We start from the raw sequence: 144,179 nt of genomic DNA, 5'->3' as shown, positions 1-144,179 counted from the left end.
GGTCTCAGAGTGAAATCAGAAACACTAAGACTGAAGAAAATAAGTTCCCCAGAAACACCAGAAAGGAGGCAGTTGCTAATGAGACAGCAGTCATAGTAGAAAGCTATGGTCACAAGATTTGGAATCTGCCAAAAGGTTGTGCAAATTAAAACAGTGCCAAGAGTGAAAATCTGAAGAACAGAAAGGAGGTTTTAGACATCATCTACATGCAATTGAGGAGTCTTGAAGTTTTTTTTCAAAGACCAGGCAAAGCACAAAATTTTAGCAGTCTACTTAATGACGAGCAGAGGAGAATAAAAGATCGCTGCATTTCAATCAATAGAAATTATGGGGCACTCCCAAGTTGAACCCACCAAATAGAGTGGAAGCTGCTTTTATCCCTTCTTTCTAACCAGATTTTTGTGCCCAGTGCCAAGTTTCATAAATCGTTTGGAACTGAAGAAACTAAGTGGAACCACAGCGGTTAATAGCAATTTTTTTTTAAATTTTGTATATCTACTGTATGTCTGGATCAGATGAAGAGAACAATGACCCTGCAATTCAGAGTTCCCATACTAGCACCAGTCTTAAAATCCTCAGCTTTGATGGGCCTGATTTGTAGGCAAACAATGCCAATGTACCATTTCCTAAGGGATATGAGAGACGAGGAACACCCATCAGTGGATAGGATTTGGCCACCATATTAATATATTTGCAAAAAAGGTTATTTCACAACCTTAGTGTTAGGTTTCCCAAGAAAAGGCCATATAATTACCAAATGAGCACTATAGTCTCGCCTTCTAATCAAAGTCGATAACTACAAAGATACCAGAGAAATTAATTTGTGATTAGAAAAGCAAACTAAGAAATAATGAAAAATGAAGAGAGAAAAAAACCCTCAAGACAAACTACTGGTAGGTTTTTATAGGGTTATGACTTGTTGCAATACAAGGCTTCTTAGTTTTCCATAACAGCAATCCTCAAAGTTTGGGCTGATGAAGATGACTGTCCCAAAATCACCTAGTAAGCTTTCATGGCTAATGATGGCATAGAACCGGATCTTCCCCTCATATTCCTATCCCTGAAACACCTATAGTGTACCTGAGTTGATAAGAGAAAAGGCTTCTGGCACAGATTCTGTAGTGGAAAAGAGACTGAAGTGATAACTGAACCCACACCTAGGAATTTGGGCCCTAGGATATGCTTCCCACTAAAGATTTTCCTTGAACAGTTTGGTTCAAGTGCTGCATATTTGCTGTGTAGGCACCACAAAGAAAACATCTACAAAACAAGAAGCTCTTAAGAGTCCAAAGCCACTAAGAAAGAAATTTTCTGATTAATGTGATCTTGATTATTTCTGCACCTTTCAAACTAGACTCCAGATAATGTGAAAAGTTTTTATTATTAATCAAAGATTAACAGCAACAGGCACATTAACATGAGGATGGCAAAGCCTTTAAGAAATGGCTTTACACTGAAGCTCTCTCCCAAAAATGGCTGTTGCAAATTGTAAACAGAACAAAACAGTCTTTACAGTAAAAACAAGGAAAATACAAATGAACAAAATTAAAGCACCAGTTTCTCAAAATAGATTACAGTTGTGCTTACAGTACTTGAAACTTAAAACTTACAAAAAAAGGAATGCTTGAAGATTAAAAATTAGTCCTTAAAATTTGTCCTTAAAAACATTTCTTCTTTTCACATCAAAAAAACCCAGGATGGGTAACATTTCAGTAGAGGGAGGGAATAAGTAAACAATGCACTTTTTCAATCAACAAAATTTGGTCACTTAGCTTTGTGCATAGTTTAAGGCAGCTGTAACAACCTATCAGTTCCCCTCCCCCCATGGCTGCTCATGAAAATATCACATTCTAAAAAGAATAAATTAAAAAATGCCTTTTGACTCCTTTCCATTTTCCCTTTTTCCCAATCCCAAGCACTCATATTCTCTCTGTCTCTCTCACTCACTCATTCAGTCTCACATTCACACACACACACACACTCACTCTGCAGCGTAAGGGGCATTTTGTACCCTTGTTATGAAGGACATGCTTTCCATCCCACTTTATTTCAGACTGGCAATACCCTGAGCTGTTTCTGGTAGTCATTCCACCTTTTTTGTTGCATGTGCAGTTCAAGTGTACAATAGCAAAAACAACATGCAAATGTTTTCACCATAGAATCTTAACATAATTTGAAGATCATCCTCTCCTCCATCCCACCTCCCTTCCCCAAATTCAGAAGTATTTCTGCTTGCTATATTGCATTCCAATACTCTGGAATAAAACATGGCTGTGCTTTATGTTAAATGTTCCATTCCTAATGCACAGCCAAATTTGTAACCCACGGCGGACTTCTCTTACTAAGAGAAACATGAGCTGCAGTTTCAGATTTGATAATTTAAAAAAAAAACAGTGGTTCTTTCACAGCCATGCAGAAAGGTTATTTTTGAATCTACAGTTTCAAAGTCTGTGTGTAAACATCAGTTCTTGCCCAAGGCAGCCAAGTATGGGCACTTCACATTTCCACATTTTGGACAAGGATAGAATGGAGTCCTGCTAAATTCCAGGAAGAGAGAATCATCCATGTCATGTAGCAGTTTTGAAGGCCTTATGTCAAATCTCCTTTTTAAAAAACCAAATAATGTGGCACATAACAAATCTTGAACTTTCCCTGTCAAGACTTGTATTCTTTCCCAGGGTTGCATATTCAAGGTTCCATGCAGAAGCCAACCGAGGCATATGCATATTGCTCTGTATTCAGGTCTTGTAACTGAAAACCAGTTTCAAATGATTTCTCAAAGGAAACAATTGGAAATAAATAATGCTGGCATTGTTTACACTGAAACCTTGGCAGTCAAGACAGAATTTATCCTCCAACACTGGTCTGTAGGTACCAAGGAAGAGCAGTTTGTTAAGCAGATCCTGAGGTCAGGATAATTGATGTTCCTGAGGTACTACATCAGAGTCTGTTTCCTCACATGCAGCATCAGTATCATCACCGCTGCTAGATTGTTCTCTCTGAATACCTTTCCAACTAGCTTTATTCAGTCCCATGTGGCCAAGCATAGTTTGAGACAACTTGGTGTTTGAAAAACGAGCCCATTCTGCAAATAATGGTTCCACCAAATAGGTCATGAAACCTAGAAAGAAAAAAGAAGTTATCACTTGAATATCAAAAAACCCTACTCCACAACACTGTACATTTTAAGAATTGTTCAGTATTTCATGGTTTTTATTGTACTGCACAGCATCTGCATATTACTGAGCAAATGAAATGTATATGGTGAATAAAATAAATTTGTAAATATAATGACATAGTTCTTGAGAAACAGTTTTATCATTCTTTCTATGGAATTAGTTTTACTTTACAACATGCCATACTGTACAAACTGGCCACAGATTACATGCATTCAGATCAATAGGTGCACCCAATATTTAGACTAAAGCAGAGCCTTGAGCAGAGCAGAAGGCTCTTCCCAAAGATCTAGCACAAGATCAAAGTCATCATGATTGAGATAGACAAATATTAATTGCAAATAACAGTCATTCTTGAACTATGTAACTAGAAAAGAGTTTCCAATTTATGGCTGAAATCTAAATATAACTGTAGTATGTATCATAGTATATTGAAGTTGGCCACCAAACACATATTATGATTAATTTAAACCATGAAGATCAGAATGGAGCATGCAAACCTATCGAAACATTTCTTTTCCCTTTCCCACCCTTTTATCCAATGTCTTTATTTCTATTTGTATTTTGTATTAGGGGAAAAATTAATAAAAATATTTCATTTCTAAAACAAATGTAAAGTATTAATAAAGAAATTGGTTTAAATTTGGCTGAGCTGTTATTGTAAAGTCTTATTTTCTCAGTTATAAATTTAAAACTACTATAAATATGTATCAAATCAAAATTAGACTGAAATTTTAAGCTCAAAAAGCAATTTAACAGTATTTCAGGCAAATTATAAGGGATAGATAAAAGAAATCCTGTTTCATGACCACAGAAACTTTAAAGTCAATGAGCATAATTCAAGGAACATTAAATACACTACAATAAAAGAAAAAAAAACTTGTTTTTAAATTATTCAGACAATTCATTTCTAGATCCGTATTATATATTAATAAAAATTATGACTATTTTCCACATAAATCAGTAATTACCAATCTGGATGTTGGCAACTGTTTCTGTCTGTCGATCACATAGTGGACTCACACCTAAGCAGTATTTTTTCTCAATGTCTCCTATAACAGAATATTGTTTTAATCATCTATTATCCACAATATGTCACAAAATATTTTTCCCACACCTCCAAAATCTACAGCAGACACTTGGGGACTTACAGCGCAGAATGAGCAACTGAAAGCAATGAATGAAGTGAAGAAAACAAAGTTCTACTGTGAAAGTGAAACCAGCTGTTCAGTGCTCAATGTTTCATTATGCTGCAACAGCTGGAGCTTTGAGGACCAGTCATAAGTACCCTCACTGAGTGCCACTGTAACTTTGAACAGTCACTGGACAAGTAGTTGTAACCCAAAGACTACCTGTATACTACACCTAATACAACTGTTATTATAAATTTAGCCCTATCAGCTAGATAAAGTCCATGGAACCCCAGACCCATACTTACCAAAAAATTAGCTGAAAGATTTTGGAGCGTTTAGGAGGATACACAGATACTGCTGTGTGTACTCTTAAAATAAACTTACAATTTATTACAAAAATATTTTTCCATGAAAACAGAAAGCAACACTCTCCAGTCATATGCATGAACATCTCGTGCTATCTAATATAATGGGGGAGGGGGGGAGATACATGACCTATTTGTACATGTTATTTTGATAGCCAAACTGGATAAAGAAAAATCACTATTTTCCAAGGAAAGTACCACATAAAATTTGAGGTAATAATGAGTTCCTATGCATGATTTGGATTTCAAAGAATTTGGCCACTAAGTTTTCTAAAGTAGAGATACTACTAAAAATCCTTTGACTCATAATCCTGTGAGGTTGGTTTATAAAACAAAATCTAGTTCTTTTAGATGGAGACTACAGATAACCAACTTACAACCAAAATTTCTATCTTTTCAGAGGCTATCGTTAATTCAAATTGTCATTAAGTAAATAGTCCTAAATTGAGGACTACCTATAAGTGAAATGTACCACAGAAAGAAACAATGGTGGACAGTTGTAAATAATTTCAATAAAGGTACTAATTTAAGAATGGTTTATGACCCAAATAAATATTTTATTAGAGGTTATTTTAGAGAACATAATAATGAATTCAAAAGGAGTCAAAACAGAAGCAATTTTGGATGAGATAAACAGAAGAAATGAAGAAATTTCCAGAAAAGGTAAGTATTTTGCAACAAATTAAGCTTTTACAATGACAATTATCTATATTAACATAAGAAAAATTGAAATAAAATGAATTAAGTAAAGGAAAAACATGAGTTTGCAAACGAACCAGGGAAACCAGACATATAAATTATGAAAAAAGAGAGAAGAAAATGATTTTGAAACTACAAGAGGAAGATACTGAATTAGTGGATATCACTAATACAAAAAAGCCTAACAAAAAGCATTTCATCAATTCTATTCCAACTTTGTATAAAAGGAATGACTTCTATCTGAAGAAAATAAAGGAAATTCTAAAGAAAGGAAATTTTTCCAAGAGATTAATATAATATTGAGTCCAAGCCTTTCTGTTGGGGGTGATGGATAAACAATTGCAAAAGAATCATCAGATTCTATTTGTGTATATGATAACTGCAGTGAGATTATTTTATGTGCAATTTTGCATTGTCCACAACTCAGAATAATTGATGAACATGAAACTTGCCAAGATAGCTAAAGTGACTTCTTTCTTCAGAGAGAAAACATAATGTTTATTGTTGAGTGAAAAACCCTTAGAGACTTTTTGCATAAAATAGAAAAACTAAACTAATGATTAATGGTTTTCATGATTATGCAGGACAGATCATATAGAAGCGTCATGATGTAACATACATTATACTGATGGCATTAACCTAATACCCCAAAATGCAAGGGATTTGCAAGCCTCAATATTAAAGGTAAAAGAAGACAGTGAAAAAAATGGTCTGAAATTAAATATAAAGAATACCAAACTAATGGTAACAGCTAGCTCAGCTTTGGAACAGAGAATAAAGATATTGAAATAGGGATAGCACCAGCCTTGGAAAAGAAATTCAAATGCCACGAAATCTCTATATCTCTAATGATCAGAATCACGCAACTCATGATATTCCCTATGACACGCTATGGAAGCAAAAGTTGGCATTTTAAAAATAACGGGATAGAAAGAACATTGACATCTTTGAACTTAGGTGTTGAAGAAAACTCCTGAGAATATCATAGAAAACAAATCAATAGATCATCAAACAAATCAACCCACAATTCTGACTTGAAGAACAAATAACTGAAATTACCCTCCTCTAGACACAATATGGAAGATCCAGCTATCTGGAAAACACTCTAATGCTAGGAAAGACAGAAGGAAAGAGAAGAATAGGATGACTAGCAGCAAGGTGGATGTTGTCAGTTACAATGATAATGAATGCATCATTGGGAGACTTGAAAGAATGATTGGAAAATCTATACGTATGGTCACTAGGATTGAAAAAGACCTGATGGGAGATAACCAAACAATAAATAAAAAAAGATCTAGAAAAATAGTGATTTATTATCCCAGCAACAGTAATTTAATGAAACCATTCCAACTTTATAGAAACTCTTGCAAATAGCTTAGGTTGATTTGCAATCACCACAGCCATCAGTGTTTCACAATCTATGGTAATAATTCTTCACTTCTCATTACTTGCCTTGATTGAAAAATTCTTCAGTTACTTTTTCACTCCACTGTTTGCTTAGCTCCCAGGTCCGACAGGGATTACAAATATCAGCACATTTCAATGCCATCTAGCAAACAAATAAACACATTATTTAGTTCTAGTTTGTCTTAAATTACAGTTAAATTACAGTTACCATGTAATATCCTAAAATCAAGATAACAGTAAAAGATAAAGTAAATGATAATGAATAATTAGATCAATAAGGTACATAGAGTTAAATGAAGTGTACATATTGAACAGCACTACTTGGTCTGTTGTGTGGATGCTTGGGTGGTTTAGGGGCAGGGAATTTTTTTTTGGTGGGTGGGGGTGTGTTTGGGATTGTTATGTGTGTTGGGCCTGGTCTCTGGGTGTTATATGAATTTCGTTGTATGTGTAAATTGTGTATACACGTACAATGACAATAAAGTTTGAATTTAACTACATTTGAGTATGGCAAATATATACATGAGAAGGAAATCCATCCAAGATGAAAGGCAGAAATTAGTGCAACATCAAGGTAACAATGAAATATTATTGAAATATTCATACTTCTTAAAATTATATAACTTAAGTCATCTTACAGCAAGTTTTAAATAACTATCATTTTAATTATTATTAATTAAGCATCAGGGAGACTTTATATATTATCCTTTGCAGAGAATTGATATAATGCTATCCTTCCATAGAATTCTATGAAATTCTATTTGCAATAAAAATGGACATAGGAAACATTGAAATAGAACTTCCTGTAATTAAAACGGAACACAGTGTTCCATTATTTCAATGGCACATAATTTCTGGGAGAGGATGGGATAAAATGAACCAAAGATTGTAAATTAAGAAACTAAAGGAAATAAAAGAAATGTGAAAACAGGGGGGGGGATGATAGTATAAATGAGAGTGATTATCATTCATTAGTACAGTTCAATCGACCTTCATTACTTCTGATAATAAATTAGTTTATTATTTTGATAAAACATAGCAATCCCTAAAATATTTTAAATATTGTACCCTTTTAAGGCTTCATTTTTGAGACCAATCATATCACCTGATTGAATTGTCTTACCTGAAATGTCAGATGTTGCCATCATGTAATAATTATATTATTTGAAAGAAAAAAGAGGCAGCCATCTTGCCTGTTAACTTATAATTAAATTATTTTGCCTTTACAAGTTCAAAAAATGTACAAGTCCAAACCAATTTCTGTAGCAAAAAGCATTAAATTCAGAACAGGAACTGTGCAAGATCTCTGATTCTATGTAGCTGCTTCCCAGCTGAACCTAAGCTAAATCATTAAAACTGAAAAGGCTTTGGTTTGTTCCTACAATATTTTACTTTAAAAAGGTTAAAGCTTTTTTAAAAAATTCTTATCGCAACATTTTTTATTTTGAAAAATATAGATTCCTTCTGATATCTGCCTAATAATTTCAGAACATTCAAGAAATTGAGGTGATATCACTTTCTATCAAATGGTTCTGCCAGAAAAGGAAAACATATACTGTTGTATTCAGTGACATGCGGTGAGCTTCATGGCCGGTGAGGCAAGCTTGAAAGCCCCGCCGAAGCCCCGGCGCCGCGTCCACCATAGAGCGGGACCCTCACCGGCCATGAAGCTCACCGCACATCACTCGGCAGTTCAAATTCTGCTCTGCAGCCCAAACTTTCTCCTCCCAGCAACTTGGCCTGTTGGACACAGTGGTGGCGGGGAGAGGAATGGGCTGGCTGGGCTGGCTGGCTGGGGAGAGGGGAGCCCTTTAAAGCCCTGCTGCCGTGTCTTCCCAGCAAGACTTCCTTTCGGCTCGTGGTTTCCCTTGCCTGCCTTAACTAAAGCTTGGCGCCCTGCCTCTGCTTTCGCTCTCCCTCCCTCAGCTGTGCAGCAGCGTCGGCGGCAGCTCTCGGCCTACGGCGGCAGCGTCATGCAGGCTGTGGAAGGAGAAGGAGGGAACCAAAGAGAGCCTCAAGCTGCATTTCTTCCTGCAAAGCCCTTCGGGCGTCAGGCGGAGCTCTCGTGTTGCCCAATCCTGTTCCTCCCCGGTTCAAAACTACGGAGGGAGGAACTGGATTGGGCAACCTGCGATCACATACACACATACACAGAGAGAGAGAGATTCGGCTCCGTCTGGCGCTCATTTGCAAAAAGCCCAGAAAAGGAAGTCGGTCGGGGGCGGAGGAGGGGGGGAGACCCATTGGAGGAACCTCCTGACCTGATGCTCCCAGGGCCAGAGGAGGGTGGTTCTTCCCCGGCCAGGGCTCCCCAGGAGAGGGTGAGGCGCCCCTACCCCATCTCCCTACCGCTCAGGAGGGCTGTTTCTATCTCAGTGCTTTCATGGAGAGTCAGCGAGAGATCCAAGCCATCCAGCGAAGGCTCTTTGAAGGCGTTCATCGCGGGTGGAGCTGTCCCCAGCACCCCTCGCCCCCTGGCTGAAGGAGCCCAACATTATGGGGCAGAAGATGGGGGGGACTTGGAGGAGAGGGAGAGGGGAGGAGGCGGGTGGAGGAGCCCCCTTCGGGGTGATTCCCGTCCTCTGTCTCAAGAAAAAAGCCAGCCAGGCAAATCCATCCAACCAAAGAGAGGCTTTTACTGGGCCTGCGCCCCACAACCAGGACCGTCCTTGCGCCTCAAGCCGCGTTTCTTCCTGCAAAGCCCTTCGGGCGTCAGGCAGAACTCTCGGGTTGCCCGAAGGGCTTTGCAGGAAGAAACGTGGCTTGAGGTGCAAGGACAGTCCTGGCTGTGGGGCGCAGGCCCAGTAAAAGCCTCTCTTTGGTTCCCTCCTCCTCCTCCTCCTTCCACAGCCTGTGCGACGCTGCTGCCGTAAGCTGAGAGCTGCCGCCGACACTGCTGCACAGCTGAGGGAGGGAGAGCGAAAGCAGAGGCAGGGCGCCAAGCTTTGGTTAAGGCAGGCAAGGGAAACCGCGAACCGAAAGGAAGTCTTGCTGGGAAGACGCGGCAGCAGGGCTTTAAAGGGCTCCCCCCTCCCCAGCCAGCCAGCCCACCCAGCCCATTCCTCCTCCCGCCACCACTGTGTCCAACAGGCCAGGTGTCTCGCGTTTATGGCGGACATAAACACGAGATGCCTGGCCTGTTGTGACACAGCGGCGAGAACGTCCCTGCCGCCTCCGCGCTCCGCTACCTTGACCCCCGCCTCCACCGACTCCACCGCTGTGAAGAAACACACACACACACACTCCTCACAATAAAAAAATTACAAATTAAATTACAATAAATTTGAATTTCCCCCCCCTCCCTCCATCCGATCCACATACCTTTTCCAGCTGTGGAAACTCTCTCAACTCTCCTCTTGTCCGCCCAACATAAGCATGCTCAATGTAAGCCTGCTCATAAGGCATGATTCGCTGCTCCCCAATCAGGAGGCAGGAGAATCAGTGCCTCCTTTGCATATGAAAGTTTTTGCTTTTTAACCCTTTCTTAACTTTTAAAAAGCGAAAAATTCCTTATGCAAAGGAGGCCCCGAGTTCTCTGGCCTCCTCCTATAGTTAACACTGAGAGCAGACACCAAGCCACTGTGACTTGAAATCTGGTAGCAACTACCTAGCTTTAATTATTTTTTAAAAATTATTTAAAATTCTTTCCTTTCCCTCAGGAGACTGGTGAGGCCCCGCCTCCCTTGCCTCTAGTGACTGCACGTCCCTGGTTGTATTACATTTGCAATAGGAACAAATAGGAGACCTTAACTTTCAGCCCCAGGAAACTGTATTTTTATAAAAACTTTAAGTAAAGAATCAGGACTTTTTCAAACCATATATTACAAGAATACTGTTTACCATAATTTCTTTTCCATCTAAGATTCATGCAAATTACCTGAAGGACAAGATGCCGATGATCTTCCTCTAATAAGCATAAGTCTTCTTTGTCCAAATGGGTACGAAACAGGGATAGATATTCATTCTGACGGCTAATATCAGTGGCGAGAATCAATGCTCCTATTTGGCTTTCCATCAGCTGCCTGAAATTGGAGATAATAGGAAAAAAATCCAAAGCAATAATTAGTAGGTAAATGCAAACATGAATCATTACACAATATTCAGCTCAACACTGATTATAAATTTGCTATGTTTGGAAAACATGGAATTTAAATTTAGTAATTAAAAAATGTAACTCAGATCCTTAGGTGCATTCAAGCCCACCCTCACCACACACACACACACACACACACACACACACACACACACACACACACACACAGTCTTTGAAGAAAAATATAGGAAACCGGATACTGCCATTGTGATGTGTGCCACAGAAACCACAGCCCAGGTTCTTCTACATTGCCTGTTCTACAGGAATATATGCCACCACTTGATTACCTCTCTTTTATTTAAATTTCCAGGGCACTCTTGCAGCTTTATCTGTACTCTTTGTTAAATAATCAAGGTAAATCTATTTCTCTAAAGTAGTAAGATTTTGCTGTATTACATGTAAGCTTTGGTTGCTAATAATTCTTTTTATTGGGAGACAGTCTTGTGTTGTTCATTTTTACTGATCAATCAAGTTCTGTCTATCTATAGGTGCCTTCCAAATGTTTGGGATTAGCAATGCAGTTTGGGAAAGTTAATCCAAATTATCTAGATATTTAGACTATAACTTTCTACATCATTAAAAACAATGGTAGTATAGATGAAAGTACCATGAATCAAGAATTATTGTTCATTCATTTTTCTTAGATAGTCCTCTGTTAACAATAGCAATTGGGACTGGAATTGGGTGTTTCAAGTGTAACATCACATGATCACTCCATTTAGCAACAGCAGTTCCAGCACTTTTGGTTGCCACTGCCACGCACATCCCACATGATAATCAAGCATTTGTGACCTTATGCCAATTTCTCCATTGACTCTGCTTGTGCAAAGCAAGCACTAAAATTTACAAATGGCAGTCGCATGATCATGGGACATTGTACTTGAAAATGAGTTGCAAAGGAACTGAACTGTGATCATGTGACTAGAAGGATGTTGTGACAGCTGAAACTTTTGGGAACTCAGTCCTAAGTACCATTAATTCAATGCAAATTTGAACACTCTCTGAATGAGAGTGTTGTGAAAGTCACCTGCATTTAGCCTTATTTATGGGAATGTAAAATTGCATTTGGAATTATAATGCATTTTTTTAAAAGTACAACTATCTTTTATTACAATATTATCCATTTTAAATCATTTATTCTGTAATGTATTCTCCATTCTGTAAAAATTACATTTTTTTGCAAATCTGATAAATACCTGCTTTCTAGTGACATATGTGCAAATAATCCAGACTCTCTCAATAACCCCACTGCAGATCGCCAGTGGTGATTTTCTAATACTGAGGTATTCTGAAATTAAATAAAAGATTATTGGTATTATACATTCTTTGAATCCTGAGCTACATATAACAAGCAACATATTATACTGATTTTTAAAGAAGGGAACACAATCCTATTAATTTTCCAGGATAAATCAGCCATTTTTATCAACCACACATTTCTTTCCTGACTTCTCTTTATTGGCGTCACCAATTACTCAATTATTCAGCTGATTTTTAACTTGAAGAATAGCATTTCTCCCATAGCCCAGATAAGAACCAGAGCATGCTTTATTCCAGTGTAAACACGCTTTCCTGGGTTTTGCTAATAGTTGAAAAGACAGGCAACTGTTCAGATGCAAGATCGTTAGGATTACCAAAACATCTTCTCTGCCCACTTTCGAATAATAATAAAGACTATTTTATTTAAGTAGGGATTTTTTTAAAAGTAGCCAGACTGATTATATATCTGCTACTATCACCTTGTGCCAGAACTTTCAGGCGCTATTTTTTGTACTTGGATTAAAAAAAAAAAATTCCACAGAAATGATCATTTCTTTTTTTAAAAAAGTGTATCGTGAATTCTTTACCCCACTTTATTAAACGCTTTAATTCTTTTGAATAGAACATAAAAAGGTTATTAGATCAGTTCATAAGTTGATCCACTTCAGCATTCTGTATCACCAACCATGGACTGTATGAAACACACCTCCTCCCCTCTCCCAATTAACAGTAGGTAACACATGCTGCCCTTGATTCAAGAGTAATAAACATTCATCAGTATTAATACCTACTGACAATATTGTTTCTCCATAAATCTATCCAGACTCCTTTTAAAACCATCAAAATGGGCTGGTTTTAAAAATAGGTGTCACAAACTCCTTCTGTCAGTTCAATATCCCTGCATTTGGTTTCAGTATATAGTCTTGGCTTCTAACATTGAATGAGAAAATGTTCTTTCTCTTCATGTTAACTATGCCATGATGATTTTATGTATTTTTTATCGTATCTCCCCTTCATCTTTATATTCCACGCTGAACGCCCGTAATTTTTTTCTTGCACTGTGCTACTCTAACATTAGCACTTAGACTTATATACTGCTTTACAGTGCTTTACAACACTCTCTAAGCGGTTTACAGAGTCAGCATATTGCCCCCAACAATCTGGGTCCTCATTTTACTCACCTCAGAAGGAGGGAAGGCTTAGTCAACCTTGAACCTGGGGAGATATGAACTGCCAAATTTTAGGCAGCCGGCAGTATTAGCCTGCGGTACTGCACTCTAACCACTGTGCCACCGTGACTCTTATTAATTACTTTGGTTGCTCTTTTTTGCACTTTTTCTTAAGATGCAGTGATTAAAACTATACAATACATTACCTCATAAGATGAAATAATCAAAATTATATAAAACAAGTGCAACCTCAATGTAATTTTTAAGGGTAGCATTATATCCACAGTTCTATTTTCAGCTCCCTTCCTAATAATTCCAAACACGGACTGCCTTTTTTTTTAATAGCAACTGCCTGCTGATTTGACATTTTCTTCAAGCTGTGTACTATGGCGTCAAGATTCTTTTCCTGATCAATCACTGCTAGTCAGATCCCATTAAAAGACAGAAGTCTTCATCTTCTACTTACCTTGTATAAAGTTGCTAAATAATGGTTTGTTTTAATAAGAAAAGGCTGATTAACACCTGGATGATCCAAATCATGAGTGGCAGCTGCAATTAAACTGAGCAGAATATCCCATGGAGTTAGAGATTGGAAAAGCTGCAATATATAAATTATGACCATATGAATATCTATTACTGATACTTCCCAAAAATGTGGCTACCATTTCCAACAGTTTAACTATGGCATCAAGTTATTTCTCACTTTGATTGCATTTTAGTTAGTTCACAGAATTCTTTGGTGTGTTTTTTTTTAATTCTAGGGCTAGTAATATTGAAACAATAAGTATTGGTTAGTTTTTTTCTTTACAAATATTCAATCTCCCATAATTGATACAATCCTGATTTCGACATTCTTAAGTTTCAAAAGTATTACAAGAACTTTCCCCAATTGGATCCCTCCCAATTTGTACTGAAAATACTCCAAAAACTCCAACCACTATACTCAATATATCTGCAGGAAATTATATAAAAAATAATCTATGACATAAAACAAGCTCTTAAAAAAAACCAATTAAAGTCTATATTATCTTTTTCTTAATGTTACTACTGCCACTAGTCATCAATTTCTTTTGTAATAGCAATTACAAAATGTTATAAATACATTAAAATAATTAATGACAGGACTGTTTTTTCTTTTACCTTGGGTTCGTTTAAATAACAGTGCATGGCCTGAGTCACATCAGCAGCATGAACTGCATTGTGGTATGGGTTGTGGCTGTGATAATCTTCTTGAACCATTACTACGAGTGAAAGTAAGTATTAATGTGTGGAGGAAAAGAAGAAAGACATAACCCCAAAATATTCCCTTCTGTTCTTGATTCATATCAATTAAAATGACAATAGATATAATATAAAATGTGATAAACTTCAACAATGGTTTAGCAGAAAAATTCAAATGAAGGCAACCTTTAAAACTTTCAGAGATTTCTAAACATGCTTGCCATCTCTAGAAAATAAGATTTCTATTCATTTTTAAAATTCAAATTGGAAAAAAATTAGGAAATTGCCTGGCATATTAATGTTTCTAAGCCTGTAATAAATATGGCAATGTTTTTAAATCTCACTAGCTATTGACTGTTGTAGACATAAACATGAAAAATTCCAATACTGTCTAAATAAAACTGAACAGCAGAAAATTCAGAAAAGCATTGCCAATATCAATCTAAAATGATAATATCCAAGATAAAATGAATACTGATTATTAGAAATGCTGCTCCATTGACTTTATGCCCATAAAAGCAAGCAGTTTTTTCTCCTTACAGCAAGTTATGAACCACAGAACATTTCATTGGAGGGGGGAGAGGAGTTAGAGGAAAATAATGTCACATTCAGGGGCTGCATACTAGTGGTGGATTTCAAAGATTTTTAGAACCTCTTCTGTAGGTGTGGCCTGCTTTGTGGGAGTGGCTTGCCAGCCATGTGACCGGGTAGGCGTAGCCAACTTGTAAAATGTGGTGAAACTCACTTAACAATGCTCTTGCTTAGCAACCAAAATGTTGGCTCAGAAACTCTGGCATTTGAAGCACGCAAGTCTTAAAGCTGTCAAGTTACAAGACCCTTGCACCCCTAATCCTTTAGGGAAAAAACCCCAGGGGTGTCCAAACTTGACAGCTTTAAGACTTGTGGACTTCAACTCCCAGAATTCCTTCTCTCGCTCTTCATCTTGATGATATGCTGACGGGCAGGGGAAGGGAGCTGGAACCGGTTCTAAACGGCACTGTAGATTTGTGGAACCTTTTCTATAGAAGAGGTTAGAACTGGCAGGAACCCACCCCTAATGCATACTGACAATAAATGCCCAAAACAGATTTTTAACTTGTTATAATCACGAATGTATTGTTTTGCTATACTTGGCATCTAACCAAAACCAAGCACAGTGAGCCATGGTTAAACCTTCAGACAAGAGATTATCAGGAAATCTCAACGTATTCAAAAAGACAAGCTATATCCCAGAAGGCAGTAAAAAAACAGCTGTTTCCATATTGCTGCAAATGTTTCATGTAGTCACTCAGTACAGTATCTACCTCAAGGAAGTTTTTGCGTAATTTATTTGACTTGTATAATCCTGCATTTTTCAGTGACTAATTTACCAGAGGATGCCAGTATACAACATACATTTATATGCAGATTTAAGTGCAACATTACCACAGAGGCTTTCTAGCAAAGTGTTTCATTTTGTACTATTTAGCACAAGTGCTACAAAACATCCAGAATTTCTTCAGTTGTGGGTTTTACTGTTTTTCTAATCACTTCTTCAATATTACAGTACTGGAAAATGCTGGTCACCTTAATGTACCTGCAGTTATTTGAATTGCTCTGCAATTAAGGCAGAAGAGAGGTAATCTAGGTACTTGCCAGCATTATTAACAACTACTATGACAAGGTCTTCCAATTCCTCATTAATATTTTGCAAACTACTTTTAAAAAACTACTTTTAAAATCTGCCAAATATATTGCGACACACCTAGGAAATCACTATATAGAAATATCCAGGATTACACAATCATCTAATTTTTTTGTTTAGTTTCCCTATTTTCATAGGTAATTTTTTTTTCTTTTCTCAAGTTGGACAATATTCACACAGAGTTATCAATCCACAATATAGATATTTTTCTCATTTTATTAAAAAGGATTGCTGCAAATTAATGAAATGCATTTAAAGAAAACACTTAATGGGAATGTTGGAACTTAGGAAGTTTTTACCTAAAAATCTGCGCAGCTTCATTGTATCTAGTTGGAAGTATTCTATAAGTCCATGAAGATTAAACAGGTGAAAAGTTAATGTCACCAAACTGTTTCCTAAAAAAATACATACACAAAGAAACCATGTTTAATAGGAAGTAGACAAGTCTGTTTAAACAATTCTATTATACAACACACATATTTCTTCTTTGTATCTGTAACTAGAATATAGTTCTCAATGTTTTAATTAAGACTTCTAATTTTTAGTGCTTTCATATCAGCTAGTGATTCAGAAATCTATCACCCCGTATTATAAAAAGAATCCATTAATTTTCAACAATCCCTTTACAGATAGCCCTTGTTTACCAACCATAACTGGGATGGGCAACTCGGTTGTTATGTGCTGCAGTCGCTAGACAAAAAACCACATTGAGTGACTCACCATGACAATAATCATGTGACCACAATTTTCAATTTCACTTCTGCATTCACCATTAATTCTGCTATTGGAAGCCAGTTTTGAAGGTCGCTTTGTCCGCACGCATGCCACATGTTGCTGCACATGGGCAGTTGACTGAAAGTTCTGCATGCGCAGAAACATGCCGGCGACGGCAAAAGAGACCGGGGAACCGGTTCAGGGAAATGGCAGGCTTGGGTCGTTGCTGGTTCCAGCGACCCAGGCCGCCATACCACTACCGGCTCAGCCGAACGGGGCCGAATCAGTAGGAACCCACCACTGAGCTTCTCCATTGACTGCTTGTCAGAAGGTTGCAAACAATGTTTGTATGACACTGCAGCCGTCATAAATACATGCCAGTTGTCAAGCATCTAAATTTTGATCACATGATCGTGGAAATGCTACAACAGTTATGTGAAAAAGGTCAAAAATCACATTTTTCAGTGCCATTGTAACTAAGTGAATTGTTGTACATCAAGGACTACCTGTCACTAATACTAAACCAGGTGAATTAGCAGTTAATTTGATGTGAGACTTTTATCCAGTTAGCAAAATAAAATTAGGAAATATTGAAACAAATTAAAAATGTGATGGAAAAATATTCTTCCCTGTTATCTCAAGTATAAAAGGGGAATTAGTCTAGCTTACAAATGATTATAAATTATTAATTACCTTCAAGGATGAAATTGGAAGTTCTATCTGATTCCTCTCTCAATAGTTAAAGAGTTTACTTATTTATTCACCAACCACAAAACAGGAAGTCCCCTACACATATTTGCTACTTTTCCAAAAATATCTATTCCAACCACTTATTCAGAATTCACCCATACCAATTTGTTTATTGGCTGAATTACTGGTTGATCACTTTAGCCAATGGGAATTTGAAGTCTATACATCTTAAAGTTGCAAAGTTGCCAACTTTGAAAATCACTGATACAGAACATCCTGCATAAAGCAACCAATATATTTGTACAAAGTAGTTCATCTGTAAATCTGAATGCAAGCTTAAATTCTGCCTTACCGCATTCTGCACAATCCTTAATACATGATTGCCTTAATACGGGATCAGAATTTTAAAAAGTGAAGGAACTAGCCATTTCAAGTTTCTTGAGCCACAGACTTCTTACTATAAAATCCCTAGAGAGATATTCCTGTACTTATTAGGCTAAAGCATAACTGGAGCTATGAACACACTCTCTAGACTTCCCTTTAACTTAACAGCCTATTAAATTATTTTATAAATTTTAAGCTGAATATGCTTTTAAACTCTCTTAGCATTTTCCCATTGTGCATATGAACACCTTTTCAACAGCCTGTCCCACACAAGGACATGGAGACAATCATGTATACATGCTCCCTTATCAACCCTACATGTGAACTGAAAAATGCCAACATGAGTTTAAAGAGAAAATTTATTTTCAACTCTATAAGCTCAATACTTAACTTACCAGGCTACCTGATTTCATGTCTGAAAGAAGTAGAATATTAGTCAATTTATTTTGGTAGCCCAACAATCTAAATAAGTTTAAGTGCAAATACAGCAATTGCTCAGTTTTTATAGTAGTATCATTAAAGTAACAAATGGAATCTTACCGTTTGTTAGCCTGTCAAAAAGGAAGATATCAAAATTCCAGTTCCCAACTTTTTCTAGCATACACTGAAAAGCAAAAGAAAACAACATTTTATTTGCGAATAAAAACCACTTCTTTCCAAATGCTATGTATCTGAATAATTCTTACTGCAATGTTATTTATCTATACAGATTCTGAAAGGAATAGTAATCAGAAAAGCAACAATATGCCTAGTCTGAGACCACATCATTGTTTTGACTTGAGAAGTTCTAGAACAAATCATATTCTTCACTAATGGATCAGCAGAATTGCAACTGCCTTCTTACACCAACAGCTTTCTTTCATGAAAGCAAAATATCTTTTTTTTAAACCTAAGTAGACCAATATTAAAATGATCAACTATTTCTAAAACAAAGCAAACTCATCTAAACCTTACTATGGACAAAGCTTTTGCCTACTGCTTTCCATGCGCCACCTAGTTAGATCTATTTTTATGTGGATACTTTTCTAGGCACAGCTAGAAGACGAAGGTCCTGCTTTTGTTGCAGAGGGTGTCCTTTGGAATAGCCTAACAGCAATCAAGCCAATGATCCTTGGTGGTCTTCAGGAAAATACTTAAACATGATTTTCTGGACAGTTTTCTCCTAAGTTTATGCATTATGCATATTTTATTACATTGACTTGTTGTTAGTGCTGACTTTCAGTGTTTTAGTTATGGTTACTTGTTTTTAATTAGATTTTTTTTAATTACAATGTATATTATATAAAGTGATGAAAGCTGGCAAATTGCAGAGGGAGAAGATAAGCAGAAATTTCACTTCTACAAGTCTGGAACAGATACATTATCAACTGTTAACAAAAATTATTTATTTATTTGCATACCTTAATAAAAATTACTATTTCTTTTAGAGCAATGTTACAAGATAGCTGCAAAAACAAACCTTAGCTTGTCCATTGTAATCATCGTCTAAAATGTTTGAAGAATTTGGAAGAGTAATACCACGGAAGAAACGGGAAGATCTCAAGTACCGCTGGAAACTCAGTAACCTTCGGATATTTCTTGCAGACACAGAAACTTCAAATTCAGAATTTGCTATACAGGAGGGAAATAGTAAGATTTAAGTTGTAAAATCCTTTTCTAAAACTTCAAAAGCTGAATCTATAAGGACAATATTTATTTAAGAAAGAATAGCCAAACATATATTTCTGGCCCCCTCCCCCCCCCCAGATGTTAATTTTCATCATTGCTGACCCCTGGTCAGACTGACTGGGACTGATGAGAACTGGTGGATTGAAAGTTCTCATCTGGACTTAACTATTTTGATTTTGTTTGGTGATCAGATAAGTCATCTCATTTATTTTTAAAAAAAGAAAACGCAATATAGAATAATGAAGAATAGTTAGGGTTTGACTGTAAAATAACCTATTTATATCTAGGGAAAGGAAATTTTCTCTTCTTCAGCATTCCCTTGCCAGCCGTTCAAAGTACATATGGATCAGATTTTCAGGAAGGAACTAATGCAAGCAGCCTTTAACTCCCAGTCTAATTAGCAAAGTGTCAGGAACATGTCTTTCATGAGCAAACTTTACTTGATGGATTTTAAGGTGCAGCATTTAAATCCCAAACAGGACAAAGCAATAGAGAGTATTATTTAGATATCTAGATCACTTTATGCTATAATTGTCATTCAACTGTAATGATGCTATTAACATAAATGTATAAAACCCTATTTATTGCTTGAAATCTACAGTGAATGGATACATTCCAAGGCTTTTAGTGGATAAACTATTGCTGTTTAATTACTGTGAGTGGACTAATCCTAAACCTTATAAGAACAATGGTTCAGACTAAGTTCTGAAAATAACCTTAAGCTTGGCCACACAATAACAAACATTAACGACATACTCGGCCAACAACCTTGATAGTTTAGAATTCACACAATAAAACTTAGGCATAACCCTGTGTAATCTGGCAGTTTTATTATCTGCAAAAAGATTCAGCCATAGAAAACCCTTATTTCTAAAATGGACATCTTGCATTTTCTATTTGTATTCCTAAATTTATTTGTGAGTTTTATACCCACTGCAGCCTTGAAAACAAAAACATTCCTGATACTAATGAAATAAAGAGTATCTAGCTTTTAAGATCTTTAAGCTCTTATTTTCAGATATCACTAAGCTTGTTGTGATATTTCTGCAACATGAAAGTAATAATACCCAAATTTTTCTTGCATTTTTCAGACATGAGAAATTGGGCCACAACACTTTTAGGAACTAGCCATTCACAAAGCCATAATCTTCTTATGTTGCCTGAATAAAATGTTAAATGGTGACTTCGTAAATAAAACTGGGGGAAGTGAAGGGAAACTAGAGGTAGCTCTCATTTAGCTACTATAATTGAGACTAACAACTAAGTCATAAAATAATTGATACGTGAAACAGCGAATGTGTTTATTAAATTTATGATCTATCCAAAGCAATTTATGATCTTACCTCTGCTTTCCTTTGCTTTACAGACTTGTGAAGGCTGCAAATGCAAAGCTTGGTCATAAAGTTACTTTTTCACTACAGTAGTAACTGCAGATGAACAAGGCAGTTGCTAAATGAGGAATATATGTACTATTTTTAAGTTCCATGAATTAAGTTTCTTGCCAAATAATTTAACCCCATGACATACATTATCCTATACCACATTTAATTGTATTCAATCAGTTCTTTCAAAGAAAGGCAAAATAGAAGTGAATACAAAATAAATATAAAATTACCATTCTTAAGAAAAATTGAGGTATTTTTCATCCAATATATCAAACTCTTACACCTCAAAATAAATACACTCATCAAACACTGTATAGTGGCTTGGATATCAAAAGCATAATCCTGTAAATAAAGACATTAATTGCAAGCAAGACAGGTATCTTCACAAGATAAGTTCACATTCCTTTTCCAATAGCACTTTAAAGAGAAATCCTGACACTTCCCCCCAAAAAATTCACCTCTTTAAAGAAGCCATGAGCTGAATAAGGAGAAAAACAGTTTGGGCTTTTAGAATGTCTTTTTATTCTAGAACATGTTTTAAAAAGATCCACAGAACAGAAGGGAAAATTCAGGTTTCCAAACTAATAAAAATAATGAATTTCCAAGGTTGTGTTTCTGATCAAATTGACCAATTCTTCTCTTTTGGGAAAGAGAAGAAAGTATATGATAGCAAGAAAAGAACACTGTTGACCAAGTTGATATATATCAGTTAAAAGGAAAAGGAATACTAGGGAAAAATAGTCCACATAAAAAACTAATAATTTTCAAAAAGTTTATTTTTGAAAATGGAAAAATCATTTCTCCATACAGACAAAACTAAAATTTCAAATATTTCGGAAGTGAAAAGTGTCCATTTGTTTTAGCACACTCAGGTGTATTTATTTATATATGTATGTATCATCTTTCTTCTGAGTTTTAGGATCAGCTTATGAAAGGATTGTTCTCCATTTTATCCCTGTCCTGAGGTAACCTGAATGGGAGAAAGTCATTGGACTTGGGTCACACAGTGGATTTTTGTGACTGAAGATGGACGTAAACCTGGCTTTACCCAAACCTGTTTCAACATCTTAGCACTGCAATATATTGACTCCTGCGGTGGGTTGTTAACCAGTTTACTACCGGTTTGCTTGTGCTCATGCGCACAACACTTCTGCACATGCACCGCCACTACCGGTTTGGCCAAACCAGGTTGAACTGGGAACAACCTACCTCTGATTGATTCAGCTTCCTAATACTAGTTCCTTAACCTTAGCAGTTCTTACTGTACACTGGTATATCCATGGAGCTATCATCAGGAGAAAAAGAAATGCTATGATGAACACCATATCTAACCACCAACAACCCTTTACTCCCCCTGGCCCAATAATTTGCAAACAATAAAGGAGAGTAAAAGCAGTGAGACTAAAATTTTATTCCAAAGACCCAAACCACCTGGCCAGAATTTGAAGTGCAAGAAACATGAGATTAGTTTCCAAAATTACTAGCATATAATCCATATATAGATGTGGGTTTTTTTTCTTTTGAGTTTGGGCAGGAGGGCCTGGCATTCTATGATCTACGGCAGGGGTGCCAAACTTGCAGCCCAAGGACTGGATGCATCACACACTGGCCACATTCACCCCTGGTTCAGCAAAAGGGGAAAAGGTTATGATACATCGCAAGTTTGACACCCCTAATCTATGAGATTGTGAAAAGTTGGACACAACTTAAAGAATGAATACATTTTTTCCTTTAAATTCTATATGTATCATTCAGCTACTGGTATTAGTTTTTACATTATGATTTAAGAGCTATGTGTCAATTTCTAAGTAAGGCAGGTTCGTAAATTAGCTCACATAAAAATATAGGGCTAAATAAGGGTCTGATCAGAATTTTCAAACTTGCTAATATCAAATGAATGTATAATCCCTTTCAATTTCCTTTTCATTTAAAAAAATCTGTAACAGAAGATTGGAGAATCTCATGGATGGAGGTAATATATAGAGATAAGGAACATTTGAATTCCACAAAAAAATTGTCTACCTATAAATAGGGATCTCAAGTAGGATAAGACCCTATTCCTCAAGCATTTTTATGGACAACTCTGCAGCTAACAAACAATAGTATTAAACTACAATAGAATGTAGTTTAAAACATCCTGGCTTTTTAATATTTAGAAACATTTTACAAAGAATACGACATGGCAGATTATATCTTGACATGAAACACACAAAGCTTAAATAATGTATATATTTTGTAATGATATGAACTGAAAGTACCAGTTTTCAATTAATAGTCAGGTATGATAGTTTAAGCTATTTAGGCTACAATTTTATATGCACTTACATAGTGAGAATAAATGCCACAAATATTAGCAGGATTAATTTCTGATTATATGTAAGTGCATATGTATATGTAGGTATATATTTACTATTAAACTAATAGAATTCAGAGATTAGCAATACTATGAAGTTAAGAGCAATATTGATCTTCCTTAGACTTTTTTTTGAAATCCTTGTCAAGTTATTGGTAATGAGAAAGTATAGGGCGCAGGACAGTGGTGGATTACAGGCAGTACGCTCCGGTACGGGCATACCGGAGCTTGCCCGGAGCTTCCCTGTTCCGGTACAGTGCTCCAGAGGGCTCACCCGCTTGCCCGAGTTCCTTACCTGTCCTTTAAGCCTTTGGCGCTTCCACGCACACGCATGGTGCATACGACGCCTATGCAAGCTCCGCTGAGCAGCTGGAGCATCACGGAGGCTTGCAGAAGTGTCGCAGGCAAGTACAAAGGATGTGCACACCGCATGCATCCATGTGGGTGATGCCGGGGCCGTTCCAACCGTACCAGTTGTAACGGAATCCAGAACCCACCACTGGAGCAGGGAAAACATAATATTTTGGTTTTATTTTAATATACTAAAAATAACTAAATTAGAAGTTTTAAACCTTTGGTTGCCATCTCATTTCAAACATGTGCATATATACTGGTAAGTATAGCTTTACACTACCGTTTTACTCCTTATCAAGATTCTTCAGGTAATTTCCAAAACTCAAGATATAACAATTTCATCTGAAAGGCACACACATTAAACCCTGCTATTATGTCAGTTTCTAAAATCCAATCTAATATAGAGCTATCAGAGACAAACAATGTACAAGTATATATGGATTCAGTCTGATAACAAATTTACATGCATATGGGTGGTGACTGAGAAAAGACTACAGCAATGGTAGGAATCAGAACAAGCTCTAACAAGTTACAATTATGGGGTGAGGTATATAGCTACTTTCCAAACAGTATTAATCTTTGAAATACTTAAAGTTCATCAAATTACATATTTAAAAATTCTGTGTAGATGTATAAAATGTGTATATTAGTCACATGGCTACATGTTCTTTATTGCCCATTTTAATCTAACCCAAAAGATACCGTTAAAATATAAAACCAACAGAATTATATTCCAGGTAGAAAGCTCATATGAGCATATATTACTTTAAATAACATTATCTGTCCTGTTTTTTGCTATTCATAAGTTAACTAGCATTTCTAGGGCTGATTTTTTTAAAAAATTTTGTTAATAGAGCAATCAACTACAGATACTTCCTACATTTAAATGTGCTATCACAGCAATATTCCTGCCAAAGAACAATGAAAAAGCTTATTTTTCCATCTTAACAATAAACTAGAAATGTAAAGATGAATGACTTAATATACTGTCCTGTGGTTATCATTCACAAGATCAATACAGCACATACTTTGTACATAGGATGTTAAATTTAACACCCAGGTTCTCAAGGTAGGAATAAGAAAGATCTGAAACCTAGAAAAAATGTATCAATCTTCCTAGATATAGACAGTATTATGGTGGGAGGGGGGGATGAATCAGTTTAATGAAGCTTCACATAACCAGTTAGCTAGCATAACGTTCACATTAATGCACCTAGTATAAGTAGTTGGGAGTTTAGACCTTCCAACTTGGTACAGAAAATACAAGCAAATCTTACTCCTTGTGATGTATTTCAATTGCATGATTTCCTTCTCTTTCTTTTAGGGCTCTTTACCCTCTTTATTTCTAGTGTGAATAAAGGTCTTTTAAACATTTCAGCAATGGCTCTGAAAGTGGTTGCTCTCTAAACCAGAGTCCCCCAACTGTTCCAGCTTTGCGGACGGGGAGGGGGGAGGGAATGGTTCCAGGTGCCCGGCAAGTGCAGTGTGCACTCAGTTCATCTGCACATGTGGCAGGCATGCATGCCCAACATTTGCACAAATGGCGTATGTGCACACTCACACAAGTGGAAATGCACCCACCATTTCCATGGCCTGGTTCTTGAATGCTGACGGCCCACTCTAATTATTCATGTACGAATTATGTTTGCCATTTCTTGTTATTATTTATAATTAAAATACAACTCTTGTTAAACTACCTGTTCTTCAGTACACATGAATATTGGAACAATTAGATGGACAGAGGAAGGAAGGAATGGATCAAAATGAGACATTAAATACCCACTTTCAATCAATGATTCCAACACAATCTTGGACGATTCTAACTATAGTAAGATGAATGCAGATAATGGTCACTCAATTTACCTGAATCAGAAAAGTATGTCAAGCAACCTTATTAAGCCAGAATCTTAATTCAGTGCCATATGGTGTTACAGATTGTGTACCTTGTTGAAGGCTGGCAACTACAATTTCACAGTTCAGACAAAAAGAAAAAGGAAGCCATTGTTACTTCCTGCTTTTTTCTAATACCAGTGTGAATAGATGAAAGAATTGTATTCACGAATAGCTTCAGGACATTTCAGTTTATTAGATCAAATATAATAGAATGAAATGGACCCATGAGTAATGTGACATCTACATAGAGGATAGTATTCCCAATAAGTAAACTAGTTTCAGCAAAAAAAGAAAACTGTACAAGAGTGTTAAAAACATCTCTATATAAAACAGTCCCTTTGGAAAGCAGCATACAAATAGTCCTCAACTTATGACTACAATTGTGTCAAGAATTTCTGCTGCTAAGATGATTGTTAAGTGAGTCACGCCTGTTTTTTTGCCACAATTAAGTGATTTACTAATATTAGTTAATAAAACCTGTATGACTATACGCGCAGGAGCCAAACACAAATGGAATTCTTCATTACTGTACTGCTATTAAATACTTACAGTGAAAAATACGGAAATCAATGTATGGATGAGAACCTCTTCTCTCTCTTTCAAATCCTGCCCGACTTCTTACTCGTACATCTCCTGGAAATAGGGTCAAGAGTGAAATATACCATGTCGAAGAACTACAGAGACAAATGCAACTGACTACAGTTGCAAGGTGTAGACGTTCTGTTGATGTTGGGTAACAATAATACTACAGCACCTTACCTTAGATGCAATTTAACAAGTTTGATTTTTTTTTCAAATATCCAATTCCCTGCTTGTGATAAATTCCTACCTTGTCATACACAATTCACTACATATGTATTTAAATTTAAATATATGTCAAATTACCATAATGACAAAAATATAATAAAGAAAAATATCAGCATTTTTTGTTTCTCTTCAGTATCAAATCATTTTTCTAAAATATATCAGTTGAGTAGATTTGTAATGTAGTCATATATTTATAATTTTCAAAATTATAGTAATTGCCATTACAATATATGTTCCACTTGGTTATATCAGTCATTAAAATATCAAAATTAGTATTAATATGAAAATTACTGCATGTATTTTCTCCTTCAGCATTTTCTATAATAATGTTACTATTTATACTGGCAAAAAAATATTTTTTTTTCTTCCATTCAATCATTTCATTTTTAGACGCTGCCTGGATAACCCCCCAAAATTTTCTTGAAAAAGTTTTTCAGAAGTGGTTGCCATTGCCTCCTACCTAAGCCAGAGAAAAAAATGATTAACCCAAGGTCACCCAGCTGGCTTCTCATGACGAAGATGGAACTAGAACTGTGTCTCATTTTCTAGTTTGATACCTTAACCCAGTGGTTCCCAAACTTGGCAACTTTAAGACTTGTGGACTTCAACTCCCAGAGTTCTCCAGCCAGAAGAGCTAGCTGGAGAATTCTGGGAGTTGAAGTTCACAAGTCTTAAAGTTGCCAAGTTTGGGAACCACTGCCTTAACCAGAGGTGTGAAACTCAAGTCCTGCATGTGTAAAACTCAAGGCCCTCAGGGTGCTTAGATCTGACCTATGGGGCCAGCCTGGAAATAGCAAAGGACTGGCCTGCTGTGCCTCTCCTAGCGAAAATGGGGTGCGGGGGGTAGGCATAGCCTCCCCGTGCCCCATTTTCAGCCTGGAGAGCCTCCTGCAGTACCCTGCTCCCTTCTTTGGCTGGCAGAGTGATGCATGAGGCTGTCAAAAACAGGGTGTGTCTGACGTGTATGAACCCCCTGTGCCCCTTTTTGGTCAGTAGGGTGCTGCAGGAGGCATCCGTCCCGTCTGCTGTCCATCCTGTCTGCTATCCGTCCTGACTCCCCCTCATTGGCTGGCCCGCAGAGGACAACTACAATGCTGATCCAGCCCTCAAAGAAATCCAGTTTCCCCCAATAATCTGGATCCTCATTTTACCGACCTCGAAAGGATAGAAGGCTGAGTCAACTTTGAGCAAGTCAGGATCAAACTGCTGGCAGTGGCCAGGATCAGCCTGCAATACTGTGCCACCAGAGCTCTGGTATTTGATGATGATTTTGTTTGTTATTATTATTGGATGTTTTTCAAAATATTGCTGCAAGTCTGTTTATGTCTAAGATAAGATTTCATTTATTTGTATTATATATTATGTCAACTTTTGCAGAAAGTATTTCATGTCATAATTGTTAGTCTTACAAGTTTTTCTTCTAAAACAATGAGCCTATCTATAAATGTATGAATTGAATTGAATACAAATGGATGAAATAAATTACAAATAATTCCCTCAACCCTATCAAACTAAGTCTGCATTAATCTTCTCATCATTCCTATCATCCATCTCCTCCCACTTATGACTGTAACTTTATTGCTTATATCCTTACAATTTATATTGTTTCCAAATATGATTTGATTGCTTATTTGTACCCTATGACTATTATTAAATGTTGTATATTATGATTCGTGACAAATGTATCTTTTCTTTATGTACACTGAGAGGATGTGGACCAAGACAACTTCCTTGTTGTACCAATCACACTTGGCCAAAAAAGAATTCTATTCTGTTCTATTCTATTTTATTCTATTCTATTCTCTGATTTGACTTTTCTAATAAGGAATCTACTTATGGCTATTAAATATGCATAAGCACTAAATTATAAAAAATGCTTCAGATGGTAATAGAAGCAAGTTTGAAGAAAATCACGTTATCCTGTGGCATTTCTATGCAAAAAATAAATAAAAAATGTATTCTCATATAGTAGTTTTTCAGTTCTATTAACTCCTTCCTTCTACAGAAGCTACAAATGGAAAGCTATTAATTGTTTTTACAAAGGGTTTTTTTACAAAAATCCTAACCAAGAAGTGGAAGTCACTTTCAATGTAACTTTCACTGTAGCTAGCACACTAATCACAAACAGCTAGCAGACAATTTTCCCAGAATGAATCTATCAGGACCATTATAATTGGTTCCCTAAATCCTCTAAAAGGGCATTGGTACTTACCTGATACTCCTCTTCTAATAAGAGTGGAGATAGCATCCCTGTATGGGTTAACACTGTCCGTTCTCTGCTTGGACTGAGTCTGATTACTAATTAATTAACCACCTATATAACCCGCCCTGTGAATGACGCTATCCAGTTTACGACGAAGAACAAAGACACAGACTCCACTTGTTATCCAAACTTTAGTAAACCATTCACTGCAAACGCAAACAAGAAGTTCCATAAGAAATGACATAAGCCAACTGAGCAATCATCTCTCCAGGTGGGAATGGAAAACAGTCTCCATATAGGACGGGGCTGGATGCTATCTCCACTCTATTGGAAGAGGCGTATCAGGTAAGTACCAACGCCTTTTCTCAATAGAGATGGAGATAGTATCCATGTATGGGACATACCCAAGCTAGTCCCCGTTGGGAGAGAAGAGACTGTCAGCATGTACTGCCTATAGAACTCTACGGCCAAAGGCAGCATCTGCCCAAGGAAATTTATCCAGATTATAATTCTGAACAAAGGGCGAGGAGGTCGCCCACGCGGCCGCCCTGCAGATCTCCCCTAGGGAAGCCTGGGTATTCCACGCCGCAGAGGTGGTAGAGCTCCTGGTGGAATGGGCCATAATCCTCTGTGGAACCAGCTCTTCATTGGAAAAATAGGCGGTGGCGATACATTTTCTAATCCTCCTCCCTATGGTAATGACTGATATCCTCTGCCCCAGGGAGGAAGGTTGGAAAGAGACAAAGAGACGTTCCGTCTTCCTCAAATCCGATGTCCACTGGATATAAGTTTGGAGGGCCCGCCGGACATCTAACATGTGCCACTGCTCCTCTAATGACCTCGATAGTGATGGACAAAAGTCCGGTAATATAATCTGTGCCCGATGGAACCTCGAATTTACCTTGGGGCAAAAGGAAGGGTCCAGCCTGAGGACCACCCTATCCTCATAAAATATACACAGACCCTCCCTAATTGAGCTCTGATATCCTCCGAGCAGAGGTGATGGAAACTAAGAATGTTACTTTCAGAGAAAGAAATTGCAGAGGAATAGTACTGAGGGGCTCAAATGGGGGCTTCGTGAGAGCGGTGAGAACCGTCAACAAGTCCCATGTGGTATATCTGTGCACTACAGGTGACCTTAGATTCGATGCCCCTTTTAAAAACCTCCTAACCACTGGGTGATGGGATAATGACTGACTCCCTCCCCAAGAAAACATGGTGGACAAGGCTGCCACTTGCCGCCTAAGGGTATTGGGCGATAACCCCTTGTCCAGACCATCCTGGAGAAACTCCAGGACCTGGGGAACCGAGGTCAAAACCGGCGTTATCCTATTAGAGCACCACTCACAAAACACCCACCAGGTAGCATTCTAGATGTGATCCATGGAGGGTCGCCTGGATGCCTGTATAGTGTCTATGAATCTAGCTGAAAATCTGTCAAGCATCAGACCCTCCCGCTCAAGCGCCAGGAGGTCAACTGGAGTCACTGGGGATTCCGGGTGCTCCAGCAACCCCTGGCTGAGGGATGCCTTGTCTGGCGGGATCCTCCAGGGCCTCTCCAGGGACAATGTCTGAAGATCTGCAAACCATGGCTGGCATGACCAACACGGGGCAACTAGTATGATCTCTGCCCTGCTTGAAATGATCTTGTGCACCCTGGACAAAAGTGGAAGTGGTGGGAAGGCGTATAGTAGTCCCTGAGGCCAGGGCCAGCGGAGGGCGTCCATCCCTTCTGCACCTGTTGCGGGGAACCTCATGAAGAACCGGGACAGTTGAGCATTGGCTGGAGAGCCGAAGAGGTCCATGATCAGAATCCCGAACCATCGCGTAATCTCCTGGAAGAGAGAAGGGTATAATCTCCACTCTGCCTGATCCAGGGTAGAGCAGCTGAGCCAGTCTGCCTTCACACTGTCAACCCCTGACAGGTTAACCTCTGCCAAGCAACCCAGCTCTTCCACCTCCCCCATTAGTTGTCTCGACCTGGTGGCCCCCCCGCCTGTTCACATGGGCCTTGGCCATGATGTTATTGGTCAGAACCAGTACATGGGTCCCCTGATCAAATCTACGAAGTGGAGGAGGGCGAGACGGATGGCTCTGAGCTCAAGGAGGTTAATACTCAAGGCACCTTTCTCTTCCGACCACCTGCTTTGTGGAAAATGTGCGTCAAGATGGGCGCCCAAACATCAGAGACTTGCATCAGTTATGATCATGATCCTATCCTCCATCCCAAACTGACACCCTTTTTTGATCGCAGGGGACCTCCACCAATGCAAGGAGTGCCATACCTCATCGGTCAAGGTAACCCTAGCCAGGGAAGTGCTCCTCCGTTCCTTTTGGAAGGGCAGTAGGAGCCATTGTAATTACCTGGTGTGTAGTCTGGCCCAAGGGACAATCGAGATGGCTGAAACCATCTTCTCCAGCAATTTAGACAAGGTAGCTAGCGATAGCTTCCTTTCCCTCTAGACACTTCCCTCTAGACACTAATTGGTGGAGACTGTCTTGTCTCTCCTCAGAGAGGAATACCTGGGTCACCTCCGTGTCAAGCCCCCAGGTGCAAGATGTGAGTGGTGGGTACAAAGTGACTCTTGTTCCTGTTGATGGAAAAACCATGGGATTGGAGGATTTGAATAGTGGTGTGGAGGTCCTTCATGGCCTTATCCCTAGAGTGTGACAATATCAAGATGCCATCTAGATCAGATATAATACTGATGGGCACCATTCTCAAATGGGCCGTCAGGGCGGCCAAGGAACAAGATCACTGTGGACGTGAGCTGGGGCGGCCGGTGGTGATGTTGGCGGCACTCGTTGTTGCTGCAACCCAGCCGCAATCCCCTGCTTAATGGCCTCCGCAATGAAGGACTGATAATCTAACAGCATGACGGGGTCGGGTACTCAGGGCATAAGCCAGCAGCCATGGGCGTAAATGTGGCTTCCACATGTCTGCTAGGTAGGCAAGACTCCATAGGGGCTGGTGGTGCAGATTGCCCCCAGAGCCCTGAAGTATTAATAGACAGCATTGGGCTAAATGGGCCAGGCCCAGGATCCAACTGCAGAGGAGGACTGCGGCCTGATTTGGAAGTGGAGGAATGGTGATGAGGCCCGGTCTTGGTCTGCAATAGCAATAGCAGTAGACTTATATACCGCTTCATAGGCCTTTCAGGCCTCTCTAAGCGGTTTACAGAGAGTCAGCATATTGCCCCCAACAATCTGGGTCCTCATTTTACCCACCTCGGAAGGATGGAAGGCTGAGTCAACCCTGAGCCGGTGAGATTTGAACCGCTGACCTGCTGATCTAGCAGTAGCCTGCAGTGCTGCTTTTAACCACTGCGCCACCTTGGCTCTTGGGGGGGGGGGGTGTCTTTGTCTGCTGACTTAGAGGTTTTTTTAGACTTGGAGCCCTGGCTGGATGATTTAGAGTCCTTAGAACTCTTATCGTGTGGCTTAGTTATACTGCTGCCCTGAGACAAGGAAAGCAAGGCCGGGGGATTGGGCCTTCCAGCTGTTGCTACCAACAGCAAACTCCCCTGACTGTCTCTCTCCACGCCAGGGAGATGGTATGCCATGCTGCTGTCTGCCATTGGAACGACTGTTATTTTCAAAATGGCAACCGTGCCAAATTTTCCCATTCAAAATGACCGCTGGTGCTCTTTCTAAGTTTCTGAGAGCCTCCTTAAGCCAATGCGGCCACGTGCGCCTTTAATTGCCACCTGCAAACCTGCAGGGTGCGAAAACAGTTCAAAGGAGGCCGTTCGCCTCCCCGCATTGGAGTGACTTTCCCCGGAACTGTGGCGGTTCCTGCAGGCGATCCAGCTGGGAGACGCCAGGGACAACATTGTCAAGTGCCCTGCAGCCGCGCAAAGCACGCTGCACAATCAGCCGCACACAGCAGGTGGGAGATATTGTCCCGGGGATCGCATCGAGCGATATGAAGATTCAGGGATGGCTCATCAGCGCGCGATTCCCCAACCCCAACCCCGCACTTGCGGCTCGAGGCTGGGTAGAATTACCTCAATGAGCCTCTCTTGGAGAGTCCCAAGGCTCCTGCTAGCCAATTAGTTTCACCAGCCCACTCTTTCTCCACAATTACTCACAGCCAAATTTGAGATTCAATAAAGAGAAATTTGCTCAAATACTAGAAACACTGGACAACACGACTGTCCAGAATGGACTGAGTTGGAAGCTGGGTGGAGTCACTCACAGGGACGTAAGTTTTATAGATGGTTAATTAGTAATCAGACTCAGTCCATCAGAGAACGGACAGTGTTAACCCATACATGGATGCTATCTCCATCTCTATTGAGAATATGAGGATTCATCAGCTTTCCCAGATTTCTCAAGAATTCTCAGCAATGGTAATGTTAACTAAAGAATCTGGAAGTTGAAGTCCATGCATTTGGATGGAGCCAGACCTTCAGAGGGTATGTTTCTTTGGTTGTTTATTATTAAACAAATCCATAGAGCCACCCAACTCACGACAAAGAGCTACCAGTTAGTTGAATGATGAAAAGACAGACCAAAGTCAATTAAGGAAACAGAAAATGTAAAGAATTGACTTTTCCATATCTCTAAATGAAATAATCCCTTGAACAATTGCCTTAGGAGTGCAGCACCAAAGCAGCTACAACCTGCCAATGGAAGGGAAGGGAATAGCAGCAAGGAGGGAGATAAATCTGGCTGTTCCCATCAGCCAAAAAAAGAAGTAATTGTTTTCATTTTGCAATTCTTAGTCTTAGTACTTACACAGTACTTAAGAAAGTAAAGATGGTTGGGTTCAACAGCAGCATCTTATTTTAGAATGGCAGTTTGGGAAATTTAAATCCAATCCTACATCTAAAGTGGTCCCAACCACTTGCAGCAATCTGCATGTGAATGTACCTAATCATTATCATCTAACGTAAATATAGCAAATCTCACTAAGCCTCAACATTATGCTTTCCCCGGTACTCTCTTTCAACCCAAAAGTGAGGAAATCAAAACTTTTATTTTGAATTAACCATAGCTTAGGATATCATTCTAAACTGGGTTCACTTTAATTATGATTAATTGAAATAAGCCATCTTCAAATCCTAATATCATAATTTGAAATATAATTTCCATTAAAAGTTATTGTTTGAATTCCCCCCCCCCCAACAATAGTTAAGATTAATAACACGTGTTATAATTTGTAACACAATCTTTCTTGAACCTTGAAATAATATGTGGAGCAATGGGGCCAAGAGAGAATCTAAATTTATTTCATTTATATTTAAATGAAGTTAAAATAGTTATGTATTAAATCTCCAATACATTACAAATATTATTTGGTAACTGCTTTCAGAAATGTCGTAGACCACATCTAAGACTTTGGGAAGAGCCCATGTGGACCTGCATCTCAGACTATTCACATCTGGATGAACATAAATTCATCTATTATTAATAAAAATAATTTGAAATCTCGAGACTTAGTTTTAAACTTTATTATTTTCAATTCTTTCTTAGTTTTATAGTTATAAGGTTAATTTAGAATGTAATAATTTTTTTATGTATTTCTGATCTTTCAGAAAGCTTCTTGACAAAATAACAGATTAACAGAGTTGGAAGGGACCTTGGAGGTCTTCTGGTCCAACCCCCTGCTCAAGCAGGAAACCCTATAAGTAAAAAGGAGAAGAAAGCAGAAATGATTAAAGAATTATGCGTTGCCAAATGTTTCAGTAAACATCTTCCTCAGGGGATATTTAACTTAACAAATGCAGAATAAAATCAGTGTGATAGCATTGCCAAGATAAGATAATATTCCTTTAAAAAAAATCAGGCTCAGTGTGAATAGAACAAATATTTCTTTTCAAAGGGATTCTTTGCAATACTGATGAATAGCAAGTACTTTAAAACTTTATCATCTTTATCTGCTTTTGATACTGGTATTTTCAAAAGTAGCATTTGTCCACAAAGTAAACATTCATCACAATGTGTTGGGCACCTTTGCTTTATTTAATTGAATCAATAATAGTTTCAGGCTTATTGCTATTTTTTCCTAAATTAAATATTCCACATTCAAATACTGTACAAAATTATACCAAATAACAACTACTGTGGCCACTTGCCAATAAAATGGACTCAGTTGCCAGAATGCATTCCTTTCTCCATTATGTAGGATGGAAGATTTATGCAAAATGCAGCGGGAGATTCTGGAATATAATCAGTCATTTGTGTTCTATATGGAAGAACAAAAAGAAAATTCAAGATCCATTCCTGATTTCACGCCTTGAATCCCTTCTGAGAAGAGAACGTTGACTAAACAAAACCTTAATTTAGCAGCATTTTATAAATCATACTGGTTTTCTGCTGCAAACAGAGTAAGCAAGTTGCAGTATCTCAAAACAGAGAAAAAATGAGACAAAGAATGTTACTATCTTATAAAACTAACAATCCACTCTTTTACCAGTTGCCTGAATTGGGTATACTGGATAGAAAAATGAAATTATGCAAATTGACTTTTCCAACACTGTCAAAATTGTTTTGTCACCAATACAATATTATGTATACTGATTTAAGGTAGGAATACATGATGACCTAGGAGTTCATCAAAAATCTCTATGTGGCCTAGATTATCTAAACATCAATAGGCATAGATAACTATCTTGCTAATAAGAAAGCAGAAAAATAAGAGCTCCTGACTTTACTGCTTTTTGAGCACTAGCTGAGAGTTCAGGTTGACTCTCAACTTTCATATATAAGCCTCATGGAGGAAAGCGTGATTCCATCCAAGGCAAAACCTCCCGGATTGGGAGGGGGGGGGGATAACCACAGCCAATCAGGGTTCTATCAAGGTTGCCTATTTCTCTCCATTCAGATCTAAACAGGCTCCAGAAGCAATTGAGAGTTTCATAGCCCAAGGCTGGGATGAACAATGCACAGGTCATCAGCATAATGATGATACTGGAGTCCAAAGTGATTGGCAATTGCACCCAACATGTAGGTTCATGTAGGTGTTAAACAGGATCAGTGAGAGCATTAAGCCCTGAGGCATGATGCACTGAGGAGCTGCAGATGCAACTTCTCCCCTATGTAAATATCTTTTAGGACTAATTACTGAAGAAGGAGGCAAACCACTGGAACATAGTATTTCCAATTCCTAGCTTCTGCAACAATCAAAAAGACATCAATGGTCAACGGTACTGAAAATAACTGAGATATCAAGAAGCACAAGGATGGACATACCACCCCCATCCCATCTTCACCAAAGGTCATGAAGAAGTGTGACCAATGTTGTTTCAGTGCAATATCCTAGCCTGAAGTGGATTCAAATAATCTGCTTCCTTCAAGACCCTTTACAAGAACTATCTAACCTTCCCTTTGTAATGTAGGTATTTCAACAACCTACATTAAGGACAATAACTATCCAGAAGAAAAGAATCCAGCAATGGTCTCTTAAAAAGGAGCTGTACTACCTCCTTCATCAAGCCAGAAGGATCACCTTCTCCCTCAAAGATGTCAATACCACCACATGGACCCAGCCAAAAGACCCAGGAGTACACTGGACCTAACAAATAGGTGACCAAATTCACAGTTCAGTGGAAGGTATTAACCTCACTGGGAGTCACAGAATCAATTTCAGTCCAAATAAAGTCATAAGGCTGTGCATGGGCAACTCAATCAGATCTACCCAGAGTCCAAATCTATACGAATTTACCAACCAGGTAGTATGAATATTCAGCTCTATACCATTATTAAACTGGACTTTTAAATGGATTCACATCTGATTTGTATCTTACAAGTCTTTGCATTGAGTTTGCATTGATCTGGCACTACTGACTACATTATCTTTTATCTTACTGACTTTGGTTTGGGAGCTACATACCGTACTATGATAGCACTGTTAACTTTTTCTGAACAATCAGAAGCAATCATAATGTAATTCTAAACTAAGTGGGTTCAACACTATTGCATTTGGCTTTCAGAATGGTTCCAGATAAACTGTAGAATGTCTGTACTGAAACACTCTGATTAGGAAATTAGATAAGCTTAATAATAAAGTACAGAGCTACTTTCATTTTAAGTTTCACCTTCATGGAAGGACCAGGTGAACAGAGAGGAATGCCTCTGGATTTGTTGCCTTATCTGGCAAAGTCCTGGAAGTGCTTTTTAATCAACTAAGGCTTATTAACTTAAATGAAATAATGAAAATAAATACTTTCCTAGTGTTGCCAAATGCCAACAAATACCACAGAAGGAAATTAAAACAAGCAGGGAGGTTAGTGTCTGTGGCACAGCAGTAAATGAATGAAATTGGACAAATTAGTCTGAACTTCTCTTATATAATAAACAGAGAACAATTGTGTAGATACCAGAAAGGAAATCTAGAATTAATTTATTGTAATTATTTTTAAGGAATCATTTACTTTCAATTTCACATATGCAACAGGATTACTTTTTTAAAAAAAAATCTAGGGATGCATAGAAATTCTACTATGATTTACCAGGTACTAAAGTAGAATTGGCAGATACACCATCCAACACTGTCTGATTGTTCAATATTAACAACTGAACTTACTTTAGGGTTCAGTACTCTAAAAGTCACCACCAACACATTTCTGCAAATTTTATAATAATGAATAACCTAAACAGAAGTTACTGTAAAGGGTGCAACAAGTAAATTTCTTATGATGATGTATTTCTCCTTATGTCTATGGATCTAATCTGAATAATTTACATTAAAATTCCTTCCACATTTTTTTCTCTGTTTTGAAGTTGCACTACTTCAAAATTGCTAGCACATAACAATATTTAGTTTACAACTTAAGCTGAAACTCATTCCTATACAAATATTTGTTCATGAGTCATTCCAACTATCTTTAAACATAACAAATTTCTAATCTTATATGTATTTGGCATTTGCTGTAATCTCTACATGTTCAACACAGGAACTATAACTACAAGAGCTAACCTTTAACACAAGTAACACACATTAAAAATAAATATATGCATACAATTTATAAATGTAAATGCATGGCACTTCAGTATTATATATTTAATATCTGGCATGTTCATCAGTATTTATGTATTTGCATCTCTACTCCCATATTTTCTTCCCACTGAAATCTGAATTATAGGACAGCCCGTATTTTCCTTTTTTAAAATCATCTTCAGATGTATTTTCAGTGACTGACTCAACATGAAAATAGCACCAAATTAAATGTAAATACTTAGAAGCATTTGAAAGCAATGGACCAAAAAGAACCAAAGTTATTAAAGTGCATTCTGCTTATTATCTACTTGACAGAGAGATCTCGTATCTCAATAAGCAATCACACTTACCTAACATGCGAATGTACAATGCAGTTTGATCAGAACTGTCATACGATATTGCTCCACGTCTCTGAAAATTAAAAACATACGTTATTTCTATTTTTTAAATAGAATTTAAATTTCTTAATTTCTAATTTCATTTAAAAACCATTGTACATAAATGTTCCAGTAAAGGACAAAAGTTCAAACTTTAATCATGTTTAACAAAACTAGCCGTGGATGGCATACTTTTCTTCACACTCCACTCATCTTAACTCTCTAAAATCAATTATATGTGAATTTTGATAAAGCTCAAGTGATGACTATGGAAAGGATGCAGAAAGACCTTGTAACCAATTGGCACACTATATGCAGTTGAAGAGGTTTTTATGTTATATGTCTTGTGTGTTTGTGTTTGAAAATAAAAAAAATTATTTAAAAAAAACCAATTATAAAATGACGCTTCTTAGTTAAAAAATCAAAGACACATATTTTGGCTACATCCAATCATATTTTACAGTGAACTTACCAATCTATCTCTGCACAGAACAAACAATTCACTCAAGGGGTTTTAATTGATAAACATACTTACTAAAACTAGTTTCTTCCTATATCCCTTACTAGAACTAGTTCCTTCCTATATCCCCGACTCCTCCAAATGGCTGGTTATTAGTAGGGGAGGAATTCCTCCCCTATGATAATTAGTCCAATAATAATTCAAGATTGGGAACCTCTGTTTTAGACAGTAAAAGTAACTGGATCTTTTGCCAGTAGTTAAAAAAAAGAATGGAAAAGTAACAGTAATCTACAATGGGGATCAGTTAGATGTGTAAATATAAGGAAGGTGAATATTCAGAAAAAAATCCAATATCAAATGTGAAGGAAGGTACTAATAAACCATTTCTGTATTATTACCAAGACAAGTGCATTTAAATGTGTGTAATATTAATTGAGAAGGAGTGCCAGTTGACAGACACTTCCCTGTCAGAAAGCACCATTCTAATTATAACAGAAGAGTGTAAAACTTCAATGAACAGATCTGGAAGCAGTGGCATGACCATGCCAAAATCATAAAAGTGTCTGATAATTGACAGTGCCAGTATTGAAAAAAAGCTCACTACTTTCTGAGGAGACGTACAAACAAAACAGGAAACGTGAAGAAGACATGAAACTGTAAAAGCCTGACTAAACAGAACTTCAGTTGCATACAATAGTTTAGACACCTTGTCCAATTATATATTTCAATAAATCTCTAAATAAAACGAAGCTGTTACAATCTGTATACGGTAAAGTTAATGACAAGATATTCATGCCATGTTTCGAATGTACGGTTACAATTGTTTACAGATTCATAAGAAAAAAATAGTGAATATGGCAGGTGCAAAAGTTTAGAGACTCCTTCAGAATTCTGTAATACTATGTAGTTTTCATCAACCGAAAAATCTCTACTATCTGAAAATGAAAATGGCTTTCTGAGGCAACAAGAGGTACAGCTGCATATGCAGATTTAAATCAAGACTTCCTGTCCCCATTTTATAAACCACCAGCCCCTTTAAAAGGAGTATTTAGATGTTGTAAGAAACAGATTTTCTGATGACCCCTGAAGAAAAAGGATGGATTGGAAAAGTAAGACTTAGCGAACAATGCATATGTATGTATATATTAGCTAAAACATTTCACATATACCAAAAAAATTTAAATGTTCAGAACTTTGGTTCACGGATATATAAAATATTTTGAATTCAAAGTACTCTGTTCACATTCAAACCAGACTGGTGTGAACCTATGGGTAGAGTTCCAATCTTACTGAAGTATTTGGAGCTCAAAATAATTTTGTTTCAAGTTCAGAGCAATATGACCATTAAAATATACTGAAATATAGGAGAAGAGAAAAAGAAAGATAACTTATGTGCCCATAGATAAGACAACAAACATCTTCAACTGAGTTAATATTATCACCTATTTACATTTTTATAAAATTTATTCACTAGTGTGTTAATGGGCTTTGTAAAGAGGATTTTACACTATCAGTTCTATTTTTGGTATTCTGTAAGGAAACAAATTAGATGATGAATGTTGATAGAATTCATATAGTAATACAACTGTTCATTTTAAAAAAAGTTGGACCTTGCTCACCATAATTTTGCATCATGGATTATGGTTATATATTAGAGATGTTAATGTTCAATTTTTGCATCTCATTTTCTAAACCTTCATTCTGAAATGCTGGTAACAGTTATCCCACCTATGCACTCTGCATGGAGCTACCCTTAAAGAATATTTGGAAGCTACAGCTGATACAGAATGCAACTGCACACAGTTCTAGGGGCTCCTAGGGCACTCCATGTAACACCACTGTTGCCTAAACTGCACTGGTTGCCAGTGTGCTTTCATGTCCAATTCAGAGTGTTGCTTTGTGACCTTAAAAGCCCTTTACTGCATGAGTCCAGGCTACCTGAGCAAGCAACCCAATGGGATTGCCCTAGCCACTCATTCCTGCAGAATAGGTATGCTGCAAATCCCGTCAGTGAAGGAATTCTGGCTGGCAGCATGCGGAAGAAAGGCTTTTTCTGCCAAGACTCCCACCCTCTGGAACATCATGCCTCTCAAACTGAGATGTGCCCCCACTCTCTTCAAAACCTAGCTCTGCCAACTGACCTGGGCACTCCATGTTGGAGGTGGTTATTACCCTAAGATCACGCCTCCACATCATAGTACTCTGCTGTTTTAACTTTTTAGTCTCTTATTTAATATTCAATGTTTTAATGTTTTGTACCTTTGTTTTATGATGTTTGTAATCCATCCAGAGTCACTTGACAGTGACCTGGGTGGCATATAAATTTAATAAATAAAACAATACATAAAGTAAGTGAGAACATCTAAAATTATAATTTACTGTCAGCAACAGAGACTTAAGTCTTTCAGTATTTTTTGTAAATTGCTCTACTTAAAAAGTTGTACTAATTGTAACTAAATATTATAAGAAACAACTTAGAATCCTAATAACTGAAATAAAATATATCTTTTATATATTCCATTATTAATTACATTATCCAAATGGTTTGTCCTTAAGAACAGTCATTTTGTAAAAATACAGTCAGATTATTTTACTGAGACTTCATAACAAACATTAGTATCAGTATAAATAATTGTGGAATTATTTATTAATTATAAATTCCTTGTAAGAATGACTGTTTGCAAAAGAAATAGCAATGCCTACAATCATTTAATTTACAAGGTGCCAACAATTGTAAGCAAAAGCTATCAATCTTCCTTTCAAAGTTAATACCATTCTGCATAGCAGTTTCTATTGACAATATCCTAGCATATGATTTATAGTATAATAGCTAAACTGTTAAGCAATAAACATACAAATAATTTTTCTTGTATGTATTTTCTATTCCCAAAGGATATAATTAACAGAACATGAATTCCACCATCAGCCAACTTAATTATGTTAACTACTCAGGTAACCAAATGCATTAAAATCAATTGGAAGTAATTTCTACTATTACATAAAGGTAGAATTTTGATCCAAAGTCCCTTGCTTCAAATCTGATTTTACTACATCAGTTTAATTGGAAGCATATTTAATGTCTGAGATTAAAGGATATTATTGCCTAAAGTCCCAGCGCTAATTCCTTAATCTCAATTCAAGAATGTCTATGGGGTGGGCACAAAACTTCAGCTATATTTTGTAATGGATGAATCCATCATCACACAAGCAAAACTCTACATCTTTAAAGGGGTTTATATTTTCCATACACCAAACACCCACATCTTCCTATCCTCAGATTTTGAGAGTACATGACAGGACTACTTCAGTCAGCATTCTTTCAATACACCATTGACATTATATTCCGCCTATGCGCCTCTGAATTCTTTGAAACAAGCACAAACATATTTTTTCTGAATAATTTGCAATCTTGTATTTCACATAAATTTGGAGAAATTATATTAGTTTCTATCTGTGATATTTTCTTTAGACACAACCCTAATAAATTTAAGTTTGACTCTTATCAAACTAATTTTTTTTATAATCCACATTCTGTAGCATATTTTGTTGCACTATTAAACTCAAAAAGAAACCAAAGAATAACTGACTTCCTCTTCATTTGCAAATGGTATTAGCCAAGACTATTTCAAAATTTGAAAGCGACGTACACTCTTAGAAGTTTCAATAAAATTATGGTTTGCCCTACATGGAATACTGCAAAAATAAAGCAAAGATATAAGTCTAATTCTGGGCAAATGCGTTAAGATTCAGAGATTGTTATCATTCACAGGGAAATCTCAGCAGACTGCATCAGGGCAATAACAGATGGGTAACCCAATCCTCAAAACATTTGAAGAGCGCCAAAAATGGCAACAGAATCTATTTTCTCACACTTTACCACCTACCTACATTTGTTATGGTTAAATTTATTACTGGTATCATTCACATTGGACTCATAGTATATTTACTTTAAAAACCTATAAAAGACATTTAAGGTGCCTGAAAAAGACAGAACATGCAAGCATGCATGCATGCATGCATACATACATACATACATACATACATACATACATACATACATACATACATACATACATACATACATACATACATACATACATACGGCAATCTTTTGCAAAATATTTTAAGGGATAAGCATGATTCAGCTGAAGTGAAAAGCAAAAGACTCCTCACTAAATTCTGAAGCATTTATAACAGCTTCATTATATCCTAGTAACTCTTGTAACTGCTATAAATATCAAGGAGAAAAAGACTGAACACCTCCTAAAGGCATCACCCCAGCTATCTACCAAATAAGCATTTTCATCCTTTATATCCTTATGACCAGGATAAAATTACGGATTGTCTCTAGTCCATCTGGGCGGGGGGGGGGGGAGAATCAACAAGAACTCATGAATGAATGGCAATCTTGGCGATCTACTACAGCATTACTACCCAGCTACAGGTGACAAAGAAAAAAGCGAGAGTTAACAAAAATAAAAACGGGAGACGACACCGATAAGAAGGGCAATTCCGCAGAGTCAAGCGGTGCGTCTTTCGCCTGTTCCGAGTTTTGCCAGCTTGCCTGTGCCGCTAACTGAAACCCTCCTCTGCTGCACGTTATCTGGCCTAATCTTCCTACCTCCCGCTTTTGTTCCCTCTCGCCTGACCGAACAGTGCTGGAGGACTCGAAACCTCCGGGGGATTTTGGGGTTTTGCTTTTTTTTTTTCCCCCAAAGCCATCCCTTTTTCCCCCTCGGGGTCCCGCATGGATATTCCTGGAGTTTTTTTCTGCCCCTCCTTGCAAGATCTCTCCCGAGGGCCGCTTCCCACCTCAGCCTCGGGGGAGCGAGAGGGGCCCTCACCTGAGAAAGCTGTCTGGGGTTGGGGCAGCCGAAAAGCGCAGAACTGGAGCTGAAGCTGATGGCTCCCCGGCGACTGAGGACGTGCTGCGGGACCGGCCTGTCCAGAGGCAGCACCGGCAGTTGGTAGCATACTTCCATTGAAACGGGGGCAGCACCGCCGCCGCCTCCACCACCTCCTCTTCTTCTGGGGTGCCAATCCAAGCCAGGCCCGGCTCCGGGATCAAGGCAGGCCCGGCTCACCGCTTTCACCTGCCCCACGCAAACCCCGGGCAGCGCCTACAAACGACTTCTTCCTAACCGTCCGAGCTAGGCTCGACGAGCTTCGCGCAGGGGAAGCGGAGAGGCAGCCCGAGAGGATGATGATCCGGAAGAAACCAACATCAAGCCCCCACTCTCCCGGCTCGAATTCACCGAGTCCCTCGGTCAGCTCCGCAGCCGGGACGGCGGCATCCCCGCCGCTAGTTCAGGTCGTTTGCAGGCGGGCCCCGGCAGCTGCTTGTAACTGCGGCAGTCCCGGCCTGATTTGGAGGACACACAACTCGGCTGCGGCAACGCCGCTATTGTCCAGCACGAGGCGCGGCCCCGCGCACGAGGGGCGGGGCCAGGTGCTGGCTGGAGAGCGATGGCGGTAGTGGCGCCGGAAGCTAACGGGGTGGGGGGGGTGAGAGAGAGAGAAAGAAGAGTCGCGCGTGCAGCAACCCGTCCTCCTCGCCCACACGGAGCACGTTCTCCTCCCTCGGTGTCACGCGAGTGCACGCCTCTCCAGAGGAAACCTCGTCCTGGAGTGAGCGGCGGGCGCGACGATCCCCCGGTGGGAACGTCTTACGCGTGACGTCATTGCCCTGCCTGATGGCCCTTTGTTGTTTGTTTTTGTTTTTTAACCCTTTTCTCTCGCCAAGTTTTATTTTTGTTTCTCTTCGGGCGGTTGTGTAACGAGGAGGTGCCCAATAACCTTATCTCCACTAAGTTGTGGGGTCCGTTGTTTTTCTTTATTTTTAGATAAGGGCAAAGGACGTGGAGTACAAAGTGTTTGAAGCCTCCGTAAAACTTTTTATATTCAAACCTTGACCTTAAACCACCTCTGCCTCTCTGAAGAAGTGGTTCAAGTTACTTACTTCTTGTCTCCTAACCTGTCCTAGCATGCCTTGGTCTTTAGCGGTCCTGTTCTGTAGCTGCTGGAAACACTATCTTATCTATATTATATCTAGATATAGATATAATATAGATATAGATATATATAGTCCCACTAAAAAGATTAAGTGCTGGAACAAGACTAATATGGGCGCCCTCACCTACAGAGGGGCACATAAATCAATAATGTCATAACTACATTTATTAATTACATTCAAACATACTTGCAAATATATTAAAAATTATTTTAATATATACTTAGGAATATATTTTTAAATATATCCTCCTGTTTTGTCAGTGAAGGGAAGCACTGCCCTAAACATCAATAGCACAATTTTTTTTTTCTCCATTTTTTTGAGTGTGTGTGTGTGTCAGAGGTGGGTTCCTACCAGTTCGCACCTATTTGGTAGAACCGGTTCATCAAATCTACCGAACCGGTTAGAAAGGTTCCACCAGTGGACCCAAAAAGCAGGCCACACCTACAGAAGAGGTTCCAAAAATTTTTGAAACCCACCACTGGTGTGTGTATAGGTATAGTTGTGGGTGGCGTGATGAATGGATGGATTGACTCATTTATTCACTTACGGTCTGTGGTTACAAATGTTTTAATACTGTTTTGGTTACCTACTGAACTTGTTTGTTAAAAAAAAGGATTAGCATTGGGAAAGGTGTTGTAAGCTACATAAAATAATGCTCCACAGTAATACTACCTACAGGTGTTAAAACTGATAATCTGCATACAATTTTGCATAGAAAAATGTAAACCTCATGAGAGGAAACTGCTCTACTTCTGGGCTGTTCTTTTGTCTCAAGGAAAGTATAAGCAGTCAGATGGGCCTTCAGGACAATGACGCTACTGTGCACCTGCACTGTTGATATAAGACACTAGCTCTCAGCCTTTCCTTGGCCACTCTTAGTTGATAATATCTCAAACAGTGGTTTCCTTGTACTTCCTTAACAACTCCCAAGTTACATGAACTAATTTTGACCTCAAAGACTGAAGTGATGTACAGAAAGATACCACTGATGAATTCACAAGATTACGCCACTAAATAAAATGCCACTAAATAAATACTGCAAGGCCTATGTCCCTTCCACACCCAAGGTTTTACTTTCCCCATTATGATTTGGGGATTCCTAGAGTTCTTTGCAGGCTGAACTGATGAAGAATGAAGGTGTTTTCTCCTGATTATGCAGTAGAAACTTTCCCATGGAATAAAATGGGACTTGCCCACTATCGAGTTTTATAACTGTTTCTCTTTTCTGGAATACTTGAAGCACATCACATTTTCCCCATACTGAAAAAGCAGTAGTGAAGAAATGATAAAGTAGGAAGGGACACTGGCTGGATTGCCAATTTTTGAACTCCCCTTTTAGTCAGCAGAATGATTTATTTTCCCCAGGAAGCAATACTGAGGGACATTCACCATGGTGAAAACTGCTCTACAGGGCTGAGGGCAATGGTTTTATGGAAGTGGCTTACAAAATAATTTGGATGAATCATAATTCTTTAGTGGGAACCAAATCCCAACGTAGGGTTGCAAGTCATACTATATTGCAATGAATTTTGCTATAATTAGTCATAATTTTAGTATATGCACTGAAATCAAATGTGACATTGAAATCAAGTCCTCATCCAGTTTACTGCATACCATTTCTCTTATTGTGAATTTATTTTTTGCTTTAATGTACAATAATATTTGACCATATATGAATGAGAATAGTGTGTTTTAGTAGAAGATGGATATGAGAATCTAAAATTGTTAAAAGTATAAGCTGCTTTAGCTAGTTTCAGAAAAGGCTGTACAATGAGAAACATTATTGCTGGTGCACAGTGAATTATTGAGATAGCCAAAGAATACTAAAAAGAAGTCAATATGTGCTACATTGAATATAGAGAGGTCTTTGACTGTGTCAACTATATCAAGCTGTGAGATATGCTTAAGAAAATGGGAATGCCAAAACAATTTGATTGTGAAGCATATCCACAGGTCAGGAAACCACAATTTGGATAGGACAAGGTTCAACAGACTGGTTCAGTCTTTTGCAAGTCAGTAAAGGAGTAAGACATGGCTTTATATTCTCCCCTTATTAATTCAATTTAAATGCTGAATATACAGTATTGAGAAAATATGGATTAGAAGATGAGGATATTTTTTTTAAATGGAGAAAAAATAATCAGTAATCTGTACAATATTGATGACATTAGTAACTGAAAATGAAAATCATCTGCTGTAATAGAAACCAAAGAATACAGTGAAAATAATGAGATTAAATATAAAAAAGATCAAACTAATGACCACAGGTACAGCGTCTACCCTTATAATTGAGAGTGGAAATACTGAATTGGTGATTGTGCCTCTTAAAATCATCAGGATGCACGATCAATAAATAAATATGCTACTGTATAGACTATGACTTAGTCAAGAAGCAATGAAGACATTAGAAAATATATTCAGATGACAAGATGTCTCTATACTTGCAAAGGTCAGAATCAAGCACACATTTTGGGGGGGATGATATTTTAAGGAAGTGAAAAGGAGATTGAACAAATAGGCTTGAAAGAGGACGGATCCTTTTGAAGCTTGGTGTTGGAGAAGACTTCTAAGAATACCAAGAACAGCCAAGAAAACAATTACATGAATCATTGAACAAAAAGGAGGTTTTACTTGAACAAATTAGAAGAATCAAATTATCATATTTAGTACACATACAAAGTTCTAGGACTCTGGGATAGGTGGAAGGGAAGAGAAAAGAGGAACTACTAGCAGCAAGAAGGATGGACTCAGTCACAGAAGCATCAAGCTCTGAGGATCAATGGTGGGTTGCAAATATTTTTACTACTGGTTCGGGAACATGGCTGCACCCGTCTCCCGCTGCCACTACCACCTGTTCAAAGCAGGAGCAATCCACCACTGCTGAGGATCCAGCTGACGACAGATTACCCCATGCAAAATATATCTATGTAGTTGCTAAACCTAGACACCAACTAGATAGCACATAATCATTAGTCAGTGTATTTTTTCCTTTGTTTTTTTTTTAAAGTCACATTAGAAACATAAACACTTTTACAAACATCTTAAGAAAAATCAAGTTATTTTAAATGTCTATGGAGATTTTCAGTTATCAAGGTCTTGGTTGTCCTAAAGGTGCTTTTTCAAAAGGCTACTGGACTTTTTGGTTTTTCTTTGAAGATGTTGCATTTCTCATCCAAAAAGCTTCTTCAGCTCAGAAGCACTTTGGGGTCAAATTATTTTATTAGAAAAACAATCACATTTTTCCTTCAGTTATGTATGCAGCATCCACCTTGTTTTTAATTTTTATTGACTGTTTTTATATCCAGTGACGTTAATGAACTGATTGATACATAATACTGAACTGCTAGCTTATAGTAACTACTAGAGAATATATTTCCCCCCAGGAAAGTTGCTAAGACAGCGCAATAATAAGTTCTTATCTCTAGATATGCTGCAAGATAAACATTTGGTTCTTTGTTTTATAACCATGATGTTCATATTCTGCCTATATTGCAATAGCACATATGTAAACAATGTAGTCACAAGTTCAAAGCCAGTCCAGTGGCTCTGAGCCCCCTCAGTTGTTTTAAAAGATCAACCATGCTATGCAAATTTTTGCATTAATGCAATATGAGCCTATGAAATATGGCTGTGTGTATGATGTAAACACTTTCCAAATATAACCTATAAATTAAATTCATGTGTGTTGATAGGTGCTAAATAAATGTAAGGGAGAAAGTGTTCTCAGAAGAAAGATAAAAAACAAAAAGATTCTAAATTGTATATCCATTTTATTTTACCTACATCCTGCTTCTGGTGCCAAAAGAAATAACTTAAGAGCCAAAATAGGACAATCACGGGTGTGGAAGGCTTAAAAAGAAAGAGAGTGAAACAGAACTCCAGATTGTTTTTTGTGATTTCAAGGTATTGTGACACCTCAGCTGACAAGGCTTCTTTCTTCATTTTTAATTTTTCCTTTTCATTTCCTTTTCCCTCCATGCCCAGTTGTGCACCTGCTAGGCCATATGCAACTTTTATTTTGTAAAACGGGGAGGTGAGGGAGAGAAATACCACAATCACTCATATAATGGTAATGGTTCATGGTAGGAATTATCTGTGCTCGGCTACTTGTATTACCCAAGTCTAATGGAGGATTATTAAATAAAATTATTGAGCAAATTGTTATTTGTAAGTTTGGACGAGGCTGCTTACTTAATTAGTCTATATTTTGTTGCTTCCCGGCAAAATCATTTTCTCTAACTCTTTGCCATGTATATTTCCAAACATTTGAATGGTAACATGAAAATCCATCATATAAATGATTTAAAAAAAGCAATTCAATGAATCTAATATACCAATAAGCTAAATCTAAATCAGTGTGTCAATTCCCACAGTTCTGTGACTTCATTTTAAAGCACTTGGAGATTAAAATCATGTCATCTATGCTATTTCTTATGGAAGTACTTCTGTTTGATGGACTATTGCTCTTAATACAACTTTGGTCAATCACAGTCAATGTGACTAACTCCCTTAGGTAACAGAAAGGGAAGGATAACAGTAAAATGAGGGGGAAGATTGTGTTTCATTTTGTTTTCAAAGTTAAACAGTACCTTTTTTGTGGAAATTTAAATATTTAGCAATAAACTTAGTTGCTCAATAGGAATACTACAGACAAATAAATTCATTAGGCTCTCTGTGTTAATGTTCTGGGTATTCTACACTGTGCTCCTAATCTTTTTGCCCTCTTATTGGAGTTGGCTTTGAGAAAAAGGGACAATTCTTCCATTTTAGCCAAAATCCAAATGAAAACATATATGTATTTGAATGCTTAATCTTTGGCCCAATCTTCTTTATTTTACACTAAGTTATAGATACAGTTTGTCTTTGCTTCTGATAACTAAATAGGAAGTTCAAAAATACTAAGTAGGCCAAATCATGAACTATACATTAGCTACCTGTACCTTTATGGCTCTGTAACTGATTTATCAAGAATAAAGCATTTTCTTTGGAAATAAGCCAAAGCTCAGATTATTTTTATTGGTTAATGAAGTTGCAATATCTATATCTCATACTATTAGATAGCCACAATTACAGTTCTTTAGTTTTCTAGTTATTTATTGTTACTTTATAATTATTTGATAGACTTTCCTTTTAAATAGTAGTCAATAGTAGTCAGTTGTTGTTGTTGCTACTATTATTTTGGTGATTGATCAATCTCTAATCCAAATTCCCTATCCCACATCTCAATCAGCTTTCTCTTCCTATTGTGACAAGCTTAAATGTGGAAAACCTTTCTTAAATGTTCATTCTTTTTTCTGACAGTCATAGCAATACACAAATATACAAAATATGGACAAGAAAAATGGCTATATGGCTAGTAAATTTAAAGCAGCATGATAGTCAACAGCATCTGGAAATATAAACAGATTGTTATCCAGCAAGCCATCTTAAAATGTTTCCTAAAGGTCATCAGCCATTTCCAGATTGCATATTTTAAGTATTGCTTTATTTTTAATTTAAGTGAAGTCTTGAAATACCTAGGATCAATTGATGAGGAAATATTACATGGTTAAAGGCGTGAAATAAGGGTGTGGGAATGTGTGAAGAACTGCTTCCTCCTGCCTTGGACAGAAGTGGATAATCAGTCCTCCCCACCGTTCTTAGTAAGTGAATCAGGGAAAGAAGGGGGATCAGCCTTATAAGTGGCAGGATATATAGAGGGAAACAGATAAGTTCTTTTTGGTGGTATTTCCCTGATCTCACAAAGTAATTATCACATTTTTCAGAATATAAGATGCTCTGAAGTATAAGACGGTAAGCTTAGCTTTTGGGAAAGAAAACAAGAAAAAAAATCTGCCTCTGCCTCCCAGCAATTTGCATCCTTGCAGAAAACAGTGAACAGCCTGTTTCAGTTTTAGCTTCAGTACAGCCTAATTAGCACAAGCAGCTGATTGTCAGTTGGATCGGCCTCCCAATGATCAGCTGTTTCTGGCTGAAGAGATTGCCATAGCCTATTGCTGCCTCCATGTACCCCATTTTTTTACCTCTGCATGCCCCATTTTTTGCCTGTTCCAGGTGACAGGGATCGAAATGGGTGGAAAATGGGGTGAGCGGAGGCTAAAAATGGGATGCTGAGGCTAAAAATGGGGCATGCGGAGGTAGCAATAGGCAATGGCAATCCCTGCAGCTTCAACCTAACTCATGGTGACTTCAGAGATGTTTCCATATGTTTTTCTTTGCAACAATACAGCAGCAATTACTCATCTCCTTTTGTCAGGATACTACTTGACTTTCCAGTCTAGCTTACAGTTCTGATATTTTCTGATGATCCTGCATTTAAGCGGTCCAATGCTACCCAACTTTTTCAACACTAGCAAAAGTCAGCATTTAGCTGGGCTTAAAAATGAGCTGGAGTTATAAAATAATAAATGCATGTTTACGAATACATCAAAGTCTGAAGTCTGGTACAGAAAGGGGGCTATGACTCAGTTCCTTGAAATAATTTCCTATTTACTAGTTTGTAAGCATGATTAACTAGCATAGTCACTGGAAGGCATCAAATATTGAGTTGATAGTTGTGTCAAATAATGCAAAACTTTAAAATCGATAGAGTGAAGGAACCTGAAGAGCTGTTGATGTTTACTCAAGATCTAAGTAATTTATTTTTGTTAATTTTGAATTTTATAGCTGAAATTTAAGGAAGGAAACATCCTCAGCACACTCAGTGGAAAATGTTGCTAATAAAGACCAATGTGATTAATGTCTTAATGTAATCTAAAATGATTCATTTGCATTTTTATTTTGTATCCTATATATCCTAAGAAATACAATCAATTTAACATTGATAGGATTTATTTGCTCTTTTTTCAATAAAAAAACTTTTCAAGTTTTTTCTTATTAAAGATTATAATTATAATAGTAAAAACTAATGCAAAATAAAAGAAGGTGTAAGAGGAAAAAATAAGAAAGACATAAATAGTACAAATTTTGCCATTTTTCCTAGAGGTTCAATAGGCTTAATTTCTAAATAAGCATGCGTAAGATTTACATTGTAAAATATTTACAATGGGAAACAACTGTATCATAGACATCTCTCAGAAAAATCCAATTAAGACTATTTTCAACTACTGGTTTAAACTACAACTTGTGTCCCATGACTGAATAGCTTTCATCCACAAAAGCCTTAAGATTCAAGGCAGCATTTCTCAATATTTTTTCTCTATTTCTATTTCCCCTGCCCCTTCAATTGACCATGTTCTCCAAAATCTGACCCAGAGTAGTGTATTAAAATCCATATGTTTTTCAGTTTCATCCCTGGATTCCAGACCAAAATAAAACATGTTTGTACATAAAAATGCATAAAGGATTTAGCCTAATTAGTAAGAATATTGTAATGTTCTTGAACTTCACTGGTGAAGTGTATCTTCAGGTTTCTTTCATCCACATTAATTTACCCTTCTATTAAGAAGTGCAAGAGATGTGCAGGAGTTGGAATGTTTATTTTCATTATTTATTTCTAAGAAGTACTATCCTTTCTTTTCTCCAGGTAGTGTAATTGAAGAAATAGAATAGAATAGAATAGAATAGAATTATTTATTGGCCAAGTGTGATTGGACACACAAGGAATTTGTCTTTGGTGCATATGCTCTTAGTATACCAGTGATGGGTTCCTATCAGTTTGGACCAGTTCAGATGAACTGGTAGTAGTTTGACAGCTTGTGTCACTGGAACCGGCAGTGACCCAGGCCTACCATGCCCCCGAACTGGTTTTCTGGGTAGCACCATCTTGTTTTTTGCTTCTGCGCATGTGTAGAGTAATTTTTATTGCATTAATGGTCAAATGCACACGCACCGAACCTGCAGTAATGCCAACAGTAACCCACTCCTGCAGTGTATGTAAAAGAAAAGATACATTAGTCACTAATCATAAGGTACAACACTTAATGATAGTCATAGGGTACAAATAAGCAATCAAATCATACTAGGAAACAATCAATATAAATCATAAGGATACAAGCAACAGAGTTATAGTCACATAGTCATAAGTGGGAGGAGATGGGTGATAGGAAAGATGAGAAGATTAATAGTAATAGTAATGCAGACTTAGTAAATATTGATCATTTACAATCTATGCCCTATAAATCTGTTAGAAAATGCTTCAGATATGCTTACAAATATTTTCTCTTTGAATTTTACTAGTGAATGAAACAGGAACATAATAAATTACTTGAAAGGTCAAAAAATTATATTTCAATTAAAAATAAAAGCCACATAAGCTCAGTTCATAATTGGAATGTCTCACTATTCCTTAGAACATTTAATTTTATAACAAAATTATTAGATAATTTCACCCAAAAATCTGGCTTACAGTGTTTTTCTGGTCTAACAAATTGCTAGAAAAGTATGGATTTGCTACAGGGCAGTCTATAAAACAAAATTGACAAATCCATGATAGAAAATGACACAGAACAAATAAAAAGATATTCTACAGTACCTAGAATATTTTATTCAAAAAAACCTGAAACATCAGAACAGAAAGGTAAATTGATGTGCCTGTGGGCTAGAAGAAAATGAGAAAGATAATAACACGATAATTCTGGTGGTGAATGAGATTTATGAGATATATCCTACTTTTAACTTTCTAGCTCTGGTGGAAGTTTGTCAAAAATTACTGCAACATATTTCACTGAAAGGCTTCAGGAAATTGGAATTTCACACTGAAAGAAATCTGCTGTGTATTAGTAATCTGAAGTTTACTAATCAGAAACAAGTAAATTAACTTTCTCCAAACTTTTCTTATTCCTGTTGGATGGTTCTGTTAAGATATTTTCATATAAAGGTGCTAAAGAAAGGGAAGACAGAAAACACACAAAAGAATTAAACAATAATTCTTTGAAATTTTCTTAGCTATTCTGTTCCTCTGATGAAGACTGTATAAAGTATGTCTTTAAACATAAAGGTACTATGAAACCATACTGTATTTTACACATCTAAAAGTAGTCAAAAATGTGACTTCTCGGTAGATCCATATCTTACAAAACTAAAGAGCAGAATATTCTATTAAAAGGCTTCTATTTTGAATGTGTTTTATTCTCCCAATAAAACTAACTTTTGAAGATATTTTTCATCACAATTTTAAAAATTTAGGAAGAGGTTTTAATTCTGGGAAGACACCTGAATAAAGTAGGAACAAATTAAAAAATTACTAAGTGGTTTTAATTCTGGGAAGGCACATGGATAAAGGAGGAACAAATTAAAATTTTAGTGAGTGGTTTTAATTCTGGAAAGACACCTGGATAAAGGAAGAACAAGTCATATATAAGTATTCATAGGTTTATAGGTTTATTAGCATTTGTAGGCCGCCCTTTTCCCTGGGGGGACTCAGGGCGGCTCACACAAAACCGGGAAGGGGAAATACAAACATTAAGATAACAACATATAATAAAATAATAGACAACATACATTCATCATTCGGGCGGGGTAACTATCCTTATCCCCAGGCCTGACGGGCGAGCCAGTTCTTCAAGGCTATGCGGAAGGCTTGGACGGTGGAGAGGGTACGAATCTCCACGGGGAGCTCGTTCCAAAGGGTCGGGGCTACTGCTGAGAAGGCCCTCCTCCTTGTAGTTGCCAGCCGACACTGGCTGGCCGATGGAATGCGGAGGAGGCCTAGTCTATGGGATCTTATAGGTCGCAGGGAAGTAATTGGCAGAAGGCGGTCTCTCAAGTATCCAGATCCACTGCCATGTAGGGCTTTATGGGTGATTAATAGCACCTTGAAGCGCATCCGGAGATCGACAGGTAGCCAGCGCAGCTCGCGGAGGATAGGTGTTATGCGGGTGAATCGAGGTGCACCCGCAATCACTCGCGCGGCTGCATTCTGCACTAGCTGAAGTCGCCGGATGCTCCTCAAGGGCAGCCCCATGTAGAGCACATTGCAGTATTCCAGCCTAGAGGTCACAAGGGCCCGAGTGACTGTTGTGAGAGCCTCCCGATTCAGGTAGGGTCGCAACTTTGAGGGATTCTAAATCTTAAGGAAAAATATTTGTGGCACGACATAACCGCGAACGTCAAAAGCGCGCCGACAAAACCGCGGCGCTAAAACCGCGATGTCAAAAGCGCGCCGACAACAGCGCACCGACAACAGCGCGCCGACAGAAGCGCGATTTAAGTTAAGGTAAGGTTTAGGGTTAGGTTTAGGGTTAGGTTTAGGGTTAGGTTTAGGGTTAGGTTTAGGGTTAGGTTTAGGGTTAGGTTTAGGGTTAGGTTTAGGGTTAGGTTTAGGGTTAGGTTTAGGGTTAGGTTTAGGGTTATGTTACAGCGCGCTTCTGTCGGTGCGCTGTTGTCGGCGCGCTGTTGTCGGCGCGCTTCAGCGCTCATTCGTCTCCATGGTTTTGACAGCGCGGTTTTGTCACCGCGCTTTAGTCACACAAGCTTTTGTCATACGCGCATTTGTGGTGGAACCAAAATATTATTTGTATTAAATCCAATGTCCTGTCTCTACTGCAGTAAACTAAAAATAATATAGATGGAGGAATAGTTTCAGTTTCAGAAAGTGTCCCCAAATACTTTCATTTTCAACGATGATATCATACAACCTGCTTAGAGGAATGCTTGTCAGAGAATGAGGATAAGCCTAAGCTATATTCATCCTAGAACTAGAGTCCAGAAGACCAGGAAGCACATATCCACCCACAGATCACCATAAGCAGAGAATCCATCAAGCACCAGGAGAACCAAAGTCCAACCAAGCCCCCCAAAAAAGTACATGTTTTTGTGGGTTCAGAATGAAAACTACAGAATTTATTTAAAGAACAGACTTCTTTGGAAATAATCCTGCTTGCAATAACTTTCTTCTGAGGGATTTATGGTTGATAGAATATGATGGAGACCTGAGAAAGTTGGCTTTATTCATGATGAAATATTTACAGGCCATTATTAATCTGTTCAATCATTATTAAATTGCATTTTTATACATCAGTTTTTATTCGCAGTTAATTGGCATATTTTCACTGTAACTTGTTTCAGTTCACTTACAGGTCAGTTACATTTAGATAATATCTTTGTTATTATTACAAGTTTTAGATAGATTAAGCTATCTTAAAGGCACCTGTGAAAAGGCAGGGTGATAGAGAAAGGAAACAAAAATGTTTTAATTATATGCATTATATTATCTGTTATGAGTTGGATTGTCTTTCTCATTTCTTAATGAATGTGATCACACACATACACAACTACACATCTTGATACTTAAATTCTCTACCTGTATCTCTTGATGTCTGAGGCTTTGTTTGTATTAATTAGAATGCTCACAGCATGGCCTTATTATAACTCTGCATTTAATAGTCTAATTCTCATGTTCTAGATGTGATGCTATCTTCTTGTGTTTGATTCATGCTGCATATTACCTTAACAAAATTTAATATTAGGATGCAAATCAATCACCAGAGGATGCAAATCAACCACCAGAGGGCACTGCCAGCTCACAGAATGTAGAATTTATTCTAACAATTGGCAGAACATGTTTTAATTTTCTTGAAACATCATTCAAAATACCTCAAACCACAGATTTCCAGAAACAATATTTTCAGAATTTAAATTGTATTAAAAACTGTTTTAGAAGAGTATTTAATTCAACTAATACTATGTAAATACTATGAAAATTTTGAGAAAAAGCCAGAAGGCTACAGTGACAATTTGCTGCCCTCAATACCATAATGTTAAATAAATAAATCAGAGGATTAACAAATAACAATCAGAAGGAAACAGACAATTAACAAAGCTAAGTTGGGTAGAAATTATAAGATAAATATAGCATTTGATTTCTATAAAACTACAGTAGAAGGAAAAGTTGACAACTCCTTAGATGAAAACATGCCATTTTATAAACTTCCTTTATAATTCTGCTTTCATATGAACATTTTACAGATTATTTTATCCCACATGTAGGAACAGTCCTTCAGAAGAAAAAAATTAATACTAAGGCAGCTGTGTTCTTTTTCACGTTCACTGTCATTAGAAATGTAGTGGATCTATTTAACAAATAGGGTTAATAATAACATTTCATACACACATTGTTCCTTATACAGGACAACTGACTTGTGCGGTCCTGTCCAAACTGCAACAACAAACACATTTTGGCTGTCTGGCTCCATAGATCAAAGCCATTTTGTTTTTTATTTGCATTTAGGCTGCAATGTGGTGTCCCAGCCAAAATTGGGTGAGAAGGTTTTAAACAAATCAAAACTGAGGGATTTCCTTGGTGACTACATGTGTAGACATTGGTGTTGAAAGTGGTGGCTGTAGACAGGCAAGAAAAGGAGCACACTAGAAAGATGAGGGGACAGGTAGGCCAGTAAGAGATGCCACAGCAAGACTTGGTGATGGCTCAAAGAAGGTACTGGAAGGAAGTGGGAGCCAGTAGGCCAGCATATAGGCCCATGATGGCGAACCTGTGGCACGCATGGCGTGCAGAACTGGTCCGCGAGCTGTCACCGCAGCTGAGTTCCACTGCACATGCACACATGCCTCCTGCCGGCTAGCTGGTTTTCGGGTCTCTGCTGTGCATGTGTGGGGGCGGGTGCACGCGGGGGGGTTGCAGGCACATGTGCGGGGGTCACGCGTCCATGCACAGGAAATGAAGGGCACGCAGGGGCAAGGCACATGCAGGGGCCATGTGGGCACGTGCAGAGGGCTGGGTGGAACATGGAGGGGGTCATATGTATGGGGCAGGGGATTGCACGCACATTACATTATGGACATGCACTTGCTTTCAAAATGCTCATGGCCTTTATAAGTTGCTAGTTCTGTCATTTCTGTCTAAGAGGTAAATTAATTAGTTAAATTAAGGCTCCATAACTGATTCAGAAGCTAGCAATCCACTTTTTCTATGAATATAATCTGACATGTTTCATTGCCCATTTCATTAGACACACTAGGTCACTACAAGCCTGTCCCTCCTCACCTCTGGTCATGGGCCTTGGCCTTTCCTGGCCTGAGAGATCAGAATCCTGACTTTTGCAGAGATAATGACCCTATGAAGCCTGACCACTTCTTTCTGTACTGCCTTTTCAACATGGGTGAAGGAGTTATTCTTTTCAGGGTTAGTCCTGTGCAAGGAAAGAAATTGAATTAATTCCCAATTGAGAAATTGGGAAAAGAACTGAGGTTCATATTACTAATTCGGTTGCTACTGGAAATATTCCACATTTTCATTGACTAAAGGCTTCATAGGACCATTTTTACAGTTTTTATACTTCCCTTATTTCTGAAAATTTGAGCAGCTATAGCCCTGATTAGTCAATACTAATAAGTATTAATATCATCCAGTTGCGGTTCCTGTTTCTGTTTATACAGGGCACCATGGTTGCAAGGCAGCATCCTGTTGTAATCCTTTTGTAATCACACACCAATTTTGATGGAACAAAGTGCTACAGTGATCACAGTTGTTGTTATGCATGGGTAAGTGACAGCTGCACGTTCTCTATTGCTGTCTACCAATTAGTCCTGGATGCTGCCAGTAAGAAGAGCCTTGGCTACTCATTACCAGCAATTCCATTTCCTGACAGCCCTTATTGAACATAAAGCTCACTCAGTCATTTCCTCCTGGTTCACTCAGTCCCCTCCACACCTTTTAGCTCTCAGCCAAGTTAGTTTTGAACATCCGAATGCAAAGGTGCATTGGATCCATGCTTAGAAATAGCCTTAAAAGGTCAAGATACAAACAAATACCATATGTTTCGAAGAATAAGACGCACCTTTTTCCCACAAAAAAGAGGATGAAAATCTGGGTGTGTCTTATACACTGAATATAGCAATTTTGGCCTACCAAACCCCCCTCCCCTTTGCAAAAATGGACGTGCAGAGGATTTGGGAGGCTTGCAAATTGCTCCCGAGGGCTGGGGAGGGCAAAAAAAGAGCAAAACCCGGGCCATCTTTGCCCCTCCCCCAGCCTCCAGGAGCACTCTAAGAGTCTCCCAAAGTCTCTGCATGTCCTTTTTTTTGCGAAAAACAGGCCATTTTTTGCTTGTTTTTGCCCCACCCCCCCACCAGCCCCCAGGATCACTCTATGAGCCTCCCAAAACTCCGCATACCTTTTTTTTTTTTTTTTTTTTTGCAAAAAACAAGGCGTGCAGAGGATTTGGGAGGCCTGCAGAGTGCAAAACCTTTTTTAAAAAAAATTGCCTCTTCAAAATCATGGTGTGTCTTATACTCCAGTGCATCTTATAGTCCGAAAAATATGGTAATTGCACCAAGGAGGAATAAAGGAATAAGTTTCCACATTCTCCCCCTGCCTCCCCCTTGTCCCATATTCCACCTCTGTTAGTCAGGCTATTTTTGAATACTGGTTTTAGTGGTATTTTAGCAGAACACTGGTCCATGATCAAAAATAGCCCAATTAGCCAGCCAGTATGTGAAGCTTCAAGAAGCTTCAGGACAACTCCCTCTTGCTTCCTGCATCTTAGTACCAGCCACCTGCTAGACAATTTAACAGGAGGGTAAATCCATCATTTGGGGCATGAGTCTCGTTTCAGCCCATCTTGACCCATCCCATATTAGGAAGAAGGAAATGGTTGATCTTTCTACCAATAGATAATATGTGTGAAAGGGGAAACCAATCTTTTAAAAAGCACCATTCTGTTTCCTTAACTTGGCTAAGAATACATAAAAATAGCTTCCTTCTCTGGCTTTATTTTGGATTGGTCATTTAGGTTAATGTAATGTTCTGCTGGCTGAAAGACTAGTGGATAACATTAACTCAGCCATCTGTAAGCTGAGTTATAGCAATCTATTGATATCTTTCAAATAAAGTTAATTACAGATGCATATGTAAAATAATACATATACAAACATGATAACACAATATTGGAACTGGGAAAGATGAACCCCTGCTTTTTACTTGCTGGAAAGGAGTCCAAATGCCGGTATCAACAGTTTGGAAGACAGCTAAGACTTGCTATTGTGGCAAGTTAAAAACTGTGAAAAAATGAACCATTTATTGTCACTAATCTTGCTCACCATTCTATGTGCATTCTCAGTAGGCTCAAAAAGATAAGCACCGGTTGCTGGCAAGCTCTCTGTAAGCTCTACAGACTGTAAATACAATATGTCAACATACAGTATGTGCCCTTAGTAATGATCAAATTGCTGAGATTAGTTTTGGATTTTTTTTTTAAATCTAGGAGATGAAAAGAGTACCCTTAAAGTCCATATAATCTTGCTTCACTCCTATACTTTACTAAGCTATAGTTTATTGAATTAATTACAATGGTCTAAGTTCATATAACATGAAAAATCTAAACCATGCTTTTGGTTCATGCAACATGCGGAGCAAACTTCATGCAACACACTGAACAAAAAACCCAAACATATCATATTATAGTTCAGCACAGTATATTAATCTAATATGATTGTTCTAAGATTCAGTGGTGATCCTTAAGTGGTATTCTGTTTCAAGCACTTGGACCAGAATGAATGTTAATATCTCATATTCCTAAAGAATCCTGCAGTCATTCTGATAACGTGTAATAGAAGCTTAATAACAATTACTAGTTAGGAATTATTACCCTAAATTTGGATGCAGAAACATCTTATTCATAGTACTGAAGGCGGGGAAATGTTTTTAGATGTGTTGCTTGAAGATCTGAATACCACCCAGAAGCTGTGGTTGTTAATCAGTCTGGAAATGAAATCTCTCTATATATAAAAATGGCTGTGTGTGTGTATGTTCCAGCACAACTCTGGAATGCTTCAAGCAATTTCAACCAAACCTGGTACTACTCTCTGGAAACAAATACTGTGGGAGGTAAGACACCTCTAAAACCCCTAATGGTGTATGTTCTGTTAAGATAAGCCTGTTGTGCCTTAAAATGACTTCTACTGTACTGCCGTAAATGGCTTCTACTGTGCTGTGAAGTGGAGTTGCCATAGTAATGGTTTCACAGTACTCTATAACAGAGTGGGAGAATGTTGGGGGGAAATCCAACATTAGAAATTACGTTTGGTCCAGACATTTCCCCCCTATAAATAAATAGTCTGGCAACGCCGAATTATCCACTAGTAAATAAATATTACACAGATTCAGTGTTGTACAGGTAACCTTGTTTGAGCATTCCTACTGAAATTAAAGCCCAGTTAGAGATCATATTCCATTCATGAGATGTGCAAACATGTCAATAGCATTCTGCTATCTCCTAAATGTTCTGGGCAGAAAGATCTTCTTCCCTGTTGTTTGTTTATTTTAAACTTTTAATTCTTTAAGAAAACTTTGTTGCTTATAGATGCTATAAAGAAACATGTATCAATTCTTAAATAAGCTCAACAACCCTGATAGAGGCAGAACAAAGCAAAGCTGAGAATGAAGCATAATAAAACTGGGATGCCATGGTCTCTCTGGTGTCACTGACTATTGTGCTATAGCAACCTGTGCAGTCATTAATCTTTAATACACCTTTTCACTAGCCTACAGAAGGGACAACCAATGGAATATTGGAGCAACAAAAAGTAACCAGATGCCACTGATCTCCATTGGTGAAAGAAGAAAAATAAAAACAGCTTCTTTCTATAGAAGCTTTTCAAATGCAGAAGTGTTTAGCTTTCCATTGCATTTTGTCTTTCATTTTTGTCTAATTATTGTTTAAAACTTATTCTTTTATATTTAAAAAATCACCACTATAGAAGACTTCTGTTTCAGAAGCAGGTATGTTTTCCCTCTTTTTCTAGAACTTACCTCTTTTGTATGTATTTGAAGCAAATAATAATATGCTTATAAAATGTATTACATCTGGAATTTTTAACTGCACCTTTGAATGTTTGTATTTGTTTTAGAACTATATGGACAAATCAAGATATGCTCTACCCAGAAATACAAATATGATGCTGTTTTAGTAATAAGGCTTAATATTTTGTATATGAGTTTATTTTATTTATTTCCTATTTTATTTTGGTGTGATATAGAATAGCAAATGTAGAATTCTTATTACCTTTGGTATTGTATATAAGATTAGGAATCTTCGTATATAGTCTTGGGAGTAATGACAGTAATTCTCTTCAGAGTAAACTTAAAATGGATTGGGATACGTGTATAAATAGAGTACCACTGAACTTATCATCAAAATGATTTAAACATAGTTGTCACTTCCCAAATTAAATGAGATATATAGCTTTACTGCATTGTTGTCCATAGTTAACAAACTGTGTTTTAATAGACACACAGATTCTAACTAGAAAAATAACTCTGCAGGCTTCTTGAAACCAATAAAACCAGTGTGAGATTGAAGCTGTGAAACTCAGGGCCATGCAAGTTTAACTGGAGAGAAATTCCACAGATGTTTAGTAGACCTATCTTCCAGGACTGTAGAATGCAATTCTATGCATTCTTAGCCAGAAGAAACTATTGAATTCATTAAGCCTTATGTTTCTGTAGATGTACACAATTTCTGACTGCATTCTTAATTTTCTATCATTGTTGTGTTTGGAATAAAATCTCTTGATTTCAGAATCTCAGATTATGTTGAAAAATAGGGAGACACCATGTTAGCTAAAGCAGTAAATATACAAATATCATAGATGGTTTTATATAAAGTACAATGAATAATACTGTCTTTAAAAGTATCTATCTGATTTTTACTGTTGTGTGTCATTCTGTTGTAGAACCTGTTTCCTCTAATTTCATTGATGGCAACTGTAGCCCCCACGTTACTCAAGTGTTTAGCACATTGAGGATACATTATTCTTAATTAACAGCATACAGTGCAGCCAGCAACTTACTAATTAAGAGACCTGAAATGACCATTAGTCTTTACGATTGGAAAAAACTGATACACATTTTTCTTAATGATATCTTTTAATATTATTTCTCTTGAGACATTAACTTCATCTGGATAAAATCAGTATCAATAAATCATGTGCCATTTTATGTTTGTATATTTGTTTCAAAAATGCTGTTGAGAAAAGAAATGTAAAATGTAATATATTCGTCACTAAAATGGAGAGACTTTTCTTGTTATTATGAATATAAGTTGTAATATTTATTGATTTAAAAAGACAGTAGTAGATAGCATTACATGAGATTTTACTGTTTGAATTTCACAACAAAAATTGCTTTATTACAATCTTAACATCTAACGCAATATAACATTAAAAATTTATAAACCGATATATGATTCTGCTTTTCGCTGACTTATACGATAAAGAAAAGGCAAGGCATTGAATTTATATGTAATTATTTACATTGCCCGACTTTTATCTTTAAAATCAATTAATGGAGCAATTCCCTAAAGTGAAATGCAAGGACAACTTTGCAAAGAACTGGTTGTAAACTTGTGAGATTACATTGTGATCAGCTGCTACTGGCATCCAGTGCCAATATCCTAAGCAGAGGTGGGGGTTGCTCCTGGTTTGGCCCAGATCGGGCGAACTGGTAGTTGTGGTGGCGGGAGGCTCCATCCACCTGCCTGGATGCTTCTGCGGATGCACAGAAGCATTGTGCACATGCACGAGCACAAGCAGACAGGTAGTAAAAAAATTAGAAACCCACCATTGATCCTAAGTATATATGGGCTTGATTTTTAAATATAAAATTATAAGCTACATGCTTGTCCCAAGGGATAAATAAGTAAATAAGCAAGCACGCAAGCAGCCGTACCTCAGATTATTGCTCAGGTTATATTTCTAAATCAGTAACTTTCCAGTCTTAAAATCAAGACAGTCATACTTCTTTGGCACCACTAATGAGATTCAGCAATTAATTCCTTAAATGTCAAAAATAAATGAGATGAAAGATGAAACTGGGAAATATCTTTCAAACTTTGGAGCAATGCATGGAGGGAAAGGAAGAGCTAACCTTTTCATGCCATAGCAACGGAATGAGTCAGAAACTGGGGCGGAGCTACTGTGTTTATGGAATGGTTCAAAACCAAACCGTTGCCTATATTTCTGCACACATTTAAGGGCCAAGTGGCTTGCCACATTGTACACTGATCATCTATGTTCCACCGGTCGTGGCATAAGAAATAGAATATGAGATATGGAGCCCTTTCCGAGTTTCCTTAACCAATAATAAACATTTCTTCTTGGATGTCCTTTTTTTTCACATTAGAGTTCTTGAAAATGCATTGATAAGATGGCTGAACAAAGACAGAGAAATTTATCTACATCAGGAGAAGCACTCTATGAACTCCTAGGCCTTGAAAAAGGGGTAGCCCATGAAGAAATCAAGAAAAGCTACAGGTATTTATGAAAATCTAACGTACTTGATAAGTACCCACAGGTTTATTTACCCATTCACATTTGTTTATATCTGTTTATAGATATAAGGCATTATATCAATGCCTTCTTTTACTTTGACCATTTCCAGAGGTGCTCAGATTATTTTGTCTAGTGTTTGAGGGTTGATGCTTAAGGGCTGAATGTGAATTGACTGCTTTGAGGGCTGGACATGCTTAAATGTTTCATTGTAGGACAATGGATTAGTGTCAGTTATGTTTCAAATCAAATCAAATCAAAAACAAAATGGCTATTGATGCTATGATAATTCACATTTGTTATGAAAACAGTGTTGCAAATGAAAACATAAACCTTATACAGTTACAGGAAGAGCCATTTTAAAAATGATAAACATAGGTGTTAAAAATAGCTCTGCTTTATTTCCTAGACTCTTACATTATTCAAAATTTTTATTTCAAATATGTTTATTATTTTAAAGATTGTAAAAAATCTTAATAACTATTAAACATTTCTTAATTAGAAATCATTAAAATTCTATCTATCTATCTATCTATATGAATTTTAACAATTCCTAATTAAGAAATGTTTAATAGTTAACATGAAATTGTATTAATAATATAAACACATCATTATGTGAAGCTTACGTTAATTCTACAAAGGATTTAAATATATTTTCATCTTAAACATTTTTTAAATTATTTATATTTACCTCAATAAATATATCAAGGTACCAGTCTTCTTAGAATTTGAATGTTATAATATGTAGAAGGGAAATTGATTATACCAATCTATTGTTTATTAAGAAATAACCCAAGAATATGGGATTCAAACCATTTAAAAATTTAAACTTTTAAATGGTTTGAACCTAAAAATAGTTTGCACCAAAAATAAATAAATAGATAGAAAGCACTGAGAAGGGTTTAAAAAACCCAAGAATTCTTGAATACCAGTCTGTCAGCTTCAGAATGACTAGATGCAATATACATATAAGATAAAATCCCAGGACACCTCCAAAAGTAAGGTCCACTGTTAAAAGAATGGTACCAAAATATTTTCTTTTCACGGCTTTCAATAAACCAAAGTGGGAGATTGGGGTAGTATACAGTGCAACAGTCTGGCAACCAGACCATTGCCTTAGTCTGATTCATCAAATATATCACCACATTAAGCCTAAATGGTTTTTTTTAAAACTGGATGCAGGTACTGCATTTTAGGAAGGACATTGATAAAATTGCATGAACTGATGACAGCAAGCTAGAAGATAAAGATCTGGAAAGTGGAGGGGGGGATGTGGAATGCGTAGGGCTGCTCCAGGATGCAAAGGTTTAAATAGAGACTGAAAAAATTATGTTAGGGATACTGTAACAATGGGTTCCTCCACTGGATGAGATTATTTCCAGATCGCTTCTAACCCTCATTTTCCATGATTCTGTGTGCAAGTAATCCATTCCCTCGAGTCACTACAAAGGTTTGTTGGCATAAAACACAACCTGGTGCTATTTCTTAATAATACAACCTCTATAACCCTCTGCTGCATTAAAAAAAACATATACTTTATCTGTCCAAAAATGAAATCTTATGGTACTTCAGGGTGCTTTGTCTGGGGATTAACAGAGTTTTCTTTCTTCTGGAGCAGTTTCTGAAGATTTAGAGCTCCAATAATGGCTACTGGTTTTCCTTGCTGGCTACCAATCAGATGTATCTTTGAAACTGATGACCATATCTGTTCTGACCCCCCTCGTCCCACACCAACACACACTCCGAGCCAAAGATAGGTTACAGCATTTAATTAACAGACAGACAGGTCCTTGGCAGCAAACCAGCACAGACAAGCTTGGGCAGTAATCCAACACAGATAAGGCTTGGCAGCAATCCAGCCTTCCAAGCTCACCATAATGTTCTCCGACATTGATTCCTGCGTTGACTTCTGCAAGAGGGGCGTGTGCACAAGCAGTCTTTTTTATAGTCTGGAGAGGAGCCTAATGACCACCAGCTGAGTGCAATTACCTCCTGTAACTGTGCAACTGTTCCTGACGCCTATTAGCTCTTCGGTGCCATGCACCCAGGAACAACTCACTGCTGGCGTCCGGCTCACTCTCCCTTGTCTCCTCCCCACTGGTCCAAGGCTCAGGTGCCTCCTGGTGGCCAACCAGCCTCTCTGGGACCTGCTCGGAGTCGGAACCCTGTCCAGGGTCTTCCACATCCTCCAGAGCCAACTCAGATGGCCCTTCGCTGTCGGAGCTGGTGGCAGCTCCAACGACTCCTGCTGGGCCACAACAATATCTGAATGCTCAATGTTGTTTTTCCATGTGGAAGAGAAGAAAAAGTTTCTCTAATCCCATAAGGGGAGAGTTGTCATGGAAGAATGCAAAGTGAACTGAATTTCATTGTGCCCTGTACATGAATAGTGATAATTTACATAACAATCTATGGTAAAACTGACAGTGGTGTTTTATCCATCTTTATTAGCAATTATGGTAAAAACAAAGGCTGCTTCTGAATAAAGTGGAAATATCAAAGGGATTCACACTTAATGGAATTGTTGTAAATACTTGCAAGACAAAATGATGAGTCAGACACTTGGATTTCATTTAAATGATCCTTTAACTTATGTTAATTTGCTTCATGAATCTAAAACCCTGCTGCTGAAGTAAGCACTTGTCAATGCAGTATAATAATCATAAAATACCTGACTTCAAATCTCCTATTGTTATTAGTTAGCTTGGTGCTTGCCAGAACATAACCATCTATATTTTAAATGTCATAAACATGATACCACTGCATGATGCTTCTTTTTCATTTTGATACCATTTTATCTGCAAAAGAGTTAATATGTTTTCCAATTAAAACTCGACCTGCTCTGAGTTAGAGAACACTGCTAGGGCACATTGACCCATAGAGTATGCACAAAGGAAACAACTAATTTGTATAAATGTCCTGTAGCCCATATACTACTTTTCTATTCCCTACTTCCTCTCAGTAGCACAAGTAATTTGAGTGAACAACTTCCAATGCCCCATGCCAATTCTGAAACTTTTTTTCATGAGTCCTGGATCCCATCCATCTGCCTTGGAGAGGATACTTTCCCTTTATTTTGAGATGGAGACATGAACAATCTGAAGTGTAGGTCTAAAATACGAACTTTAAAAATAATCCAACCACCACCCCCACCACCCCCGCTCCATCTCTACTTACACTGCTCCGTAAAAAATCCTGGTCCTTTTGAATGCAAGATACAGTTCCATACACTTTGAGTTATTGCTTTGCCTTCATTGCTCAGAAAACCATTAAATGCTACCCCCTCCCCCGATTATCTAATGGTTGCCCACCACTATATAAAATTAATCAAGAAGTGATACAGGAAACCTGTAGATTCATAAACTAATGACAATGTATTTTACAATGAATATGATAATGATTTATCACTGTTGTTGTATGTACACTGAGAGTGTATGCACCAGAGACAAATTCGTTGTGTGTCTAATAACTCTTGGCCAATAAAATAATAATAATAATAATAATTATTATTATTATTATTATTATTATTATTATTATTATTATTATTATTTGCAAAGAAGCTGATGAAACTGTTGATCACATTTGCAAAGAAGCTGATGAAACTGTTGATCACATACTCAGCTGCTGTAAAAAAATCGCGCAGACTGATTATAAATTGCGGCACAATTCAGCAGCAAAAATGATCCATTGGAATTTGTGCAAAAATTATAATATTAAAACAGCAACAAACTGGTGGGAACATCAGCCTGAAAAAGTCACCGAAAATCAGATGGTCAAGATCTTGTGGGATTTCCGTATACAAACCGACAAAATACTGGCGCATAATACACCAGACATCACACTGGTTGAGAAAAATAAGGTCACAATCATAGACATCGCAATACCAGGTGATAGCAGGGTCGCCGAGAAGGAACATGAAAAAATCGCAAGATACCAGGACTTAAAAATCGAAATTCAACGACTATGGCACAAACCAGCAGTGATAATTCCAGTGGTAATTGGCACACTGGGTGCTATTCCAAAAGCACTGGAATTACATTTAAAACAGTTAAAAATTGACAAAATCACCATCAGTCAAATGCAAAAAGCCGCACTGCTTGGATCTGCACGCATATTACGAAAATACGTTACAACGTCCTAGGCCCCTGGGTGGGGCCCGACTAGTAACCAATGCCAAATCCGGCGAAACAACTGGCCGCTGTGATACAATTGTATAATAATAATAATAATAATAATAATAACAACAACAACAACAACAACAACAACAGCTAGAAAAATTGAAAGATATGAGGCACGAATCATCCAATATAAACAAAATCAGCAATTTCGATCAGACCAATGGCGTTTTTATCAAAGTCTTAATGTGAATGGTGACACCAAAAGTGAAAAACCAGAAAAACAGGCCACACTTGAATTCTGGGAAAAATTGTGGGAAAATGAAAAGGACTACAACAAGGAAGCAAAGTGGATACATGACTTTGAGAAAAGCATTGGCAACAAACAAATGCAAGTATTAGAAATAACAACTGAGATGGTCAAAAATCGAGTTAAAAAGGTAAAGAATTGGACATCACCTGGAAAGGACCAATTACATGGTTTCTGGCTCAAATATCTGACCAGTTTACATGCAATATTGGCCAGGCAACTGAATGAAATTTTACAAAAGGGCCAAATTGATGAATGGTTGACAACTGGAAAAACATACTTGATTCAGAAAGATGCAACTAAAGGAACAACACCTGAAAACTACAGACCAATAACATACTTGCCAACAACCTTCAAATTACTCACAGGCATTATTGCAGATAACATGATGGATTATTTGGAAACAAACAACATCTTGCCAATAGAGCAAAAAGGCAACAAAAGAAGGAGCAGGGGCACAAAAGATCAGCTCCTAATTGATAAAATGATATTAGAAAACTGTAAGAACAGAAAAATGAACTTGAATATGGTCTGGATTGATTACAAAAAGGCATTTGACTCACTGCCACATAGTTGGATCATAAAATGCTTAGAAACAACTGGCATTAGCAAAAATATTACATCCTTTACTGAAAAGGCGATGAAACAATGGAGAACTGAGTTGGCAGTAGGGAATGAGATCTACGGAATGGTTAATATCAAGCGAGGAATTTTCCAGGGTGATTCACTTTCACCTCTTCTCTTCATCATCGCGATGATCCCACTATCAGTAATCTTTTAAAAAAATGAAACTAGGCTACCAAACAGCCAAAGAAGCTGAAAAAATCTTGCATTTATTATATATGGATGATTTGAAACTCTATGGAAAGTCTGAAATAGAAATCCAATCACTGACAAACACAGTCCGAGTATTCAGCAGTGATGTTTGGCATGGAAAAATGTGCCACTGTATCCATAAAAAGGAGCAAAATCACTACATGTGAGGGAATTGAAGTGCCCAATGGCCAACTAATTAAATGCAACGAAAATGAAGCCTACAAATACTTAGGCATTCTGCAGTTGGATAATAGCAAACATGGAGAAGTAAAAACTATTGTCAGGAGAGAATACACCAACAGAGTTAGGAAAATTTTGAAATCTAAATTGAATGGTGGAAATACAATCAAGGCTATAAATACTTGGGCAATACCAGTTATAAGATACACAGCTGGTATAGTTAACTGGACACAAGCTGATTTGGATATTTCCAAATTAACAACCGGTTCTCCCAAAGTGGTGCAAACTGCCTAAATCCCGCCACTAATCATCATCATCATCATCATCATCATCATCATCATCATCATCATTTTTAGACATTGTCTATCCACTGCAGGATGATGGCCTCTTCTGCATGTTTCCAACCAATACGGTCCTGAGCTTTCTTTTGCCAGTTGGACTTGCAATACTTGGTGATGTCGTCATTCCATCTTGTTTTAGGTCTCTTTCGTGGATGCTTTTTATCAAGTGGGATCCATTCTATGACTGCCTTAGTCCATCTGCCATCAGTTGTTCTTGCTATCTGACCAGTCCATTACCATTTCCATTTTTTTTATTCTCTTGATATCGTAGACAAAATTATTAGTAATGCTATTAATATAAAAATTAAAACATTTCCCTGCTCAAGTTCTCAATACACAGATAGTCATAGCATGACTACAGAACAATTAACCACATTCAGTCATGACATTGAAAATGCAAGCATTATTGCAATACATTTTTAAATTGCAAGAACCAATCTGAATCTTAAATACATTTTAAAACTATTTTTATGTGAAGAACTCTTTCAATTCTTGCTGATCTTCCAAGGATGCTTTAATTTATTTTTTTTACAAGTTGTCCATATTTTGGTCATATACAGGTAGAACAAATCTGGTGCTTTTCCAAATGTATCTCATTTAATACATTCACTTTATTTTCAAACTTCTGAATATCTAATATCTGTTTAACATAATATCATGGATAATAATTTATGGATTTATTTATACAATGCTATCATAAAGACAGTTAATTATGGTGCTCCCAGTATAGCTAGCCTCATATATTATGCTAGGCTACAATGCCATTTGTTTGAGTTTGACTTTATACATTATGTAAGTGTTTCTCAGCCTTGCGAATTTTAAGGCATGTGGACTTCAACTCCCAGAATTCTCTAGCCAGTCATGGCTGACTGGGGAAGTTTGGAGTTGAAGTCCACATGCCTTAAAATTCCCAAGGTTGAAACCACTGCATAATGTGATTTCCCCTCCCCCCCCACAAAATAAAAACACTTCTTCCTAATTTGAAATATAATTTAAACAAACCATGGCTTAGTACAATGTGCGAATCCAATCAGCAAACTGCAAATAAAAATGTTTCTGTGTATATGCTTCTCTACTGTGTTGGGTTTTTGTTCATCTGAAATTTATTATTTAAGGATTTTTTAAGCAAGATAAAATTTACTATTTTTTTTTTACCATGTTAGTATTTCACTTGTTTTGTTGTGCTAACAAGGCAAAAACTTTGGATAAAATCTATGGCCCTATTCAGAAATGGGCTAGAGAACTAGTGAGATAGCGGTGTAAATGCCATATTTTCTATAAGAGGGAGACTTATAAGAATTTTAATATCAAACATTACTTTATTTGCATAACTAATTTTTATACCATTGAAAGTTCTGAAAGTCTGTAGGAACAAGCTGTTACACCCATGCTTTTCAGCTTGTTTTGGTCTGCAAAAGAATCTTCAAGATATCTGTTATAATGGTGAAAAAATGCATGGGTTCAGGTTCAGACAAAATGAAAGAGCAAAATTATTATGTTTAGAGATGAAATGTGTCAATGCTGTTTTCCATAAGGAATAAAATTTCAGAACAGAATTTTGGTTTTATTAATATATTTTTTAAAAATGTGAACATTTCCTTCTCCAACCTTGTGTTATCTTTACAATGCCAAATAGAATTTCGGAATAAAAGAAAGAGATGGGCTTCTGATTTTATAAAGACATAAAATGACAGTATGGACATTAGAAATAAAAATAAATAAATGAGCAAAAATGTCAGCTGGAATATTGAACAATTATTTTATGTACAAAGTAACACCATGAAGCTATTTTTTCCTCTGTTTACAAGGGATCTAAAACTAACATTAGTTGATTTATACATTTTTCTCAAGAAAGACATTGTCTTCTTTCTAACATTCTCTTCATCTCTTTTTTTGTCCTTCACCTTTTCTATCAAAGGAAATTGGCCCTGAAATATCATCCTGATAAGAACCCAGATAACCCAGAGGCTGCAGAAAAATTTAAAGAAATTAACAATGCTCATGCAATATTAACAGATGTGTCCAAAAGAAATATATATGACCAATATGGATCATTAGGGCTGTACATCGCTGAACAGTTTGGTGAAGAAAATGTCAATACATATTTCATGCTTTCTAGTTGGTGGGCAAAAGTAAGTATTGAACTGCAAACCTGGTAGACCAGAGACTGAAACACACAGCCATTGGCTTGTTACAATCTGTTTTGGCCTTTCAATTACAACTTTCACAAAATTTGCTCTTAAACATTGCAGAGTTCTAGATCATTTAATCTAGGAAAAGTTTTAGTCTCAGGAACTTTAATGATATGGCCGTTCTATCTCCATACTTCTGGTAAAGTGCTTATTAAATAATATATCCCAATCTCTTTTATTTGCTAATTAAATATGCTGCATAGACATTTAATTGCCTGAAGACATTAATTATATCTGAAGCTAAAGCTCCAGGTTAATTTAGACTTTCTTCTCAGAAATGAGTAAATGAAAATGACTCATTTTTCAAAGAGAAAAATCTTCTTGGTGTGACAACCAGATAATCAGTTATTAAAGTACAAACCTATCCCTATTTTGGGATATATATGGCGTAGGGTATGCGTAAGCAGTAGTAATATGCAACACTATTTATCATTATGGTAAATATCTTGTAAAAGGGCTGGAAAAAGGAAGTAGAAGATTTGAGGAGGGCTTTCTGGAACAAAATATAGTGGATTGACCCAGGAAAAATGGATCTTGCAATTTGGATGACACTGAAAATCTTACTCATCTTGTTTGTTATGTAATTGTAAAGATTTGGCATTTATACCTATCACACACATTAGCATTTCCATCACAGTATGACCAAACATATTAGGCCTCAGGCATCCAAAAAGTGCCAGATTTCACACCTTATGTGTTATTCTCACTGCTATTTCTAGTTATTAGAGCCTTTGGATAAGACAATATTATTAATTTAGCTAGAACATTGACACGCAAGGATTGCCATTTTAAATAGGGGTGAATTTATAAAATATTATATTTTTATATTTCATTTCTATGATCTAACTTTATAGTATGGTTCCCCTGGGTGTGACTTGCAGCACTTGCACATTCATTTCAGAGGCCTACCCAAAAAAATTACTCAACTGTCTTCACTTCTGCAGATGTTGAGATGCTAAGAACAGGCAGAAAACACATGACTAATCATCACTTCCTGCAGGAGAGTGCAAAAAAGGTCATTCAACTGAACCTTGCCTCCCCCCCCTCCAAGCAGCACAATACCTGAAATAACAAACTCCTACTCCACACATAAAGGAAGGATGGAGTTTTTAATTGTCTCCATCCAGGTTTCTGGTATGTATTGGGTGCATTTGAAATCTGTAAAAAAAAAAACAGTGATTAAACAGTAATTGTTAGGGGGGAATTAAAATTAAAATTCCTCTTTCATGATTTGAACATGAAGTTCTATGGAGAGAGAGTACCGATTTTTGCTTGTGTACATATATTCCTACTACACAATACTCTTCTGCCTGAGCTGCTTGAATCTGCAGCTGGGCTGAAAGAGAATTCATCAGGCTCTGCCTTCACTTCATTCTGAGTTGGAAGTAGCTTGAGAATTCATAGCCAGTAGTTGTCAATTTTTGTTCAATCTCCATAGGTATCAGGCTTACAACTAAAAAGAAGCTGGAAGCAGCTGATTATTTGTACCCACTGCAATTAAACTACAGGCCAAAATATATAACAACACTGATTGTGTTTATGCTTGTAGATGATCTATGGCAGTCTCAGAATAGGAATTGTGTATCTACCCTGTTCCTTCTTGATCTTTCAATTTCAGTATAATTGATCATTATATTCTTTTGAACCAACTGGCAGTAGGGAGAAGGGGGCACAATTGTTGGTGGATCTTCTTCCTACATTGTTGGTTCCAGCCAAAATGGGGGGGGGGTCTAGCCACAGGCCATTGATTTATTCCTCTTTAATATTTATATGAAACCATTGGCCAAGGTCATTTATTAGCAAAGGGTACATCAGTTCTCAGCATACATCTCTGTCCTTGGTTGCCCAACTGATATCATTGAGGTACTTTCCCTATGCCTCTAGGCCATGCAGGTATTGATGGGGAAGAGCCAGCTCTGACTCAATGCTGACAAAACCTTAAGTAACTGTAAGTCCCCCACATCTGGTGAGTCTCTCTTCATCATTAGCGGTAAGTGGTATTACGTTCCTCCCACAATCTGTGCACAGTTTGGGGGTCCTCCTGGATGTGTGCCTCCTGCTCCAATAAGTGGAAATTGTGATAGGGAGGATCTTTGCACAATTACAACTTGTGTATCAGTTGTAGCAATGTCTAAATTGAGAAGGACTGCTCACAGTATCTTATACCATAGTCACTCCCAATTATATACTTTGTAAGTGCATTTGGACATTTCATTTGTTATTCAGTGATACATGCGGTACTGGGTGTTGCATGGAACATCACATAACATCACTGCTATATGAGCTGCATTGGCGCTCAATAAGTTTCCAAAGGCAATTTAAAGTGCTGGTTGTTATCTTTAAATCCCCACATGGCATGGAGCGAAATCACTTGTTGCTTCTTCCCAAACGATTTTTGTATGCTCACCAAATCAAGCAGAGAATGCTCTGGGTCCCATCAGTAAAGCAGCGTCATTTGGTGGGCTGAAAGAAGCATGCCTTCTCCCTTATGGAACAGCATCTGTCTGTGATTCGGATGGCTTCTCTATCCTGTTGGCAGTAGAGTTACTGTACCTCTTTTTGTCTTTACAGCAACTAATACTCAGAAGTCAATTTCTCCTGAACCTGCAAGTTTTAAAAAGTGTTAAGTTTATTGGGTGACTCTTTAATCAAGCACTCCCCCCTCCCTCCCTCTCTCTCTCATACAAACACATGTAAACCAGGAGCAAGGTCAAGCAAGTCACTGATGTCAAAGCCATTGACTTTCTTTCAGAAAGTTTCTTGGGTATCAACACTCCTTTGTCAACCCTGGAAGACTCCTTTAAAACCTTTGTGGTCAACTCATATATTTCCTAAATCAAGCCAGGAAGGCATTATTTCTCTGTTCTGATTTTTCTCAATAATACGTTTCTTCCTCTTTTCTGCTTCTCTAAGGGTCTGTTCACCCTTTGTGGTCTTTTGACTGGGTGCTACTGTTGTTGCTGCCTGTGCTGCTGTTTCAATTGCTGTTGTGGAAAATGCAAGCCCAAGCCCCCGGCAGAAGAGCAAGAGTTCTGCATGTCTCCTGAAGATCTGGAAGAGCAAATCAAGACAGACATGGAAAAAGGTACCTATGATTGTACAGTCACAGATTATACTATTTAACCAAAAAAAGAAAACCCACTCTTACTTTCTCACAAAAATACCCAAGGGCTTTATTCCAGCTGCTCAGTTTTGGAGATCTTAATTTGAGAAAGGACATCCTATACAAAGAAGTGTTAATTAAATTCCTCTCAAACTGCAGTGGAGGTTACTTTAAATGCTCAGCAGGTGGTAATTGATTAATATCCTGATTTTTTTAATGTGATTAGTTAATTTGTAGAGTAGACAGTACAACTACTGGATTATAGAGCACTGAAATGGGAAGAATATTATTATTTTCAGTGTAAAATGAAGCAGAGTGAAGAAGTATAGCAATGGAAAGGAAGAGTCTGATTTACATAAAATATTTAGCCATATGCCACCCAGATAGCAAAATGGGCGGTAAATAAATTTAACAAATAAATAAGGGTTATAAACATATACAGTATAGTTTTTGAATGTGTGTCCATTACGTGTGTGTGTGTTTCTGTGTGTTTAAGAGAGTTATAGACCACTCAAGTCTGATACAACTCTGCAGCTCACAAATGCAATATTAATAAAAAAGTAAAAACAAGAGAAAGTCTGGAAAAACCAACGTTCATTTAATATCACACAGGCATCTATCAACCTCTCTGATGCAGAACCAAGTTTTAAAGATTCATTTAAATAGGACTAAGTTAGGGACAGAATAACTCGGGGGGGGGAGATATTTTTCCAGAAGGCAGGCATCATGATGTGTGTGTGTGTGTGTGTGTGTGTGTGTGTGTGTGTGAGAGAGAGAGAGAGAGAGAGAGAGAGAGAGAGAGAGAGAGAGAGAGAGAGAGAGAGAGAGTGAGAGAGAGAGTAATATCTACTCAAATCTTAGTAGTAGTAGTAAATATATGAAATAATTAAATAATAACAATCTGACTAGCTTCCCACATAGAGAAATCATCTATTAAATGATACAAATTAAATGGTTGATTTCTTCCTGCTAGGAAAACAAGACTAGAAAGCCACTAACCAGACTCGAGGAGTGGACTTGATGGCTAGAAAGGCATACTAAAAGTTTTCTTCCTGTGTCAAATTTTCCTTCTCTGACTCACTGAGCATAAGCCATTACAGCAATGAGTGGGAGGTTTTATCTCGGCAGCAATTCTCAGACTTGTGTTGGGTTTTATATATTATGTTGTTTAAGGCTGTTTGACATACAGGTAGCCCTTGTTTAGTGACCAAATTAGGATCAGCAACTTGATGTTAAGTGAAGCAGTGCTAAACAGAATCGCATTATGATCTTATTTCAGCTTTACTTTATGTTGTCTCCCCAGTTCCTATTGTTGCTCCACACATTATTTTCCTGACTATTTAATAATTGGGTCCCATTTTACTGCATTCTTATTTATAAAGTTAAATGTATAGTAGTATCTACCAGTTTTAAAATGCGTGGAAACATTTTTATAATACTGAATTTTACTTTGCAGCTGTACTGCAAAGGAAACAGGAGATTCAGGACTGTTTCAAATTATAAAGCAGAGCAGAAAATTGATAAATTAATGTTTCTTTTATAATGCTAATGTGAGGTTTAGAAGGAAGAGCATTTAGATGAAAAATATGATAAATAGAACATTACATTTTTTTAAAAAAATCCTGTTCACAAATAGATTCTGAAATCAGCAATGAATGTTTTTAAAAAGGGTAACATTTTAGATGCCTGATCTTCTAACTCAACAAAACACAAAAGGCCATTTTAAAAAAAAGTTCACTCTCTGATTAGCATTCCCATCAAGTGAACCTCAGAATTTCTGTATTGGTAGTCCTTGACTCACAACCACAATTGAACCCAACATTTCTGTTGTTAAGCAAGACAATTATTAAGTGAGCTGTGGCCCATTTTATGATTTCATGATCCCAGGACACTGCAACCATCTTTTTTCAGTGCTGTTATAACCAGGGGTGGGCTGCTGCATGGGTTCAGACGATCCTCTAGCTAAGGATCTGCCCAGTTCGGAGAACCCACAAATGCCACCGCCGCCTGGCCCTGTCATCCCGTCCCTCCCAGGAGTTTCCACATGGTCTGTTTGGGATGCCAGGTATGTACATGTGGAGACTCGGAGAGGGCAAAAAACAGGTCTCCCAGAAGTTTTGGAAGGCCAGAAATGGGCCCGCTTCCGGCTTCCGGAGGGCCTCTAGAGCCCGGGGGAGGCCGTTTTCATCCTCCCAGAGGTTCAAGGAAAGCCTTCAGAGCCTGGGGTGGGCGAACCCCTTTTCCACTGTGATGCAGGAGGCCAACTAGGCCATGCCCACAATGGCCACACCCACCCAGCAACAGGGCAGAGAACCTGTTGCTAAAACTTTTGAAGCCCACCCCTGGTTATAACTTAGAATGGCCATTAAATAATGGTTGTAAGTCGAGGCCTTCCTGAACTCTACCACATACTCTAATACATTTGGAACCCGGGGGGGAGGGGACACCTATATGCAAATCTATTCAAATGTAAAACTATTGAGTTAAGCATGGTGAAAACATTGGTGATTTTTATTCTGGAAAATCAATTTTGTCAACTCTTGTGAATATATAATAGCCAATATGCTTTGAGGAGAGATGTGTCATTTCAATTGAAAAAAACAATTGAAAGAAAATGAATTTTATCCAGTGCAAATGTATGGTAGCTGAAACAATAATCTTGATTGAAATATTGAACTCTTTGCAAGGCAGTTGAAAATCTGTTCTTTATCATAGGGTTATTTCTTGAATGTGCAAACTGTCCACTGACAATATGCATCAATGTTTATGCATGTATACACTTCTAAAGAATTTTAAATGCCTCACATGCATCTAAGTTAAAACAAATGAAGTCCAGATGGCAATTTTATTTTATTTCTAAATCTTCCTAGGCTAGAGCTGAGAAACATAGGATTTCAAAGAGACTGGCATAATATTTCTGGGATGATAAAGGCAACAGTTGATAGGAAAATGAAGTAAAATGGAAACAGCCAGGATTTGGGAAAATGTCAAGAGAATCTGTCACTGTTTTTAAATCATGTTAAATGTATTTTGCGGGTCAAAGTACAATTTTCCTGTTTCTCAAACAAAACTGGGAATCTGTGCCATTATTGTTTGGCAAAGGAATTCAATAATTCTAGTTGACTGAAGGACATCATAAATGCCTATTCTACTCCTAAATGTCCAAATTCAAATCCTTCTGAATTCCGAGGAATAGCTTTTTTTTAGATAGGTATACTTTTTACCAGGTGATTCAAACCATAATTGTGAAATCCCTTGTATTTAGTGCTCTCAAACCTTGCCTATTTTGCTTAGTTCTATACTGTTATTTTAAATAACAGTACTTCTGTGAAAATAAGCATATTGCCAATTTGAAGGTAGTGCAATTATGTAATGATATTTAGTAGGCTGAAAGATTTTCCTGTACTGCAGAGCAGAGACGGTATTCAGCTGGTTTTCTCCAGTTCAGGCGAACCGGTAGCGGCGGCTGTGGGAGATTCCGCCCACCCGCCCAAATGTAATGTGCAAGTACTGCACATGCGCAGAAGGCGGTGCGCATGCACAGACGCAGCACCTGTGAGCGCTCACATTTGCAAACCGGTAGGGAAGGTAAATGAATCCCACCACTGCTGTAGAACATAGGATTTTGAAAGCGGATCAGATTGTGCTAATTGAGTTGGGTAGGAACAAAGAAAGTACATAAGGAATTAAAGAGAAGTCTATGCTGGAAATGGGAATGGACAGGAAACAAGGAAGTGATCTTTCATAGAAAAATAAGAATTCTTGCTCTGAAACTTTTCACTTCTTAAAACTAGATACATTTTCACAATAATATGTAGTTAAAGTACTTTTCAACTGAACAGAGAAATGTAATCATCTGCTTAGATCTTTTTAATAAGACTTAAACATGGCTGATTTAAGGGGAAACTGGATAAAGAATGATCTTCTCCAACTTGGTGCCCTCCACAAAATGTGTTAATCCCTGGATAAATATGGTAACTGAGGATGAAGGGGGGTATAGTTAAGGTGACCAGATTTTCAGATTGGTAAAAAGGGACACCATTGACCGAGGGCGGTGGGGGCTTGATTAAAAATTTTATATTTTGTCAAAAGGTCACACAAGGCGATTACATGACCCCAGGACACTGAAACCATCATAAATACGAATCTGTTGCCAAACATCAAAATTTTGATCACGTGACCATGAGGATGCTGCAACGGTCGCTAAGTGTGAAAAATGGTCGCTAAGTGTGAAAAATGGTCACTTTTTTCAATGCCATTGTAACTTTGGTCACTAAATGAACTGTTTGAAAGCTAAAGCTAGCTTGCATTATAATGCCTTATGCTAGCTTACATTTTAAAGAGAGAGAAGCTAAACTCCTTATTAGAATTGAAATAGAAATGAGTAGAGTAGAGTAGAGTAGAGTAGAGTAGAGTAGAGTAGAGTAGAGTAGAGTAGAGTAGTTTATTAGCCAAGTGTGATTGGACACACAAGGAATTTGTCTTTAGTGAATATGCTCTCAGTGTACATAAAGAAAAATAAAATAGAATACATTCATCAAGAACCATAAGCTACAACACTTAGTGATAGTCTCTTTCTCTCTCTCACACACACACACAAACACACACACACACACTCCTCCTCTGGATTCACTGGGATGTTTATAAAATCCCCCTCCTGTGCACACACTCCTTCAGCCTCTTTCTCTCTCTCTCTCTCTCTCCCCCCCCTCCTCTGGATTCACTGGGACGTGTATAAAATCCCCCCTCCTGTGCACACACTCCTTCAGCCTCTTTCTCCCCTCTTTCTGAATTCGCTCAGAAGTTTTTAAAATTACCTCTTCTGTATAGAGACCAGGTTATCAGCCATGTGAGACATACGCTGTGTTTCTATGGCACAGTAATCCCCTCCCCAAACAACATGCAATGCCAATTTAGAAGCCCCGAGCAGCCGAGGCGAAGCAGCAGTCTGGGGGGAGGGGCTGAGCTTGGACAGCCTCAGAGGCAGCCCGCCAGCTCCGAGAGAGAGAGAAAGAGAGGGGGGAGGGAGGGGCTGCTCAAAGCAACAGAAGAAGAAAAATCCGTGAGGGAAGCCCGCGGTCTCCACATGGAGTAAAGTCTTCTCCTCCCTCAGCCATTGGCAACAGCTCCCAAGGACATGCAGGTGGGAATGCGCTCGGCTTGAAGAATATATGCCCCAGTTGCTAGGAGAGCCTCAAGGCAGCTGGAAGCTTTTTCGTAACTTAAAAAAAATCGGGACTTTTTTAAAAAAAGGGGACGTGGGACAAATTGTTCAAAAGAGGGACTGTCCCGCTGAAAGAGGGACTGTCCCGCTGAAAGAGGGACTGTCCCGCTGAAAGCGGGACGTCTGGTCACCTTAGGTATAGTCCAATGTATTTGGAAGGTAATAGTTGCATTTTATGTAGGAATAGTTGCGTATTGTCAAATAGGAAGTAATTTCTCACTAGCTATAATTGTTAACAAGCATGGAAGACTCTGAGATATTTAATTCCTGATTCTTGCTGTTTTAGATGGGGAAGCTCCAGTTCTGCTTCAGCCAATAAATGCAACTGAGAAAACCCAGCTTATTGGTGACAGTCATCGTAGCTATCGCACAGAATCATAAATCAGCAGCTTTCAGAATTTGAAGGATTATAAATGACAAATTCTGGATTATAAAGTATCATCAGAACATGAAAGACATTAGGACACTGTGCACACCATGTACCATAGAGAAGATGCTCTACCATAATATTGTTTCCAAAACTGTGTTGTTGCATGCATGAATACTACAAGCATAGTAGGAACAAACTATTTTTAAAATAAATGCATTTCCAATATTGCTAGAAATATATGACATACAACATGGTATTCTCATCGCATGTAAGAAAGTCCCTAATATTCTGGGTACTTGCATGTAGTATCTAGTGAATTTAAAATCATTAAAGTTGTTATAGTACTGCTTCTTCTCAAGTCCCAGAAGTACTTAAAATGACTGACATCCTTATTTTGCAGTGTTACAATTATTTTGATCTTAGTGTGGTTCTTCACCTCTCTCTCTCTATATATATATATATTTCTTAAAAGCAAGACTGCTTTTCTTACTATTCCTTCAATAGATTGTTTCCCCCAGAGAACACATGTATAAAACAATATGTAATGTTAATAGGTCTGTTTTGTCCATGGAGGATTATTGCATGGGTCTGCTACTATCTTGGAAATGCAGAAAACTCAGAGTTAGGGAATAAATTAATTTGCATTTGGGTATGCTGTAGGTATAAATAATTGAAAAGTTACATCCCTCTTCTATAACTTCAGAAAAGTTATATCCCTCTTCAGCAACTGAAATGCCCATGACTTTACTTCTGTTCAATGAATACGTAATTCATTGATACATCAGATTTCAATTTGACATATTCAAGTTTCATTTTCTACAAAATACTCTACAACCAGAAATCTATTCTTCAACGGTTTTAAACTTATTTACTTACCATGGATATGTCTAATAATTGAAAACCAATATAATTTGTATACCACATCTTGGCTTCTGATACCATCTTGTAATCTAACTCTTAGAATTATATTTAAAGGTTAAATGATGTATATTTTCAGATAAATGTAGATAGATTTAAACTTTAAAGCAATATTTTGTGCATGCAGTTTGGATATAACTTCTGTGTATCAATTATTATTGTTATGCTTTTGCTTAATCAAGGAAAGATTAACAATGGCTGGAAATCTGTCCCATCTTTGGAATGCTATATCTTTTTTTATAAGGACAGTGAAGCAAACTGTTAACAATATGAATTTGTACAGAAATAGTAAGACCAACTCTAAACATCCTACTCCATGGAAAGTGAATTCAGACAACCTCATTTTATCAAACTTACATTGTGTATACATAGAAACAGTCTTGAGAATGGTTTAACTGAAAGATTTCAAGGAGGGCTCAGTTTTGTAGTAAAGACTATGTTGTACAGCATGGGATGTGAACTGAGTTGTGCTTATGGAAAAGAACAAGTTTTCCAGTTGATGAATGCAAATCCAATCATGGCTATTGCCCTGTGGGATGCATATTTACTGAGAAATAAAATCTTAATGCATTTCTTGGATTTTACATCCAAACAATCATGGACATAATTAAGCTAGAAAGTTAATAATTTGAATGAATGACAGAAAAATATTGCAGCAAAAAAGCCAGGTTATCAAAGACTAGTCTAGTGATGTCTAAATAAACATATAGATCTACAATCTGTACAAGAATAAATTTATTCTATTTTAGATAACCTGAAGTCATATAATATTCATTAGCTATTTGACAACATAGCATTTGCTTTTCATTACATGGATAGTAGGACAAGGAATATAAAACAAATCCTGTAAAATGAAAAATGTACAGTAATATAATCTTGATTACATGTGTAGATGTCATTGGCAGTCAATTCAAAATGTACTTTGTATACTGCATTTCATCTTGTGCTGACCAATATATTACTTGAATAAAAATTCCATATAATATCTATGTATCCACTTTTTTCACAAAAAAAATATCTTGTTTTTCTAATTTCCAGAACAGTATCATTTTCTTCTACTGCGATTTCTACTACTACTACTACTACTACTACTACTACTACTACTACTACTACTACTACTACTACTTTGTCCTTTTAAATTGGTTATTTTGGTTTAAGATATAATTTGGCATTGAAGTGGCGCCTGGAAGACTATTCTCCTAAGAAGCCATATATCCAGGATAAAAACAGAAAATGATTTAATGGAATAATTTGAAATGATTGAAATATTAAATACAATTAACTCCATATGTATTTACTAATTTCCCATTTATCACATTAATTTCGGATTCTGCTAAACCCTTGTTCAGTCTGTCCCACTCCTCCTCTCATTGTTGCCTTTTGTGTTGCTCCTATCCTTGTGTGGAGCAATTGCCCAGCCTCTCCAATGCAGGTGTTAATCAGGTTTTCTTTCATTGTCTGCCAAACGGAGCACTTTTTCCTCTCTATGAATTCTTCTTGCTTTCAGTATCTCACTTTTTCAGTTCTTTGAAAAAGGAAACACAGCTCTTTTGTCTGCAATAAAAGGGTACACAACAAGGTATTTTGGTTTAAATGTTTGTTCATTTCATTACATATATTTCTTATAAATGCCCCCCCCCCTCTCCTCCAGATTTCTGTTCTTCATCTTCCTTTCTAGGTCCCTCGACTCTGTGGATATGTGCATCTTCCTCAGGCTTGTCTGCAATTCGCACAACTGATGTATGGACACAAGCCACCAAAGTACAGGTGGATCATAATATTAGTTAGATGCTTATCAAAATGCTTATCTAAATATTGCATTTTCCTTCCATTCCTAAAAGTAACAAAAATCTCCAACTTAAGCTATCTTTTCCCACCATGGATTTTTTTTTTTGTTTCCTTTATAGAAAGCTATGAGCGAAGCTTTAAACTGCACTGGCTTGAGCAGAGATTTGTGCTACAGCAATGAACTCTTCTGCATGGCACGGATGTAGGGGCTGTTTTGACACACACACACACACACACACACACACAACACACACAAACACACACACACACACGAGTTCCGCGTAGCGGTGGTGCCTGTGCTACTACTGTAAATTTAGCAGTTCGTTTTTTTCCTGAGAAGCTCCTTCTCAAATGAAACTCCGTTTGACACTAAGCTTAGTTTCGCTTTATTAAAGTAATGGCAGCAAAAGTGACTTATTTATTCCTAATGCCTTTTTGTTTCCAACCTAAATCATCAGCAAATCCAAAACAAGGGCTTAAATGTTTGTTTCCTCTCAAAGCATGAATGGCAACTTCAGAAATAGTGACAAAGAATAAATTATAAAATAGAACAAAAAGCCTCCTTCGAGCCGGAGTCGAACCAGCGACCTAAGGATTTCAGTATGAGTAACTCTACAGTCCTCCGCTCTACCAGCTGAGCTATCGAAGGGATACATTTAGTTGCTTTTTTCTACTGAGTGTAAAGAGCGTAAATTTGCTTGTTGCATAGAAAGCCGGTGAGATCGCAAGATGGCGCTGAAGATCGTGTGGTTCGAAAATGTTCTGGTTTCTTGGGTGAAATCAGTGGCTTAGTGTTTCTGCGACTCCAAAATGGGAGAAGCGTGTCCGCAGACAACTAGGAAAGCAAGAAGGGCCCCGAACTATGGGATTGATAAGCGAAAGGGACAAAAAAGCGAAGCGTATTTTTAATACATATTTTAAAGGAGATAAATCCACTAGAATCGAAGAACTTATATGAGCTCAAAGCGAAATGGATATCCTACGTTTCTTATCTGTTTCAGAGTCTTTTCAAAATAATTAGCAGCTAAAGTGTCTAAACAGAAAACAGAAAATTATAAGTTAATTTATTTTATGCAATGGAAAACAATCTGATTTGAGCTATGCCGTTTGTACATGTAAAATAAAGCAATTCAAGAGTCGAAGGAAAATCTAGACCCAGTGCATTGTTACTAATGATATATCAAGTTTATTCTGAACTAGATTCGAAAGCTGCCTTACCAGGTTTGAAAAAAACAACATTTCATGAACATTGTTTAATATATATACATTAACATTAAAGGGCTCCCGTCATTTGCAAAATAAAGTCTCCGAGCCAGGCAGGAGTCGAACCTACAATCTTCTGATCCGTAGTCAGACGCGTTATCCATTGCGCCACTGGCCCTCCGTGAGAAACTCTTTCTTGTAAAAATCTAAAATAATAAAAATGTATTGGTTCAGTGAGCTTTTAGATTTGATTTGAGTTTCTTCCATATATCAGATTACACTGATTGCTGTAAAAATTGATTCAGGAATGCTTCTGTGCTCTGTTTATTTTCTGCAAATGCGGTTACAATGATGTGGAAATAGTTAATACAAAGTCCACTCTATTTCGGCAGCTTATATATCTCTTTCGAAACATCCTTTTCGTTCCTTCGATAGCTCAGCTGGTAGAGCGGAGGACTGTAGAGTTACTCGTATTGAAATCCTTAGGTCGCTGGTTCGATTCCGGCTCGAAGGAGGCTTTTTGTTTTTTGTTTTCTTTCCTATGCACAATGTTATTGGTGGGATATACCCATTGAAGAATGCGTTCTGAAACCAATTTAAATTCCACACGTTTTAATGGAGGAAGTAAATAACATTTTCATGTGAAATAAATCTTCACATCTGGCATCCAACTGGACTAATGAAGAACTATGTCAGATGCCCAGTTAGAGAAAGAAGGAAAATAAGGGATGTCTTTCTAAACATTCAATCAGAAACTCTCAGTATGTTAATACTTCACCTAATTAATCAAAGATATATTTCAGCCTTCATTCTACGCTGTTGCTTTAATCATAAATGTAAAAAATGTCTAAAGTGTAAAAAAAGGAATGAAACACACAGGTGGAGAAAAATTAGTCTATAAATTGAGTTTGGAACCTTAATTGCTATGGTGAGTGTTGGAGTAGAATTAGGATCATAGATCCGGGAGAAGTACAGGGATATTCACACATACTGATCTGCCTCTCTCTCTCTCACACACACACACACACACACACACACACACACACACACACACACACACACACCCTTTCAGAGTAACAAAGTTAACAGGAAACCTTGTCGATTTTCTCCAGCTTACAGTCCCTTTCAACAAAAGCTTAACATTTGTCTTAGAATAAAAGGTGCTATTACTCTCTCACGCACACATTATTGTAATGGGAGCCAGAGAGATAGTCTTTATCTGATAATCATCAGATACATTAAAGACATTCTTGTACAGATAGTCCTCACATACTTACTGCAGTTGGGACCAGCAACTCCATGAATAACCGGCATGGTTGTAGAGTGAAATGCCACATGACCAAGCCACACTTATGTCAGTTTCTTCATTCCAACTGCTGTCATTAAGCAAATCACCCACAATCATTAAATGCAATGTCACATAACAGTGATTGGCAACCTCCTGCCACCTTCCACATTGACTTTGCTTGTCAGAAGCTGGCAATGAAGATCACAAAACAGGATGACATGACTGGGATGCTGCAACTGTCATAAATAAGCACTAGTTGCCAAGCACCTGAATCACAATCATGACTGCAGGGACACTGCAATAGCCACAATTTAAAAGACCAGTTCTAAGTCTCATTTTTCAGCACTGTGGTAGCTTTGAGTGGTCGTTGAACAAGTGTCGATAAGCAAGGATTACCTGGATTTAACTTGCTTTGTAAAGGTTTGTCAAGCAATTCATGCCTCTTTCATGGAATTTTAGGAGAAGTGTAGGTTTACATATAGCTCTGATTTGGTGCCCAATATTCCTCATATTCCATATGTCTTTTTTATTTATTGTGAAAAAAATAGCTAAGGACAAAAATGTACATAGAGATTCTCAGTCATCCAGGTCACAATTGTCCCAAAGTTGATTTCTTTTTCAAGAGGCAACTGGACTTTCTGGTTTTTCTTTGAAGATGTTTCACTTCTCACCCAAGAGGCTTCTTCAGCTCTGACAGTGCAGTGAGCCATGTGCAGATCTGCAGATCAAACAAAACAACCACTTCATAAACACATGGCACAACATAGAACAAGTCCATTAGAACTAGATTCAGCAGTCCATCTGCATCTAAAAGACAAAGGCCACGCTTTTGAAGATAGCAAAGTCCACATTTTTGACAGAAAGGACTGCTGATTTGAAAGAGGGGGCAAAGTGGCCATCTATTTCAAACTTGAACAGCTCTCTCTCAACAGAGGGAGACGGATACAGCATCATCTATCTCCAGTTTACAACACAATCCTTTCAACAGTTCCAAGAAGGCTCCACACCCATTTGCACTACTCATGTGACTCTGATAATACAGAAAACATCCAGTGGCCTCAACAACTCTCTAAAAGAATGCAAATGACCAGCTGTCTACAAACAGTATAACTCCTTCTATCCCCCACCATCCAGTCAGAACTGAAGAAGCTTCTTGGATGAGAAGCGAAATGTCTTCAAAGAAAAAAACAGAGTCTAGTTGCCTCTTGGGAAAAAAAAAGACATATTTGGGACTAAGGACGAAGAGTGTCCTTTGATTAGTAGTATTTTAAGGAGGGCACATTCAGACAACCAGTTTAATATACAGTCCTTCAGTCCGTGAGTTAGCACAAAAATGAGGATGATGCTTTCCATTCAGTTCTATCCAAATATGGAGAGCCTAGCTCTCTCCATATTTGGTTTTTGGGAAGTTTTTTTTAACTATTGACCATTCCAAGCATAACTGCTTTAGTTGTTAATGCTCTAGATTTCATGTTCATCTTTGTTGTATGACCCCGTGCAATTCAACACTTTAATTCTAGACTGCATTCACTGCTTTTATCAATCTATGATCTTACGAAGGGAAATTCTTTGCATGCATTCAGTCTTTTCACCATAAATTGTTATTTTAATATTTCCATTCTTCACAATGATCATGAAAGCTTGATCTTTTTGATGTTCAGTAAGAGGCCAAATTCCCACTTCCTTCTTTAATCCTTTTAACCAGATGTTTCTGGCCTTCTTTTGTTTCTGAAAGGACAGTTGTGTTATCAGCATGTCCAAAGACTGTTTGTGTTCCTTCCCCCAATCTTTTCTCCAATTTTTGATGCTTCAAGTTCCAGCTTTCTCATTATTATTTCTGCATACAGGTTGAATAAGAAAAGTGAAATTATGCAACCTTGTCACACTCCTTTCTCTAATTTTAACCAATCAGTATCTCCACATAGTGTTCTCACAGTGCCTTCTTGTTCTGTGTACGGTGACTGCATCAAATTGTCTAGATGTGCTGGTACCCCTAGATCTTCTAGGATTCTCCACATGTTGTCATGAGCAACAAATCAAAGACTTTCTTTTAGCCAATACAGCAGGTATAGAAGTACTTTTGATATTCTTGAAATCTTTTCCATGATCCAACATACATTTGCAGTGGGATCACAAGGGCCATTACCCCATCTGGAGTCACCTTGAACATCTGGTACTTCCCTTTCAATGGACAGTGCCAGTTGTTGTTGTATAATCTTAAGGAATGCCATGCTAACATGAGGGATGAAGGCAATTGTACAATACTTGGAGCAATCCATGAAGTGGCCTTTTTGGCAATGGAATGAACACTGATAATTTCCAATCCTGTGTTAGTTTCCCATATTTTCTGTCAGAAGCCTATGATGGTTATAGGCCTCAGCCATTTTGCAGGGATAGTATTAACACCTGGGGCCTTGTGGTTTGGCAGTTGGCTCACTGCCCACACACATTCTTCCTGAGGGATGGTTGATTTTATTTCTTCTTCTCTTTCCTCATCATCTGAGGTGGCTGAACCTCTTTGTTGCTGCCATACAATTCTTCTCTATATTCTCACTAAAGTATGCCAGCATAAATAGCTCAATTTCAGTAGCTGGTCTCTACTCTGCCTTTTTAAAGCTGTATTGACTGGTGGATTCCGTGTTAGTAGGGGGGAAAAAACATCTACCATCTACTTTCCCTAAGTGGACTGATGCTATGATTGGGGACTAAGGTTGTGCAAAGAGGCAAGCTTTCCCAGATGGTTAGTCCCACATCTGATGCAAATACAGAGGTTCAGCATTTGTATGATTATGTCATTACACACATGCCATCATTTATTCCCCCCACTCCCCACCTTTGTTCCCCACAGTCACCCATGTGTTCTATGACTAAATTTCTCAAAGGTTATTACAAAAATACAATGTAATATACAGGCATGAATAATATTTTACACGCATAAAAACAACCTGAAGATTATGTCAGAAGATGGTTCATCTAGTTCAACGTTATGCCTCTAGCAATGACACAACACATAAATCTGGACAGCTTATCCGGAAGGTATAACAGGGCCTGCCAAATCTCCCATGCCATTCATTCTCACATCTGATCAAGTGATATTGCCTGTAGCAATGAAGGCTCAGTTATCATGGCTGTGCATTTATTTAATGTATAATGTGATCATAGCCTTCATTTGATTGGCTACGTTGGTTCACTGACATTCCTAGTGCTCAATGAACAAACATAGCCAAATAGTCAGGTTACCTATTTAGGAATCAGACAATTTTATTCTAATAAAACCACATAAGGTCTGAAAATGTTAAAACAGAAATGTTAAGACAGGTTAGAGGCAAAAGACCTCTGAGGTCCTATTGTTTATTCATAATAATATTGTTTGTTGCAGAATTTGGCAAATGCATTAACTGAATATTATATTGTTTAAAATAATAAAATAATTTCTTTAATCTATATTAACCAAACACACTGGTGCTGCTATGTAGTCATCAAAATTCACACAATTAAATACAACATAGTTGTAAAAATCCCATTAATTTTGCTCATCCTCCTAGGTCTAGGTGTGTGATGGTGAACCTATGGCATGCATGCCAAAGGTGGCACACAGAGCCCTCTCTTCTGGCAGGCACGCAGGCGCCCCAGGTCAGATCTCCATGGCTTTCTTTCGTGAGCTTCTGTTTCCCTGCTAACAACGAAACAGAAGCTCACAAAAGAAAAAAAGATCTTACCGCTTGCTGCACTCCCGGTGTTGGGATGTCCTGCCTCCCACCAGTCAGCTGGTCTTCGCGTCTCTGCTGTGCATGCACGCATGCCTACACATGTGTGTGCATGTCCACATATGCGCACTTCCGTGCATGTCTATGCAGACACACATTTGCACATGTTCATGCATGTGCACGTTCATGCATGTCCATGCAAGCATGCATTCATGCATGTTTGCACATGTGTGCATTCACGCATGTGCGTACCTTTCAGTTTGAGCATGCGCAAGCACGCAGTTTGGGCACTCGGTGTCTAAAAGGTTCACATCTAGGTTATGCTTCATATCCTTTCCATTAAACCAATATTTCTCAACCTAAGCAACTTCAAGATCTGTGGACTTCAACTCTCAGATTTCTCCCGTCAGAACTTATGGGAATTCTGGGAGTTGAGGTCCACACATTTTAAAGTTGCTCAGGTTTGTTTTGTTTTTTAGAAAAAGATCACATAACAATGTCGTCTTCTTGGATCAAGGGTTTCTGCTGTGGGAAGTTATCATCCAGCCCTCTCCCAGAAAAATGAAAAATGAAATATCCTCGGAAATATTGAAAAGGCAGAATATTTCTCTGGATATGAAAAGAAACATCAAATGCACATGCGTGAAAATGGGAAATGGCTGCCGAGCCTCATTGCTCTGGCTTACAGAAAAATAACAACGGAATAAACTTGGGGAGCAGGACCTCGGACATGGTAAAGGAGGGGTCCCTGCAAGAGACCAGCCTCTGGGCTATCTGGGGAGGTAACTACCTGGGGGGGGCTGCCTTCGGGCGGCTCCTGGACGGCGTTGCCTCCCTTGGCGGCTTCTTTGTACTTTTCGGCTGCAGCTGGCCGGCGGCGGCGGAGACGGCATTGCGCGGGCGGCGACGGTTTCGGCCTCGTTGCCCTGGGAGGCATTGGACTTGTGCTGAGCGGTGCCGGTGTGTCAGTTTGTGCCCCAAAGAGGGGGTGGGGAGCTCTACAGGAATGTCTGCTTGAACTGGGGGGCTGGTTTCCTGCCCCCACTGCAGTTCTTCTGACCCCCCCTCCTTCCCTTTTGGCACAGCGTTCCTTCTACCTTGCCGCTGCTGCTGCAGGGGTCCACGCTGCCCTACTTTTCGCCTGCTTGGACTGTGACCCCGAGAGCTCGGCGACTGGCCTTCTGTTGTGGCCAGTGTCATCTGCTGCTGCTACTGCCTCAGGAGCACTGCTCCAGACCATCTTATTCCTGGCACCCTTATTCTGGATAGGCAGCGCGCCTGGGGTTTAGACCCCCTCCAATGGCCGCCATTGCTGGCCCTGACTGGTGCCTTCTTCGCCTTCTTCTCGCCGGTTTGTCTTCCGAGCAGCTGGCACCCACCCACCCTTCCTGCAGCCGCAGACCCTGGGCTTTTGGACTTACGAACTAGTTCCATTTGTTCGACCAGCATCACCCCCGCCGGGAGGGGAAATGGGATCTACGGACATGGGAGTGGGGCGGAACATTACGGTCACAATGGGAAGGGGCAGGTACAGCAGGAACTTCAGGGCTAGCCATTACCGGGGAAGGAGGGTCCACTACGTTGCAGCGATCCCTCCTTCCGGCCCTGTTAGTTCCACTCCTGGGCCAGATGGCAAGAGTGGTCAGGGCCCTGGTCTCAGGCTGCTGTTTCTAAATGCCAGGTCTGTGGTTCACAAGGCTCCCCTCGTCCGGGACCTAATATTAGATGAGAGGGCAGACCTGGCATGTATTACTGAAACCTGGCTGGGCCCGGAGGGAGGAGTCCCCCTCACTGAAATGTGCCCAGAAGGGTTTCAGGTGCTTCATCAGCTGCGACCCCAGAAAAGGGGTGGGGGAGTGGCTATCATCATCCGAGGGACATTAGTTCCTCGTAGGATCCCTGCTCCGGAGCTTGTCGGGTGTGAGTCCTTGTTGGTGAAATTGGACCTTGAGGGTCAAGTGGGCCTGTTGCTAACATACCTTCCTCCCAACAGCATTGCAACAGCCCTCCCCTCGCTCCTCGAGTCAGTAGCAGAGCTGGCCATAGAGTTTCCCAGGCTTATGGTGCTGGGGGATTTCAACCTGCCTTCGCTCGGTGGACACTCTGATGGGGAGTTCATGGCTTCCATGACAGCCATGGACTTGACCCAAGTAATCCAGGGTCCGACTCACTCAGCGGGGCACACACTTGACCTCGTATTCCTCTCAGAGCAGTGGAGACGTGATCTAGATTTGAGGGGCATTAAGATCTTGCCCTTGTCATGGTCTGATCACTTCCTATTGAGGCTTGACTTTCGGAGACCAATCCCCCACTGTAGGGAGGAGGAACCGATTAGGTGGTTCCGCCCCAGGCACCTGATGGACCCTATGGGATTTCAGACAGCGCTTGGAGAAATACCTGACACTCTCGTCCACAATCCAGTAGAGTCCTTAGTCGCTGCTTGGAATACAGCGGCGGCACGGGCCCTAAACCAGATTGCGCCTTTACGGCCTCTCCGAGGTAGTGGATCCAGGAGAGCTCCTTGGTTCACCGAGGAACTCCAGGAAATGAAGCGCCAAAAGAGACGCCTAGAACTCTGAGTCAGATCAAGCACTGATGAGAGCCTTTATCAGGACCTATCTCGTGGCAATACGGGCGGCAAAATGTGTGCATTTTGCCTCTCATATTGCATCTGCTGAATCGCGCCCAGCCGCCTTGTTTAGAATAGCGCGCTCCTTCTTGAAAGGGAGGGATGTGGACGACCCTTTACAAGGTAGAGCTGAGGAATTTGTTCAGTTTCTAACGGATAAAGTCGCTCGGATTCGGACAGATCTGGACTCCAATTGCACGGTACCAGCCGAGCTACCGGGGGAAGGTCTTGATCGAATTTTATGCAGCGAGTTTCAACTTGTCGCTCCTGAGGAAGTGGACAAGGCCATGGGAGCAGTGAGTGCCTCCACCTGTATACTGGACCCGTGTCCCTCCTGGCTGGTCTCGACCAGCAGGGAGGTGACACGTGGCTGGATCCAGATGATAGTTAACACGTCTCTCCGGGAGGGGTCCTTCCCGCACCTCCTAAAGGATGCGGTGGTGAGACCCCTCCTGAAGAAACCTTCTCTGGATCCAGCCATTTTGAGTAACTATCGTCCAGTCTCCAACCTCCCCTTTGTTGGGAAGATTGTTGAGAAAGTGGTGGCCTTTCAACTCTGACAGTCCTTGGATGAAACCTATTATCTGGATTCTTTTCAGTCCAGTTTCAGGCCTGGTTACAGCACAGAAACTGCTTTGGTCGCGCTGATCGATGATCTCTGGCAAGCCAGGGATAGGGGTCACTCCTCTATCCTTGTGGTTCTTGATCTCTCGGCAGCCTTCGATACCATCGACCATGGTATCCTTCTGCGACGGTTGCGGGAGGTGGGAGTGGGAGGCACCGTTCTTCGGTGGTTCTCCTCCTACCTCTCGGACAGGTCGCTGTCAGTGTTGGTCGAAGGGCAGAGATCGACCCCTAGGCCCCTCAATTATGGGGTGCCGCAGGGTTTGGTCCTGTCCCCTCTCCTATTTAACATCTACATGAAGCCACTGAGTGAGATCATACACCGGAACGGGATTAAATATCATCAATATGCAGACGATACACAATTGTATCTGTCCGCCCCCTGCCAACTCAGTGAAGCGGTAGAAGTGATGTGCCAGTGCCTGGAGGCTGTCAGGGTCTGGATGGGAATGAACAAGCTTGCGCTCAATCCTAATAAGACCGAGTGGCTATTGATGCTCCCTCCCAAAGATGGTCCAGCTATTCCATCTCTCAGCCTGGGGGGTGAAATTATACGCCCCTCAGAGAGGGCTCGCAATTTGGGAGTCCTCCTGGATCCGCAGCTGACTTTAGAACACCATCTGTCGGCTGTGACCAGGGGGGCCTTTGCCCAGGTTCGCTTGGTGCACCAATTGTGACCCTATCTGGACCGGGAGGCCCTTCGGATAGTCACTCACGCCCTCGTCACCTCAAGATTGGACTACTGTAATGTACTCTACATGGGGCTGCCCTTGAAGAGTGTTCGAAGACTTCAGCTTGTCCAGAATGCAGCCGTGCGAGCGATTGTGGGTGCACCTCGGTACACCCATGTTACACCTATCCTCCGTGAGCTGCACTGGCTGCCCATTGGTCTCCAGACACGCTTCAAGGTGCTAGTTGTTACTTTTAAAGCCCTACATGGTATTGGACCTGGTTACTTGAGAGACCGCCTCCTGCCAGTCACCTCCCAAAACCTATTAGATCCCACAGACTAGGCCTCCTCCGAATTCCATCTGCCGGCCAATGTCGGCTGGCAACCCCCCGGGGGAGGGCCTTCTCTGTGGCTGCTCTGGCCCTATGGAACGATCTCCCCATTGAGATCTGGACCCTTACTACCCTTCCGGCCTTCCACAAAGCAACTAAGACCTGGCTGTTCCGGCAGGACTGGGGCTGTTGAATTATCCAGCCCCATTCGAGGTTACGACTGTTGTTGAATTTTAAATTGCTGTTTTCTATTTTTATTTTTGTACCCCCTCCCCTTTTTATTGTTAGCTGCCCTGAGTCTTCCGGGAATAGGACGGCATACAAGCCAAATAAATCAAATCAAGTCAAACATGTTTTAAAGGACAGAATAGTTGCCTGTAGCTTCCTGCCCATCCCCACTTTCTCAATGGACCATTGAGAGGGACAGGCTAGTCCACTTTACATAATAAAGACTTATCCACTGCAGCCCCAGGGGGGATGGGAGTAAAGGCATGATAATGTTGAAACTTTACTCAACTGACCACAAGGCATCTGAGAACTCATCCATACCTGGATTCAAAACACAGCCTAGAGAGTAGCCCCTGCATGGCCCCATGGGAGTCTGACAACCAATCAGAATACATTTCTTACACAGGAACAGGAAACAGAGAGGTGGGCCTAAACAGGGTATAAAAAGCCTAGCAAGCCCCTCCTTCAGCCTTCTCCTCTTCTCCACCAACATTGAAGCATGTGATCACCTTTTCTGTTCAGGGCTCAAGCCATGTGGCCCTGTCCAACAATAAACCATCTTTCCAAGCAGCCTCCATGTCTCGAGTGTCTTTTTCCCCACTTGGAACCGAACCCAGAAGGACATTTCTTTCAACACTGCCTTATCTTGGCAGAGCTTGTCCTCTAGAACATCAGCCCTTCAGGGAATTGGGTCATCTGGATCCTATCAGCTTTTTGTGAGGCTCTTAGGTTTTCTTAGGAGTTTGGACAATCTCAGCTGTGAATGGGATTTTGGGGTTGAAATATATCATTTATCTTGGGCATCATAGACTATTGTTTTTAAATGTTGAGTTTTTAATCTTATGCCACCCAGAGTCATTTTTGTAAGATTGGCAGCCATATAGATTCTATACATATATACAGAGTAAATAAGTAAAATAAAATTATTTTAATTTTAATTTTTGAATATTAGCATTTTAATATTAGCATTTTCTTTAAATTCACCATTTTACTACAATCCTGAATTTATCAAGAAGTAAGTCTAGAAGGGCTTACTTTCAATTCTGTGTAAGTTTTGTGCGGGCACTTTTTCTGAATATTCAAAATAATGCATTACATTTTCTCATACAATAAAAATGCTAAGTACAAAGTAAATATAAAACTTTTGCAGAGTACAGTTTGTTACAGTAAAGCATGGTAGATATTTGGCCTAAAGTTATGATGCAAACTGCTCTTACACTTCTTTGATGAAGTATTAGCAAATAACAGCACAGATGGCTTTGCCCTAAGATTAGGCCTCATATGCCAGACGTGATCAGGAAAACTGTCATTTTAAAAATAACTTTCAAACAAGTGCCAAGTGTTGAGTGATGCATATGTCTAATAAACAGCTAGAAACATAGCAATGCCCAGGGCTGGAACTTAGTCCTGGAAGTGAAATATGGCCATGGAATTATCACCTAGATTCAGCCAACAATGGCAGCATGCCATCACCATTTTTCTAAGTAACCAGGGAAAAGCCTCCAATTTTGGGGTGTATGGGTATGTGGAGAAAGAGAGAAAGAGATGAAAGAGAGATGGAGAGAAAGAGAGGCAGAAATCAAACATGTAAATATGTATGTACCAAAAATACCATCAAAGCTTATGTACCTAGAATATTGCTAAAGAGTTGGTATTGAATGAAATTGATGTTTGTTAGTTTCAGCTTTTTATCTTGCTGTTCATATCAAAACTCTCCAAATGAATTTGCAAACAGTAATAATAACAAGAATGTGTAGATAAAAATGCCAGTTAATCTAAACATCTGGCTGACTGTGAGACAAACCACAGTAATAATAACTTGTGTGGTAATTGCTGCAATCTCACAGCATCCAGTTGAAAACAGGCTCTTTCCACTTGAGCAGAATGGCTCAACAGCAGAGAAACAAAATATCAGCTCCTAATTGACAAGATGATTTTGGAATGGCATAATGGCATATCTGCCCTCTCATGATGCCCGGAGGTTGTAGGATGTAGATGAGGGATAACAGACTTAAACTGCATCCTGGCAAGACTGAGGGGCTTTGGGTGCATGGAGCGTCAGGATCTGAATGTTTGTCATTTTTAGTTCTGGATGCGGTTGCACTACCCTGTTCAGATCTAGTTTGCAACCTAAAGGTTCTCCTGGACTCACCTTGTCCTGCTCAGAGACCAGGAGAGCTTTTCCACAGCTTCTGTTTATGCACCTGGAACATGACTTCATGGGCTCAGTTACTCAAGCCCTGGTGACCTTTCGCCTGGACTATTGCAATGTACTATCGTCTGGACTACAGTACATGGAGCTACCCTTGAAGTCTATTTGGATGCTTCAACTAGTGCATAGGCTAGGAACAGAAGCAGTCTTTGGGGCCCCTATAGTATATCTCTGGTCTGCAAACTTCACTGCCTACCAGTGTCCTTCCAATTGCAGTTCAAGATGTTGGTTATGACCCTTAAAGCCCTTGATGGCATAGATCCAGGCTACCTGATGAACTGCCTTGTTCTGTTTCACAAGTCTGAAACACAATCAATATTGAGTGTTTAACTTTATCTAAGGAATTCTATTTTCTTCATTGCAATGCTCTAAAAATAATGAGATCATTTGTTTAACGACCATTTGAAATAATTGAAAAATGTGACTTATGAGTAGTCCTTGCAGCAGGCCCATGGTCACATAAGCAAAATTCAGATGCTTGGCAACTGACATGTATTCACAATAGTTAAAACATTCCAGGGTCACGTGGTTGCCATTTACAAGGTTCCATGTTGGCTTCCAACAAGCAAAGTCAGTGGGGAAAATTCAGATTTGCTTAACAACTGCCTGATTCACTTAACTGCAGTGATTCACTTAATAATCATGGCAAAAATGGTTATAAAATCAGGTTCAACTGATTTTTAACTGCCATGCATTAACAACAACAAAAATCTGGTCTAAATTGTGGTTGTAAGTCGAGGACTATCTATACTATAGTCCCATCCTCATCGAAATAAGGTATAAGATTGAGTGGTGGCTACTCAGTTAGAGATACTCAGCTTTAACTAATTGAACAATCATTGCAAGGACTGTCTCTTTCTCTAGGCTTTTTCTTCTTGTTGTATATTAAATGTTGTTTAGTTAAACATTTTTGTAGAGATTTTTCTTTTAATGACTGGAATGCATCTTCCTATAAGTTTATTTATATTACACATTATCTTGAACGTGAGATTCACCAGCTTAGAGAAGTCCAAGCAGAGTTCTAAAATTATAGAATTTAATAATAAAATCACCCAATTCATAGGACAGTGTCCTGACTAATAAATATTTTTCCATTGAGTAAAAAGGTAAGTAAGCAAACAAAAAGGAAAAAAAACCTAATGATTTCACCTATAAAAGTTTTCATTCTTATGACAGGCAGGAAGTTGCAACAAGCACATCAGAGAGCTAGGGATTGTTGATACATCTGTTTTCTTGCCTGTCATATACTTTATTTAACCAACTGAAAGTAAATATCAATTCTTTAAAAATAAATGTCAACTCCAGTCAGAACTGAAGAAGCTTATTGGATGAGAAGAGAAATGTCTTCAAGGAAAAACAAAAAAGTTGCCTTAGTTATCAAGTTGCCTCTTAATAAAGCACTTTTGGATTAATTCTTAATAGCACCATTTTTTCTAACTACTTCAATTTGAATGGCAAACAACTAGAAAATATACAAGAGGTTACTTTAATTAAGACACAGCGCTACTAATAAAGCCTTCATTTTCTCTTAAAATGCAAGTGATCATACTATGTTATGATGATCATACAACATTTGTAAGCTGTTACCTATTTGAATAGTTTTTTGACCCTGAAGTTTTATTTGGAGAAGGCTATCCTAAGACAGGTGAGCCTTTTTTTACCACTTCTCATTTAGTGACTGCTTAAATTTACAATGGTACTGAATGAATAATACTGATGACCACTTCTCAAAGTTCCCACCATCGCACTGACGGCTGCAATCCAGACACACACCCAGCTTGTCTTTACAACATTGGCGTGTCCTGCAGTTACATGATCACTATTTGCAACTTCTTTGCCAGCTTCCTACAAGCAGAGACAATGAGGAAGCCAGCAGGAGACTGTCAAGAGTGACCAGGTGACATTCTCATGTAACTACTTGTGGTGATTCCCTTAACAATAGCAACTGTTGTGCAGGCATTAAATTGTGCTCGATAACCACATTGCTTACCAAAGAAAATTCCAGTGCCAGTTGTTGTTGTCAAATGAGGATTGCCTGAAATATTTTTGTTCAGTATTGCCTTGTGTCACAAGGTAGCTTACAATGGTAAAATCTTTTGCATATATATATATATATATATATATATATATATATATATATATATATATATATATATATATATATATATATATATATATATATATATATATATATATATATATATATATACATACATACATACATACATACATACATACATACATACATACATACACACACACACACACACACACACACACACACACACACACACACATACATACATATTCCAAACATTTATAAACTTTAGGATCTAAAATCGCCAGGCAGCTATTTGTAAAATAAAAAGGTTGAAATTGAATTCCGCTTATGCTGACTATATGGACACAACCATGCAAGAAAGAAAAGATATAAATGCAACTCTGAAGAATTAAAAAAAATCAACTCAGGGAAAAGCTTAAAAGAAGAAATCAATCTTCAGAGTGCATATATTTTGGGGATCATGCAGCGATTCTCACTAGGCTAAGGAGGATACTTAGAAGGAGAAAGGAATAACCGTAGATTTGTTATGCACAAAACGTAATACTGAATGCCATTTATTTTACAGCATCTTGTGATTTCCATGTTGGAATGAAAGCTTTAAAGAATGATAAGAACAACTTCCATTCATTAGTGACTTTCACACACCAGTTTTGCCAAAGACAGAGTTGTACATCTGTGGAAACGTTGCTGGCAACTGTCAAAATCTTCCTCCTTTCCCCCTTTCCCTACCCCCTTCCATACCAAACACAAGAATGTGGTTCTCTCACTCTTGTAGGCTGTCACCTGTCTAAATCTGTCTTTGTGTCAGAGGCATATATGGAGAAAGTGAGTCTGGCAGCCAATTGCATTCTGCTTCTAAAATAAACTCTGCTCCTTTTGCTCTCCATTAAAACAATGTCCTCCAGGGAAAGAGTTTTCAAAGGAGATTTGATCTTGCCAGCTTTGGAATTCTTTTGAGCGACCTAACCCGGAAGCACCCTGATTCTGAGCTTATGAGCCTTGCAATTGCCAGGAGATGAGCGCCACTCTGAATTATAAGTCTTTTTCTAAAGAGCAGCAAACTATGGATAACTTGGAGAAGCAGCTTATTTGTCCCATCTGTTTAGAAATGTTTACTAAGCCAGTGGTTATCCTTCCATGCCAGCACAACCTCTGTAGAAAATGTGCCAGCGATATCTTCCAGGTATGTTGATTTAAACATTGAAGCCTCCAATTAACCTTATATCTAGTTTAGTGATGTCATACTACAAAATCGGGAGACTTTTACAGTGATGGTTTAATTACCAGGATTTTATTTAAATAAGGAAAAAATTAATTAGAGAGAAAGTTGTTTGTTATTTATCTTATGTGTGATTTTGGATCCCTTGCATTTGGAAATGTCCCTTTTATTTATATGAACTGAACTGTTACTTCAAGTATTTAGAGCTATTAACACATAAACTCATTCCTGTTGTTCCTCAACACCTCTAAAAATGGCAAATTTCTCTTAGCTTACTTTGTCATATTATTAGCTTCCAAGCATTGAACAAAATGATACTGAAACTTATTTATCTTTTTTTCTACTTTTTCGAGATTTGGCCTCATGTGAAGTCCACTAATACCATAACAGTGACTACATTAAAACATTAGATCATACCTTAAGTAGATGGTGTGATAAGTATCTTGTGATGTACAGAATGATTGAGAAATAATATACAATTTACAACTTTGTTTTACTGCTTGGCAAGAACAGGCCTCCAATCCATATCTTCCAACCAGAGGAGGTACCACTGTGGCTTCAGGAGGTCGATTTCGCTGCCCTTCCTGTAGACATGAGGTAATTCTTGACAGGCATGGAGTGTATGGCCTTCAAAGAAACCTGCTGGTGGAAAATATAATTGATATATACAAACAGGAATCTTCCAGGTAATTAACATTTTTTATCTTTGAAAGATCATTTAACAATCCCATTTAATTTAGTGATGTTTGCCTTTGAAATGCATGGAATTAGACTTCTCAAGAGTTAAAAGCAGAGAATTCTGAAAAATTCAGGCTTGGGAGTTGTAATATTAAGCAGTTATGAAGGGAAAATTGTAATAAGTATGAACAGCAGTCTTCATCAGGTCTTTCTAACTGTCCAAGAAATAATTCTAGACACTAAGTTTTGCTTGCTATCATTATGTGTCCTATAGGCAGAGGTGGTATTCAGCAGGTTCTGATCAGTTCTGGAGAACTGATAGTGGAAATTTTCAGAATTTCAGAGAACTGGCAAATACCACCTCTGACTGGCCCTGACGCCATCTATTCTCTGCCTCCCAAGTCCCAGGTGATCCGGAGGGAATGGGGATTTTGCAGTAATCTTCCCCTGGAGTGGGGAGGGAATGGAAATTTTACAGTATCCTTCTCCTGCCACGCCCACAAAGCCATGCCATGTCCACCAAGCCACGCTCGCAGAACCGGTAGTAAAAAAAATTAATCACACCACTGCCTTTAGGCCTATCTTGCCCAGCACTACTTTTTAGAGGGTCCTTTTAAAAAGCTAAAAATTAATACCAGCAAAAAGAGGCCTAATACCTCCTTCTGTGCTCTTCTTTATTCCATTGATTGGCATCTATCTCTCCCCACAAATCATTTATGTTTGGGCTACAAGCCTATCTCTTGTGTTGATCAAGAAGCTTAAAATACATAGAGTACAATACTTGTGCCAAATTGTCACAAATAGAAAATACCCTAAATATATCTGTGAAGGTTAGCAACTTTAGGAAGGGGCTCCTCAAACCTGTCCATAGAACTGTGGTATATGATTCCATGTGAAAGCATGTCTCGTTTCTCTACAAATGGAACATTTGCTATATCACTAGACTTTTCGGTCCAGATCAAGACTATTAGACAGCAATAACATTTTGATAACTGTAATATTAATGCTTGGAATTATACTATATTACTGTATAGGAATTTTAAGACAGTGTGCAGACATTAAGCATTGAGGGGAGGGAGGGGAAAGGAGGATGGAACTAAGACTTAAGGATGTTGTCTCCTTGTTCAACAGCTACATAAAGATCATTAGTTTTTATATTAGTCTTCTATATGAGTCTTCACTTTATTCTGCTGTATTATTGGCCTGGGTCTCAGTCTGTAAAGAACTTAAGGTTGCTTTACTTCAAACATTTTAACCAGGGTAGTTTGATATCTATTCCTTGAGTTTATGATCAAGTAAAATTCCTTGTGCTCAGATATGATTTAAAAAATGGTTCAATATATGAATGGCATGTATCAAATAAGACAATTATGTCTAATAGAGTCTGTATAGCAAGGAGATATGGTGGAATGTAGTCTGGATTCCCAGGAGAGAGGGGTTGAGAGAAAGAAAGCTAAGGCAGCTCCGCCCCAGCAATTCTCAAAGTATATCTTTAATTATGCGAGTAGTTGCTTTGGTTTGGCAAAGTTTCTGTCTGTAGATGAGGAACAATAAAGGAAACTGCTTAGAACAGACCTGGGCATTTTACAGCCAAGGACTACATCTGCCAGTTGGTAATGGCTCAGGGAGATTGGCACTGACCATATAGTAATGTATTCTTTGCATTCTACTACTAATCTGACAGAAGGATTGTGAGGTCTGATTGGTTTATGACATCTCATATCTTTGTCTGAATTTGAACTTCTTCCCCTGTTGAAACTGAAATAACTGATTTGTGATTGGTGGGGAATAAGATGGAACCAGGGATGGATTGCTGGGGGTTTGCAGGGGTTCAGGAGAGCCTCTAGCTAAGATTCTGTGCAGTTTGGAGAACCCTCAAATTCCACTCCTGGCTGGCCCTGCCCACCCACCCCTCCCAGGAATCCCCATATGGTCCGTTTTAGACTCAGGTAAGTGCACGGAGGGCACGGAGGCTCAGGAAGGGTGAAAAACAGGCCTACTGGAAGTTTGGGAAGGCCAGAAACGGGCCTCCAGAGGGTCTCCGGAGCCTGGGAAGGCCATTTTTGCTCTCCCAGAGGCTCAAGGGGAGGGCAAAAATGCCCCCCGCCATGGTGCAGGAGGCTAGCTAGGCCATACCCACAATGGCCACACCCACCCAGCAACTGGGCAGAGAACCCATTGCTAAAATGGAGGGAACAGGTTCAGGGGCGTGGCAGGCCTGGGTCATTGCCGGTTCTGCAACCCAGGCCTGAATTCCACTACCGGTTTGGCCAAACCAGGAGCAACCCATCTCTGATAGACATGCATGCAAGTTGTCACAGATTCAGTTCCTAACATCTTCATTGAAAAGATCAGTTGAATAAAAATCCGGCCCTTTGGAACGAGCTCCCCGTGGAGATTCGTACTCTCACCACTGTCCAGGCCTTCCGCATAGCCCTTAAGACCTGGCTAGCCCGTCAGGCCTGGGGACAAAGATAAGCGCCCCCCCCCCGAATGATGAATGAATGCTGCACATTATTTTACTCTATGTTTGTCTACGTCATTGTTTGTATTTCCCTCCCCTGATCCTATGTAAGCCGCCCTGAGTCCCCTCAGGGAAAAGGGCGGCCTATAAATTGTAATAAACCTTCAAACCTTCAAACCTTCAAAAATGATAAGTGGTGATTAACCAGGAGACTGTGAGTGGTAGACCTTTCTTAGACATGAAAGGTGGCTGGGTGATATTGGGCTTCTCCCCCCCCCCTCTCTCTCCCTCTCTCTCTCTCCCTCTCCCTCTCCCTCTCCCCCCCCCCTCTCTCTCTCATCCCAACACACCTCAGATGATTGTTGTTATGGGACAAATAGAAGGAGGAAGGAATATTATATATGATTGTCAGTTATTATTAATGTAACAAAAGCAGAATAAATACCTAATAAATAAATAAAATAATGCCCCTCCCCATGAACCCAGAGAGCTGCTATCAGTCTCATAGTTACCTTCCAAACAGAGCATAAATATTCTTATCTGCCTCTTTGATTTGATCTTTAGTTTTTAAATTGTTTTTGTTTGGATTTGCTTTTTTTTCTCCTAAATTAATTCCATTCACAGGCCTGAAAGAAAAACTGAGCAGCCAGTGTGTGAAGAACATGAAGATGAGAAAATTAATATTTATTGCCTGAATTGTGAAGTGCCCACCTGTTCCATGTGCAAAGTTTTTGGTGCTCATAAAGATTGTCAGGTTGCTCCCCTCTCAAATGTGTACCAAAGGCAGAAGGTAAAAAAACAAACAAAATACTTCTTTTTTTAATGGTTTCTCATTTAGAAAATTAATAATTCCCCTGTTTATAAAATTAAGTTATAAGAATGCATTACTGAAAGTACATCATTATTTTCTGCTGAAGTTATCTTGTTTAGATCTTAGGTCCTTGAAGGATTTTTTAAAAAATCTACTCAATCTGTTGCTCCAGCTGGCAGGCACACTATTACCATTAATGTGAAATATTTGAGCCTATGCTGCCATTCCAAATATGGCGCCTTTAAGAAGTAATAGACTGAAACTTTCAATATCACAAATAATCATAATGGGGGAAAAAATGAAGTTTTGTTTGAGGAATTTCTAAAGTAATTCAAATTTTTGCCAGAACAACCACTGGATGTTATTGGTGTACAGATATCCCATGCCATATAATCAATCCAAATGTTTACTGGAGAAATGTTTTAATTTCATGGCTTCTAAATTGGTCTGGTATCATTGAAGCATTTCTTTATGTTTTCCACATAGTTGCCATCATGTATTGAGTATCCTTATAATAAATATCTAATTTCTTCCACCTTTGTTCCCTATGAAATGAAACTCTTTACGTCAATTTCATTTCCATATTTAATGCAACTCACCACAAGCATCAATTCTTAACCCTTACCAGATTGATGAAATATGTATCACAAGGTCATGAAGGACACCTTTACACACCCTTTTTATGTTTGTATTGCAATATCACATATACAAATACTGTACATAATGGACAGCATCACAATATTATGCCATACATTTTACCATTTCCCCCAATTACACATCCCTTCCAATGGATGCCTATACAGCCCAACACAAAATATCTTCTGGTGGGTTTTTTCAGATGGTCAAAATCTGCAATATAGTGGGCACAACATTGCAATTAAAGCTTACCACATTTGCAGCAGCATTGAATTTGTATACAAAAAGGGTGGGGCTTCTACCACAACACCACATCCACCATCATACCCCAAAGATGCACACAACTCCATATCAGTGAGTTTCCATGACATTTCAGACTAACATAGTCTGTATTAGTGGAACTGCTTTTTATCTTTTCACAGTGTTCCTAAATGTGACAGGAAAGGAGTATAAATAGTAGATTGCAAATGTTTTAAATTTTTCACTGATAGCCTCAGGCGATAGCGATATACATGTACTCTCTCAGTCTTCATCATTGAAGTCTGGGTGCCACAGGGCAAGCTGAAACACTTGTTTCACTCACTCCCAATCAGTTGCTGTTGACCACAGTCTTTCTAATTATATTCGATTATATTTCTTTTACTCTGAAATATTACTAGTCTGAATCTAGCATTTTTTTTAAAAAGTTATATCCAAATATCTTCAGTCTTTGATTTCAGATTCTGGCTTTTATTCTGAAGATGCCTCTATCTGCAGACCAATATATTTCTGTCTGTCTGCCTGTTATTGTTTTTTAGTTATTAAGATTTTTTTAAATTTTGCTAATAATTTCTTGGACATGGAATAGAAAAGTTCAGTGATGCTCCCAGACTCCTTTGCTGCCATCTGTTAAAGGTCTATTTATTTTTAACACAGCATTCATGAAACAGCTGTTTATAGGGAATATCCTCATGAGAAATGCAACACAATTTCTTGAAAGCCTTGCTGAGACTGCCATGATACAGAGCCAGTTTATAAACAGAGCTTTTGGAAGAAGCCCATTATTATATTTGTCAATATTAAAGCCTGTGGTTTTTTTCAACCCGGTAAACATTATGTTCTCCTATTCTAATATAACACATGAAAAATAGTGCTTAGAAAAAGTGTCTAAATAGAAAGTGTTTTAACTGTGCATAGCAATCACTAGATTCCCTTCCTCAGATGACAAGAAATATCACTACATTGTTAATATATAGAAGCTATTGTTATTGTATGTTTATAGCAGTGGTGCTATTCAGCCGGTTCTATCAAGTTCGGGCCAACTGGTAGTGTTGGCGGCGGGAGGCTCTGCCCTCCCGCCCGTACGTCATCACATCCCATTTTTGATACTCTGTGCATGCAGGCGCGCTCACATTTGTGAACTGGTAGTGAAGGTAAATTGATTTCACCCCTCGTTTATAGTAAAATTTACTGTTGTATGTTTGTTCCCAAAATCACAAGAAACAATATGAAAAGATCAGAGGATAGAATACTTAATATGAAACAGTCTAAAATATTTTTAGTGGGAGAATAAAATCATGCAAATCGGATTTCAATATGAAAAGAAAAAACCTAAGTTAAATAAATTGTTATAATAACTTCATCTTTTTTTGGGGGGGAGGAAAGTATTATCTTCAGCCATTTTATTTATGAAGAATTTTATAAACTAGGTTGTATCTCCTTAGTAACTAAATAAAATATACACTTTTTCAGTACCCTTTTAGGAAAGTTTTAATGATTATAAAAAATTAAATTGCTACAATGCTTTATATCTTCTCAAAGTATATGTTCATTTTATATCACAGTCTGAACTTAGTGATGGAATCGCTGTGCTTGTGGGAAGTAATGACAGAATACAAGGAATTGTAACTCAGCTGGAGGAAACCTGCAGAACAGTTGAAGTAAGCAAACACTATTTTGATATCATTAAACCAAATTACTATTATTATTATTATCTCCACAACAATTTGAAGTCATAGCTGCCAGTTCTTTTAACTGGTGTTGGCTTTCATATGCATCAAGTTCTCCCCAAGAACCTAGGGTATTGTAATGTACTATATAATAATATATTTACAGTATTTACAGGTAATAAGTGGTTTGTGACTGTACAGCTTAAAAGCAGTATTTTGGTTTTTTGTTCCAATGTGGTTATCCATATGGTGTGTAGGTGAGGAATTCCACAGTTTTAGATGCAATGGCTCAATGCTAAAACGCTGAGCTTCAAAAGGTCAGCTGGTCAGCGGTTCAAATACCTAGTGCTGCATAACAGAGTGAGCTCCTGTTACTTGTCCCAGCTTCTGCCAATCTAGCAGTTCGAAAGCATGTAAAAATGCAAGTAGAAAAATTAGGAATTACCTCTGGTGGGAAGGTAACAGCACTCCATGCGTCTTCGGCGTTTAGTCATGCCAGCCACATGACCATGGAGACATCTTCAGACAGTGCTGGCTCTTCAGCTTTGAAACAGAGATGAGCACCACCCCCCTAGAGTTGGGAACGACTAGCACATATGTGTGAGAGGAACCTTTACAGTTTTAGGTTGCATGGGTCTTTCTTTCTGAAAAAGAGTTCTTACTGCTCAAGACCCACTCTATGCAACTTCCACAAATGTTGTCTAAAGGCACCAGCCTTCTGGAACCAGTAGATATTTTTCGAATTTTTAGGTAGGTGTTTGCTGCATTAGTAAACCAGGCCAGGAAATCAATTCCCCAGGAAGGCTAAAACTACTTTTATAGAAAACCTTGCAAGTTAAGATTTTGCTGTACCTTCTCCCCCCTCCTTATATTTCAATGAATCAAGACAATCTCTGATTCAGTGAAAACATTCTCTTGTTTCTTGAGACTTGAAAAATGTCTCAACTCCTTTTGCTGACCTGAAACACTAAGATCCATGAACCCATCTTCCTTGTTCTCTATAATGCAGCATGTGCTCTCACGAAAACCTAGCAAGTATGGGGATTTGCAAGCTTCTGCTGCTTTCATCATAATGACAAAAGCAGCGCTGCTTTGCAAAGGCCCTTCTGGATGTGAAAGTGACATCAGAACCTGTTTTTCTCAAACTGACCACTTGCCCTGTAAGCCAACAGACCCCATTGCTTTCAAAGGGATTGTCCCACTTCCCAGTCACAAAATAGCTGACATGGAGGAGATAACCAGTTACAGGGTACTGTTAAAAAGAATGCTAATTGACACCCATTTAGTATTCCCCATTGTCTTGTTTCACTTCCAATCTCTAGGTTTTTGGGTAAACAGACCAAGCACCAGATTGCAACCACCTGTAATTGGGGGTTGCTGTTGTTGTTATTTTGCTAAAAATGCCTTGAGTTTGAAGCAATCTTGAAAATATTCTTGTTTTCTTGTTTTCAAGAACGTAAAAAAAACATTTATGGAAATTTTATCCCCAAATAAAGATTTAAAGGGAAAAAAATGAGGTAAAGAATGTTTACATCTCAATATGTCATTCTAATTTGCAAAAAATCAATCACAGTCTTTTCCGTAATCATAACATACGAGAGGAAATAATATAGTAAACATGGTTCAAAATTACTGAAATTTCTGAGCCAAGGAATGTACAAAAATATTAGCACTTAAAAGTTAAGACGTCACATATTGCAAGTATGCATAAAGGAAGTTTACATATTGCAAAGATGAAATGTGTTGGTATCAGGAGTTTGCAGACCATAGCAAGCCTTTCAAGTACCTTCACGGTAAGAATTAAACTCTCTCCAAAGGAGAGATACTGTAATATTGAAGTTTTAGCAACTTAGGACTCTTCCTTACAGTCAAGGTTAATCCCCAAGATGGCAGAAGCCTATTTGGACATAAATCTCTAGTGACATAAACATTGCTGCACCCAGTGATGATCCTTACTACCATAGAAACAATGCCAACAAATTGTCTTCTCTATTTACAGTGTACCAAGCATATTAAGGATGGACCTTGCCATATTTCACTGGCTTTGTTTTTCTTTCTTCCTACCCAATGTCAGTAGCTGGCAGGAAAACATTCATCATTCATTTTCCTTAACATGGAATAGAATGTGGTGGGAAGAAAAGAAAGACAAGTTTTAACAGATGGCTAGACTGCTAGGTCTGACTTTCTGCAAGTGCTTTCTGTAGCTGTGTTCAAAGCAGCCCAATTCCCTGTTGATATTAAGAAGATCACTAAGTAACCCAAGCAAAGATGACATTGTGATGGGAGTTGTGTTGGAAAGCAGCAGAGAGAGAACCAGGTCTACTTCTACCATTCACCCTGTAGCCCCTGCTATGGCACCACCATTATTAGCTGTTTTTCAAGATGACTTATGTTTCAGAGACGAGGTGCAGTTAGCAAAAACTCAATTTGAAAGAAGTGGATTGTTCCTCTGCTCAAAGCATAATAGCTCTTGAAGACAATGCCCAGGAATGGGATGGGAGGCCTAACAGGTGAATCTAAATAACTAATAGCTGTTGGGCTGATCCACCTTTTAGGAATCACCAAATTGCACTATTGATAGCATGGTAATAGAAATGCATAAAGTTTTACTCACTGCAAAACCTGTGTCAGAATAAGGCAAAAAAAAAGCACTGATAGACCTAAGGAGATTTAATGCCACTTCAGATGTGGTCTAAGAATCAAATGAACACAAAAGTAAAAAGCAGAATACTGGTACATCTCTGTGCCATAATTAGATACAAACAAAGAAAAGTTCTTAAATAAATGCAAAGCCTTTGCTCAATGCTTAGCATTTTACAAAACAATCCACTAGAAAGTAGAAGCAATCACCAAGACTGATATTATATCTTTTCAATAATGACTTATTTACATAGATATAACTCCCATTTTTCCAAACGCTTTCCAAATCTAATATGGGAAATGCAGATTCTCACAAATCCTTTCATTTTCATAGCATTTAATAGGTTTAGCATCCATATGTAATGCATGGTATTTTGGGAAACAGCTTTCATTATGTTTCCCATATTTTTGTTTTCTTTATTTTTGTTATCTTTCTTTATTTAGAGACATCTAATGTGTTTACACAACAGAATGATTTTACCAATTAAAAATTCAAAGTGCAAGACTGTTTAAATATAATTAATGTAAAACTGAAACCATGAATATAAGAAGGTTATATCTAAAAACATAAAATCAAGAAGAAACACATTTTTCTGCTCAACAAAAAGCAATTCAGTAAAGGAACATCCAAAACAATCTCACAAGGACACACCTTTCATAGTCTGTGTGAGCCAGAGAAACTCTTTTTCATAATTCCAACTAACTTTGTGTCCCTCAGTAATAGAAAATAAAGATCACAGCCTTTCTTCTCTCTATACAATAGTAATAGCTCAAATATTTTTCTTAACTTCATATAATGTTTGTGCCCATTAGACAATGTGATCTTGAAATCAAATAGTCACTTGGAACTTAAATACAATCCTTTTCCTATTGGATAAAAATGCAACCTTTCTTTCCCCATCTAGAACAGATAGCATATTTTATGACCTTTCTTAAATTGGCTTGCTTAAAATCTTAAATAAGGCATAGCTATTAAAATAGTCTGATTATTCCCTTGCAAAAGCAAAGTATATCTTACTAAATTATATTTAGTTCTGGAAATTTTCACAGGGTTTTTGAGTGTTCAATTTATGGAAAGGGAAAACTTATTTCAGTGTATTTTAAATTGGCAAAACTGTATGACGTACCTGGAAAGTAATCATATTTCAAAAGAGATAGCCAGGACAAAACTATCATTGGAGCCTAGGGAAAAATAAATTTTGGTTTAGTTTAACAGTATGAAATTACATTGTATTAAATTAGTTAAATGCAATTATTAGAATTACTTCTCAAGATTCCAATATCTTCTTTTACATTTATAATGTAATAAAATATATTGGAACCTAGGGAAGGAATTCTAAAGAAATTTTAATAATTTACAGATTACATTACATTATTTATTATTTCTAATGTAATATAGTTGTAAACATTGTAAATGGCAATGTTTGAAAGGGGTTGGGGGAATTTGCAAGTCACCCTAAATATGTTTAGTATAAACACTTATTTAAAAGCTATTACAGTTCATATTTTTAGAATATTTTCTAAAATTAAAATGATCTTTATCATTGTATGAAATATTTAGAGCTCTACCATTAGTGTTTGAAAAAAGTTTCATTATTATTACTTATTATGAGGCAAATTTAGTTGAGTGTTAGTTTGGAATGTTCAAAACTCAAAATTCCCTCTGTTCATATCACCGTCGTGATTTGATTCAATCAATGAAGTTTGTTGACTTCTACAAGATAGGTTGTAGAAACCTAGACTGTGAAAGGTTTTTAAAAAAGAAAAGCTTTTTCAGTGCAGAGGCATTTCTCTCAATTTATAGAAATAAAAACAGATGCAGTTAACATGATCCTTTTAACACAAAGTTAATGATTCATTCACAGGAATGCTGCAAAAGGCAGAAGGATCAACTATGTGAAAAATTTGATTATTTGTACGCAATATTGGAAGAACGAAAAAGTGAGATGACACAAATAATCACTCGGAGCCAAGAGGAGAAATTGGAACATGTCCGGTCTCTGATAAAAAAGTATGCAGATCACTTAGAGACAGTATCAAAACTGGTGGAATCAGGCATCCAATTTATGGAAGAGCCAGAAATGGCTCTATTTTTACAGGTATGTTGCAGAAAAGATTTTTTTAATGAGAATATACCATTATACATCTTCTAATTAAATCTTCCCTTGTGCTAAATCTCTTAGAGGAAAATGTCTTTTCCTTAGCATTTTTCTTAGCATTCCTCTTAGCACTATGGAAAGTGCAATTTGAATTTTCACCATGTACTTCTCAAATGTAAGTTTTATAGAATATCTACCTGTGTAGTACTTTTCATATTCAATCTAAAAATTGTATTTTAGGATTTATGGTACTTTCTTAAAGTGGGAGAAAATGGATAAACAGAGAACAATTACAGGGAAATATGATTTTCAAAGTGAAAAACAAAAGATGTATTTGAGATGACACTTATCCTAGGGTTTTTTAATGAAGATAATAAAAACCCTTTGGAACATAATGCAGCATACTGTATAGGGAAATAATTAGATTATATTGTGTTTTATGTCAAAGTGACCCAATTTTACTCCAAAATTAAGTTTAAATTTTAATTTTAATTGATAACGAATTTTCTCCTGAACAGTTTATATTTTAATCTGCAGAATCAGATGGTTCTTATTGAATTAGAATTTCTTAATTTGTGAAGATCATCTTCAAGTTCCTTCAGATTTTGCAGAGATGACAGTGTATTATATTAGAGCATGTATCTTTATTTTTAGCTGGGTGCTCTCCCAACCAGAAACTTAGAATTTAATAATTCATTCTGTTAAGTACATCAGGTAAATTGAATATAAATAGCCTGGTATTTCCCAATATAAAAAATGCACTAATCCTATACTCCTGACAGTTTATAATTGATGCATATTTCAGTCATTACTCTATAGTGCAAATGAAGCAAGAATCATGGCTACAGAGCACTTTGTGATATTAGATTATTGCTTAACCCAAGGAACAAAATGATTTGCTGTTCTGTGTTGAACTAAATGTTCAGGCTGTGAACAGCAGACAGGACAAACCATAGCAGCTTGTAATCTTTATGGGCACGATTTTAGAAACGTGTACATCAATGTATAACAGGGATGGGGAACATATAATTGTTTATATGTTGTCACAATATATGTCTTATATATGGTTAGAATTCCAGCTATTATTTGTTAAAAATATATTCTAACATTTTATACATGAATGAACTTTAAACCTGCATGTTGAAAAGAAAAGGAAGAAGTTATTAAATAACATATTTTATTGGCTATATTTTGTTTTTCACAGAATGCTAAGGCATTGCTACAAAAGTAAGTAAAGATGTGTTACCATTTTCATCATCAATCTACAATTTTTAAACTCTTCAGTTGCAAAATAATGCAAATGTCACAATGATGTTTCTATTTTAGAATTACTGAAGCTTCTAAAGCATTTCAGATGGAAAAAATAGAGAGAGGCTATGAAAATATGACCCACTTCACAGTCAATCTTAATAGAGAAGAAAAGATTATTAGAGAAATTTACTTTTACAGAGGTAGGTTTCCCTTTTTTAAAAAGCTTATTTTCCTTTTAGCTGTGAAACATGCAATTTTTGTGAAGACATCTTGTTACAAAAATAATTGAAAGACCTTTTTGACATTCTGCAAAAGTGAAAGATATATTTTACATGTCTAATAATCAAAAGTAAACTCATGAAGACTAAGATTGTATGATGAAGTATATGGGTTTTTTTCCCCATAGAATCTGAGCTTTGGCATTAGTGTTGTAAATCTTTCAAGATTCCAACATTCAGTGTACATCAAAGCTATTAACCTCTGTCTGATCTGTTTATATGACTAGCAGAACCTTAGCAATGATTACCAATAGTGATTCATGATAGAACATTTCTTTGAATAAAGGTAGTTATCAAGCTTGATTATGTTTATTTATATACTCAAAAGATGTTAATTACTACCAATGTTATACTGAGAAATATTGACAGGTTATTTATGTGTGTGCACATGTGTATCTATGACCATGTATATGAATTTATATACAGTAGCTAGTAGTATTTATCTAGTATTTACAGTCATTGTAAAGAAAGAATATCAATTTTGTTGATAGTCAAAGTTCCTGAAATCTTATTGAAAAAAGTGATAATAGAAAGCTTCTCATTCTCCATTCTAACCTTGTTGTATTCATAAATATAGTGATAAATGATGAGTGAAAAACAAAAGTGTAAACAACTATTTTAAATAAAATTTTGGAACAAATATAGTCAAGATAGAAGGGCAACTTTTCTATTAAGATAAGGTAAATTCTGTGGTGCTATGCCACCCTAAAATAATGTATTTGTGTGACCCCATTACTTAATTTGAGACACAACACTATGTGACAAGTTGAGCTCCTGTTCTTGCCTCAGCTCCTGCCAACCTAGCAGTTTGAAAGCATGCAAATGCGAATAGATAAATAGGTACCACTTCAGTGGGAAGGGAACAGTATTTAACCACATTTATATTAGTTAGACCAAAAGCAGCTCAAGTTCACAAATACATCTTTATAAACTAACATTTATCAGAACTTGGTATTTTGTGCTCTTATTGAAATATTTATCACCAGAAAGGTGAAGCTGGACCCAGTATTTATTGTATAACAAAGTCAGTTCAGAATACCCTTTCAGAAAAACAAGAGTACTGAATGCTAACAAACCTTTTCCACATAGTCCTGAGATAGTTGTATGCATCATATCATGTCATACTCATTGTAGAACACAATTTCATTTCAAAACTTTGATCCAATAGGGTACAAAGATCAACCTAGTTGTGAGCGTTTCAGGAAAGAGGTGGAACTGTATCCTTTAGCTTCTTTGCTACATTATGTTTCTGTTAAGTAATTTTCCTCAATATATATTTCAGTACAAACAGGAGGCAGGTTGGGAAGAGGGATTATTTACATATGTATAGCACAGAAAGTTTGAGGGCAAGGGGAATCATTTTCCTTCCCTTTTTATACACAAATAGTTATAAGCATATGTTGGCAATCCCATATGTCTAATATATTCTTAAATTGTTCCATTGGAGACCTTCTTTATTTTAAGTAACATACAATTGCAAAGATTTATCCATTGACATTCTGACCAATGACCATATCCAGGCCATAATTGCACTTCCCACTTTTCCTAGGAATAAAGGACTCAGTGACAAACATCAAAGGACTCAGGACTGAAAGTCAAAAGCCTGCCATGATAGTTTTTGTCCACTCTCTGCACAAGCTACTTCCTCTTATTCTGCTCTTATTATTAGATGAATAGTTTCTGCTTCTAAAAAAAAAACAATGTGCTAACCATTCTAGGAAATCTCAAAGTCCTTTGGGAAGGTTTCACAGAAAAACAAGTTGTTAATTTTATTATGTGTTGAGAGAAACAACTATGAACAGGAACTGATACAAAAATACTATTCTTCTCTGTGTTTTTTGATGCAATTCAATTCCTTTAATAGGGCCAGAGACAAATATTCCTGCTAAGAAAAGGGTAAACCAGAACCTTTAGAACCAAAGATTCTCTATTAACAAATTTTATTTTAGAGGAAACCAATTAGTGTATTTTCCCTTTTATGTTACAATAGAAGAAGAGGATGAGGATGAAGAAGATGCTATAGAAGGGAAAACACCAGATGAAATCCACACTGAATCATCAGGTGAAGAAGATGAAATAGCTGAACGAGCATCATCTCAGCAACTTCAACAGGATATTGCATTGAAAGACACACTAGCAGTATCTCAGAGTAACCTGGCACCATCATTACCTTCTAACCCACTAGTTAATACTCCCACTACAGCAAAACAGGTAACTAATAGTCTCATATCAGTTATGTTAAATATTTTATCACTTTGTCAATCCCTTTATTAATTAAATATGCTAATTCGTTAGACCAGTCTTCCCCAATTTTTGGTACTTTGAGTGTGTTGGTCTACAATGCCTACAAATTTCTTGCTCTCTAGTAAATTTGGGGAATTGTCAATCAACATATTCTTACCCTGAAGGTTGCAGTAGGTAAAGAGATGAGTGAAAACCTGGAAACTTCATCTAAAGCAAGTGGAATGATTTTCTGCATACAGAAGGCCACCATTGGATACAGCCCTTAACATTTTACTTAGCTCATACTAAGAAAATCCAATTGCAATAGAAAATAAACCTCACCTAGCCTTGCCATTTTCTGATACAGTACTTTTAAAACTATAATTCCTGTTAATGTCATTTTAAATAAAGCCGTAACCTATTGCCTAGAACAAATAAAAATCAACAGAGGCTTTAAAAAGTAGCATTATGTAAAATAAAGCTAACATAAAATAATTAATAAAACAACTAGTAGAATTCAGAATTTAACAAAAAGATTTAAAGCTTAAGTGGTTTTTTTTTACTTTGGCTACAGATGGTGTATTTACCAAACAATTACCAAGCTGAGTTTACCGTTTCCTTGGTATGAACTTTAATTACCCACTGCTGAGTTAAAAGTGTTATCCCTCATCCTTGAATTGGCAGAAAATTATACTGGCTCAACCTTGACTGTATCCATTACCGATTCCTGTCCTGTCTCTATTTCTTCTATTTCAAATCACTGAAGTCACCTGCATTCCTTGCATGTAATGGGAAGTGATAGCTAGCAGATTTTACTTTTTTTTTAAAATGTCTTCATTAAATTCAAAAACCAAAATTAAAATATAAACCAACATAAAAGGAAAAATGGAAAGAGAATAACAGGACAAGTTAAAAAGTGACCAAAAAACATCTATCAAATAAATATATAACAATAGTGACACCCAACCTTTTTCTGTACTGATAATAATACAATACAACAATCTCTAAGTGTAAATAAATAATACCAGTACTTAAAATATCCTAAAATACTAACACTTAACATTGTAAAGAACCAATATTCATAATACATTATTCACTTAATTTTAATCTAAGGTATTGTATATTGTCAATAAGAACAACCATATAATTATAAATCCACAATATTTCTCTGGTCACAAATTTACATTCTTGAGGCTGCCCTTGTGTGGTGTTGGAATAAGGTAGAAAGCACTCATGGATAGGGCCAACATGAAGCAAACTGCATGGGGTGACAATAGAAAAAGATGTTGCCAGGACAAGTTTGTGTGATGTGTTCTGTTCTGTTATGGTTGGGGATAAGAATAGAAAAGCCCTAAGATCTGCTGCATATTTAAGTAATCAATAACCTTAGTTTAGAATTTCAAGAATAGAAAACTAAAATGTAAGTTTTCATTATGCTGCCCTTTCAGAGAGAAAAATTATTATTATTATTATTATTATTATACAATTGTATCACAGCGGCCAGTTGTTTCGCCGGATTTGGCATTGGTTACTAGTCGGGCCCCACCCAGGGGCCTAGGACGTCGTAACGTATTTTCGTAATATGCGTGCAGATCCAAGCAGTGCAGCTTTTTGCATTTGACTGATGGTGATTTTGTCAATTTTTAACTGTTTTAAATGTAATTCCAGTGCTTTTGGAATAGCACCCAGTGTGCCAATTACCACTGGAATTATCACTGCTGGTTTGTGCCATAGTCGTTGAATTTCGATTTTTAAGTCCTGGTATCTTGCGATTTTTTCATGTTCCTTCTCGGCGACCCTGCTATCACCTGGTATTGCGATGTCTATGATTGTGACCTTATTTTTCTCAACCAGTGTGATGTCTGGTGTATTATGCGCCAGTATTTTGTCGGTTTGTATACGGAAATCCCACAAGATCTTGACCATCTGATTTTCGGTGACGTTTTCAGGTTGATGTTCCCACCAGTTTGTTACTGTTTTAATATTGCTGTAATAATATTTATTATTAATAATAATATTAATATTGTTAATAATAATAATAATAATTATTATTATTATTATTATTATTATTATTATTATTATTGTTATTTAGTTTTGTATGCCGCCCACTCTTGGAAGACTCCGGGCGGCTTACAATAAAAAGGGAGAGGGGATATAAAAACAATAAATAAACAGTTTAAAATTGCAACAACATCCACAACTTGGAATGGGGCTGGACAATTCAACAGCCTCAGGCCTGCCGGAACAGCCAGGTCTTCGTTGCTTTACGGAAGGCCGGAAGGGTAGTAAGGGTCCGGATCTCAACGGGGAGATCATTCCAGAGGGTCGGAGCAGCAACAGAGAAGGCCCTCCCCCGGGGGGTCGCCAGTCGACACTGACCGGCCGATGGAATCTGGAGGAAGCCTAGTATGTGCGATCTAATCAGTCTGTGGGAGGTAATTGGCAGGAGGCGGTCTCTCAGGTAGCCAGGTCCAATGCCATGTAGGGCTTTGAAGCGTGTTCGGAGACCAATAGGAAGCCATTGCAGCTCACGGAGGATAGGTGTAACGTGGGTGTACCTAGGTGCACCCACAATCGCTCGCGCGGCTGCATTCTGGACTAACTGAAGTCTTCGAACACTCTTCAAGGGCAGCCCCATGTAGAGCGTGTTACAGTAATCCAGTCTTGAGATGACAAGGGCGTGAGTGACTATCCAAAGGGCCTCCCAGTCCAGATAGGGTCGCAATTGGTGCACCAGGCAAACCTGGGCAAAGGCCCCCCTGGTCACAGCCGACAAGTGCTGTTCTAGAGTCAGCTGTGGATCCAGGAGGACTCCCAAATTGTGAGCCCTCTCTGAGGGGCGTATAATTTCACCCCCCAGGGTCAGAGATGGAATATCTGGACCATCTTTGGGAGGGAGCATCAATAGCCACTCAGTCTTGTCGTGATTGAGTGCAAGCTTGTTCATTCCCATCCAGACCCTGACAGCCTCCAGGCACTGGCACATCACTTCTACCGCTTCACTGAGTTGGCATGGGGCGGACAGATACAATTGTGTATCATCCGCATATTGATGGTATTTAATCCCGTGCCAGCGTATGATCTCACCCAGCGGCTTCATGTGGATGTTAAATAGGAGGGGGGACAGGACCGAACCCTGCGGCACCCCATAATTGAGGGGCCTAGGGGTCGACCTCTGCTCTCCGACCAACACTGACTGCGACCTGCCCGTGAGGTAGGAGGAGAACCACCGAAGAACGGTGCCTCCCACTCCCACCTCCCGCAACCATCGCAGAAGGATACCATGGTCGATGGTATTGAAGGCCTCTGAGAGTTCAAGGAGCACTAGGATAGAGGAGTGACCCCTATCCCTGGCTCGCCAGAGATCATCGATCAGCGCGACCAAAGTCTAAAGCCGGACTGAAAGGAATAAGATGGGAAGAGATGGAGGTAAAAAAAAACAACGACCTCAAATAATTTGCATTCTATTTTTTCTTTTCTTTTTTAATCTTTCCTACTAAGGATGAAATTGTACATTCTACTACAGCACAGCCTGCAGGATTAGTAGAGACTGGACTACAGTCAAATGGAGACTCATCCGATCCCTTGTTCTACCCTAGTTGGTATAAAGCATCACCACGACAAACAAGCAATTCAACTCCAGCTCCATTGACCGAGAGTAGGCAGGTAGGGCCTTCCATTCCTGTAGAAGGGAATGTCAAGAAGACAGAGGTTCCAGAAGCAGCTTCTGCAAATACAAATTCTGCTGTGTGTGGTAAGGAAGTTAACCCATCTACAGATATTTCACAGGTTAGTATAATTATTTGAATATGTTGCATTCAAACATGATTTTCTATGAAATAGTACCTCTAAGAAGGAAATTATGTTAGTACCTCGTTAACTCTAATATATGCCAGTTCAGTCACATAGAATTCCAATGAAATCTTAAAAGAAAATTGGAGAAGGAAGGCTACAGTCTTAAACATAGATACTGTTTTGTAAATTTTTACATCAAGTGCAGTATATATAGTACTTATATATGCTGGCTTTTAAAAGATAGTGCACCCTTTCTTGATGTAATACTCCTAAAAATACCAAGAGAAACCAGGAACTGTCATTTGACACCTCTAGAAGACATGGGCATTCACAACGGAGGGCAATGACATCAGATGTATCATGATATCAATGTGCAATTGAAGCCAGCGATGTGATGCCAGCAATCTGATTTGTGTCTTTCATACAATGATGCTTATGACATTCTTGCTTATTGTGCAATACCTTTACTGGTCAGCATTATTTTGGGATTAGCTGACTAAGCAATTTCCTCACTTATAATTTATAGTGCCATTGAAATACCTCTGTGCATACATATAAGTAGTAAACACAACACTAGCTGAGTGACACTGGCCAATGCTACAAAGTTTTAATAAAGAGGCGCCCCTAATCAAACACTTTACAAAAATTTACATATATTAGCTTCAGTTTCCAAAGCACATAGTTGAATAGCTGTCCTCCAACAAACTCCAGATCAGGGGAATTTAGAGATCAGTAACTGCCACCACCACCACCCCTGTGCAAAAGAAGCTTGCTTTGGGTCTCTGGTTTGCATTATCCTCTCTGACCAATTTGCATCGCTTTTAGAAAGCAGGACAGTTTTAAGCTGCTACTCTTTTATGCTTGGGCAAGAACTGAAGTTGCAACAGCAAGTAGGAAAATCAAGATTATGTCTTGATTATGGGGTCTCCGTTGAAATGCTTGCCTTGAGAGTTATCTGATAGTTCTGACAACAGAAGCCACTTTTATTTGCAGTCTATGTGAAACAGATACACACACACACACACACACACACACACACACACACACACGATCCTATCAATCAAGGTAACCTGCATTGTGGATTAAAACCTGGCTGGGATCTCGAGAATGTGCAAATGGTTCTATGAAATCAACAGATCTTTAAATATGAATTTCAGAAATACAGCCATCCTCTCTCCAGAAAATTCTACACAGGAAAATTATATGGAAATTCTGGGGAAAAATGATTTCCATATTGAGGAGCCATGGTAGTGCAGTGGTTGGAATGCAGCATTCTAACTCTGTCCATAGCCAGGAGTTTGATCCTGGACAGCTCATCCTTCCATCCTTCCGAGATCAGTGAAATGAGGATCAGATAGTTGGGGACAATGTATTTGTAAACCACTTAGTGTCCTGTAAAGCACTATAGAGCAGTATATAGGTCTAATGCCATGGCTATATAAATAAAAGCTATCTCAATAAAAGCTTTGAAAACAGTTCTAAGATTATGCAAAAAGGCAGGTGGAAAATGAAGGTATCTAATTCAAATTTATGGTATTCATGAAAATACATTTTTTTTCATTCGAATCATGTGTTTATGTTTAAATTAGACAAATTAAGTAACTTTGCCCAGCTGATTATGTATCATGAATTCCAGTTGTGCAATCATGTTAATCACAAAACTGGAAAATACTTACTTAATTCTTTCCACATTTTATATTATTTATATCATGATGATTGAAACCTCATTTTCTTCCCTATTGTTAGTAGCAATATAAAAATCACAATGAGCTTTGAATCAGATATAGATATAATCAGAAAGCAGTAAGCACATAGGTGGGATTTATATATGTGCTTAACTGCGTATCACTCCACAAGAAGATGATAAGGATGTAGCGTTCACCAGTTCCTTTTATTCTTTGCAATTCACCAGACTACTAAAATATTGTTCTGGAGACTTTCTCACCCTCTAAAACACTATTGAAAGTACTTCTGAAACTGAACAGAGCTTTAGCAGATCCTGGATTAAGCAGGGGGTTGGACTAGATGTCCTCTAATATACAGTACATGATTCTGGGGGGGGGGAAGCAAAATATACTTTCCCATCATTTTCCTCAAATGGGCAGCATCCCTTGGATTCAATTGGCTCGTTATGTGGAAGGAATAATTTTCATTGTCAAATTGGCATGTTTGGATCTAACCTATGAAATAACTAATGCTATTAAGAGAAAATCACACTGAGTTCAGAGAGGTTTATTTCAGAAAAAAAATTATTGGATTGAAGTGTAATTTAGCACATTTGCAAATATATGGTAATGCCTGTGACACTGATGGTATCTGAAAATCATGACTTAATAAAATCAGCTGCATTTGTAATCGAAAGTTAACATTTCATCTTCACTAATTCCAAGCAAATCTCCTTATGTAGTTCTCAGATGAGAGACTTCTGCGGAGACAAAGCTCCAAACTCCCTGTGCAATTACTAAATTATTATAAACTCATTTGTCTGGGTGAAGATCTTGAGACCTATTACTTTAAATGATTCACTAATAGTCCGTTTGTGTAGGGCAGATAAAGATTAAGATAAAATATAATTCAGCAGCCAATCTTTAATCTTATCTGTTTGCATCATTATACTTCATGCCAGAGGATTTCAGAGCCAGGAACAGAGCAGGGTACCAAGTCGCCACTATGGATAACCTCTGGTAAAAAAAAGAAAAAAAAAGAAAACCAATAATATCTGTTCAGCTATGTCTGCTACCATTACAGGGTTCCCTTGCCCAAAGCAAAGGTGTTTTGTTCCTCCAGACCTAGCCGAGAGTATTGAAAGCAGAGCCACTTACTTTCCTAGCCCTAAGACATGCTGGTGTCAGTACTATTTGGCAGATGAAGTGGCTAGTCACTATGCTACTGGTGGACATTGGTCTCCTCAGAGTGGGGCACTGACAGCTTTTGCCCCAAATAGTCTGTTTTCAGGTACAGCCCCTTTACTGCATTGAATTTACTTTTATTTACTTATTAAACGTATATGCTGCCAACCACACTATCCAAGTGATTCTGGCCAGCTTACAATGTAGCACAGTATATAATTATACATTTTATTGGTGCTTACGAAATTGCCATATAAATGTGTTAGGACCCTGCCATTGCAAAGCTCTGAATCAAGATCCTACTGAGGTCAGAATTGGGAGTCATACAGAGCTTAGGAGGAACTTTTTGTGAGGAAGGAAGCCTTTTGTAGGAGTGTCTGTTCAGAAGGCCCACATTTTCAGTTTGGGTGAGTGGATTTAGACTATAAGCCAAAGTCAAACAAACCACAATAAGGGTCATTTCAGTTAAGTTGAGGGTCTGTCAGTGGCATGGAGTCAACTCACTCCTATTCGGAAAGCTCACCCTAATCACTGCTGAACGCTTCAGTCTGTGCCAGCATTTTAATTTCTTTAGCTGAAATTGGGGCAGGCAAAGACTGAATAAGATATTCTAAATCGGGAGTCTTTATTGTTGCCTGACATTTTAGTTTGTACATGCTTCTAACAAGGACTAATCTGGCACAAAGTTTACTTGATATTGCTTGTATAACCCACCTGGCATTTTAAAAAACTGGGCACAATGTATACTGAGAGTGGGATGTCTTCTTCACCTGGCTCAACAGTTATGAGCAGATGATTTTGGTGACATTGGTGAAATCATGTTTTATTATTTCCTCACAGGGGTTGACATTCTGCATATCAGTTTTGGCTTTTCTTATCTTACTGCACCATATCTGGAATCAGATTCAGTACATGGTTTTTACTTTGAGGGGTAGGAACTGTTTTGTTTTATCTCAACTAACAGCACCAGTCTTTTCTCTAGCAATGCCTGCAGGTAGTTTAAGAAACAAAGATCCCATTTTTTTTCATCTAAAAGGACCATACTATCATGTCATTAATGCTATAAAGCTTTTCATCCTCATCTTTCCCTCCTCTGAAATGTTATCCTGGATGTTACACCGCATGATTAAAAAATGAGACCTTGTAGTGAAAGAGAAAATAAAATACATTGGAGATCCCTTATTAATCCCACAGACATATATTTCTGGAGATTTTTAAAATGGTGGACATGGTGCAATTTCCACATAAATAAGCACCTTCATGATTGCTTATCCCAAATGTATGCAAATTATTCTCAGCAGAGAAGGCCCAAGACGCAACATTATTTCTCCTTTATTTTTTCTCATCATGAAAAAAATATATTTCAAACCAGAAAGAGGGGACTGCGTGATTAAAATTATTACTGGGTTCACACATTACACTAACTACATTATGGCTTAGCATGTTAAGTGACCCCAATCAACATATCCTTGCTCCCTGATTTTAAACCTAATCTTCTCCTTAGTACACTCATTTAGTATAAGTAGGAGGTTTCCTATCAAGGGAAGTATTAAAGGATGTTGTCCTTTGCATGCATTTCACATTCCCATATGTGTGCCACCTGATTTCCCTCCAAATTTTAAAGATCAGTTTTCTGTTATAGTAACCATGAAATCATATCGTCACTATACTTTACTGATTTTCCATTGGAAATTGGAGATCAGCTTATGTGGGATTTTCTGACCATCTCCCATTCAAATATTAACCAGCCTAGACATCTGTGCAACATCACAACACAGAGAGAAAAGGGACAGAGCTTGCAACACAATGCTGAAACACTGCTTAGTGACTCTAACCTTCCTTGCCAGTCAGATGTTGTTGGTTGTTAGGACAGGTCCCTGGAGACACTAATGTTCTGTTTTATGGCAAGAATTGAGTAGAAGCAATTCCTTCAGATGCTCTTTGATGCTGATATTTGGTGGCTTGGTCCATTTTTAAAAAGTTTAGGAAGTCTACCCTGTTTCCCTGAAAATGTCCTTCCCGGATAATAAGCCCAATTGGGGCTTTTGAGCGCATGCGCTAAAATAAGCCCTCCGCTGAAAATATTGCAACACAGCAGCAGCCATGAGGTGACCATGCTTGCAGCCTCCTTCACCTCAAAAATAAGAAGACCTCCCCGAAAATAAGGCCAAGTGCTTATTTCAGTGGTCAAAAGAAAATAAAGCTCTGTCTTATTTTCGGGAAAACACGATAGATGGAGGGTTTTTTCCTACCATGCCCTTCATTTTTTTTAAACCTTCATGCATTTAATTAACTAGTTTTGTCCCAAAGGTGCTTTTTCAAGAGTCAACTGGTCTTGCTGGTTTTTCTTTGAAGTCATTTCACTTCTCATCCAAGAAGCTTATTCAGCTCTGACGTCTTCATTTGCCGCTTGAAAAAGCACCTTTGGGACAACCATAACCTGGATGACTGAGAATCTCCAAAGACATTTAACTAGTTTTACTTAATAATCTTTGCAGAGTTGCTAAATATTTATCACTGTTTGGTAGTCTTTTGGCTAGTCCTAACAATGATACTATTTTATCGTCACCAAATATTTTCATGTACCTGAGTTAGAAAATATTTTAAAATGTTTATAGCATTTCAGAATTTTATTGTGCTATGGTATTGCTATTGGAGACTCAATTCAACTTACATTAATATTTTGTGCTCCTTCACAGTTTTTGCAACTTTTGGACTTTCTAAAGATAGGTGGAAAGTGGAGAGGGAGGGGGGAGGGGGGAGAGATAAAGAGGGAGAGAGAGAGAAAGAGCCAAGGTGGCGCAGTGGTTAAATGCAGCACTGCGGGCTACTGCTAGATCAGCAGTTCAGCGGTTCAAATCTCACCGGCTCAGGGTTGACTCAGCCTTCCATCCTTTCGAGGTGGGTAAAATGAGGACCCAGATTGTTGGGGGCAATATGCTGACTCTCTGTAAACCGCTTAGAGAGGCCTGAAAGGCCTATGAAGCGGTATATAAGTCTACTGCTATTGCTATTGCTATTGCTATCTCCCAAAATGCAGCTTTTGTATTCTGTTATCTTGAAATCGATGAAGCTTAATAGCTGATGATTCCACAGTTCAACCCATAGATAGATAGATAGATAGATAGATAGATAGATAGATAGATAGATAGATAGATAGAGATAGAGAGATAGATAGAGATAGAGATAGAGATAGAGATAGAGATAGAGATAGAGATAGAGATAGAGATAGAGATAGAGATAGAGATAGAGATAGAGATAGAGATAGATAGATAGATAGATAGATAGATAGATAGATAGATAGATAGATAGATAGATAGATAGATAGCAGTGACGTGCAGTGAGGGATACCGTTGGTGAGGCAAGAGCGCGGCAGCGGCAAGAAGCAACGTCCCCGCCGCTGTTTCCGACAGGCATCTCTCGTTTATGATGGACACAGCGGCAGGGGTGTTGCTTCTTGCCGCTGCCGCACTCTGCCACCTTGCCTCCCATCTCCTCCGTCCCCGCTGACATTCTTGGGAGCAGGTCGGGTGGCTGGCTGGCTGGCTGGGAGGAGAAGAGCTGTTTGTTTTTGTGCCGGCCGGCCGGCCAGACAAGGAGCAGGTCGGGTGGGGGTGGCTGGCTGGCTGGCTGGCTGGCTGGGAGGAGAAGAGTGGTTTGTCTTTGTGCCGGCTGGCCAGCCAGGCAGGGAGCAGGTCGGGTGGGGGTGGGTGGCTGGCTGGCTGGGAGGAGAAGAGCAGTGAGTCCCTCCCCAGCCAGCCACAAGGGCTCACCGCTCTTCTCCTCCTCGTCCTCCCCGCTCGGTGCTGGGCTGGCTGCAGAAGAAATGGTGGCTGGTGAAAGAAAAACCTCTCCAGAATCACCCTTGCACTTGCGCAGTCGCTCAAGTGCAAGACATGATTCGCTGCTCCCAGATCAGGAGGTGGAAGAATCAGTGCCTCCTTTGCATATTAAATCTTTTGCTTTTTAACTCCGCCTTAACTTTAAAAGGCGAAAAATTCGTTAAGCAAAAGAGGCCCCAAATTCTCTGGCCTCCTCCTAGTTAACACTGAGAGCAGACACCAAGCCACTGTGATTTGAAATCTGGTAGCAACTATCCTGGCTTTAATTCATTAAAAAAATATATTTAAAACTCTTTCCTTTCTCTCAGGAGACTGGGGAGGCTCGGCCTCCCTTGCCTCTAGTGACTGCACGTCCCAGATAGATAGATAGATAGATAGATAGATAGATAGATAGATAGATAGATAGATAGATAGATAGATAGATAGATAGATAGATAGATAGATAGATAGATAGATCAATAGGAGAGATAGAGAGATAGAGAGATAGAGATAGAGATAGAGATAGAGATAGAGATAGAGATAGAGATATATACATAGATATAGGTATATGCATATATATATGTATGTATGTATGTATGTATGTATGTATGTATGTATGTATACACACACACACGAATAATAAATTCCTAGACATGTAGCTTTATGAATAGCCATCTCATGCCAGAAATAAACCCAGAAAAAACATAGTTCCAATGGAAGAGAATACATGCACACACACACACCCCCCACACAGATATATATAACCCAAAAAAACCCAACATCTTAAGAAACCCCAAAGACAAGATCCAGCTAGAAAACCAAGGACTCTATGAAATACCATGCAAAATCTGCCCAGACACATACATTGGACAAATTAATAGGAGAATAAATGCACGCATCACAGAACACAAGAACGCAGTCAAAAAAGAAGAAAAAACTTCCTCCCTCTTCCAGCACCTTAAAGCAACAGGATATGAAATTGATTTTGAAAGAACCAAATTAATCTCCAAAACTGAACACTTCAACAAGAAAATAATTATGGAAGCCAAATAATTATGGAAGCCATCAAAATAGAGAAACTCCCCCACAACATGAATAAACATGACAATACCTCCCTCCTACCAGACATCTGGAAACTAGCCCTAGTCAACAAACAAGTCCCAGCCACGAAAACCGACACCGCACCCAGAACAACACAGGACGCAACCACTAATTGCCCTCACCAGACTTAAACCCAAACCCATCCCATAGACCAAATACAACCACCATCCAGAAGCCAAACCATGGCGGCATCACCAACTGCTGCACTCCCCTCTGACCCCCACACAAAGCAAACTGACACACACCATGAACACATGGCCAGACCGCAAATTCGGAGCCAGGCCAAAGCCCAAGATGTTACACCTCAGCCATCTGCTCAGTACATTACATCACAGAACTCAGGAGGTTACAACGCAAAGGCTCAGAATGTTACAACACAGCCAACCCCCAGGAGGTTGCAGCACAGGACTCAGGATATCAGTACAATAGAGCTCAGGATGTCATCACACAGCCCATTACCCAGGTCCTTACAACACAAAAGAACAATAGGCACACAGCCAGTACCTCAGCCATACAGGATGTTACAAAACAGCCGACTAATCTGCAAACATCAACTCCGTCAACTAATCAAGATGTTACAACGCAGCTAACCAATCCACCTACAGCAACAAAGCCAGCACTCCACACACCCTCACCAATATTTATAGAAAGATGACAGCTCCAATCACGCTCTGCTCACACAAGCACAAAGCCGAATGCACCAGCCCGAAGATGGCGAGTGGGACCTTGTCAAAACATGTCCAAGATACTCTCAATCTTACACGGGAAAAGACCCAAATACGCCAAGACCTATATGTGTGTGTGTGTCTGTCTGTCTGTCTGTCTATGTATTCTTTTCTATTGGAACTATGTTTTTTCTGGGTTTATTTCTGGCATGAGATGGCTATTCATAAAGCTACATGTCTGGCATGAGATGGCTATTCATAAAGCTACATGTCTAGGAATTTATTATTCCATGTCTCACAGTGATATAGTCAAGTCTAATTGATTGTTTGACTTGTTAAGAGCAATGGAAGTGCTAGTGAAAAACATATAGATACAGGTTTTTGTAACTGTCTGCATAGTTAACAATATTACATGCATTTAATGACATGTTTGTTAGGCTCTTATGTCAACTGTTGGAAGAGATCAAATTCATGTTACAGAGGTTTTAAACATGTCTTTTGCAAAGTCCATATCTCTATATAAGCATTTCCAAACCATTTACAATTAACTGTTCAAGTAATTTGTTTTGTTAGTGTTGCTTTCTATTTTACTGAAGGATTCTCCGGTCTAATCCCATCTTCCCATCATCATTTTTCCCTTGGTCATATAGCATAGTAGATATTTACCACAGTTGCAAAATGGATATTTTATTTGGAATTAACATTTTTAAAATGTGTGACTAAGAGATGGAGCATGCCAAATGTCAAAGGAATCAACTTTATGCTAAATCTCAGACTACTGCTAACCATGGGGTTGTACTTCAAGTGCATGCTGGCTAATAAGATCATTAAAAGAAAGAACTGGAAGATCAAACAGTGAATTAATACCATGCTACGTTTGAGTTTCAAGAGATAAATTGTGATCATATTTTTTAAATTTTTCTAAATTGCAGACTCTTGATTCCAAAATCAGCTCAAATAAGTTCACTGTTGTAATGAACATTTTAGGGTTCAATTTTAAAAGAAGCTTTTAGCACTTCAACCTTTCCAGACTTAATCCATCAAAAGTATTTTATGACTGCTTTATTTTTTTTGCATATAAAAAAATAAAGAACCCTTTTAAAACCCTGGTTGCTTTTAAGAGTCTCAGTAGGAGTAAAACTTTATGAAAGTCTGTTTTAAAATAAATAACACAGTAACTGCCATGCTGCATGGTTTTGAAGTTAAGCCATAAATTTTGTGGCAATTAAGTATAGCAGGATCCCTACCAGTGCTTTATAGCTTGTTCAGTATCACTGAACCATCAATGTGCTGATCTACCAATGACAAGCTTTATATTCCCTCAGGAATATTTTGGTAATGCAAGGAAACACTCTAAACACTCTAAGGAACATTGTGTTCCTTCTTCAGTAGATACTTAAATCAAAAATCTAGCTCCTTCTTTAAAATGGAGCTGCTGCTCTTTCATTTTCAATTCTCTTCTTATCTCCAGAGACAGAGATGGTCATTCCGTGATGGAATGGAATACCTTATTTCAAGCTTTAAGGTGTACCCTACATTTTATGTAAAATCTATTTAATTATAATAATCTTTACTCAATCTTTAAAAGAACAACATAAAGAGGTAACTATGGCCTATTTCTCACAACAAGCAGAGGAGAGCTAAGGAATAGATTTCACTTATCATTTGTGTGCTTTATTTGCATCCTAAGTTTTTTTTCATTTCCACATGGAGTTTGAAAGTTTAGTTTAGTTTACTTTATTGTCATTGCACATAGTACAATGAAATTAAATGCCATCTTCAGTGTGCATTATAACTATAAAAATTAAAACACAAAAACATATTCTTCACATGCTATATAACTGAAATTGAAAACCCAATATTGCATTAATATTACACTATGCCATAACCAGAGGTGGCATTCAGCAGGTTCTGACCAGTTCCGGAGAACCGGTAGTGGAAATTTTGAGTAGTTTGGAGAACCGGTAAATACCACTTCTGACTGGCCTTGCCTCCATCTATTCTCTGCCTTCCATGTCTCAGCTGATTGGGAGGAAATGGGGATTTTGCAGTATCCTTCCCCTGGAGTGGGGAGGGAATGGAGATTTTACTGTATCCTTCCCTTGCCACACCCACCAAGCCATGCCCACCAAGCCACACTCACAGAACAAATAGTAAAAAAAATTGAATCCCGCAATTGACCACAGCATTCAATAAAGTTACTGCCCTGGGATAGATGCTGTTTTTCAGCCTATTTGTCCTTGTTGTTATTATCCTGTACCCTCTGCCAGATGGTAATAGTTCAAAAAAGGGTTCCCAGGATGAGATGGATCTTTGAGGATGTTTTGAAGTTTCTTAAGGCAGCGGGAGCTATAAAGCTCTTCCAAAGAGGGGAGAGGGCAACCAATGATCTTCTGGGCAATGGAGTGCTGTCCTATCTGCCACTGTGCAATTTCCAAACCATACACAGGTGCAGTAAGTTAAAATACTTCCATTTCTCTATAACTTGAAAGTTGAGCTTGTTCTGGATATAGATGGTAAGAGAAGTAATGGGAAAGAAGATACAGAGAACAACTTTTCTTTCTTATTTCTCAAATCCAATTGCCTCTTTGAAGGTTTTCGGTTTTTTGGGGGGAAACAGTCACATATTGGTGCTTAAGATATACTTTACAATATAATGTAGCATGTCTTTTAAATCTGGAAGTGTATTCCTGGGTTTTTATTTTTTTAATTTAGTCTTCACATCTGATTTCTGGAAATTGCTCATATGATTCAATAACACCAGTGAAAAGCTGTTGCAAAGACAAAGCATTTTGTAACATTTCAATGCAATGGTGTTGCTATAATTAATTTTGTCAGTGATTCCTTCCTTTAGCATTTAATAGTTACCTCTATGAGTCACAGGCACAGCATACCTTCCGGCATCTGAGTTTAGAACTTTTTTAGTAATTTTATCCAGAATAATGGAAGAAAGGGATTTCCTCCTAAAATGAAATTGCAGCCGGGCTGACCTTGCCTTGTTATTTTATTTCATTGAAATCTGAAAAATGTTGAATTCTGGTCTCTGTTAAATTGCTTCCTTAAAATAGCCTGTCATCTCCTAAACTGCTTGTAAAAATAATATAACGTAACAATGACAAGTCTTCTTTTTTAATATGACATCTTTTCTCAGAAATCTGGACTTCTACATTTTGCCTTAAAATCAGTTGTATGTGGGTACAAGGAATGCACATTGTTCCCCTTCAGCCTACGCTTCACTTTTTATGTTATCCCTCAGGCAGCTGTTTTATTATGATACACTTATATTTTCAAGTATTCCAGGCTTATTTATTCAATTGTCATTTATTTTCGGATATTCCTGCTCCAGTTTCATCCACATCTGCTGGATATTGTCTGTGACATTTCCTTCTTTTCTTCCTTCCTTCCTTCCTTCCTTCCTTCCTTCCTTCCTTCCTTCCTTCCTTCCTTCCTTCCTTCCTTCTCCCTCCAGATTATACATATAATACAACTTGGTGTAGAAAACAAGTCAATTAGACCAGCTTGCTTTTAGACATAATTAAAAATAAGTACTTATAATTAACCTATTGGCACTTTTTTTTAAAATATTTGAATGCAAGTCTATTGTCTCTGGATCAATTCAAATGATTATAAAGACTTAGAGCATCCTTTGTTCTGATCACAAAGAGCTTTGATATATTAAAGCTATTCCTTTATTCAGGACAAACTTTGTCATTTTTAGACTATTTCACATTCTTTGAATACTGATTGGTGACTGTACCTCTAAGTTCCTGCTTATTCCTTCTGTTCACAATAGATTACAATAAGACCTTTTTGTTTATTTCTTTGTTTATTTCATTTGTATGTCTACCTACATCAACATATGATTCAGGGTGGCTAACAATCCAAAGCATCAAGAATAACAAAACTAAATAAATAAATATAACAACCATCATCACAGGGCAAAGCATTAATGGTTTGAAATACTCCCTTGAAATCCTATGAACGTAAATATCATTAAAAAACAAGCTTTTAGCAAATGGGGGGAAATGTATAGGAAGCATGAGAAAGGATCTGTTATGCTTAATTTTGCTTCTCAATCATCAGTGGTACTGAAAAGACAAAATCAGATCATCTTGAGCATGCTCTCCAATACCTTTATTATATAGCCATCCACATGATCCAACAATAACTATTTACACATAGTCCTCAACTTACAATAGTTTGTTTAGACACTGTCTGAAATTACAATAGCACTGAAAAAAGTGACTTATGACCATTTTTTACACTTACAATCATTGCAGCATCCTCGTGGTCACTAAATTCAGACACTTGGCAACTGATTAATATTTAGGACAGTTGCAGTGTCCTGGGATCATGTCATCACCTTTTACAAACAAAGTCAATGGAGAAGCCAGATTCACTTAACAACCATGTTATTAACAACTGCAGCGATTCACTTAATAACTGTGGTATAAAAGGTTTTAAACTGGGGCAAAACTCATGTTGCAAATGTCTCACTTAGGAACCAAAATTTTGGGCTCAATTGTGATCATAAGGTGAGGACCACCTGTATGTTATTGTGTTTCCAGCAAGGAGAGTGGGAGAGAAGAGTCCAAAGTTAGAGGAGACTCCCATTCCAAAGCTTTGCAACTTTTGTGGAATGTGGGAACAGGGGAAGGAATAGTTTACTTTGTCTTCCTTTTAACTGTTTGTCTCTCCTTGGTTGTGGTGCATATTTCAGGAGTGTTTGACAGAGTTGTAGAAAGTCATAGAAGCTGTAGATCCAAGTCTTTCTTAATTCTTCCTGCAACTCGAATCACTTTTTCTTATCTCTTTTGGCAAGAATGTGAGAGCAAAAAAACCTCCTCAGGCATTTGAAAGGCAGTTTTTCTTTAAGATAGGAATTATTCCCCCCTCCTTTCATTCTTTAATGGGGAATTTGGACATTTCAAAAAGTTCATGAAACATCTCCCAGGGGCCTTTAGACCACAAGACTACAGCCTTAATCAACCATCTTATGTTATTATCCATCCTAAACATAACTACTGAGCAAGGATACAGTTCTTGCATTTCTCATCCAGCAATATTCATATCAGAATCAGAGAAGGCAGTGAGCACATCTCAGGCAAATGAGATCAAAAGTTGCCAATAACTGGAAATTAGAGAAGAGATAAATCAATGTACAGTTTACGGTGAACTCTTTCCAACTATTATGTGACTTCAAGAAATAAGAATGTGATTGTGGCACTGATGTCTCAACAAGATGCTCTATTTACAGAGCTCTTACAAAATTGGGCTGATTTCCACAGCATATACAGTGTCTCTCTCTGGTTGTTATGTGTCCCTCCTAGAATATTTTAAACATCTCAACTCAGTCATTCGTTCATTCATGATCAAATGATCCCTGCATCCAAACGCAACAAATTATTCAGTCTTTGTTATTTGATCCAATGAATCCATGGTACAAACTTTGCTATGAGTCATAATCTGAAATGGTAATGGGTCTCATTCATCAGGCCCTTTCAGAGAGCAATCTATATTTTAAAGTGCTGTCTGCTTCCTAAGTGGCCGACTAAGACTTTCTTCTGCGTCACTACAGGAATATCTGTCCTTCTCTTCTTCAATGAGAGAAAGTTTCTTCCTGCAGCTCTTTGCAGTTTACTTCATACAACACAAAACCCTCTTAATGTACATTGCACAACCAGCCAGTAATTAACCAATTAGTCCACATGGCAATTGATTTGCCAAGAGTGTCTAGGCATGTTGTAAAATAGTTAATGAGCACAGTCTACAACAGAAAGAATAATTCAGTTTTGTTTTGTCAAAAATCAGTAAAGATCTATTTGAAAATAACTGGATATAGTTAATTGATAAGTTTAAATTATTACAGTGCTAAAGAATTAACTTTTATCAGTGTGGGTTTAACAGTAGAATTAAATATACTCAACTGAGTTGCATTTAATTGGACTAATATAAGTACAGTGAATATGAGTAAATATAGATAGTCCTCGACTTACAACCACAATTAAGCTCAAAATGTCTGTTGCTACAAAATACAGTTGCTAAGTGAGTTCTGGACCATTTCACAACCTTTCTTGCCATAGTTATTAAGTGAATCAGTACTTTTCTTAAGTTAGCAACATGATTTTTAAATGTATCTGGCTTCCCCATTGACATTGCTTGTTAGAAGGTCTCAGAGGTGATCACATCACCCCAGGACACAGCAACAAAGGTGCCAGTTTCCAAGCAACTGAATCAGTGGTGAAATTCAATTTTTTTTACTATTGTTTCTTGGGTGTGGCTTGGTGGGCGTGGCAGGGGAAGGATACTACAAAATCTCCATTTCCTCCCCTCTCCTGGGGGAAGGATATTGCAAAATCTCCATTCCCACACCGCTCTGGGGCCAGCCAGAGGGGGCATTTGCCAGTTCTCCAAACTACTCAAACTTTCCGCTACTGGTTCTCCAGAACCTGTCAGAACCTGCTGGATTTCACCCCTGATCTGAATTTTGATCACGTGACCATGGGGATGTCATTGTAACTTCAAAAGCTCACTAAAGCAATGGCTGTAAGTCGAAGACCGCCTGTTATATAAAACTATACTCCCTGTCCATTTTCCCAGAATGTATCAAAAGCATGTGATTATTTTTTTTACTTAATTCTGCATAGGAACAAAATGCTTAATAAGTATCTAGCAATTGTGGGATTTATTTGTTTCATCTGAAATTACTTAGAGAGCACACCAACCAACTAGAGACTGATTTTCTCCTGTCTGTTTCCCTTTGGATATAGTGTGCAAAGTGTAAGGCAGTGAAAGGAAGCAGTGCATAATGACAAATTATAATATGGTCATGGAAAAATTCAAGTCCTTGCTCTCCTTCCAAACTCCCTTTCCCAAATGGAAGTCATCCCTGTGTATCAAGCTATCCCTGGGGCATCAGTGTATTATACTTTCATAGATATAATACAGGATACAATATGATTATTAGCAGAAATATTCAAAATTTCATTTTTAACGACTATATAGTACATTGAGCTGGATTAGGGACGCAATAAATTGTACCATTTTCAGGTGACCTCCAAGAGATTTTTCACATTATGCAGTCTTTCTTAAGAATTCTCTTCCAAGAAAAGAAAAGAAAAAGATTTCTCCATTAGTTTAAGTTTCCTAAAGAATGCTTGACATTATATCCTTCAGGGATCTTACCCAGCCTACACACAAAGAGGAACACTGAATTCATTTGCTCTGAACTATTTTTGGAATTGTTAAGGTTGTGTGAAATAAACAGCATTACATTATCCTTTTGCCACATGGCTCTAATTGTAATAGAATGAAAATCTATTTTGGTGAGACAGTCAGTCCCCATGGGTGCGAGAAGTTCACGACCAACCACCTTGCTGAGAATTGAACAGCTAATCTCATGATGGATGGAGTTTGTTGGGTGCATATTTTATCTGCCTACAGTTATGTAGTTGAACAATTTATTTCATAAGAAAAGAATTTCAGTTGGCTTCTAGAGAATTAAAAATAGGCATAAGGAAAGAAATCTTTGAGCTCTAACTATGTTGTTTTGATAAAAGTTGAGAGCTATAGAAAGTTCTGCTGAAGCAAGGATAGTACATTGCAATGCAAACAGAAACTATATAAAAATATGAAACTATTTCAACGTAACTTCTACAGGTAGTCCTTGTGAAAAGTCCGCTTGTACAGCAATCATTTGAACTTACAATAGCACTGGACAAGAACACTTACAACAGGTCCTCGTACCGTAGTTGTGACTGGCACTGTATCCCTGTGGTCACATGATTATGGTTTAGGTGCTCAGCAACCTGCTCATAATTACAATATTGTCCCACAACTTCCATTTGCAACCTTCACTGCTGGCTTTTGATAAGCAGAGTCAATGGTGGTTATTCAATTTGTTCCTATTAGTTTGGTCTTCTTTATATTTAATTTTACTCCATTGTCTTGCACTTTGCTCCTTGATGTATATCACTAGGGCTTGTAGATCTCTTGTATTTTCAATTATCAGGGTATATTATGAGCCTAAAAAAAGGTTACTGATATTTCTTCCTCCAATTTTAAATCCATACTCATTTTCCAATCCAGCTGCCCTTAATTTATATTCAGCATATAAATTTACAGACGTCACACTTCTTTGCCAACCTGGAGCCAGTCTGTTTTGCCATGTTGTGTCTATGCTGTGCCTTCCTAACCAGCATTTAAGTTTCTCATGAGGATAGTGAGATCTTCTGTGATTCCCATTTTTCTGAATACCTCCCACAACTTGACATGATTGACATAATCAGGTTGTTAGTTGTTAAAGTCCATAATCACGTCTCTGGAATTTTTTTTTTTACTTTCTCAATTATCCAGAGTGTATCAGCAGCAATATCCCATGTTCCTCAGACTTTTCTGAAGCAGCTTGAACACCTGCCATTTCCTTTTCCATGTGGGGCTCTAAAAAGCATTATTTTGTTATAATTAAGTCATCCTCTTTCATTCTCCACATACTTGATAGATGGAATTCAAATCAAAGCAGCAAAATTTACTATTTTTTCATCTCTGAACTGAGTTTGACACCAATACTTCTATAATATTTGAATTCTTAACAGCATTTGTAACAGTTTTAAAGTAGTAAAATGGACACATATTCAGGATTTGGCATTCCTTTTCTCCTTCTTAATACGAAACATGAATTAAAAAATACTGATCTATGTGGCTTATCAGCATGTATAGTTTACATTCTGAATTAATAATGAATTATTGATGATTTTCTAAAATAATGTTGTAGTGCACGTAACAACTTAGTATGCTTCAAATGAAGTGTGGCTACAGCTCCCAGATTTTCCATGCGCAAATGCCCCAATCGACTCAAATAGCGGTAAGGAAAGCGGGCAGGCAGGTGAGCCCTCTTGATCACCATACCAGAATAGTACCTGGGGCGTACCGGTCGTATCCCACCACTGCTGTGCATTCAACTGCAAATGGGCTCTTCCAGAACTCCATCCCACATATGCTCAAAGAGATGGGAATCTGGAGTTGCACCTTCCTATTGACAGTCCCTATATTAAGGAATATTCTGCCCCTTGAGCTCAGAGACACCTGACCTCACATGTTGAAAAGCACTGATTTTCTTCAACTGTACATTTGGTCCTAGACAATGGAGTTGGGATGCATCCGTAATTTTTTCAGTATTGTGTTATATTGTTATGCGTTGTGATGGCTTTGATTTTTCTATGATTTAAATCATCTTGACTTTGTAGAAATAGGAAAAGTTTGTTGTTAATCAACATACTGCAACTAATAACTGGCCAGCAGGAATCAACATATTCCTGGGCCATCATCTAATGAAATTACCACTCAACCACCCAGTGGCATGACATGGAAATAAGAGTGGAATCTGAAAGTACATGATGGGCTTATTGGGTGGAGTGGGGGAGAAGGCTGTCAAATCAAGATAGAGATCATAGTCATGTCATTTAACCCCCTCCCTTTTATATATATTTATATCATGTATGTAACACATGTTGAAAATGAGTGCACAGTAGTGGTTATGGTCTTGATTTTTTAAAAATATCTTCTTCCCTTCTTGCAGACTCTCCTTTACAGCATTCTTATCAAAATGAAATAAATAAATCTGGGTTGGTCAGTGCCTGGATGGGAGACTGCGTGTTAACCTATGTACTTTGGTTTCAAATCAGTGCTAAAATAATAAATGTAATTAATAAATAAAATAGCAAATATAGTCATAATAGGGAGTGTGATGTTCAGTGGGCCTGAGCAGAATCCAAATTCTAGAACTAGTGACTAACTAACATTAGGGTATCGAAATGCAATGTTTAGAGCAAGTGAGCTGGTATGAATATGGGAATGTTTAAAATGCTCCAGTTCTAACTTTTTCCATGTAAAAAATACTTCCCTTTATAAGAATCCTATGCTTGCTACGTGTTATTAAGAGAACATCGGGGGGAAAACTCACATATTGAGCTAGGCTGGTTTCTGTTCCAGCCTTTTCACTATCAAATTGAGTTAGTTATATTCTAAGGCTGAGTTTAAAACACACACATGGAAAGTTATAGGAGATTTTAGGTTCAGAATTAATGGATACGGGTCAGGAGATAAAAAGATGCACTCGAAATTCCCAGTTCGTCTTTTCTTTTTACTTCTGCTTGTTTCCACTGAGATTCATCCCAATACCTGAAATTTCCACTTGTACAATCACCCTACTGCAAAATGTTTCATCAGAAGAACAAAAAATAACATTATCAAAGGACTTCTAAAGAAAACAGTGTTGACTTTCTAGTGGAGGCAGAAGCCTGTTATTACCATCAAATTCAGCTACATTCCATTTCCTAATCTTGACCCCTTGGTAATAATTTTTTTCTCTGCCTCATCCTGTTCAATAAAAATGGCATGTTTCAAAGATTAAGAATATATTTATTATTTTAATAAGTCTCTGATGGCCACTTATTTTCTTGGTCAGTTTGAATGGATAAAACTGTCTTGTCCAAGACCCAGCCCTGGTGTTGAGAAAGGGAATATAGGATTCAATAGTGATAAGAGTATAATTTTAAAATCTTGACTGTAAGTGTATACAAAGGGACCTGGTGGCTCAGTGGCTAAGACACTGAGTTTGTCGATCACAAAGGTTGGCGGTTCGGCCATTTGAATCCCTAGAGCTGCGAAACGGAGTGAGCTCCCGTTACTTGTCCCAGCTTCTGCCAACCTAGCAGTTCGAAAGCATATAAAAATGCAAGTGGAAAAATAGGGACCACTTTGGTGGGAAGGTAACAATGTTCCATGCACCTTTGGTGTTTAGTCATGCTGGCCACATGACCACGGATATGTCTTTGGACAGCACTGGCTCTTTGGCTTTGAAATGGAGATGAGCACTGCCCCCTAGAGTTGAGAACGACTAGCACATATATGCGGGGGGAACCTTTACCTTTAAGTGTATACAAAATTTGTACATCAACTCTTTTATTACCAATAATTGCCCCACTGCAAAAGAATAATCCACATTAAGATATATTTATATTTTAGAGGATAGCCCTAAATAATAAAGTTGCATAATGCAGCAACTCAAAAAGAAAAACTTTAATTAGACAGAAACATTTCTATCTATTATTTTTTTACAATCATTAGACAACAGGACCTGTCATACAGTAATATGGCTTTGTCCATTCAGCATGTGAATTAATTAATACCTAACATATCATCATTCCTCACTAATTCCGCTTTGAATTTTAACACAATGCATTTACAAAAGATGCTTGGAATATGCCAGATCATCTATTTCATGTGGCAGTTCTTTGCAAGCATCTGTGACAGTTCATAGCTGTATATTTGTATGATTTGTGGTTGTGGGTACTTTTGGTAAATATGCATTTCTTCATAAAATAAGAGTGTAATCTCAATTCATGGGGAAATTAAAGAGATAATTCCTTTGACTTTATATTGCTGAAGAAAAAAAATTGTATCATAGTTAGCAGTTTTATTACAACCTGCCAAAGTAAAGTAAAAGTCACATTTATTTATTTTATTTTATTTTAGCCTACTTACTTTTTTCTTGCCCTTATTGTTTTCAAAAATAACTCAAAGTGATGAACATATTTAATATTTCTTCCTCCTCCTATTTCCCCCATAACCACAACTTTATTAGAGGAATCGATCTGAGAGACAATGACTTGCTCAAAGTCATCTACCCAGTTTTCATGCTTAAGGTTGGACTAGAACTCACAGTCTCCTAGTTTCTAGCTTGATGTCCTAACCACTACACCAAACTTGCTCTCATTTGATTATATTTTCTTTGATATGTTTAAGAGGAAGCGATATATAATATTTGTTTGCTTTCAGGGATTCAGATGTAATTCCAAAAGCTCAAGAATGTTCAATAAAAGTAATAGTCTATTGGCTTTCTGAGTGCACAAACACAAGTACAAACATGGCTAGTACCATTTTTCTGCCATGTTTCCATGATTCATATGAATCAAACAAGCTTAAGGGGTCCAGGGCTGTCCTTGTATCCTAGCAGTTTCCACTTATTTTGACACCCTCCAAAGAAAATGGGAGTTTTTGTCATCTTGGAGAGAAGTAAGATGATGGGCCCTGGATGGAAACAGAGGCAACAGAAGGAGGGTAGGGATCAACAGAGGGTACATGAATTTCATACATATAGTGTCTTCTATCTCAAGAATAATCAGCTTAAGACCTATAAGAGTATTCAAAAGTTTAAATTAACTGGCAGTATCCCATTCTAGATGTATTTATGAATGTGTGAGTTTTGTGCCCAAAATATATAATCTAGGAGTTCTGTGCAAGCCCTTTTGAAATGAATCAAGTAGTATGTAAGATCAGGTAGTCCAGAGGTCTTCAAACTTGGCAACTTTAGGACTTGTGGACTTCAACTCCCAGAATCTCCAGCCAGCATAGCTAGGCAGTAAAGACCACAAGTGTTAAAGTTGCCAAGTTTGGGGACCTCTGGGGTAGTCTAATGTGCTGCTTCATCTCAGCAGTCTTGTAGACAGATACTTTCTACTGTTTTTTATGTTCTCACCCATAAAATAAATAAAATGATCAAACTACATAGGTATAAAATATTTCAATTTATTTTTCCCCCTCAGACTGAGTCTGAGACCTTACAAGGACATGTGGAAGGACAGCCTGGGAGCAACGAAAGAGTTGATGAGCCAACTCGTCATGTTTTCTCTTTCTCCTGGTTGAACTCATTGAATGAATGATGACTCTTCATCCAGATGGCATCTGGTGAACTCAATAGCAGGAAATAACAACAAAGAACACATTGAAAATAATCGCGGATCAGATTTTATTTAAGGACTTCATTTTGAAAATCATCATATTGGATCTGACTTTTGTACAATTTGAGCAGGGTGCTAGTGGGGAAGAAAGAGTAGGAGTGTCATGAACCATTTGAGCGCCAAATTCATACACATTTTTGAACTCATGGCAAATATCAAATGATAACAATACTTGTACAGTTTGCTTCTAGGCACTGGGATTTGGACATAAGGCGCTATAGTATTTCTAATAGCTAATCTGGGTTATGCCCAAATTATTATATGAATGTGACAAATGCCCCTACTTATATTCAAATAAAATTAAAATCAGAAAGAAGGAAGGAATTGAAAATAATAATATATTTACAAGTAAGCTAAAAACCAAACTAAAATGAAAGTAAAAATTCATTATGCACATTTGTAAATGCCTTAGGCATACTCTTAGTTTTATGTTTGTACTATCATTTCTCCACTAAAGATATTGTTGTTAATAAATTTCTCATTATTTGGAAGTTTCTTCACTTGCCTGTTTTTGTAATTGAATTTGGTAACCCTGAAATTAAAATATGTATTAAAGTATTCATAGATCATTTAGCTCATAGAATACTACTGCATAGATATAAATTTAACAAACCTTACAATAGTTTTAACAAGATAAAAAAGGCAACTATTGGGAACAAAAGAAAAAGATAATTAAAATAGATGAAAAGTATAATGGAACAGAAATATTTTTATCTATTATTTCAGCTTGGGCACAGCTAGTATAATGTTCTTCAGTGCAGAATCCAAGATTCAGAATGTTACTACAAGCCCTCTTACACAAAAAGATGGGATATATAACTGGACATTTACAGAACATTAAAAAAATGACATTTATAAGCAAAATCACCAAAATTAATGATGCACTAATTTTTCTGATGACATTTGGATTTCAGTTGTGTTTTTTAAAATCAGAATTCCCTATAAACTGTTATAAAGCTGGTTTTGAATTGTTGGAATTTTCAAAGTAATTTTTTCATATCGTATAAAGATTCAAATCAATGTTCAAAATCTTTCCAACAATGATGGTATATAATGGAATATCCTTAATTGTGACCTAATTGTTGGGATTATGTTATTTTTAATTCATAGACTTTATGTTACAACTAAGTTGAATTCTCATTTTCTACATCAACAATGAATTAAAATGTCCCACACTGAGAATCTATGGCCCTCTAAATATTGGGTGTCAACTTCCATCCTCTCTAGCTTGATTAAACAATGATAATGGATTATGTGAACTGTGTTTAAAATCAGCTACAGTACAACAAGTACCTATATGTATGCCACCAATGATTCCTTAGCATTTTAAATATATATATCTTACAAAGCTTCCATAACTTTTAGTGCAACATCATGGAACCTCTTTAGTGAGTAGTAGCCCAAATATTTTTCCTCTCTGTGTGCAACCTATTCATCCATCAAGAAGAAAAAGAAGAAATATTTGATTTGAATTTTCCTTTCCCTTTTGAGAAAAATAATGGCTTCCTGCTGAGAATTGCCTACATTTATTCATTCATGCCACCTGTCAATCTAAATTTCATTTTAACATATCACAGTGATGCTAAAAATCAAAAAGACTGCACATTTTTTTTTAGAACATCCGAATATATGGGGGAAGGGGGTGAGTTTGATGACGTACAAAGAAAAGAACATCTTGGTTCTTCCTGTGTCTTCTGCCAAATATTAGTGTATCTGATTTACAGCACTGACACAGAGCTAAGCCTACATGTAATTCAGACTATCTTAGACTTATATGTAATGAGAAAAGACTCAGAAGCAGGTGTGGTTTTAGGAAGAGTGGAAAAATATTTGTTATGCATGTAAAAGTTTGTAGATTCAACTCATAGCCTCCTTACGTAGATTTGGGGTAAATTCCCATTGAAACTTTGGACAGGGCCTATCAAATGTAGAGTGGGTAATAAGTACATCTTGCAGGACACCAAGGTAAACTTGTTAAAAGCCCCCTCTGTCATGCAAGGCATGCCCCTATCCATAACAGCCATTTATAATGGACTGGAGAAAGAGAAGAGGAAGATCACGCATCTGCTTCTTCATTGCCACTATGTAATGTTACAGTATGTGAGAATGACGGGAGGAAGGCCCACAGTCTAGTTAACAGAATGATAAACGGAATCTGAGTCTGAATGTACACTACAAAATTAGGAAGGACCCCTTCTCAGAGTCTTTCTTCACAGAATCCCCCCCTTCCATTTCATCAGAGAGTTGTCGAGGCTGCAACTCTTCCAATTGTTTCCCAAGGTTGTTCCACATACCAGTATGCTCTGCTACAGTAGACGTCATGCCTAAAATGATCTCTCATCCTACTTGACTTTCTACAATCATGCTGCTCTCACCACAAGTCCCCCATGAACATACTAAGCCAGCAGAAATATATTCTTTCAAGCATACAATATCTACAAAAATCCAAAAGATTACTACCAGTATGTGAATCAGAAAATTGACACTGCTGCTCTCTAGTGATTATCCAGATTTTTGTAGCCCACATACGGTGGTTATTAATTGCATAACATACTGGTATGTTTCCATGTTAATGGGGCAAGGAGTGACAAGCTGAACCTAAGTAAACCTCCTGTACCCACAGATCCCAAGGAATATGCTTCCAGTATTTTCATTATATTTGCCACTGAGTGTTGACCGTCATTCCAAAGGCACTGTTGGTTGGAAATATTCCTATGGAAGGGCATCATGTTGACAGTTTATTTTTACTTTTTTATTTTAATTGATTTGACTCCAAATAACTTTGGTTGTGTCACAATATATCAGACAAAACCATTGAAGTCCCAGTTGTTCCCAAGTTCTTGAGTTAGGGTAGTTGGAACCAATTGTGAGTGTTGTTTTTGACCAGTTCACCATCTTGCTTTTTACCTGCTTTCTTCTTTATTTTCTGGTAACTTGCTTTTGGATTATAATCCATTTTATTCTTTTGGTTATAATGAGAACTGCCCCAAGATATTTGGAATCAAATGGAAAAAATTAAACTGAATAAATTAAGCTGACAGGTCTTTTCTTTTAGATTTTTCTTGAACTGCTGATCCCCACTTACAGAAATTATAACTCATAGAAATTCAAGACACAATTCTGAGAGTTGCAGTTCCAGTCTTTCGATATTTGGGGAATATTACTATAGAAGAGACACAATGTCAGAAGGAGATGTCCAGTGCCTAGGAATGAAAACCTCTTGCTGTTTCAGAAGCGGATAATAAGATCTTTGAGGCTAGCAGTCTTAACATCATTGATCTAGAGAATATCTGGGTATTATGAGGCTGGAAGAGCTATTTATTCCTTTCAGGTTTGCTTGGCTTGCTGTGTATATCGGCTAGATCTTCTATTGAAAAACATATTTAAGGCACACCAAGAAGCTTATTATTCAACAAGAGCACATGCAGACATCCAGAATCATCTGCTTAACTTTTTTTTATCACTGACAGTCTCTCCCAAAACTCAGTTTTGTCCTCATCTTCACAATCTCCATCATTTAATCTTCCTCACAAATTGGTGGTGTAAATTAAGCTGATAAACAGTAGACTGGTTGATACCCACTTTCTGCTAGTCCCCACTCTACCTTTTTAAATGACTATATCTCACTGGCTTAAATATTGGGGTGGAAGAAAACATTCTCTGTAATGGATGGACATCTTTAAAAGATGACAGTCGTTCATTTGGGCTGGTTTTGAATTAGCCACCATCTTGGCCACCACTATGGTTTCCAGAGAAGTATTCCACTTTCAAAAATGTCTGAGAATTATGGAAGGAGTTCTGTTCCATTGTCTTAGTTTTCTCGTCTAAATATTCCTTGTGTCTAAATATGGACACAAAATAAGACACTTTGCAAAATCTTTGATGTGAGAAATAATTCAGCAGTTCACTCAAACACCTATATTTTAGCTGCTAATCTCTTTGGGGAGGACTTCTAACAAAAAACCCTACTCTCATCCCATTCCAGCCCCAAAATATGACACATTTCTTTCATAGTTTAGTTTCTTTCAAAGATCTTTCATAGATACTCTATCCTCAAAAACCTGTAAGCAAAACTCTGATGAATAATGATGGAAAAGGTTTGAAGGATGTTGGCCTTGTTATTAACAAGAATGCTTGGTTTTTTTACATAGTTTGAAAGGTAGATCTAAGAATATACGGTATCATTTTTTAATTATCTGAGGTGACAATAAACACTACTTGTATTCCTGTAATGCCAACATATACTGAAAGGAAGGGGAGGAAAGCTTGACTAATATATTTCACCTGGAAATCCAGCTTTTGGTTGGATTGTAGTTAACTGAGTTAACTGGGACAGAGCACCAAAACAGTTGTTGCCTGGGGACAGAATAGGCAGATGGATTCACCAAATGGCAACTTTGCACATGCTTTATTCTGGAACAAATGTAGGCTGCAAAGAATTCCTTGAAATGTAAGGCAGGAAGAACAACCAGAAATTCTCTCTTATCGATTCCAAGATGACAAAAGTGACAGCTTTCTCTTCTAAATTATTTTGTTGAACCTGGAACCTTTATCCTTCTACCCAAAATCTACAGAGCTCATTGCACTTGTCCAATGCAGCTCCCCATTTTTAATTACTTGTATATGAGCTAATCTGGAGTTGATATTCTAACAGGTGTCAGGCAGATTAAAAATTGAAATCATCCTCTTTTCATACGAGGTTGTTAATATCTCCCATTGTCCTCAACTACCTATGGTTAAAGGGAGTTATAGTCTTTTGTTCCCTGTTGGGCACCAGTTTGGAGAGTTTTATTACCCCCCCCCCCGCCTTTTCCCATTTCAACATCATTTCTTCCCTAAGGCAAATTGAACCTTGGCTGAATGGGTGTACAACCATTGTCCTCCACGCTGGGATTCTGTGCGTGTCAGTGTGTTTTTCTACCCCATATTCCTC

At 37.9% G+C, this 144,179-nt stretch overlaps 3 protein-coding genes and 3 non-coding genes across 9 annotated transcripts; 3 read left to right on the top strand and 3 right to left on the bottom strand.

The window, feature by feature from the left end:
• Nucleotides 1–1,694: 1,694 nt before the first annotated feature.
• Nucleotides 1,695–43,902, bottom strand: PDE7A (phosphodiesterase 7A). 2 transcript variants are annotated; one of them, XM_014056222.2, is made up of 13 exons: nucleotides 43,284–43,902; nucleotides 37,953–38,013; nucleotides 26,198–26,281; nucleotides 19,455–19,606; nucleotides 18,536–18,599; nucleotides 16,507–16,602; nucleotides 14,443–14,543; nucleotides 13,769–13,900; nucleotides 12,070–12,161; nucleotides 10,658–10,802; nucleotides 6,826–6,922; nucleotides 4,148–4,228; nucleotides 1,695–3,121 (listed from the first exon to the last, which is right to left on the bottom strand). In XM_014056222.2, the coding sequence occupies exons 1-13, from the start codon at nucleotides 43,419–43,421 to the stop codon at nucleotides 2,910–2,912; spliced, it is 1,455 nt and encodes a 484-aa protein (XP_013911697.2). In that variant the 5' UTR covers nucleotides 43,422–43,902; the 3' UTR covers nucleotides 1,695–2,909. The 2 variants fall into 2 exon arrangements, with proteins under 2 accessions (XP_013911697.2, XP_013911698.2); XM_014056223.2 differs by lacking the exon at nucleotides 26,198–26,281 and having other exon boundaries at nucleotides 43,284–43,900.
• A 19,652-nt stretch (nucleotides 43,903–63,554) lies between these two features.
• Nucleotides 63,555–81,856, top strand: DNAJC5B (DnaJ heat shock protein family (Hsp40) member C5 beta). Its single transcript, XM_087703856.1, has 4 exons — nucleotides 63,555–63,661; nucleotides 71,357–71,570; nucleotides 74,544–74,715; nucleotides 80,244–81,856. The coding sequence occupies exons 1-4, from the start codon at nucleotides 63,555–63,557 to the stop codon at nucleotides 80,336–80,338; spliced, it is 588 nt and encodes a 195-aa protein (XP_087559982.1). The 3' UTR covers nucleotides 80,339–81,856.
• Nucleotides 81,857–83,593: 1,737 nt separating this feature from the next.
• Nucleotides 83,594–83,682, bottom strand: TRNAY-GUA (transfer RNA tyrosine (anticodon GUA)). The gene is given in 2 exon segments: nucleotides 83,594–83,629; nucleotides 83,646–83,682. It is a non-coding gene; the product is annotated as a tRNA-Tyr (tRNA).
• Nucleotides 83,683–84,341: 659 nt separating this feature from the next.
• TRNAR-ACG (transfer RNA arginine (anticodon ACG)) lies at nucleotides 84,342–84,414 on the bottom strand. The gene has a single exon. It is a non-coding gene; the product is annotated as a tRNA-Arg (tRNA).
• A 247-nt stretch (nucleotides 84,415–84,661) lies between these two features.
• Nucleotides 84,662–84,750, top strand: TRNAY-GUA (transfer RNA tyrosine (anticodon GUA)). The gene is given in 2 exon segments: nucleotides 84,662–84,698; nucleotides 84,715–84,750. It is a non-coding gene; the product is annotated as a tRNA-Tyr (tRNA).
• A 14,110-nt stretch (nucleotides 84,751–98,860) lies between these two features.
• TRIM55 (tripartite motif containing 55) lies at nucleotides 98,861–139,699 on the top strand. 3 transcript variants are annotated; one of them, XM_087707000.1, is made up of 11 exons: nucleotides 98,861–99,171; nucleotides 99,721–99,893; nucleotides 102,974–103,139; nucleotides 105,620–105,715; nucleotides 110,230–110,463; nucleotides 111,668–111,690; nucleotides 111,790–111,914; nucleotides 113,983–114,203; nucleotides 117,717–118,004; nucleotides 121,700–121,790; nucleotides 139,052–139,699. In XM_087707000.1, the coding sequence occupies exons 1-11, from the start codon at nucleotides 99,004–99,006 to the stop codon at nucleotides 139,054–139,056; spliced, it is 1,590 nt and encodes a 529-aa protein (XP_087563126.1). In that variant the 5' UTR covers nucleotides 98,861–99,003; the 3' UTR covers nucleotides 139,057–139,699. The 3 variants fall into 3 exon arrangements, with proteins under 3 accessions (XP_087563126.1, XP_087563127.1, XP_087563125.1); XM_087706999.1 differs by lacking the exon at nucleotides 121,700–121,790 and having other exon boundaries at nucleotides 98,862–99,171; XM_087707001.1 differs by lacking the exons at nucleotides 117,717–118,004; nucleotides 121,700–121,790.
• Nucleotides 139,700–144,179: the final 4,480 nt, after the last annotated feature.

The sequence above is a fragment of the Thamnophis sirtalis genome, unplaced genomic scaffold (genome assembly GCF_051295495.1).
Source record: "Thamnophis sirtalis isolate CommonGarterSnake01/CBP01778 unplaced genomic scaffold, rThaSir2_p1.2 scaffold_2, whole genome shotgun sequence".
In the NCBI taxonomy this organism is placed as follows: domain Eukaryota; kingdom Metazoa; phylum Chordata; class Lepidosauria; order Squamata; family Natricidae; genus Thamnophis; species Thamnophis sirtalis.
This window is presented reverse-complemented; position numbering and strand designations above follow the sequence as displayed.

Bases quoted from the DNA above. Each gene is read 5' to 3' on its own strand.
- TRIM55 (XM_087706999.1), top strand. From the start codon at position 99,004: ATGAGCGCCACTCTGAATTATAAGTCTTTTTCTAAAGAGCAGCAAACT. The intron at 105,716-110,229 runs GTAAGCAAACAC...ATTCATTCACAG, and splicing joins AAACCTGCAGAACAGTTGAA to GAATGCTGCAAAAGGCAGAA. The intron at 118,005-139,051 runs GTTAGTATAATT...TTTCCCCCTCAG, and splicing joins CATCTACAGATATTTCACAG to ACTGAGTCTGAGACCTTACA.
- PDE7A (XM_014056222.2), bottom strand. From the start codon at position 43,421: ATGGAAGTATGCTACCAACTGCCGGTGCTGCCTCTGGACAGGCCGGTC. The intron at 38,014-43,283 runs GTGAGGGCCCCT...TTTAATTTTCAG, and splicing joins ACCCCAGACAGCTTTCTCAG to AGACGTGGAGCAATATCGTA. The intron at 14,544-16,506 runs GTAAAAACTTCC...TTTCACTCGTAG, and splicing joins GAAGCTGCGCAGATTTTTAG to TAATGGTTCAAGAAGATTAT.
- DNAJC5B (XM_087703856.1), top strand. From the start codon at position 63,555: ATGGCTGAACAAAGACAGAGAAATTTATCTACATCAGGAGAAGCACTC. The intron at 71,571-74,543 runs GTAAGTATTGAA...TGCTTCTCTAAG, and splicing joins TTTCTAGTTGGTGGGCAAAA to GGTCTGTTCACCCTTTGTGG. The intron at 74,716-80,243 runs GTACCTATGATT...TTGCTGTTTTAG, and splicing joins CAAGACAGACATGGAAAAAG to ATGGGGAAGCTCCAGTTCTG.